This window comes from Monodon monoceros, unplaced genomic scaffold (genome assembly GCF_005190385.1).
Source record: "Monodon monoceros isolate NGI ecotype Baffin Bay Population unplaced genomic scaffold, NGI_Narwhal_1 Super_Scaffold_6, whole genome shotgun sequence".
NCBI lineage: Eukaryota > Metazoa > Chordata > Mammalia > Artiodactyla > Monodontidae > Monodon > Monodon monoceros.
This window is the reverse complement of record NW_021703783.1, coordinates 76,570,463-76,714,641: the sequence shown is the minus strand read 5'-3', so window position 1 is coordinate 76,714,641 and position 144,179 is coordinate 76,570,463. Positions and strand designations below refer to the sequence as shown.

The 144,179-nt window shown below is 37.7% G+C and overlaps 2 protein-coding genes across 3 annotated transcripts in view; both read right to left on the bottom strand.

The window, feature by feature from the left end:
* Nucleotides 1-38,898: 38,898 nt before the first annotated feature.
* NEDD1 (NEDD1 gamma-tubulin ring complex targeting factor) lies at nt 38,899-84,871 on the bottom strand. Of its 2 annotated transcripts, XM_029206425.1 has the most exons (15): nt 84,795-84,871; nt 82,424-82,567; nt 79,460-79,554; nt 75,331-75,447; nt 72,385-72,525; nt 60,019-60,248; nt 58,181-58,382; nt 57,605-57,800; nt 53,906-54,034; nt 51,459-51,506; nt 50,325-50,527; nt 49,304-49,457; nt 48,212-48,368; nt 42,017-42,083; nt 38,899-41,541 (listed from the first exon to the last, which is right to left on the bottom strand). In XM_029206425.1, the coding sequence occupies exons 2-15, from the start codon at nt 82,557-82,559 to the stop codon at nt 41,437-41,439; spliced, it is 1,980 nt and encodes a 659-aa protein (XP_029062258.1). In that variant the 5' UTR covers nt 82,560-82,567; nt 84,795-84,871; the 3' UTR covers nt 38,899-41,436. The 2 variants fall into 2 exon arrangements, with proteins under 2 accessions (XP_029062258.1, XP_029062259.1); XM_029206426.1 differs by lacking the exon at nt 51,459-51,506 and having other exon boundaries at nt 84,795-84,847.
* Nucleotides 84,872-121,315: 36,444 nt separating this feature from the next.
* The window catches only part of CFAP54 (cilia and flagella associated protein 54), a 295,719-nt gene continuing 272,855 nt past the window's right edge, over nt 121,316-144,179 (bottom strand). Inside the window, exons 67-68 of the mRNA XM_029206275.1 lie at nt 143,131-143,205; nt 121,316-121,509 (exon numbers count right to left, since the gene is read on the bottom strand). Coding sequence (XP_029062108.1) covers nt 121,390-121,509; nt 143,131-143,205 — 195 coding nt within the window. The 3' untranslated portion in view covers nt 121,316-121,389. The remainder of the gene's footprint in view (nt 121,510-143,130; nt 143,206-144,179) is intronic.

The following is a 144,179-nucleotide window of genomic DNA, read 5'->3' as shown; positions in this document are numbered from 1 at the left end:
TTTTCATGTGTTGGTTGGCAATCTGTATGTCTACTTTGAAGAAATTTCTGTTTAGGTCTTCTGCACATTTTTGGATTTGGTTGTTTTTTCGATATTGAGCTGCATGAGCTGCTTGTATAATATAGAGTTAATCCTTTGTCAGTTGCTTTATTTGCAAATATTTTTCTCCCATTCTGAGAGTTGTCTTTTGGTCTTGTTTATGGTCTCCTTTGCTGTGCAAAAGATTTTAGTTTCATTAGGTCCCATTTGTTTATTTTTTATTTTATTTCCATTACAGTAGGAGGTGGGTCAAAAAGGATCTTGCTGTGATTTATGTCATAGAGTGTTTTGCTCATGTTTTCCTCTAAGAGTTTTATAGTGTCTGGCCTTACATTTAGGTCTTTAATCCATTTTGAGTTTATTTTTGTGTATGCTGTTAGGTAGTGTTCTAATTCACTCTTTTACATGTAGCGGTCCAGTTTTCCTAGCACCACTTATTGAAGAGGCTGTCTTGTCTCCATTGTATATTCTTACCTCCTCTGTCAAAGATAAGGTGACCATATGTACATGGGTTTATCTATGGGCTTTCGATCCTGTTCCATTGATGTATATTTCTGTTTTTGTGCCAATACCATACTGTCTTGATTACTGTAGCTTTGTAGTATAGTCTGAAGTCAGGGAGCCTGATTCCTCTGGCTCCGTTTCTCTTTCTCAAGATTGCTTTGGCTATTCAGGGTCTTTTGTGTTTCTGTACAGACTGTAAAAATTTTTGTTCTAGTTCTGTGAAAAATGTCACTGGTAGTTTGATAGGGATTGCACTGAATCTGTAGATTGCTTTGGGTAGTACAGTCATTTTCACAATATTGATTCTTCCAATCCAAGAACATGGTATATCTCTCCGTCTATTTGTATCATCTTTAATTTCTTTCATCAGTGTCTTATAGTTTTCTGCATACAGGTCTTTTGTCTCCTTAGGTAGGTTTATTCCTAGGTATTTTATTCTTTTTGTTGCAATGGTAAATGGGAGTGTTTCCTTAATTTCTCTTTTGATTTTTCATTGTTAGTGTATAGGAATGCAAGAGATTTCTATGCATTAATTTTGTATCCTCCTACTTTACCAAATTCATTGATTAGCTCTAGTAGTTTTCTGGTAGCATATTTCGGGTTTTCTATGTATAGTATCATGTCATCGGCAAACAGTGACAGCTTTACTTCTTTTCTGATTTGGATTCCTTTCATTTCTTTTTCTTCTCTGATTGCCGTGGCTAAAATTTCCAAAACTATGTTGAATAACAGTGGTGAGAGTGGGCACCCTTGTCTTGTTCCTGATCTTAGAGGAAATGCTTTCAGTTTTTCACCATTGAGAACAATGTTAGGCCCTAATATTTGATTGGCTAAAACCCATGGGAATTTGTCAAACACTGACTATCTATACAGAAACACCAAGGGTAAATGTTGGAGGCAGGCTTAAAAATGATTTCCTTCATCTGCAATAATATGGGAGACTTTCCACTCAATTAAATAGTTTGACTTGTGTTATAGCCTCCAACTCCTCACCCCCACTAAATTTAATTCACTTTTCAGTTTAAAAAAATAACTTTTTTGAATTCTGAAACCAGAGGGAAATAGTGGTGGTGAAGCTCAACAGCAAGAGAGTCTGAAGTGAGCAAAATAAAGATACAAAAAGGAATAAAATGGAATTTCTTTATAATATATGGTTTGAGAGATGAAATTAATACCCATCCATATATTTAATAGGTTCAAACTTACTTTTACCCTAAGTATTTTGTAGTTATGTTTCAGAAGACAAGATTTCTTGCCATCAGCAGTGGAAATCCATCCAAATTTTGTACTCTTCACCAGAAGACTTTGTTTGGGCCCATCAAGAGGTAACAGGGAACAGCATAGAAGTTTATTGGAAAAACCACTGTGTATTTCATAATTATACAGTTGACATTTGGAAACTCCTGCTTGTTACTAAGTGCTTAATTAGGCGCCCCAAAGTTCATAAAAAATCATAGGTTTAACTTCAACGTTTAAGAGGATCCTTTAACTCCTCTTGCTCTGAAATTTGATCTCTTCCACTGTATTTGCAATTACAGCCCTGACAAATGATTGTTGATGTAATATACCTCATTTAAAGGAGAGAAATATAAACACACAATGACCTGATTTTTTTCTTAAATCTGTGTCCACAGAAAGAATGGGTAGAACAGATAAATCAATAATGGCAAAAGAAAAAAAAAAAAAAACCCTAAGCACTGACTTTACATTCAGCAAATCATTCAATAAAGCTTGAATTAGTGGAAATTTACATAAATAGTCTGAATGTGGGTGACCTTCAGGAAAATTACTATTAAGACAAAGACCTTTGCATATCTCTTCAAAGACGTTTGACAAAGGAATGACTCTCAGCTGCATGTCTTCATTATTAAAGGTTTCATTTAGATCACCAGGATTTTTCCTGAAATATATACATTTATCTCCCTCTTAGCTAAAGCAAACAGCATATTTGAGGAATTCTTGCAGTTTACAAACACACATACATACAACACCCAAAATAATTATGTTTAGAAGTGCAAACTAGAAAACATTATTTTTGTTTTCTTATGAGCAGTCAGTGATACTTAGCAAAATCAAGGATGACTTTAACGGTGAAAGTACTTTTGATAACAAAGGGTACTATAAAAATGCAGAATATTACTCCAAGTAACAGTCCCCAAAGTCAGTTACAAAAACCCTGGTTTGTCAATATGCTTCACAAAAAAAAGAGCTCTGTGGTGAAAAGAATATGAAATATGATGCTTACTACATTCTCTCTTAGATATTCACATTAGGACATTACATTCTATAAGCATATTAAATGCTCTGAAAAGCTCTGCAGTAAAACAACCTATGTACACTTAACCAGATATTTTTTCCCAAAGTAACTTATATTACTGTTCCACTTTGGGACATGCTCTAAATTAATAGTCAAAGGTTGGGTTTTCAACTCTGCATCATAATTCTCAACCAAATGTTGTTTATCATGAAGGTTAAATAAATGCTCACTACGGTTAAAGCACCATAAGGAATAAGAGATGAATAAAGCAGGATCTTTGATCTCCAGGAGCTTACACTCTAGTAGAAAATCTAGCAGGCATATCTCAAACGGAATGATATATCATGGTAAGTGGTATGTCACAGTTCAGTTGAAGAGGGAAGGTTTCGGAGTCTGTGGCATTTCAAACTGAATCTTAAAGACTGGACTGAATTTCATTTAGGGAGAGATGGGGTTTGGAAATATTAGGTGCAAAGAAACTCAAGACGTTCTGGAGGATGATGACTCAACCAGGTGGCCAGGGTAAAGATTTGGGGTGAGGGCTCTACAGGTTAAATGACTGGAAAGCTTACAAGCAGTTTTAGGCAGAGGTCAGATGATCTGGGTGCTTGAAAGCAAGGCTAAGGAAGGTGGGGGCGATTAGCTGAGCAATGTGGAATAATTATGAGAGTAGTATGATTAGAACTGTGCAGAATGGTCTGCAACGCTGCCCTTAATATGGACATACAGCAGACAGGTTTCTCATCCTCTGCTTGGATCACAGCAATATATAATTTAAGATCTTAAACAAATCCGTGTTACAAAGGTTCAGAGAGCTGTGTGTTTTATCAGAAATGTTCACAAGCAACCAAGAGACTAGAAAATTATGGTTTTAGAATAACAGAGAAAAGTGATAAATTTCCAATATCTTTCATAAATCCAACCTGATAACAACACAAAAGAGTAAACCTGAAATATGACCCTGCGCACTCCCACTCTCACTTGGGGTAGCAACCATAGAACAGGCCTGCAAAACTGATGAGACCAATTTAACCTGCAACTTTCATTGGTTATAAGAGGTTACGTTTATCCCTCAAAAGCCATATACTATTAAAAATTCAAATGGAGCAGAAGGATGACATGTGAGGAATATGTGGGTTAAAAACAAACAAACTGGCAAAGACATACTCTTAAAGACCAAGACAAGTAACACAATTTGATTTTTAAAACCCAATAACTGGGGGACCTCCCTGGTGGCGCAGTGGTTAAGAATCCACCTGCCAATGCAGCACACACAGGTTCGCACCCTGGTCCGGGAAGATCCCACATGCCACTGAGCAACTAAGCCCGTGCGCCACAACTACTGAACCTGTGCTCTAGAGCCTGCGAGCCACAACTACTGAAGCCCACGCACCCAGAGCCTGTTCCGCAACAAGAGAAGCCACCGCAATGAGAAGCCCGTGTACAGCAATGGAGTAGCCCCCGCTTGCCGCAACAAGAGAGGGCCTGTGCGCAGCAATGAAGACCCAAAGCAACCAAAAATAAATAAACAAATAAATTTATAAAAAAAGAAAACAATGACTGTTCAATTTAGAAAACTGTTTTACTATCGCAATTGCCTTCACATCTACTGGGGTAGTTTAGGTAACTAGGAATCTATAATTGTGCTTGCTAGGAGGACGAAAAAGGCTGAAATGGGACATGGAGAATTTTTTAAATAATTATAATAAAATATATGTAGTCAGTGTCTGCAATATCCAGGATGGCTCTCCTCCTCTATGGGGCATTTCCCTGGGAAATGAAACTATTATCTATGAAGCACTCTGTGGACTTTCAAAACAACTGGCCACAGAATATGCCTGAAGTCTTGACTAGTTACAGTGATCGGTATGAATAGGGATTTAGGCTCATTTATCAAGTGACTAAAGATCACTTTTTTTCTCCCTGTCTTCTTTGCTAAAACTCTTCCTGAAATGAATTAATCTATATTCCTTCCTTACCAAGTGCATTATCTAGACCAGTGATTCCCAAACACCAAACTGGCGCCAGTGTGGCTGTATCCAAATCACCTGGAGAGCTTCTGAAAAATGCAGATTCCTGGTCCGCTTCTACCCACAGTCCCCACTCCCATTCTGATCTTGTGTGGGTCTAAGTTACATTCCAGAGATATTTTTTAATGACCCAAGTTTTGGAAACCACTAATCTAGATAATAATCAGACGTTTTGTAATATCAGAAAAGCCATAAAAATCTCAGAATTTTATTTCATTGCTGTGACAGAGACCATGCTAGGTGGATACCAAACCCTATTTCCTTTCCTTCCTGGGCACAGAGCTGGACTGTATTTCCCAGCCTCCCTTGCAGTTAGGTGGGGTCATGCCATTGGAATGTGGGCAGAACTGTGTACCACTTTCAATCCTGGCCCCTAATAACTTCCCAGAAAATCTTCCAGGTTGGCTGTCTTCCTTTGTTTGCCAGTTAGGTTCTTTAGGTTCAGTGGAAAACTGTGAGATTCTAGAGGAATATCAGAGCCACAAGATAGAGTCCAGGTTATCTGAATGAGTGTATGGAGCCCAGCAGCCACCCCTCCCCACCACCACTGCTGATTCCCACTGCATTGTGAGGTGGACGAAACATCATCTTTTATTACGATAAGCTATTAGGATGCAGGGACTCTTTGTTACAGCCCTTAGCTTAACCTTACTAATACAACCCCCATAATATTTTTAGCAGACTTTGCTGTTGATTAAGCATTTCAAAATCATAAAGAGATATACTCACATTTTAACATCTAACATAGTTAGATGTCAGGAGTAACATCTAAAAGGCATAGGACCATAGGACATATTTAACCTTTAAAAGAAATTCTGATATGAGCTTAGTTTTCTGTGGTTTTCTTCTTCCTTCTAAAAGTGGAGTACAAGAAAGAAAGAAAACATCTGGCTAATTGAGAGCTCCAGGTAGTAAGATTTCAATTTAATAAGGTTTTATAACAGTTACAGGAATAAAAACAAAATATAGCAACTAATAAATCTGAATTTTCAAGGACCAAATGGATACAAAATAAAAGCCTGTGAAAATTTAAGACTTAATAGAATCACACAACCTGAAGAGTATTCAAAAGGTCATGATATTTGTTTACTGTTGAATCTGTAGGAAGAAATTCTACCCCTGAGCTCATCATTGTCACTGCTCTGGAGGCAGTTTTACATAAAATGTTAAGAGGGCAAGGTTAGGAGTTAGAGCTGGATCTGAATCCCAGCTCTTCTCCTTACTAGTTGGGAAATCCTGAATAAATGCTGTGAGCCTCGCTCTCCCCATCTGTGCAATGGTGATGATGTAATTTGCTTCATGGGTTGTTATGAAATTTAAATGGGCTCTAAGGCAGTATATGGCACATTGTAAGTATTAATACTTACCTATATTACTATAGTAGTTAGTTGCAAAATACCATCTTTTTTTAGGGACAACCTTGTATCATCTACATGCATAAAGAAGATTTTGAAAACTCACAAGCCATAACCAGCTAATTTTTATCCCAAAAGGAAGAAAGAGGAGAGGGCTGGTGGTGGCTGTGCCTAGAATTTTACACAGCTTTACACTGTTCTTGTAAAGCAACAACTAGTGTGCTAATATTGATGCTTCTTAATCCTTTTTCTGCCAACCATGAAGACCAATAAGTCCTGAGCAAAGATCACTGGTGCCTGAAACTTCTCTAAAAATGCTAAAGCTCTCCCCATTCTTGGAGGAAAGAGCTGGGTGGCCTGTCATCGTTGTCCAATCTAAGCAAGCCTGAGCAGCTGGGGCCCTTCCTATCCAGCCCATATCAAAAATGCATCGGGTGCCAGAGGGAGCAAAGATGATGCGATGGGGTGCCGCCTACCTCTTCCCTCCCCGACAACCTGGCCGGCCGAGACAGCAGTGGAGCCTGCCACCGCACTTCTTTTGATAAGCTACTGAGGAGACACAGTGTCTCCCTTGGTTTTCTAAGTTTTAGTTTGAAAATTGAATTCAGGAACTTGTCAACTCTGACAGCAGAGCTTGAACATTCAGTTCAAAAACAATCTGCTTGTACTTTATAAAATCTGACTTCAGAGCAGTAGGATCTTTCAAAATCTTCACTATGCAGGGAATGAAAAAACTTCAGTTTTCCTTCTTTCCAATTAAACTTGGGTTCTTTATAAAAAAAATTCCTATTTCCTACCCCAATTCTTCTCCCCTAAACTACCTCTTTCAGCCAACAGAACTTGGTCCTACATTTCAAAAAGACTGAGACTTTGCTGTAACGTGGGCTCCCCTCATCAGCAAAGACTGCAGACAAAAATAGATAATACCCGCGGGATTAACTGCCCATCAACACTGTTCAAGGGACGGGACTCACGACACTTGAGGTTTTAAAAAGCAAGGCCCATGGAAGAAATCGCTCCATGCCTTCAAGTTACAAAAGTCACACCTGGCAGCAGAAACCTCCATCGGAGGCTATATTGAGAAGTAAAATTACTGGCACTCAAAGGGACAGGTCAGAACCCTAAACATGGCAGGAAACCAAAGGTAAAAAACATGATCCAATGACAGACGGCAAAGGCCTGTCAAGGCCTGGAAAATTACACGGTGAGATTCATTTCTGACACTTCATCCACTTAAGAATAACAGGACCCCGAAGTTAAACAATGACATCCCGAAAGGAAACACCTCTGTGGGTGACACTTCTTGCATAGCTCAGCCTCCAGGCCATACATCCAAACCAGAATTTCACGTAGCTCAGCTGTGCATGGGAAGAGGGGGTGGGGAGACAAGGGAAGGGGAGCCGGGGAGAGAGCAGAGAAGCCAGTAATAGAGGGAGAGAGACAAAATCGAAGCCAAGGGAGGATATGGGTGACAGTTCATTCCTGCTCCTTCCCAAAGGACTTGAGTCTTCACTACATAGATTTTTTAAAGTGATATTTGAAAAGTGATGCAATCATCCATTCATTTGGGTTCTGTCTGGCCTTTAAATGTAATATTTCAACCGAGAGTTCAAGCTGGTAGGGGTCTGAGGTGTTTTCATGAGAAGTGACCAAGTCAGACAGTTCCTATTGTCAAAGAGACCCTGTCGAAGGGGAGAAACACTAACATTAACCACCCAGGCTAATTTTATTCCTCAGGCCCAGGGGCACCAGCCTTCTAGGCTGTTCCATTCCTCCTAGCAGGAAGGTACTGAAGGGAAGCAATCCTTCTACTCCAGAGAAATCCGTTGGGGGAGGTGGAGCCAGGAGAGATTGGAGTAAGCGGGAGGGGCAGGGGTGTGTATCTCGGAGCTGCTTCCATTTACCAACACTGGAAACGAAGGAAAGTGGTTTTTGTGATGGGGAACCCAAGAAAAATAGACCCCATTAAATTCCAAAGGCAGGCTCTAAGTTTTAGCTGCTAATTTCTGTCATGTTGCCTTCCGTTTGAATGATGATCAATAATGATTATTTTTATTAAGATTTATTTTAAATTAGTTTCCACATGGCTTCAACAATGGAGTTTGAGTGTCACTAATATAATGTACTAGAAATCAGTTCCTAAAATATAAAAAGGATCAGAAATGATTTCTCATCTTATAGCATCACACACATACCTACACACACACACATATAGAAACACACACTCCAAAAACTTCACTTTTGTTTTCTTCTTCTTTAGATAATAAACACAACTGCTTACAATTCCAGGTGATACTAAATGTCTCATGCACATGCATAACTATTTTAAAAAGGTGATTACACACACATATTCCTTCCCACCTGAAACATCAGACTAGAGAGACTGAGTTTCCCCAGTGAGTCTCAGAAACACAAAACAAGATGTTTAATTTGTTTAAGTTTCTAAAGCAATTTACTGGAGACAAAAATAAAATACCATGGCATTTTGCTGGCATCTTAAAAAAAGAAACCCTGTCTGAGAAGTACAATGAACCTCATGAGATCTCCAACATGAATTCTCTATTTGTATGCTCACATCCTTTTATGATTTTGTTCACTGAAGAATAGTTTAACATATTCCAACCCATGCACTTAGAGAAAGAGAAGCTTCCAACAAAACAGGTCTTTTTACGAGGCAGCCCCCAAGGTCTCCAACAGCTAAACGGGCTCGGGCGACCACCCACACTCACCTATTCCAGCCTAGGTAATCAAGAGATTCTGTTCCTTGGATCATCTTAATTTGAGAAAAGTTTCTGCTGTTTAATGGAGTTAGAGCACCATGCCAGCATCAGCTCTGAGTTTAAAAGTCTTTAAAGAAAACGTCTATGCTTGTGAGTAAGGTACTGCCATCTATGCTTTCATTATTTTAAAATGAAGCTTGAAATGAGAAGACTGATTTTTTAAAAAGAAAAGAAATTATTCACCTGCAGCCCCTGGCTTCGACACTGTGCACAGCAGCCTAAGGAGGTCAAAGGCAGGCATAGTTTCAAAAATGGTAGGTTACTTTCTTTTTTTTTTAAACCCTGCTTTTTGAGGTTTGCACTTGATCTGCTGCCATTGATGTCCTACCATCCTGGAAAACTTTATTTCCCTGCTTGAGAGTGAGTTCTCAAGCTATCTGTTGGTCTATTGATTCTCCCTACCATTTCAGTGAAATGTCAGCACAAGAAACCTCAGATGTATAGGATTCTCTGCTGCACTTCTCCTTCCTCTAACTTGACCCTCAGCTTACCAGATACTTAATAACCAAAGACAGGATTTATGAGACACCATCGAATTATGAAGTGTCATTTGACATACCGATGCTACACTGTCAGCTATTCCACGTCACTTTAGAGTTCTCTGACTGCAAGCAACAGTAAATTACTCTAGCTAATTCCAGCAGAGAAAGACTGTATCAAAAGGGTATAGTGGAGTTCACAAAACAGATAAAAAAGCTGGAGATCTAGCCTAGAAAAAAAGTGTGAACCCAGAAAGGTTTGAGGAGGAAGTCTAGCTAACAGGAACAACTTGACAGTCTTAATGAGGTACTGCTACTAGAATGAATGAGTGTGAATCATCTGGGGAGGGGGTGTTACTTATACCACAGCCCTGATGTCCCGTAAGGGAAAGTCAAGTTGGCTCAGATCAGGGGTTTATCATCCTATGCACTGCTGACATTTCAGACCAGATAATTCCTTGCTGTAGGGGGTTGTCCTGTGCATTAGCAGTATCTCTGGCCTCTACACACTAGATGCTAGTAGCATTCTCTCTGGTTTTCACAATGAAAAATGTCTCCAGACATTGTCAAATATCCCTGAGGAGACAAAATCATCCCCAGTTGAGAACCACAGGCTGAGGCTGAATCACAACACTGCCCTCCTCATGGCTTAGGTAAGGCTATAGGCACCTTGATGTATAATCCCATAAGACCAAGGGAAAGTGGATAAGACTAAGAAGGAAGCTGGATCCTGTTCCCAAAAGATCGGGGAATTAACGTTCACTGTCCATTTCCACATCAGTAAGCAGAATGTTAAAGAAGGTTATGTTTTCCAGCCCACGTACTCAGAGAACAAGAAAAAAAGTGGAATTTAAGAAACTTCTGAAAACAGATTGCAGAAAACGTAATCCATCAGAATGCTCTATCAGTCCTTCACAGCGTTGTGAAGTCAGCATCCGTGTGCTGGAAAAGCACAATCCTAGTAAGATGGGTGTTTTTCTCCATTTTTATTCAAATTCTCCATGTTCTCCATGTGCTTTTAAATCCTGCCAGATCTTTTCCCAACTCTTGGTATCTATGGGCTTGTGGTAATTGACATGGCTAATTTAAGGGAAACTGACTCCAAATCCCAAGGAACACTCAACACATCTCTCTATTAATTAGTCAGTTAACTCTGTTGGTTCCAACATGGTGCTAATGAGACCAAAGACATGAATGCAACCCTCATGCCCTATGGGCTTGTTCAATAGCCAGCTTGGAGCCCCACTCCAACCAGCCAACTGACAGATAGATGTATATGGCTCCTGGCAGGGACGGGGGTGGTGGGATGGGTGGGAGAGAGAATGGATATGTCCTGACAGATCCATCCCCACTGCTAGAACACCTCATGCGCAGGATCTTCCAGGAATGGGGTTCTCTTCTCCTCACAGAATGCAGAGCACCGCACACACCCACCACAGCACTCTTCCCTAACATTCCACCGTGTGATGTGACATCTTTTCCACTTCCCTTTCCAGCTCATACCTACTCATATGAGGTTCCTTTGCTGCTTCCTTTCCCTTTTGTTCATTAACATTTCTTAAAAATTGAAGTGTAGAACTTCATCTCCAATCTGCACTGACTCTAAATTCTCTGATCCTACCATCAGCAGCAAGACTGGGCTTGTCTCTTCTTCCATTATTATTTCTGACAGCCCCAAAGAAATCACTTAATATTCATTTCAGCCTCCTTTTTCAGACAGTCTTAAAAATCAATTTTAAAATTTTTCTTCTTGATCCTGTCATTTAGCACTGAAATGGCCCAAACTGATTACTTGGGAGCATTAGTGCTTCTCCCTTCTCCCAGGATGTCAGCTTCACTTTGTCAGTCTTTTCTGGTATGATTTAAGTTGGCTTTCACTTCAGGGTTGTTTTTCACGGAGAAATATGATTTTTTTTAGCTATATCTGTAGAACAACTTTCAATTATCCTTAAAAATAAACAACAACAGTAAATAACAGGCAAAACACTTTGGCTGAGAGAAAATCCAATTCAATGGGTGAAAAAAGAAAAAAAAAGACTTAAAATTGCAATTACTTTAAAACCTTCAAGAATGCTACTTTAAAGCCTCTACTTTCCAAACAGTAAATTAGTAACAGTAACTTTATCATATTTATTAATAAAAAGAAGTTAAAATAGCCATTCATGATGAGATGCTAAGAGCTGCAAGGAAGCAAAGAACAGGAAGAAAAAGGTCTGAAAGAGAAGAAAAGATAACAGCATCTTTTATAAAGAAGAAAAAAAAAGTTCTTTTGTCTTTCTTGCCATTTCTGTGAACAGCCTAGAGAATTCAGTTCATCGTATTGTCTGCCCTTCTTCCTTGCTATAGTTTTGCTTTTCAGGTTGTCTTTAATTCTCCAAGTAACATTATTAGAGAATAGGAGAGGTCGAAAACCACCAGAAGGACCAAGGAGCAAAAAACCTAACTAAATGAAACATGTCCAGAGCATTTCATTCCTTAGCCTGTGTTTTCTTCTCTTAGCAAACAGGGGATGATTTTTAAACTAAGGAATGCTGCAGACAGACATGACATTAAAAAAGGGCTCTGGACCTTTTTTTCAACAGCCCTCCAGCTTGATAACCATAACCAATTTTTTTGCTCAACCTCCTAAGAATCTCTGCTATATTTGTAATTCCACCAGATTGTTATTTATATTATTGCAATATCCTAACAGACCTCCCCCCATCATGACTCTGCCTTGAAAAAGAAAATATCTGCTAAAACGATGAGGGAACAAAAGCCATCGGCATGAACTGCAAGATAGAAAACAATTGGATTTTTCTTATAGGATCAAAGAGTCAAAAATCATTCTTTCTGGGACTGTGGAACATCAAACATTGGGACTTAAAAGTGTCACCTCAGGAATTAACAAACACCAGAATGTACATCCAGCCCCAAACCACTTTCTGAGACTGAAGATAAATTATAGGAACCCATCGACATCACAGCAAATGTAATCAAACAGACTTTGAAAAGGCACACTGACTTCTGGGGACAGTACCCTGTATCTTTTCTGCCTGCCAAACATGTAGCCTTTCTGTGCAAAGCAAGTGTCCTCCTAGTGCCACCAGGAGGCCACTTACATGAAAGACCATAGTGTGGCCTTGGCTTTTAGGCTCTGATTGCATGAAGTCAGCCCATGACTACAGTGGACCAAAAATTACCTAATGTAACAAAGGGGAGGTGAGAGTACTATTGCTTGAACGTTAACTGAACATCAGTAATGCATTACAGTCCACCGCAACACTGCTCCTGACCAGGAATTCACTTATCTACATGGATGTGCAAGTAACCAGGCAATACCTTGACAATGAGAAGGGGAAAGTAGGAATTGTTTAGATTACTGACTTTTTTAATAAATGACTTATCTTTGGAGACGGTGGTGGTAGCTGAGAGGAGAAAAACTTGAATATAGATCCTGAACTAAGTTATACAGTGAGAACAGATGAGTATTACATCTACACCAGAATTTTTCCCCAAGTTCTGCCAGACTTCAAGCAAAGCTGATAGAGAAACATCCATCTATACATTCAAAATTAGGTTATGATTCACTTTACCAAAGGTCCATTTATTTTACACTAAGGGATTTACTTCTAAATTCTTGCAAATAACTTCAGCTCTTTGAATGCATTTCTAATTAAATTAGAATTATAAGCATTCAAACTAGACTCAACTGTCAGAGACAGAAAATCTGAACTGCTCATGTAATTAACACATGTCCCTAGGCTAAGAGGCCTAGAAATAGGACCCTGCATGGGGATGACACACCCTTAATCTAATGATGCCAGGCTCTTAGCTCGTTGGTCGTCATCTCACGTTTCCTTACAATGCTTCAGCATTTGTAGAACTGTCTTTCATTCTAATAAAATGAGTGTAATAGGAACTCAATGCAGAACCACACAGCATTTTCATTGGCAGGCAACTTTATACAGATCACCTAACAAAACATTCCTCCAAGGCTGGAGGCCCTTCAGCACATGCCTGATAGACTCACTTAAGCACATCCACTGACAGGAGATAACTACTTTTCAAGGCTCTATGTGTCACTCAACTACAATGGTACAGGACCTTGTATAAAACAGTCAACATTGACAGATGAATGAGCAAAGTTCTACCATATATAAATGGGGGGATAAGGGGAGACCACATTTTTACCTTAGTCATCTGTGTTCTGCTGAAACATTGGTTTCCTGACCCTTCCATTTCAAATATTCTATGTAACTTCACCTCCATTTGAATCCCGTCCACTATACTGTCCCCAGATTTATTATCGAATTCATAAGAATGGCAGCACCAAAAATTCCAAATACTTATGACAAATTTCTTGTAAATCACCCATCAGATTACAGTAGCACATCCATTCACCTAAGGAAACACTGAGAGTGTCATGAGCCTCACGGAGACACAGCGGAGAAAAAACACTTTGGATTTCATGCACGCTTTAAACTTTCAAGTCTGGCATTCTCTACCTGGGAGTGGATCCTGGCCAACAGTTCCACAGACTAACAATTAGTTGCCAACAATTTGTTGAAGGCCTTTTTGGTCTAACACTGGGCTACTTATTATGAAATACAAAAAATATATATCAGACGTGGTTCTTTGCCATCAAAGATCTTCCATCATCCCAATGGGGAGACAAGACTAATAATATACAAGGCCAAGGAATATATCATTAAACTAATATTTGTTTTTTGGAATTGAAATAGAAGAGGGATAATTTGTAGATTTGCTAATTATACGTCTGTGTCGTACACGTTAGCCCTGAATGGCTCATCCATGGCTTAACCTGACTTCAGGGGTATTTCATCAAGTCCTCTCTTGATTCGTCCACATGTTTAGCTGACACCACTTCATAAGCATGGTTTCTTACAGAACACACTGTTTTGGTGGCTGCTGTAGCTCTTTCTCATTTATGCGAAGCAAATATGGAAGCTAAACACTTTCAACACCTATCCTGCATAAGTTTCCAAAATTTTCCATGCCAACATGCAAATAAGCTTCCAAAACCTAAAAAGCATTTTCATATAAATAGATGTGAAGCAGTTTTAAATACTTACAAACAGTCCCTTTCACACCCTGTTGCTAGATTTTCATGCATAATGTTAACAGGGGGGGAAAAAAAAAAAACAGGAAAAGAAAAATAGCCCAAAGTGAGCAGCAACTGAAAGCTTGAAAGAAACCACAAGAAAGAAATACATGTATATTGTTTGCATGAATCCTTAGTCTCCCTCTTCTTAGATTTTAGCCTTACAGGATTCAATTTCACACTAAAAACACAGCAGAGATGGCTGAGACAAAGGAGAGAGAGAGTAAATCGCTTAATGTACATTCTAGAAGAAAATAACCCTGTTCTTCCCCAAGCAAATTCACTTCAACTTCCCCTCCTCTGTGGATGAATAAAAGCATGTTTAAATCAAAAGTTACCATAAATTTTGATGTTACAAAAATAAATCCCCCAGACATTTTGTGTAGCTTCAGGAGTAAAAGGCTTCCAAAGCATTTACTCTGAATGTAATAGCAGACTCTACAAGAATACACTGGGCACTAAATCCTAAATAATTTATATGCAAGATGCAGCACATTTCACACTTCATTTTTTAGGATAACTGGGGCCATGAGTGCAATCTCTTGAAAATGCAAAGTTTTAGCAAATAAACTTTAAATGTGTTTTAAAAAATTAAAGGGTGCTGCTTGAATCTGTCTGGAGTTATCACTTAAAACTGGAGAGAATCAGAGAGATTTTTTTTTTAAGTCGGGGCAAATTGACAACATTGGATTTAATTCTTTGTTTTATAAAAACTTAAAAGATTATAAGTGTTAATCGCTGAAAATAATAGAATACCATAACATCTAAATGAATATTGAAATATATTAGGTAAAACTATTTCAAGTTTGGACCCCAGGAATCACAATTACAGGCTAGAGAGTTCCTTGGCAAAACTGAAGGAACTTAAAAATAATAATAATAATTTTTTTTTGAGACAGCTGTGCCCTCTGGAGGTGGCACTTGGGAACTGAATAAATCTTCCTTAAACCACTAACAATGACTTTCCTAAAGAATTGAACATGCACTTGGAAATGCAAAGAAGGCTTTAAAAGGTTTCATTCATGTTCCTTTCTTTGTGTCAAACCAGTTTTCAATGAATACTAATTCAGAATTTCAATTTAGAAGTGTTCAAATGAGCGCAAAACATTTTGGTAGAAGGGATTAAAAGCCAGTGGTCAGTATCGGCAATATAATGATTAGGGACATGCTGAATATCATGAAAAGAAAGAACGGCAATTCCAAATCGAATATCCTCAAAACCTCTTTTGGTGAACTGCATAGGAGCCGACGGCCTTCCGCCTTCACACCATATCTTCCAACACTCCCAGAGAAAACCGAATCATCTAGACTAGCAAATGCATATGTCCTACCTTCTCAGAACAATTCACCGCCTCCCCTTCATTTTTCTGTTGACCTGTCGTTTTCTTCTTCATTCCTAATAAAGAGAGCTAAATTTCCTCATCTGGGTAATATATTATTCCAGTGGGAGAAGTAAGGGATAAGTACTTCTCGCTGGAGTTTTAGAGATAGAAATTAATAAAGGTGGCTTTCTAATGTTTGGAATTTCGATAGGCAAAAACAGAAATAAATTAAGGATATAATTATGGAGGGGCGATCAAAAGCAAAACAACCCCAGAAGTAGTCCTTACTTGATGTGAAAACCAGAACAAACCCACCACTTTTAAAGAATGAAGACATCTCCTTGATTGTGAATTCGCCTTAGATGTAGGTGAATGCTGTGCCTTTTTTTTTAAAGAACTGGGGAAGAAACTAAAAGGATTGAGTAAGGCTGGAGCGTGGGGCGAGTATAACTACCATCCATGGGAGTGTAGGAGAATACCCCCAAATATCACTGAGGTGTGATTCTCTTAAGTAAACAAGTTCCCTGGTGTGCACCGAGCGCACCTGCGTTGCCAAGCAGGACTGCAACAGAAGGTTCTGGAAAAAGGAAGCAAAGGTCTTCCCCGCTTCCAGTTAATTTGGGCCACACTTGCATCACAGGTTCCGACCTTCCGGCCAAAGACAACTTCATTCCCCGACCTCACTTCCTCGCTGCTTCCCAGAGGGGAGTCAAGGACCCAGAGTTCTAGAACCTCGCCCTATCGGCCTCCCCCTGCCTCCGGTTTCGACCCACCCGGGCAATTCTTAACTCTTCAAGTTCTCCTGCCCCTTAGCCGCGCCCCCACCCCGAGGCCGACTCCTTAAAGACGTCCAGGACAATGAGACTCACAAGTGATATCCAGGTCCCACCGAGGGAACGCGCTCGGCACCCCGAAACAGGAAGCAAGCCCTCAGGCCCGGCAGGCACTCAGCGGACCGACGCGCGCCACCTGTGCGTCCGCCGGCGGGGCCGCTGCACCACGGGAGCGTCGCCGGCAGAGGGCGCCCGCGGCTAGACTCGCCGCCCGAGGCCAGCACGCCGCCCGGCGGTCCAAAGCGGAGGGCCCCCAGGGAGCCAGGAAGATGCACTCATGGGTAAGGAAGTCTGGGCTTCGGCGAAAGGGGAGGAACTTGCTAACTTCTCTGAACCTCGGGCTCCTAATCTAAGAAAATGGTGATAACCCTAATATCTAAGACAAGTCGTCAGGTATAACTATATATTCACTCATGTATTCATTCATTCATTCACTCCCAACAAATATGCCTTGAAGTCCCCGCCATGTTCCAAGGGCTGGAGAGGTACTAGGAATACCCTGACAATCAAATTGGAGCCAGCCTCTGCCCTCTTTGAGTGTACATTCTAATGGGATTCGCTTGGAGCAGCATAAATGAGATCACGCGCGCGTCGCAGTCTTACTCCAACTCCTAACACATGCTCAGCCTTTGGAAATTGTTGGAGCTTATTATTATTAGGTGTTTGTGTCTACAAAAAGTTCATCCTCCATCTGCAGGAGGGTTTGCTCATTCCTGGGTTCCCCAAGGGAGAGCACAAACTTCCTTATCTTAATAGCTCAATGGTAATGAAAGGGACAAAGCCCTGGGGCTGGTATGGAACCTTCAGGGTACCCTTCCTTCTAGGAAAGGCTTTGTGTCTTTGAGGGACTGACCACTTTCCCAAGAAAAATAGAGCTGCTTCTGCTAAAAGAGGGGCAGGCCTACACAGGGATCTCCCCTAACCCAGACCCTCCTCCTGTTAAAAGCTGCCAGTGGCATTTTGGAATGTTAGACATCCCCTCCCCTTTTTGTAGGTATATTTAGGGGTTGCCAGTGCTTTCAGCAGCCCAAAATAACTTTCAAGGTTCCCCATCAAAGGAGCTGATCAGAGATGATAACTTACATCACGGAAGGGAGACACATCTTCGTAAAAACAAATCCTAGGCAAATGGAAATGCTTTTCTTAACCTTTTTTTTTTTTTTTTTTTTTTTGAGGTGTTTAAGGTTTTAACTCCACAAACAGCATCTGAACTTGGGAGGCAGGGTCTATTTCTTTCTTCTGCCTGGGCCCGCTGAGACTGATTTTTTCTTTTTAATGAATTTCAGGAAGGTGTATTAGTCTTCCACTCCTACATAAAAAATTACCACAAACTTAGTGGCTTAAAACACACTTACTTATTATCTCACAGTATCCATGGATTGGGCATCAGGCGCTGGGTTCTTATCTCAAGATCTCACAGGGCTGAACTAAAGGTGCTGGCTGACTGCATCCTCACCTAGAGGGTCCACTAGGGAAATACCAACTTCCAAGCTTCCTCGGGTTCTTGGCTGGATTCTTTTCCTTTTGGACGTAGGACTGAGGTCCCCATTGTCTTGCTAATTATTAGCCAGTGACCACTGTCAGATCCTAGAGACCACTCTCTGGTCCTTGCCACAAGGTCCCCTCCATACCCTCTCATACTTCCATTTCTCTCTTTTAAAACTCACCTGATTAGATCAGGCCCACCCAGATAATCTCCTACCTGATTAACTTGAAGTCCACCGATTAGGAACCTAATAATGGGAGTGAGGATCCCATCATAGTCACAGGGGAGGGGATTATACAGGTGTCTTAGTTTGGGCTGCTGTAACAAATACCATAGACTGGGTGGCTTAAACAAAAACCATTTATTTCACATAGTTCTGGAGGCTGAGAAGTCAAAGATCAAGAGGCTGGCTGGTTCAGTTCTTGGTGAGAGCCCACTTCCTGGTTTGCAGATGGATGCCTTCTCGCTGTATCCTCACATGGAAGAGAAAGAGATCATCTCTCTAGTATCTCTTTTTTTTAAGGGCACTGCTATCTTCATGAGGTGCTCTACACCTTGGAATTACCTTCCAAGGCCCCACCTCCTAATACTATCACATTGAGGATTAGGCCTTCAACATGTGAATTGGGCGTGGGGGGTGGGTAGTTCACAAGCATTCAGTTTACAGCAAAAAAACATGCATACCAGGGGGTGGGAATCTTTCAAGTCATCTTAGAATTCTGCCTGCCACAGGAAAAAATTGAGGAAAATAAACCAAGAAATTATAAAGCTATAGGATTGACAGACACCAGATTCCTACCTAAAATAATTAGTGTCTAAAGGCCAAGGAGGCCTCCAGGACCCAAAATACCCTCCTCTGTCTGGTCTCGAGCCCTCAGCCCTCTCCAGCCTTATCATTCCCCTCCTCCACCCACTGCGTGAGTGAGAGTAAAAGCCAAAGCTGGAGCTCAGAGGGTAAAGGGCATGGACTGAGGGCCATAGAGAGGAAAGGCCACTGACACCCACCTCATGGTGCCTCTGACCTGACAGCAAGGCAGCAATTAGAAGTGGAGGGGTCAGGAAGACACACCTGGGTTCAGAGCCCAGCTCTGCTACTTACTCACTTTTTAAGTTTCAGTCTAGTCACTGAATCTCTGTTTTGAGGTCAGTAAAACAAAAACAAGTTTTCCCTCAGCGTCGTAAGCATCGGATGAGATAATTTACATCAGGTGCTTTACACAGTACCTGGATGGTAAGGGTAAAATAATTGGAAAAGATAAAATAAAACCTACCTAGGAAGCAGCTCAGGGAAGGAGGAGTTGCTATTTCTCATAACATCTACTGGGTGCCCAGAATGGTGCTGGGAACTGTGAGATTTACAGACTTCCATAAAGCAGGATGTCTAGCACTGACACATGTACAATCTAGGTGGAAAGACAAGCCAACAGGTGTCCTTTCATAGAGAGATAGATTATGAACGCAAGAGTTCTCTTTCTCAAGGACTTTTCACCCAGGACCTGGAAGCACTTGGCCTCTCATGGTGTTCAAGCCAGGCCTTCAGAGGTCTGTGTTGCCTCGGTAGCTGGCCTGCCATAACCAGAGTCCTGGTCCCTGGACCAGATGTAAGGTCCCTAAAGTATCGCACAGACAGAGACCCACCCATGGGACCCTCCGTTAGTGACACTCAGAATGTTCAGCCTAGTCAGAGCTGGCTCCGTTTTCTTCTGCCAAGTAAGAGTAAGTATCAGATGACCCTGTCTTAGAGGGTGGGACCAGAGACTGCAAACAGTGCCGTATTATTTTCTTACTGCTGCTGTAGCAAATCGCTGCAAACTTAGTGGCTTAAAACCACACACATTTGTTCCCTAACAGTTCTGGAGGCCAGAAGTGTCCCTGGGCTAAAGCCAAGGTGTCAGCGGGGCTGTGCTCCCTCTGCAAGCTCTAGGGAAGAACCCGTTTCTCTGCCTTGTCTAGCGCTAAACGCTGCCTGCATTGCTTGGCTCCTGGGCCCACACCACTCTGATCTCTGCTTCTGCCATCACACCTCCCTCTCTGGCTTTGGCGTTCCTGCCTCCCCCTTATAAGGACCCTTGAGATTACATTTGGGCCCACCTGGATAATCCAGGATACTCTTCCTATGTCAAGATCCTTAATTTAATCATATCTGCAAAGTGTCTTTTGCCATGTAAGGTAACATAGTCACAAGTTTGGGGGGTTAGGATGTGGAGATTTTGAGGGGCCACGATTTTGCTTATCAATAAGTACTATTTCCCTGAGTCAGATGCCTGGATTTTTCTCCCCAAATGATTCAGAAAAAAAACTATTCATCTCTAACCATTGACCTGATCAAGCCTACAAACAACTTGGGGATTAAACACATTTTCATAGAAGTAAGTTTGTTGAAGTTGAGTGGGGAAAAGGTGCCGTGCTCTGGACATCATAAGAGAATAACTGATCATTAAAATTTGCTCTTAAATGCAACTGATAGGCCACCGTTTAATAAGATGTGAAAAGAGAACCTATATTTTAGTAGAGTTCTAGCATTCTTTACTTCAATATTTGCAAATTGTGATGATCACTAACACCTATGTTCCCCCACCCTGTTTCTAACTATTCTTTAAATTGACTTGACACTGCATTTTTTTTTTTGACAGTTCAGTGACAGGCACAAATTACTTCACTGTTACCGTGGTAACTAAGGGACCTCCAAACAAGAAAAAATAAGATTAAAATAAAAGGGGGAAAGGAATATTCCAAATTAGCATCGTTGTGTCGTTGTCCAAGTGTAGTCGGGTGTCACTTGGTCAAGCTTTGGGAGTTTTTTCCAGTAAGGACCCCTGAGTCAGTCAGTCAGCGGGGCAAGTTGCTCCTGTGAACAAGAATGCTTGTCTCCTGCAAGAAGCAATGGTTCAAAGTTTATGGAACCTTCTACTCTCCCTTACTTATGCATCTCTTTTATTTGGATCATCTCCTTTGTTTTTCATCTCCTCCTGCTTTTCCCCTTCTGAACACATTAGTTACTATGGAAACATTGGTGTGAATGTCAGAAAGCTCAGCTCAGACATGCTTCATAAAGTCAGTTTACAGAATGGTCTGACATTTATCTCATGTTTGGGAAATTTAAAGAATTTGTGATATTCATGACCACAGACAGGGGTGGGTGGTAAACACTGTGCTATATATGGATTTTAAAATTCGTTTTATATACACTGTGAAAACATCAGGTTTTGTCTTTTAGGAGAAGAATAGCAACACAAACAGGAATCTGGTTTGGAATTTGAAATCGGATTCATTTTCCATCAGTTCAGGGAAGATTTCCACTTTCTAAGTTTATAAGGCTGACTGGAACCTCTTGTGTCAAAATAAATGCTTTTTGAAAAAAATTATGGTTGGCTTATTTTTTAAACTTTAACCTGATAATAAAACAAATGGTATTTCCCATAATAATGTACACAGGGCACTAGCAATATTAGTTAAAGGCACAGAAATGTTAATATCCATGCTGTAAAGATTCCTACTTCACTATGGGGAATTTCAGAGTTAGCATTACCCTATGAAATAATAATAATAATAATAATAATAGCTAATGTTCATAGCACACTTACTATGTGTCAAGCCCCATTCTAAATACTTTACATGTAATAATTCATGTGATCCTCAAAACAACCTAGTGAGGTAGATGCTACCATAACACTTGTTTTACATACAAGAAAACTGAAGTACAAAGAAGTTAAGTAACTCATCCAAGTAAGTATTGATAGTTGAAGCAAAGATTCAAATGAAGGCATTTGGGTTCCAGACTGTATATTCTTAACCACCCTGCAAAACTGCTTCTTTATGAAAAAGTAAAACAATAGTAACAACATATCTAGCTAGAGAGCTTTGAGTTATCATTCCTGTACTAAAAAAGACAATCCAGGCATCCCCCAGCAGAACTTCCTCCCTAATGACATTGTTCAGAGCCTTAAGGCTTGCCACATTCTCCTTGGGGATACAAGTTCCTAATGATTACGGTTTGATGATGAGTTCAGATTAAAGTCAAATTTGATTCTAGACTTACAGGCTCTTGTATATTTATTTTGTTACATATAAAAGAGTAATGATGTTTTGCTATATGATCAGCAGGAAAGCTATAAATAGCTGAAAAGATACTGACATTAACTCCACTGGATTCCATCAGAAGAATTTTAATTACAAAGAAAATCCAGTGTCAACCAGCAGGGCTACATCAATGCTTTGCCACCCAACATTCCCCAAGTCCTCTGGCAACAGCTCCCAATCTTTGTTTGAGAAAGCCCCACCTGCTCAGTTCATGTGCTTGACTCTCCTGAGTCTCCTTAGATCCAGGTCTAAGCCAATCAGCACATCTCATCTCCCTGACCTCAGTGACCCCTTGACCTCAGGGACAGATGGCATGTGACCAGATCAAAGCCAATGAAATGCAAGAAGATTTTTGCTGGGAATGCTCCAACAGGAAGAGGGGCTCTTTTTCCTCCCTAGAAAATTTAACTGTGAAATGAGCTGCTCTAGCCATCTTTGCCACCACCAAAGAGTTGCCCTAGAGCATACAGAGGCAGAGAGACCGAAATCCCCGGAACAGAAGGCATGTGAAAGATTAAGAGAAACCCAGCCTATGGTATCATTTGAGCCCTGGGTACAGCATTGTCCAAAATCTGTCTGCTAGAATTCTCAATTCTTGAATCAATAAGCTACTCCACCACCACCACCCCCCTTTTTTTTTTTTTAATCAACACATTTGAACTGGCTTACAACAAACAGAAAAGGCCTAATGGACACAACAAGAAGTGTCTGTGTCCTTTGAGTGAAAACACTGCCTCTTAATCACCGTGTTCGTAAGCAAGCAAACATTCCCTTATCTAAGATTCCACAATCCACAAACCTCTGAAAACCAAAAGTCCCTTTGTAGCCCATTTGGTGTCAAAACAGACATGACCCTCATGGACACAAGGCTGCCCACAGTCCTTCCTTATCCCACTTAATGTGAATATTCCTGTTCTGCTAAGGAACAACTAATGTGTGTGATTACAGGATGCTGCTTACAGACCCCGCCAGAATGGTCAGACTATACAAGGTATAAACTCTTACCTTTATTAAATCAAAGAATTATAAATTCTGAAGCCCCAAAGAGTTTCTGATAAAAGGGTGTGGACTTAGAGTCACAGGATAAATTGAACAAATAAATTGATTGAATAAATGACTGCTGACTCTCTGAACAGGATGGGATCTGAGTCAGCTATCAGTATTACTCAGAACCACAGGAGTAAGGCATCCGTTACTCCAAAACTATATTGAAGGTAAGAGTATGCTTGCATATGCTAGACAGCAAGTCAAACATCAGATTGATAAACACCGGGACAAAGTGAAAATTCATAAGCAAAAATTCATTATAAAAGCAAAAAGAGTTGAATGTCTCAAAGAATACTATCTATCAAAAGCTTCAAGAACAGAAAATCTGGGTGAATAGAAAGAACCTGCTGCCTGACTCCACACCAAGTTACACTACACTGTACATGCTATAAACGATAACTACAAGACGCAAAAGAATTATGACGCCGAGTACATGTGGCTACTACGACACTGACTAAATCTTGAAATCCATATTCCATGTCCATGGGGGATCCATTCTTCAACCCTTCTCCCTGAGTCCTCACATTATATATATATAAAATGTCATTTACTTTTTATTTGACTGCAGCCAAGAAAATTATCATGTTATGCGATATTAAAAAGAGTACTGGAAACTAATTAAACACTACCCTCAAAATAGGAAAATCTGGGGTCATGACTCATCTGCTTTCTTCTTTATATCCACAACCTAAAACAGTAAGTAGTACATGGTAGGTTCTTAAGATGTACTTTATTAATAAATGAAATACGTGCTACATTCTGATACCTTTGCCATCTGACAACACCGAAAAGTCAGTGGAACAACTGACAGAGGGAGGGGAAAAACTAGAGAAAAAAACAAGCCCCTAAGGATGGTGACACCACTAGTACATGGAATAGAGACCCTCCATGGGCCTCCTATCACTCACAGAAAACCAGATTGAAATCAATGATCTCTAAGGTACCCCCCCAGCCCTATGATTACATGATTTTTCTGCATTAAAAGAAAATCTAAAAGGGTGCAGACAGAAGTCTATATAACTTACTTAAAACACTGACTAATAGAGCATGGAATAATCCCTAAATTTGGAGAAGACTCTTGGAATTTGAAATTTCATATATATGAAAAACATACTGCATCAAGCATCTTACCATAACTAAAAGATGGTACAAGCCTGAAAAATAGTCCAGCTCAAACACACACTGGTCTGAGGAATATTGAATCCTTATGTTCCTGTTAATAAAACATCTAATGTCCAAACTCCAAGCTGTAAGAGCCCAACCAATCCCGGCATGTTGTCAAAGTTTTCTACCTCCATGACATTGCTTGAATCTAACCTACCTTTTCTGTGGAATAGTTCTTAACTGCCCCCCTTCACTCCAGGTTCTCCTCTAATCTTCCTTGCACACTATTGCCAGATGAACTTTCCTAAGGAAAAGCTCTGATCTCATCACTGTTTCAAAACCTTCAACACTACTTTATTACCTTCGGCAGGATTTCACTAATTATGTGATGATAACACGTTTCCCTATTTCCTCTCCTACTCATTATTCGGCTTCTTTTCAGTCTCCAGCACTGAAGCACTTTCCTCTACCTGTCTTTTAACGTTAGAATTCCTTAAATCTTGACTATAGCCCCTTCTCATTCTATAACTTCTCATTAGGCGACCCCATCCTTACTGAGGCTTTCATTAATATCTAGATGCCAACGAATCTCATTGTTGTGTGTTTGTTTGTTGTATTTATTTATTTTTGGCTATGTTGGGTCTTGCTGTGAGCGGGGGCTACTCCTCTTTGAGGTGCGCGGGCTTCTCACTGTGGTGGCTTCTTCTGTTGTGGAGCACTGGCTCTAGGTGCACGGGCTTCAGTAGGTGTGGCACGTGGGCTCAGTAGTTGTGGTGCATGGGCTTAGTAGCTCTGCGGCATGTGGGATCTTCCTGGACCAGGGCTCGAACCCATGTCCCCTGAATTGGCAGGTGGATTCTTAACCACTGCGCCTTCAGGGAAGTCCCTGATTAATTGTTTTTAATTACAGTAAAATATACATGAAATTTACCATTCACGCATTTAAAGTGTACAATTCAATGGCGTTGAGTACGTTCACAATATTGTGCAACCATCACCATTACCTAGTTCCAGAATTTTACCACCATCTCAAATGGAAACCCCAGGCCTCCCCATTTTCTCACACCCCTAGTCCCTGGCAATCACTAATCTGCTTTGTGTCTCTGTGGACTTGCCTATTCTGGATATCCCATATAAATGGAATCTTACAGTATGCGGCCTTTTGTATTTGGCTTCTTTCACTTAGAAGCATAAGGTTTTTGAGGTTCATTCATGTTGTAGCATGTATCAGTACTTCATCCCTTTGTCTTTGTCTGGCTAAAAAATATTCCACTGTATGGCTATACCACATTTTGTTTATCCATTCATCTGTTGATGGACATTTGGGCTGTTTTCATCTTTTTAGCTATTGTGAATAATGCTGCTATAAACATTATTGTACAAGTTTTTGCTTGAATACCTGTTTTCAATTTTTTTATATTTTGGATATACACCTAGGAGTGAATTTGCTGGGTCATCTGGTATTTCTATATTTAACTTATTGAGGAACTGCTAAACTGATCTCCATAATGGCTGCACCATTTTAGATTTTCACCAGCAATGTATGAGGGTTCCAATTTCTCCACATCTTTGTCAACGCTTGTTATTTTCATGTTTTAAAATTATGGCCATTCTGATGGATGCAAAGTGCATGTCTTTGTGGTTTTGATTTGCATTTGCCTAATGAATGACTAATGACATTGAGTATCGTTTCATATGCTTTTTAGCCATTTATATATATCTTCTTTGGAAAAATGTCTATTCCAGTCCTTTGTCCATTTTTAAATGGGGTTGTTTGTCTTTTTGTTTCTGAGTTGTAAGAGTTCTTTATATATTCTGGATACCAGACCCTTAGTAGACATATGATTTGCAAATAGTTTCTCCCATTTTGTAGGTTGACTTTTTACTCTTGTGATAGTGTTCTTTGATGCCCAAAGTTTTTAACTTTGATGAAGTCCAGATTACCCTTTTATGTTATTGCTGCTTTTGTTTTCATGTCATATATAAGAAATCATTAAAAGAGAAAAAAATTATTTGCAAATCCAAGGTCATGAAGATTTGCCATTATGTTTTCTACTTAGAGTTTTCAAGTTTCAGCTCGTAAATTTAGGTCTTTTGAGTTCTCATTTTAAGTTAATTTTTGTTTGTAAATGATGTGACATAGGGGTCTAACTCCATTCTTTTGCATGTGGATATCCAGTTGTCCCAGCACCATTTGTTGAAGAGATTGTTCCTTTCCCCATTGAATGGTCTTGGCACCTTTGTCAAAAGTCAGTTGACCATTGATATACGGGAACCCTTATTATCTCTTACACAGATTTCTCCTCTGAACTTAAGACCCACACGTATCCATCAGGCCATTCAACATATACACCTTGACATTCCCAAAGCAGACCAGATGGTGTCCAACATCTCCAAACATGTTCATATTCCACCGTTCTTTCTGGGCACCACCATTCATTTAGCCGTGGAAGCTAGAAATGTTTCCCTCTCCTTTATTCTCCATATCCAACTCCTGTCAACTGAGTCTCCACAATACATCTTAAATCTGTCCAATTCTTTCAAGCTCCTCTGCCATTCCCTAGATCAAGTTACTGTGGTTCTACTCTCTGTACCATTAAAAGGTCTCCTAACCAGACTCATCTCTCTGCATCTATTCTTCTACTCCTTTAGTCTATTATTCAGGGAACTTTTTAAAAAAGACAAATCAAATCATCTGTCTCTCTCACTCTCCCATCCCCACTCCAGGCCCACCTTGTTTAAAAATTTTCAATTTCCTCCCATTGTTTATAGGATAAATACCAAAATGGTAATGTGGCCTGTAAGGTTCTGCAGGACCTGATTCTGAATCTCCTCTTCAGCCTGATTATACCACTCTTTACCTTTCAAGTACATAACTCCTACTCAACCTTCAGGTCTCACCTCAAATGTGGCTTATTAAGGTGACTTCTGCTAAAGCAGGTCTCCTTGCTAATTGTTACTTTAACACACTGTGCATTTCCTTTATAGAGATTTTCACAACTTGAAATTATGTATCTGTGAGATTATTTGTGTCTATTCCCCACTAGATTTAAAGCTCCGTGAACTCCACATTTTCTAGCCTAGAAAATTTCAAGACCCTCCATCATCTGACCTTTATCGACTTAGTCACAACTATTCTCCTTCACATTCCCATCCTCACATTCTGATAAAACCCAGTAAAAATTCTGTCATTGTATACATAGTTTGTCCATACTGTTGTTTTCCTGTTTTCTCTTACTCTATTTTTCTATTTTACTATTACTCTAGCTCATTTTCACTCTTCACTCATTCATTTAAGTTTAACTTAGGGAGTACCTACTATGTGTCAAGTCCTGTACTAGAGATACTGGACTAGACATACAGAACAGAGGAAGCCATGAGTTGTGATACAAAGAAAGCAAGGAAACAGGTATATAAACAAATAGCTATAACCCCAGATAAAAGTTGATATGAAAAAGACTTCTAAAAATTATCATGGGAACAGAGAAGTTTCCTCTTCCTGAGAAAGTCATCGAAGCTCCACTACAGAATGTATAATTTTAGCTAGGTCTTGAAAAGTGAGTAAGAATGGGAAAGGGGAGGTTTTCAAGGATAAGCATTTATCATTGGTAAATCATGATGAAGGACAGTGACATGTTTGGGAGCAGCAGGTGGCCCACATTGTGTGGCACACAGGGCTTGGGCAGAGGGTGTGACCAAAAGGTGAGATGTCCAAATCAAAAGCCTATGCCATTATGTTTTGGACACAGCTGACAACCACAGTCTTGAGCAACTGCCCCTTTCCCTCACTCTAAAAGAAAAAGTATAACTTTCTAATAAAACATTAATATGAGAAACTCTCTGGTGGAAAGATTCTAGGGTGGCTCCAGTGAATCCTGCTTCCTGGTGTTCTTACCCTGTATAATCCCTTACCCTTGAGTGTGGGTGGAACTCATGACTTTCTTGGAGCCAAAACTACAGTCTTGCCTATGAAATTAATGTCCTAAATCAAGTGTTGACCAATTAAAAGGGAGATTATTCAGGTTGGAGGAGGAAGGGACAGACTTATTCAGATGAAATCCCTCAAAAGAGAGACTGGATGTTCCCCGAAGCAAGAAACTCCACTTGTGAGGACGATGAAGTAAACAGCCATGTTGGAAAAGCTAACAAGAAACTTTGGGCAGCCTGCAGCTGACAGCCAGCAAAAAGCAGGGGCTGCAGGCATGTAGCCACGAGGAAACGAGTTCTGCCAGCAACCTTAGAAATGAATTCTTACCCAGTCAAGCCTGTTGATGTGAATGCAGCCCTGGCCAACACCTTGACTGTAGCCCTGTGCGATCCTGAGCAGAGGACCCAGTTGTGCCATGCCACACTCCTGACCGAGAGAAACTGTGTGACAATAAAGGTGGGTTATTTGAAGCTGCTAATTTGTGGCAATTTGTTATGCAGAAAGAGAAAACTGATATACATTCTAAGCTAGTGAAGATGTTTTTGTTGTTGTCGTGTGTTTCTTACTTTTTTTCCCCAAAAAATGGCTTAAATACTAAAGGGGCAATTGAAAGAATTGGTTAGAACAAAATTTAAGTGCATTTGTAGCCAACTCCCCAGTAAAATGAAGTGACAATTCAACGCTTTAAATTGATTTGCTCTACTTTACTGGAATGTGTAACTTCCCCCACCCCCACCCCCTCAGGCTTGCATTCTTAGTAGTTTCTTTGGCTTTTAATCAACTAGTTGCTCTCAGGTGAAAGAAAAAAAAAAAAAGATAGCAGATTTAAAGATCAAAACACAGCCATAAAAAAACAAATGGAAGAGCACTCTTACTGCACAACACACTACAGCACAGGAAACAGTCCACAGCCTGTCTTGCTGCAATGCTTCCTCACCTCTGCTGTTTGAGTCAGTGTTTTCCCACAGGAATAATTTTATAATAGGAAGTTGATGACCCAGCATCAAATAAGTCATTGTTATGACTAATATGGTCAATTTATATATAATAAAAGCAAAGAAGGGATTCAGACCCTCTACAACAATTTAAAATGAAGATATTATGTTTCAAGTTATAAAGATAGGCATAAAAAGACCATTCATCTTGCTTAAAAGTTCACAAGTAACATAATAAACATATATGGTTTAAAATATAACCTTATAACATCATTTTTAATCTAACTAATATGCTAGACCAGATAAACACATCATTTAATTTAACCTAATTTTGTTAAGAAGCTAACTTATCCCCATACAAAAATCTAGCAAAGGGCTTCCCTGGTGGTGGAGTGGTTGAGAGTCTGCCTGCCGATGCGGGGGACACGGGTTCGTTCCCCGGTCCAGGAGGATCCCACATGCTGCAGAGCGGCTGGGCCCGTGAGCCATGGCCGCTGAGCCTGCGTGTCCGGAGCCTGTGCTCCACAACGGGAGAGGCCACAACAGTGAGAGGCCCACGTACCACAAAAAAAAAAAAAAAAAAAAATCTAGCAAAGATAATTATAAGTTTATATTGCTTATGAAAATAGAATTGAAACTCTGAAGTAAAATACCAGGAAAAGATACAATAGTATATGAAAAGAGGAGTCCTCCCTGACCATGTAGAATTTATCCCCCAAACAAAAGATGGGTCCATATTCAAAAATAAATCACAACAATTCATATCTGTAGGTATTAAAGAGGGGGATGTTCAACAGATGCTGGAAACTATTAAATTTCTGTTCATACCTTTAATGTTTAAAACACTTTGAAGACTAGAGCTTATAGGATAATTATTAAATATTAAAAAGCCTTCTCAAACCAATAGCCCACCTAACGTACAACAGGTAGCTTCTAGATGCATTCCAGTTTAAATCCACTATCTTTGATCAAGCTCTGCTTATTTCACCTTCCAAATAGTTCTCTAATCTTTTGATGGTTCAGGCCTTCAGTGTGCCTTACCTGGAGGACTAAACAGTCTCCTAAATGATGAATGCTATGGTCTGAATGTTTGTGTTGCCCCCTGCACCAGGTTCATATCTTGAAACCCTAACCCCCAAGGTGATGTTGTTAGGAGGTGGAGGCTTTGGGAGGTGATTAAGTCATGAGAGCAGAGCCCTCCTGAATAGGATAAGTGTTCTTATAAAAGAGGCCACAGAGAGATCCCTCATCCCTTCTCCCATGTGAGGACACAGTGAGAAGGTGCTTCCTGTGCACCAGAAAGCAGGCCCGAATCTGTCAGCACCTTGATCTTGGACTTCCCATCCTCCAGAACTGTGAAAATATATTTCTGTTGTTTATAAGCCACGCAGTCATGGTACTTTGTTATAGCAGCGCAAACACACTAAGACTACATCACTGCCCTTAGTCTAATTCGTCTCAAAGCCATTCTCTTCACCGTGGTCAGAATCATATTTCTAAATTTGTGTCACGTCCCTGATTAAAACCCTTTATTGGTTCCTCCAAAGAGAACCTAGTACTTGGCATGCTCCCAAGGTACATGCTTGATGATCTGACATGGCTCATCTCTGCAACTCACATCCTGCCTTCCCTGCCTGGCCCTTGCAGGTCCTATGCATGCTATTTCCAGCCTCCTGTCTGGGAGGCATGTCCTCCTCCCTCTTTACCAGGTACTTATTCATCTTTAATCCTCAGTTCAGGACTTTTATCTCCTATTTCCTCTAAGAAGCCGTCTCAGATACTACTCTACCTTTTCAGATTGTTACTAATACCCCTCTCTGCTGCCTCCACAAGTGCCCTGTGTATATATCCATTCCCCACTCTTAGCACATGATTATTCAGTCTCTGTATCTGTCATTTCTGCTTGATGAGTGTGCTCTTCAGTATGATCCCCAGTGCTTAGCACATAGGAGGTGACTGCTGTTCACTGAATGAATGATGAAGAAAAATGAAGACGAGGGAGCAAAAGTGAGCCCTGTCAGTTGCAACACCTCTCCTGAAGCACAGTCTGGAATGGAATCCTCTGTGGGAGTTGCCCAGACCAGGGGATAATGCCTGAGAGTATTATCTACCACTAATCCTGAGAGAAACCCCAGCAAAGCCAAACTTCTACATCTGGGATATCCTATAGATCTACCCAAATCATCTCACACCCACACTCAGAGGATGTGCTATTCCCGTTTCAAACTTAAAAAGCCAAACCTGTAGTACAAAATGGATGTCAGGGCTTCCCAGGTGGCGCAGTGGTTGAGAGTCCGCCTGCCGATGCAGGGGACATGGGTTCGTGCCCTGGTCCGGGAAGATCCCACATGCCGCGGAGTGGCTGGGCCCGTGAGCCATGGCCGCTGAGCCTGCGCGTCCGGAGCCTGTGCTCCGTAACGTGAGAGGCCACAACGGTGAGAGGCCCGCGTACCGCAAAAAAAAAAAAAAAAAAAATGGATGTCAGCTACACTTACCTAACAAAGCTGAAGATGGTGGTCACATTTAAGAGTGTGCATACTTTCTAACAAGAAGGGTAGAAACAGAGACGTCAGTCCCCTTATTCTGTAATCTACAGGCAAACATCCCTCTGTTTACTGGATAAATTCTAAACTCTTAGCTATGTCTTACAAAGCCCTTCCTGATCTAGACCACCTTCCTCTCCAGTCTTCTCTTGTATAAGCTCCTCGTATGGCCCACATTCCAGCTGTTCCCTCCTACTAAATTTAGGCAACTTGGTTCTTTGCCAAAGTCAATAACTTTGATATTTAAAAAGGGTTCAGTAATGATAGCAATATTTAGATATCCAGATATTCTTGTTTCATTTTGGCAGATAAAGATTTAGTGTGCATGATCATCTTAAAAAATGAGAAATAAAATGTTTTCTCATTTCAGTAGTATTCAAATAATGAGTAGGTGTCTTTTGACATAAGATGTGCTTCAAACAAATTTTGAAAAGTTCAATTTGTCAGAATGCAAAATGAGGCACAATTGATTTTTTTTTTTTTTTTTTTTTTCTGTACGCGGGCCTCTCACTGTTGTGGCCTCTCCCACTGCGGAGCACAGTCTCCGGACGCGCAGGCTCATTGGCCATGGCTCACGGGCCCAGCTGATCCGCGGCGTGTGGGATCTTCCCGGACCGGGGCATGAACCCGTGTCCCCTGCATCGGCAGGTGGACTCTCAACCACTGTGCCACCAGGGAAGCCCCATAATTGATTTTTAACATTTTAATTTTAAGTGAGCTGGTTGTCAGATTTCACTTGAAAAGGACCCACAATATCTACATCAAGGGCATGTCAACTATCTTCAAGCATTCTTGTCATTTTTCTATGTTCATAAATTTATCCTACTACTATAAATCCTATTATCTGACATGTGTGAAGGGTTAACCAAATTTCCAGTTTATTGCAAATATCATAAATACCATACAGAAATTAATAATTTATAACAATCTCTACATGTTTTCCATATTATTCAACAATTGATAAAATTAGATATGAGATGATACTGAACCTCTCTTGGGGTCAAAGCACCATACTAGATATTGCAACTACAGAGAGATTTCCAAAATGGCCTCTGCCCAGTGGGGAGAGAGACCTGGAGACAAACCAACCCAATTCCATAAGAATTATAATAGTGATAGGAAGTGAATTTTTGGATGCACGGAAGAGATCATGATTGCTTTAGGTCATGTAAAAGTGTCACAAAAGAGGTGACATGTGAAAAGTGCCCTGAAGGATCTGTAGAAGTTTGCGAGGCAGAGAGAACAATGAAAGTGATTGCCCAGAGCTATGAAATGGCATGGTACTTTCTAGTACCTGAGACTGAAATATCTGGGGCAGGGCTGTGGAGCAGCAGGAAGGATCAGGATGCCACATCAAAGACTACACATGGGCTTTTTCTATGGACAATTAGTTTTGCCTTTTTGGTGAGGACAACACTAGTATTATAGACGTGTATGCAACAGATAAGAAGAAACAGAGTAAGGCAAAAAGCCTAGGTAAGAGGCTCTTACAATAAATTTCAGTGAAGTATGAAGAAGTTCCAAATCACAGCAGCTGGAATAAAGGTGAGTCAAGATGTTTATCAGTCAGCTATTGCTGCATAATAAACAACCAAGAAACTCCCAGTGGCATACAATCGTAGGCATTTGTTCCCATAGATCTGAGGATCTATTGGGCTGGACTAAAGTTGGGTTTGGCTGAGTGGCTTGGCTGAGACAGCTCTGTATCACATGTCTCATCTTCCTCGGGACCAGCAGCTAGCCTAGGAAGCTTTTTGTGTTTAGTTTTGTTTTTTAAGGTCCATGTCAGAGGTACAAGAGAGTGGGTGGAAACATGCAAGACCCCTTAAAGCCTGGGCTTGGAATTGACACACCATCATTTCTGCTTTATTGGCCAAAGCAAGCCACATGGCCAAACCCAAAGTCACAAGGAGGGGAAACATATTCCACCTCTTTAGTAGTAGGAACTGCAAAGTCAAATGGCAAAGGGCAGGAATACAGCTAGGGGTTTAGGACTGGTGACAATAATGCAAAATACCACATTCTGGCCTCCAGAACACAATAATTCCTGTTCTTCCTAAATGCAATATATGCTCACCCCAACCCAAGGACTCTAAAAGTCACATCCAATCACAGCATCAGGCTCAGTTCAAGACCTTGTAATCTACACTAGATTCAGATATGTTTCATCTTGATAAGAACAATGGATTGCTCTTTGTTCAGTGAACAGAATGAGCAACTCCCGAGATACACGCATGTGCGCACACGCGCGCGCGCGCGCGCGCACACACACGGAGCCTACAAACTGAAACCAGGACAGGATAACTGCAATAAACACTCCCATTTTAGAAGAATGGGAGGCTCCTAGCAGTCACTGGCCTACAGCAATTCTGAAATTCAACTGAGCCCAAGTTGCTCTGTGGATGGGAAATGTTTCTTAATTAGGCCTGGGTTCTGCTTCCTGGGGGCGCCTCCCAAATCCATTGTTCTCCACAATGTTTTTGACTGCTCTTCAAGATGTCCTTCGTTTCTCATCCTCCTCAACCATTTCTGAAAAGGGCTTTGGAAGATAGGCCATTTTGGCAACAGAGCAACTTTCTCAGCCTGCCTCCTGGATTACAAAGTTCAGGGCTTGGAGAATTTTTTATATTTTTGAAAAACCTCAATCTTTTAGTCCTAAGTGGCAGCAGTGATTTTGCTAAATCAACTGTTTAAAATACTTTGTAAATGTTTATGCATTTGACTCCAGTCTACCTAGTTAGCCAAAAGTCAAAAGTCATACCCACAATTATTTTCTAGACATGCTTCTCTCTCTCCCTCTTGACTTAATTACTGCTACTAATAAGTGCATATCAGACTAATGTGGGACCATGCCCTTAAGCTTCCTAAATGTCCTTTTTACCAGTTGAAAAGGCATACCACAGGTTCTCAATTTTCTTAGCCTCAGGTATCTTTTACACTATTAAAAATTATTGAAGACTCCAAAGAGCTTACCTTAGAAAATTCTAGAAAGTACAAGAACCCATTCCATTAGATATCAGGGCAACGATGTAATCACATGTCACATAAGCACTGGAAAACTTCACTCTATGCTCATGAGAAAATAAGAATGAAAAAGGACAATGTCTTACTTAGTACTGTTACGAAAATAATTTTGACCTCACAGGCCCCCAAAATGATCTTAGGAATTCTCAGGGCTCACCAAACCACATTTGGAGAATTACTGGTCTACTAAAAGACACTTTTTCTCCTTTCAGAGGTTCTAACTATAGATTCCATAGCCACACCCTTGATTTTCCCACAAATAACATAAATCTAAACAGACTCTGTCTTTACCTTTTTAACTCTAGTCTTTTTTAAGAGCTCCACCTATCTAAGTATGTGGAACTTGATAATTTAATACATAAAATAATTTACTAGAAATATGCAGTGATTATCTACAGTATTAACTTGTTTGGCATTCTGTTAACTTTAACTGCAAAGTAATACATCTAAACCTTATTGATACAAGGTAAGAAGAACCTTGAAAAGAAATAGAGTGGAGAGACTAAAAATTAGAGTTCATGACTTGCCAAGTAGGATGGTCCTACTGGAACCTCAAGAGTTTATTTGGAACTCTGAAGGGTTACACCTTAAAAGTAAGAATAAACCAGGAATTTAAACTCAACTTGGAAACACCTCAATCCCTGATTGCTTTACGATGACATGGGCGTGCTCATTCCCCTAGCCTAACTGCCTGCCACAGTGGAAGTAAATCTTCTCAGGGAGAAGATAATAGCATTTAGAGACTCAAAGTATTTCTACAATTTTTCATGATATCAATAACTCAATAAAGAAATATTCAAGAAGACCAGATGACACAATGTGACCAAAAACTGAGAGAAATAATGTAAAATAGAAACAAAAGCATAGGATATCCAGATATTAGTTATCAGACACAGACTTTCAAATGAATAAGGGAGGGGCAAGATAGGGGTAAGGGATAAAGAGGTACAAACTATGTAAAAAATAAGTAAGCGGCAAGGATGTATTGTACAGCACAGGGAATGTAACTAATATTTTATAATAACTATAAATGAAGTATAATCTTTAAAAATTGTGAATCACTATGTTGTACACCTGAAACTTATAAATTTATTTTTGGCTGCATTGGGTCTTCGTTGCTGCGTACGGGCTTTCTTTAGTTGTGGCCAGCGGGGGTTGCGGTGCGCGGGCTTCTCATTGCAGTAGCGTCTCTTGTTGCAGAGCACGGGCTCTAGGCACACAGGCTTCAATAGTTGTGGTGCACGGGCTTAGTTGCTCCACAGCATGTGGGATTTTCATGGACCAGGGCTCAAACCTGTATCCCCTGCATTGACAGGTGGATTCTTAACCACTGCACCACCAGGAAAGTCCCTGAAACTTATATAATACTATAAATCAAATATATCTCAATTAAAAAAGAAAAGAAAATACTTGCTGTAGGTTTTTGGAAGATATATTTTCTCAGGATAAGGAAAATTTCTTCTATTCATAGTTTACCAATTTGCTGAATTTTATCAGATATTCTTTCTGTATCTATTGAGATTATCCTTATTGTGGTGATTTAAAATAATGGATTTGTTAGTTAAATTATCCTTGTTTACTCAAGATAAATTCAAATTAACTATAAGTTATATGTGATAAACACATATATGTGTATGTTATGTACTACACACACTTTTTCTATAGCTTTGTTTCAGCAGTTTACAAAAAATAAATTTAACTTAAAAAACCTAAAATTAATATATTTAAGGAATTAAATTATAAGATTCACCAAGAGAATTAGAAACTATAAAAAAGAACAAAATGGAAATTCTAAGCTAAAAAATAAAATAGATGATATTAAATACTTACCAGATTAGGTAAATACCAAATTAGACATAGCTGAAGAGAAAAATAGTTTCTGCTAAAATTTTTATTATTACATTGAATCTGAAAATCAACATGGTAAAAACTGACATTTAACAATGTTGAGCCTTCCAGTCTATGAACACAGTATGTCATTTATTTAGGTTTACTTTCTCTCAGTAATGTTTTGTAGAATTCAGAGTACAGGTCATGCATAACTTTTATGAAATTTATACCTCAGTATCTCATATTTTTGATTCTACTGTAAATAGTATTAACTTTTAATTTCAATTTTTTTGCTAGTATATAGAAATGCAATTGATTTTTGTATATTGACCTTATATACTGTAACCTTATTAAATTCACTTATTAGTATTAAATTTTTAATATATTCCATAGGGTTTTCTATATAGTTGAATACATCATCTGCGAAGAGACTTCTTTACTTCTTCCTTTGTAATATGGATACCATTAATTTCTTTGCTTTGTCTTTGATCTTAGGGAAAAACCATTCACCATTAAGTACAAGGTTAGCTGCACGTTTTTCTTAAGATGCCCTTTATCTAAAAATAGAACTACCATATGATCCAGCAATTCCACTGCTGGGTATATATCCAAAGAAAACGAAAACACTAATTTGAAAAGATTTAGGCACCCCAGTGTTCATAGCAGCATTATTTATAGCAGCCAAGATATGAAAGCAACCTAAGTGCCCAATAACAGATGAATGGATAAAGAAGATGTGATATATATAATACATATATAATATATACTGTAATATATATATATGTATATAACTCAGGCATAAAAAGAATGAAAGTCTGCCATTTGCAACAACGTGGATGGACCTAGAGAGTATTATGCTTAGTGAAATAAGTCAGACAAAGACAAATACTCTGTTATTGCTTATATGTGGAATCTAAAAAATAAAACAAACGTGTATAAAAAAACAGAAACAGACTCACAGATATAGAGAACAAACTAGTGGTTACCAGTGAGGAGAAGGAAGAGAGGAGGGGCAAGATAGGGGTAGGAGATTAAGAGACACAAAATACTTTGTATAAAATGAGCAACAAGGACATATCTTACAGCAGGGGGAAATATAGCCATTATTTTGTAATAACTTTAAATGGAGCATAATCTATAAAAATATTTCATCACTATATTGCAAAACTGAAATTAATATACTATTGTAAATCAACTATACTTCAATTTTAAAAATTTTAAAAAAGATGCCGTTGGGAATTCGCTGGCTGTCCAGTGGTCAGGACTCCGCATTTTCACTGCCAAGGGCCTGGGTTCAATCCCTGGTCGGGGAACTAAGATCCTGCAAGCCATGCAGCACAGCAAAAAAAAAAAAGTAAAAGACGCCCTTCATCAAGTTGAAGAGGTTCTCTTTCATTCTTACTTTGCTGAGAATTTTCAATCAGAAATAAATGTTGGATATTGTCAAATGCTCTTTTTGCATTTATTGAGATGATCATATGGTTTCCCTCTGTTAGTCTGTTAACGTAGTGAATTACATTAATTTTATAATGTTAGCCCAAATTTGCATTCTTGAGATAAGCCTAAGTCATATGTATTATTTTTTATACATCATTGGATTCCAATTGATAAAATTTTGTTTAGTGCTTCTGTATCTGTACTTCTGATAAATATTGGTTTGTAGTTTTCCTGTGATTTTGGTGTTAGGGTAATGCTGACCTCAAAGAATAAGTTGGGAATTATCCCCTCTTCTATTTCCTGGAAGCATTTGTTGAGAATTGGGATATTTTCTTTAAATATTTTAAAGAATTCACCAGTGTAGCCATTTAGGTTTGGCATTTTCTTTGTCAGAAATATCTGCAGAATCTGTAGTGATGTCACTTCTTTCATTCCTGATATTGGTAATTTAAGGGGGTTTTTATGTTTCTCATCAGTCTAGCTAAATGTTTATCAATTTTATTGATCTCAAAGAACTAGCTTTTAATTTCACTGATTTTCTCAATTGATTTTGTTTTCTATTGCACTGAGTTCTTCTCTAATCTTTTTTCTTTTCATTTGCTCCTTTTGGGTTTTACTTGCTATTATTTTTCTAGCTTAAGGTGGAAGCTGAAGTTATTGAGTCCTTTCCTTTTCTAATACAGGTATTTAATGATATAAATTTCCCTGTAAGTACTGCTTTAGCTGATTCCCACAAATTATAATTTGTTTTCATTTGCATTCAGTTCATTATACATTCTAATTTTTTATTTCATCTTTTTATGTTTAAGCAATTTGTATCTTTATATTTAAAGTGGATTTCATGGATTCAGTATACAGTTGGATAAAAAAGATTCACTCTCATAATAAGGGTAACGACAACTTATACTTAATGCAATTACTGATACTGCTGTTTAAATCTACTATTTTACTGTTTATTTTCTATTTGTCCCATTTATTCTTTGTTCTCCTTTCCTTTCTTCTTTTCCTTCCTTCTTTTGGATTATTTTCTATGGCTACATTTTATCATCTTTGTTGGTTTACTAGTTATAACTTTTTCTTTTGTGGTTGCTTTGGGGTTTACAGTATACATTCTTAGCTTATAACATTCCACTTTCAGGTAGTATTATTCTGCTTCACAGTTAGTATAAGAATCTTAAGAGTAGTATGCTTTCATTTCCCTCCCCTCACCCTTGATGATACTCTTCTCAGACATTTCACTTTACATATGTTAACCACACAATACATTGTTATTATTTTTGCTTTAAATATCTATTAGCCTTTAATGAAAATTTAAAATAAGAAAAAAAAGCCTTACATTTGTACACATATTTACCATTTTTGTTGCTCTTTATTCCTTTGCATAGAAGATTTCTATCCAGTACCTTTAACATTTCCTGTAGGGCAAAAGTCTTCTTGTGATAAATTCTTTCAGCCTTTCTAGGTTTGAAAAAGTTTTATTTCATTTTCAAAAGGTATTCTCACTAGGTACAGAATCTAAGTTGAGTTTTTTATTTTCAAAAATTCAGTATTTGAAAATTATTTCAAATATTTTGGGTCTTTTTAAAATTCACTTGTATAAATCCAATCTCTATTATGCTATCTTGGCCAGAGGCTAAAATTCAATTTCAAGTTTCCCATTTTTACCATTTAAAATTTTTCGTGCTTATTTAGCTTTTAAATTCCATGACAAAAAAAAGCTTCATCTTTATGCATAAAGTTACTAAAATTATTTTATTTATCCAACCTCTTTTAATACACATTATGTGCATTTATAGAAAAAGGCAATAGGAAAATATTAACCGATTTAAATACAGCATGTAGCAAAACACACTTTTATGTATTCTAAATCTGTTTGATAATGATATATAAGAAAACCTGTTACAAGCCATAATGCTTTTATAACTTGTCAGGAAAAAAGATTATAGAAGCACTCCTAAAGCTTTAATACAAATGTATTCTCTGAGCCGCACTAGGACAAAGTAATCTGCTTTTATTTCTTGAAGTAATTATTAGTATGTTTACACTTATTTAATATATCCTTAAAATCTCTCATCACTTAGGGGAAAAAAGTTAGTAAGCTAGCTAGATTTCTTCTTTTTTTTTTAATAGAGTTCTTTTAGTAAATACTTTCATCTCAGAAGTCAAAATTGGGCAGGAGTGCTATATACAAGGTACATAGTTTAAATGTTTGGGACAAAAGACTATAAGAAGGTAAACAAGCCAGTGGCCCTCCTAATCTTATATCACTAAAAATGTATATCAGAGCAGGCAGATGTACACATCTACATATTATCAAAGAGGTGTAAATTCTTTTGACAATTAACCTTCCTGTTGTGTTTTTTTTAATTTTATTTATTTTATAGTAAGGTCAATAGTATAAAATATTACACACAACACACAAAGAATTAGAGAAAGTTAATGATATAAACCACAAAATAAAATAAACCACACCTCATTTGGGAGGAAAAAAATGGCACTAATACTGTAATATTTAGTATGTAATATGAAATTTTCACTGTTTGTAAGTTGAATTATATTGATTGAAACTTTATAGTATAATTTTGTATGTTATTAATTCATGAGATAATCAGCAGATATGCAGTTCTGGTTGAGTCTTATAAACCCTTAAAAGTTTTCATAAAGTGAAATTAGCTAAAAAATACTGACCAGGAGTAGAGATTTGTTAGAAGTATAATACAGTAACATAAATGCAATAGATATAATGTAATCTGTGCAGTTCAAAATTCTGAACATTTTCTTATCAAATGTACAATAAATAATAGTCATACTTGACTTCATCAAGTTAACAAAATAATTATTAATCAACCTTGTGTTTTATTAGTCAACTGCTTAGAAACCCAAAACACCAATTAAAATTACTTTCTCCATAAAAATAGAAGGTGTCTCAAACTCTTTAATCATCAAACATCCAAAAAAATTTGGAAGGCAACTGTCAACCAAAAATATTATCTGTTTAAAAGAGGTTATTAAAAAACATAATCTTTTTTTCTGCACAATTTTCTTTTCTTATGAAAAAGGGCACTTAGTGTATAGCTAAAGCTTTCAGAAAATAAAGATTCTGTTGGCTTTCCTCTTAGGCAGATGACACAGTGTACAGTTTTTAATATAAAAATATAAATATTTTTGACAGAAAAGATGAAATAGTGGTTGGTATACAATCCCATCACCCTTTTACTTGAAAAAAAATTTTCCCAGAGGCCATGAAAACAATACTGAATCTATATAGCTCTGTGTTGCCAGAAGCTTCCCAAATTACAAAACATTATTCACTGAAATTTCAAAAGTGTGCCCGTAGTCTTTTGTTTTCTTCTCGTAGTCTTTCAATTTCCGCCACTAAACCTTCATTCACTGAGTATCTTTCCAACAAAGAGTGCATTTCATTCTAGAAAAGGGAAAAAAAAAGCTTTTAAAATTATTGCCATTTCGTTTATTTGGCAAGCCGTTTTACATATTTTCAGCTATCATGTTTCTCATGTTCGATTAACTAACTGATTTTTTTTTAACTTAACCACCCTTACTACTTTGTTAATATAAATGAAAGAGCACTGGTGAAATTTATATATTTGGAAAGCTTATATTTGCACATTTCGGAAGCTTTTTGCTTACTTACTGCAAAAAAAAAGCTGTGAAAAAGTAGCTATCATACTTTTTTGTCATACTATCACATCATATCTTTGTAACTATCACAGGTTACAAAGAAGGGTGACTAGTTAAAATCTATTTTACTTATTAAATTTCTAAAACTCCCTGTTTATTTCTTAGCAATTAGATATAACTAAGTAAAAATACATCACCCCTTTATGGACTTTTTAGATCCACAGCTATGCTCACTTACAATAAAATATGTCAATACATACCAATTGCATATGAAACTGTTTAATCATCTCCACTTGCAAATTCACAATATCCTTATGGCATGCTTCTCTAGGGAAGAATGTAAAATATTTATTAGAATTATAACAGTTTTACCAGCTCTAGATCATTCAAGAAAATGGCTAAACTCTTATCGTTTCACGTTACTGTTGATAATTATTATCACAATAGTAAAAATACCACTGCACCTAGTATTTATTTACTCTGTGCTAGGCACTGTTTCTTGTACTTCAGATGTAAGAACTCATTTAATCTTCACAACTAGGTGCAATTATTACCTCCATTTTACCAGTGAAGTAACTGAGTCACAAAGTAGTTATAACTTATCCAATGTCACACAACTAGTAAATGGTGGAGTAGGATATAACCCCAGGCTGTCTACCTCCAGAGCTCTCATTATACTACATTCCTTAATACAGAAATTATCATTAAGGAAAGACACAGGTTTATATTACAATGAAATACAGATAATGCTCTAGGTTATAATGTTTTAACTATTATCAATGTTTAAGCTATCAAAAAAAAAAAAACTTCCAGCAGAATGAAAAGAGCCTATTTGGGTGTTTGTAACAGAGGTTACTCAATAAAATGCAATTAATTCATGCCTACAAAAGCCATAAAAGTGGGAATTCCCTGGCATCCCAGTGGTTAGGACTCAGCACTTTCACTGCCGTGGCCCGGGTTCAATCCCTGGTCAGGGAACTAAGATCCTGCAAGCCACACGGTGCAGCCAAAGAAAAAGACATAAAAGTTATGAAGTATAACAATAAAAGGAACATTCAGCCACCTGCCACACAACTTATAGGCTAGAACATTACCAAAATCATAGAAGCTTCCTGTGTGCTCCTCTCTGACTCCAACGTTTACCTCTTGGGAGAAGCCTAAGAAAGAAGTCACTACGCTGCTGAATTTTGTTTGAGCAAAGAAATGTTTTAAAAAGAAAGAAATATATATATATATATATATATATATATGTATGTTTGTATGTATAACACAGAATCTGTAGTCAGTCTATTTTCGTTGTGCTTGCTTTTGAGCATTACAAAAAGGGTACCATATCCTATGTAGGCTTGAGTAGTGGACATTTAAAAAATAATCCAGTATCATGTTTTCAAGTTTCATATTCTACATATCTGTAATTCACTGATTTATACTAGTGTGTACATTCTCCTGTCAATTTGAATTGTTTTCAAGTGTTTATTATTACAACGTTGTTATAAACAATCACGTATATGTCTTCCAACCCACATGTGCCAATTTCTGTAGATGATATATCCAAGAGTAGATGTGTTGAGTTATAGGTATGATCCAGAGGTACACTGCTCAGACTTACAAAATAACAGAAATTATTTTCCAAAGTGGTAGTGTCAATGGACACACTCATCATCAGTATAACAGAGCTCATCGAGCTTTACGTCCACACCAAGACTTGGTGTTACCAAGCTTTTTACAATATTTTCCCATCTACTGGGTGTGAAATGGTATCCCACTGCATTTTCAGTTGTCTGATTAATTTGTAGGGCTGAGCATCTTTCCTTATGTTCATATACCATTCCTCTTCTGTGAAATGCTTGCCTATGTCTTTAAACTATTTTTCTACTGAATGTCTTTTTTAAAAAAATTGTAAGAGTTCTTTACATAATCTGATCCTTTATTGGTTATATGAGTACTGCAGATACCTTTTGTCTTTTCATTTTATTCATAGTGTCCTGGGATAAACAATTCCTATTAATATTCTCAAATTTACTAACCTAATATTAATGTAAATTTATCAATCTATTTTTATAGGTAGTGTACCCTCTTATTTTTAAGTAACTTCTCAAACCCTGAAGTCATATATTGATATAAATTCTCTTACAATGCCTAAAATGTTTCCATTTACATTTAAACTTTTACCCTGTATGGAACTGATTTTTTAAATAGCATGCAACAGGGATATATACATTTCCTCTGTCATATATCACATTTCCATATATACATAGGCATTTTTTTTGGGGGGGGTGCCTATTTGATCTCTTTGGACAATTTGTCCACCCTGTGTTAATGATACACTTTTTTTTTTTTTTTTTTTGCGGTACGTGGGCCTCTCACTGTTGTGGCCTCTCCCGTTGCGGAGCACAGGCTCCGGACACGCAGGCTCAGCGGCCATGGCTCACGGGCCTAGCCGCTCCACGGCATGTGGGATCTTCCCGGACCGGGGCACGAACCCGTGTCCCCTGCATCAGCAGGCGGACTCTCAACCACTGCGCCACCAGGGAAGCCCAATGATACACTATTTTAATGATAGCCTATCTATCTGACAAACTAGTCCGCTTCAACCTTATTCTTCTCCAGTGTCTTGGTTATTCCATATCTTCCTTCTTTCATATACATTTTGGAATTATCTCATCATCTTCTTCCAAAAAACCCAGTTGGGATTTGATTGGAATTGCATTCAATCTATAGACCAAGTTAGAAGAACTGACAGCTTCATAATATCTTCCCATTTAAGTGTTAATGCTTTCTAATAAATTTTTTTTAATGTTTTTCCACACACAGATCTTTACCATCTTTGGTTAGATTTATTCCTAAGTACCTTATTTCTTCTGTTGCAACTAAAAGATATTTAAAAAAAATTGTTTCTCTTCTGCTTTGAGTTATGACAAGAGCTGTATTAAAAAACAAACACAAACAAACAACAACAACAAAAAGTGAAGGCATCGTAGAACCACCAAAGTAGCCAGGATTGGAGGGACCACGGTCTTGTAAAGAAGGCGAGTCTACTAGGTAACCTCCACATTTACCTCTGCTTTTCCCTCTGCGGGATGTGCTGATCCCATATTATGAGAAAAAGAGGCTGAGATGACAGCAGTGGCCTGGAGTTTGAGACAGTCTCACTTGGTTGGGGAGTATTAGAATTCAGAACTCCCAAGGCAGCCAGCACTGCAAGGTCCAAGATTCTGGAAAGGGGGTACCTGTAGAAAGTAAACCTGAATCTGTGCAATTTCCCCTCAAGACATCTTTGACTCCTAAGCAATGCCTGTACTGAGTTAGATGGCAGGAAAACAAACATAAAGTGGCAGCTAGGGCTTCCCTGGTGGCGCAGTGGTTGAGAGTCCGCCTGCTGATGCAGGGGACACGGGTTCGTGCCCCGGTCCGGGAAGATCCCACATGCCGCGGAGCGGCTAGGCCCGTGAGCCATGGCCACTGAGCCTGCGCGTCCAGAGTTTGTGCTCCGCAACGGGAGAGGCCACAACAGTGAGAGGCCCACGTACCGCAAAAAAAAAAAAAAAAAGGCAGCTAAAGAGGAGAAAAGGGTTTTGAGAGCCCTGTGATGAAGAATTGGAGGTTTAAGTTCGGGACCCACCAAGATAAAAAGGCCTGGTGAATACTCCAGACATTCAGCTCATATCTTAAAAGGGCACAGACTAAACCCTAGGAATAAAGGCAAACCAGAAATAAAATAGCCCTAAGAAAACCTAAAACCCAGGAAATGATCTGCTTGCCAGAAGAAACTTAAATCTTTTTTAAAGACAAGAGAAATAAATCCACAGACTTCTGCTTAGGATGTTAGCTCCCCAGCCCTAATAATGAGAACAAGCCAGATAACCTATAAAATCATACATTTTAAATAAATTCAACTTTGAGAGTGCAAAGAAATCTAAATGAACTAAAATCCAGAAGAAGAAAGACCCACAGTTGTTTTCATCCTAGACAGGGCAGCAGGGGAAGAAAGCTGCCACTGATAGGCTAAAGAGAACTAGCTGAAATTTTTATAGATTCTTAAAGGTCAAGTGAAGACTGTCAAGACAGTTTAGAATCCCAAGGAGTCCCAGCCGAAAATAAAGTCTCCATTCCCTCAACAACTTTTTGCCACAGGCCTTCACTGAGTAAAAATTAGGGGCAGAGCAGGAGGGCTGAGAGAGACAGCCCCTAGGGCACAGATGCACAGAGCCTGGTGAAGACTTAGGGCAGGGGAGAAGAACTGACAGTAACCCCTCTGAAGCACTCCAGGCCCTCACAGAGAAGTCAGCCTCCAGAACTGAGGGAGAATGGCTAGCAGAGAGCCTCTCAATAGCCCACTCTGTCCCTCCGTTGTAAGGTACAGCTGGCAACACCTACTGGAGGCTGAAGTCAGAGCAGGCGAATTTGCAGAAATCCTCTGAGCCATTCTGGGTCCTCTAAGCAGAGGCTGCCTATGGCTGACAGAGGGGCAGAAGAGCAGAGAGAGGCCCCTACCCACCCTCAATCCCCAGGTACAGGCACACAAGGCATGATTTCTTTCTAAATTTGCCCCAGAAGAACTTCTCCCTTTCTGTGTTTTCAACATTGCTTTATTCACATTATATTACAGCTGTAACCAGACAATTCTGCCATTTTGCCCTATATATGCATTCCTGAAATATCTCATATATTTTAAAAAACTGTTTATGGAAAAATAATAGGACCACATTTTTTTAAACGTGGTATGTACATATAACGGAGTATTATTCAGCCTTAAAAAAGAAAGAAATCTTGACATGTGACGTGGATGAACCTGGAGGGCATAATGCTAAGTGAAATAAGCCAGACACAGAAGCACAAATACTGCATGATCCCATTTATATGAGATATCTAAAACAGTCAAACTCATGGAAGCAAAGAACAGAATTGTGGGTGTCAGGGGCTGGGGAGAAGGGAAAACAGGGAGTTGCTAATCAACGAGTTTAAAATTTCAATACACAAAGTAAGTTCAAGAGGACTGCTGTTACAATATTGTGTCTATAGTTAACAATACCGTATATTGCACACTTGAAAATCCAAGAGGGTAGATCTCATGGTAAGTATTCTTACCACAATAATACTGAAAAAGCAAAAAAAAAAAAAAAAAAGGAAAGAAAATAACAGGATTTAAGGAGAAAGGACTTGGGCAGACCACTCAAAACCTATATAATCTTTGTAACCTGAGCACTAACAAAAACAATTAAATCCTAATAAAAATACTAGCATGGTTTAAATATTGAATAATCAAAGATTTTACCTTAAAAAAAAGTGAGGGTCATTTGGTAAAAGGGGAAAGAAGATAGAAGAAAGGATTGGGGCTGTCAAGCATGGAGGCAAGGATAAAATGTCCAAAGATGGGGAAAAAAATCACAAAATAAGCACTTCCTAACACAAAGCACATAGCCAAGCCAAATTAAGAAGAAGGGAATAGGAAGAGATGGACATGGATAGGTGATTTGCTGCCTTTACCTGTGTTCATGTACTTTGTTTTGGTGACTGTTACATGAACCACCAAAATTTCCTTATCATGTTGTCATTACTGCCCTATTTACAAATGAGTTAATTCACATCAAAGAAACACACATCATAGCAGCCCACACTATACCTACCCTAATTAAACTATAATGCTTTTGTGGGCAGATCATCCGTTTTTGTATCCTTAGTATCAGTACATACTAGGCACATTATAAACGTCAAAATGATTATTTTTCTTTAAAAATATATTTGTTAACATTTAAAATTTTTTTTCAAAACATTTTTAACATTAAAAAGAAACATGCACCAACAAAAACTGCACATCTTCTCCAACATTCTTGCCCACGGTATTCCAAATCTGAGCAAGAGTACTAAGTAGCTAGAGGTCAGAAAAGGAAAAAAAATGCAAAAGATTCTAATAATTGAAAATAGCTTTCAAAATATATTGAGATGACAGGTAAAAGGAACCAGCATTCTAGAACATTCTTACAACGTTCAAAATTCAAAGAATGAGAGACAAGGACAGATCCAGGCAAGAACTTTTTAAAATTAAGTATTACATTCTGATGCATTCTACTTGAAAATATTCAGAATTCCTTTAAAAAATATCTTTACTACATTACTGCACATAGCATACTTAACAGGTGATCTATAAATATTGTAAGAATCCCATTTGAGCTTACCAGAATCTGTCCATAGTTTGATGATGAACAAGATCCACAATGGCAGCCAGCCTGCTACACCATCCTGCCAAGTTATCTAATAACTGCCCTAGGGAAATGTGCCTTTTCCTAGCTGATATAAAATAAACTCAACACTTCAAGATAAACAAAACTCATATTTTCTATGGTTTTATGGACCCCAGAACTTAGGCAAAAGTAGTAACCACAAACATTACTCACAGTTACAGTTTTACACCTAATAAAAAAAGCTAGTCAAGGTCTAGATAATTTCTCAATTACCTAAAGTCATCCAATGTTTCCTGTATCATGTTCTGAATAAAACGGATTTGAACAGATGTCAATGGTGCATTTGGCCGATTATTTCCAATGGTATCAGCTATTTTTTCTGATAGTGAACTGGCAACTCCAGCAGTGACAGAAGATGCTATCTTTGGATCTAAAATTAAAAATGGACAAAATATTAATAGTCAACTTGGACTAAGAGACATCGAACACTTCTAAATATGATTTGGCAAGAGAAAACTTGAAAAACTGGTAAGAAACAGTGATCTTGTGACATTTAGAAAAATTCACTGTCTGGAATACAAATCTTAGAAACTTTCAATGACATTATTTCTAATAAGTCATTTATCTCTCTCTCTCTATCAATCTATCTATCTACCTACATACCTACCTACCTAAACTGCCAACTGTCTAATGTAATAACATATGACAGAGGAATTAATCTTGAAGAATCTCTGAATCATTTTCTCTTACAAAAGATGAATGTGACAAGCCACACCACAAACTAGATAAACCAAGACTATTAGAAACAAACAGAAGGAACAGAGGAGTAAAGTAGTTCTACAGGCAAGGCCCTAGAGTTTAAGCTAATGCAATATATCCACAGAAATCTTAAAATATAGGTATCCATATAAAAGAGCTACTACTATACAAAGAGTTTTTTATATAGGTAACTCTTATCGCTGAACCTAATATCACTTTAAATGTGATGGAGTTTTTAGGGTCTCTGCCATGAACTCTATAGACAGAACTTTAATATGGGAAAAAAAAGACAATTTCAGGTACTTAATGACCCATTTTCAAAGGGTCCTATATTCCTATCTGTACCATAGTAGATCAAGACACTTACATATTGGATTGAAAATGAAATTCACACCCAAAGAGTACCAAATCAATGTGGCTGAATTTAACATTTCATACCCATTTCATCGTCTTCTAGTAAGAGAGTCACACACTAGAGAAGTGTCATAAATTTTAAATTCCTTGAACTTTTTCGTCTATGATCGCTCTCTTAACTTACCCTTTTCAAGTTAAATACTGCGAGTTTTCAACTTAGCAGTCAAACATCAGGAAGTTTTATGTACTTACTTGGAGTTGAGGATCCATTGACTGGAAGTTCATATATAAACTGGCCTTCAATTTCTTTTTCTGGCTTTTCAAATTTCTCAGGACTTCTTGTTTGGTTGGATGATGGAGAGGTATTTAGATTTCCAGTTTCAGCACCAGAGATCAACTTTGCAAACTTCACATTTAAAATAAACAATTAATATATAAATTCTGGTTTTATCCATATTATCCATATAATTTGTATCTACTTTTCTCTTTTTTCCAGTAAGTACGGTCAGAAAAAGGAAGAATAGAAAGGTATCTTGAAGGAGAAAAAAATGTTGCTAGGGCCAGTGGCAAAATAAATCAACTTTACTAATCAAAAACAATTTCAATGATAACATGATAAGCAAAAGCTCATTTACTAAGAATCTGCAGTTGAATATCATTTAAAATGGCAATCACAGGCCAAAAAACTAAACAAATAAATCCCCAAACTCTCATGGGATAACTTGTCAGAAATATTTCAAAAATAAGTCAAAAGACTTTTTTGTACTTCTTAAATGATATCTTTTCAATATCATTCTAAAAAATAAAAATGAAAATAGACATACTGCACAACAGACTCTATTAGATTACAGCAGAAGGTAATGATGATGAAATACCTTCTCAACACCATCAATTTGCTCTAAGACTTAAGAGTAAAAGACTTGACCACCAACTTGGTGCTTTGTGCTACAATGGAAATACATTCTAAAAGAAGTCAGGTATAAAATATTCTTACACAGACAGTTAAATCAAGTATCTTGTCTTAGGAAACAAACAGTGTAAGATTACACCTGCTGTTACCTCCAACATATCCAAAGACAGATTTCCAAAGTATTCTTCAGTTTTTAACATGTGACATCAAGATTTAAGAATATTTTCTACCTAGTAAGTGCACAGCACTGTCAATAATTAGGACATATCCAGTGGCAGCTGCCTGCTTTCTAGTGATGAGATGCATTATACTTGCTAGTGATAAACACACACAGTGAGTTCAATATCATTTATAGGCAGATACCTGCTTGAAGGAGTCTTTAGATTCCTGTTTTCCCAGATACATTTTCTTAGATTCAGCTGTCAGATCATGATTTTCATTTTCTTCTTTCCCTGGAGACCCCATAAAGACATTAAGAGGACTAGAATGCAACACTGAAGTGCTTGAAGGTACTGGATTTTTTCTTGGAGGAAACACTGAGTTCAACTGTGGTAGAAAGTCAAGGCCTGAAAAAGAGGAGAAAAAAACTAGCACTTATATGGGATGTTCCCCAATCTTGGATATTTAAGAAAAGCACTTAACACAATAGACATGTTAATACGGTAGAAAGACATGGGATTTCGATTCAGAAGACAGGTTCACTTATCAGCTCTACCCCTTATTTCATTTGAGTTTTTGGGTAAAAGTCGTAAAACTCTCTGTGACTGTTAAGTGATCTGTAAATGTGAATGATGATATCCACCTCCCTGAGTGGTGAGGCTTAAAAGAGATATTGTATGTGAAGATACATTGAAAACTGCAAAATACAATGAATGTTTTAGTAAATAAAAGTTTTTGACAAAATTGTTAGTTTGGTATATGTCTGTGGTATATCTTGGTAGGTAGCCTCTAAGATGGTTCCTCATGATCTCCGCCTCCTGCCACGGATCCATGGCCTCGTGTAATCACCTCCCTTGGAATGTGGGTTGGACCTAGGAGCTTGCTTCTAACAAAGAGTATATAGCAAGAGTGGCAGATCTCACTTCCAAGATTAAGTTACAAACACACTGTGGCTTCCATCTTGAGTGCCCTCTCACTTTCTCACACCAGCCCTGAGAGAAGCCAGCTGCCGTGTTGTCAGCTGCCCTGTGGAGAGGCCCACATAGGTAGGAACTGATATCTTCGGCCAATAGCCACATGAATGAGTTTGGAAGCAGATCCTTGCCCAGTCAAGCCTTGAGATGACTGCAGCCCTGCTGATACCCTAATTAAAACATCATGAGACATCTGAAGCCAAAGGTACCCAACTAAGCCATGCTTGGATTCTTCACCCACAATTATGAGATGGTAAGTGTTCTTTTAAGCTTCAAAATATTGGGGTAATTTGTTTGTTACACAGCAGTAGATAACACAAAATCACTTTCAACTTTGATAAAAATACTTCTCAACAGTTCTTACCATCTCCTTTGCCTACGGACTCATCACTTCCTTTGTTAACTACAGCATCTATAATAAAATTAGAAAATAAAATTTAAAAAATAGTGAAAAAGAAGCCATAGCAATTTAGGCTTCCTATTCGTTCCCCAAAGAGTTCAGGGACTAATAGTTTTAAGAAGAAAAATCTGAGTGAAGGTAAAGCTAGTATTCATATAAACTTCCCTTTTCATTCTTTTAGCTTCATGCATAGCAGCAAAGATAATTCTGTGTATAGAGTCATTTAATGAGGCAGCAAGGTATACTAGAAAAAGCACTGGAGTAGGCTCCAGAGACCTGTAATCCAGTTCTGCTTATACCACTGAATAGCTCTGTCACCTTGGACAAGACTTTAATATAATTATGCTTCAGTTTCTGTACCTATATAATGGGGACAATGCCCTGACCATTTCACAAGACTGTTTTGAGGGTCAATTGAAATAATGTAAAAATATTTTGTAAGCAACACAATGTTATTAAAAATATAAGGTTTCATTAAAATTTTTTCAATGGTAGAACATGTTTAAGAATATTTCAATAATGTAATATTATTCATTTACCAAATAATAACCAAAAATTGCTTAACTCCATTTTAACAGATTAATAGAAAAATGGGCAAAGGTCATTAAAAAATTCACCAGAAATTCACATGGCCAATAAATTGATTATCATACATGATTATCATATTAGTAGGACTATCATCCATCTCTCCATCCATTCATGTATCTGCATGTGTGTATTATACCTAGTAATCGCACAACACAGACACTTTTATATAAGTTACTCATTTTTTCCTAACAAAAGCAGAGGTACTCTTATTTAAAAGATGAAGAAATTGAAGCACAAACAGATTAAGACTTTTACCTAAGTAGTGTTGAATCTTTGAGATTAAAACACAAATCTCTTGACAGTGAAAACCAGTACTATATTTAGTATCCATGTCTTTTTCTTATCGATAATATCAAACTCTAATAAACGAAGGGCCTATGGCTCAAATTCTAATCGTATCTTTTTAAACAGCAAAAGCAATTAAAAAGGAATTTATATCCTTTATTACTTTCAAAAACCATTAAAAAGGATTTCATTTATAACTCGAACACTTTCAAAAAGCCCCTTCAATTAAAAAATTACTCCAGCAGTTTTCATAAACAAAAGCTCCACAATTGGGTACTAACCTCCAAAACCTTTCTCAACTCCAGCCCAAGCCATTTTTACCTCCTTTGCCCACATCTCTCCTCTCTTTACCCCTCAACTAGGTAGTATGACCTCTCTTCATCCTGAAAGGAATCCTTCCTCTTTTATTAGATGGAAGATAGCAATTTGACCGGGCAATTCAAGGAGTCATTTTCAAGCTGGGGTAAGGCAGAAGACACTCAATGATTCTGTACCACTACATATATATTTATTCTTTCTGCTTATGAAATTAGTTGAAGAAAATTTTGAAACCAGACAATTTTAAAGTAAAAAGTTAAATTTTATAAGATCATGAGTGGATGTAATAATTTAAACACCCTGCTACTGATGACATTTAGATTCACTCCTGTTTTTCAATACTATAAATAAACAGTAAACACACAAATCTCTGTGGGCTTCTCTGAATATTTTCTTAGGTAAATTTATAGAAATGGAATTAACAGGACATAAAGAATGAATATTTAAGTCTGCCAAATCGTCTTCTAGAAATTAACCCATACTGTTAATAATACTGCTATTAGTAGTGAGACTATCCCAGTAAACAAAACAGTATGAACATTAGCACCAAAATAGCACAGCCAAACCATATGCCTAGTTCATATAGAGTGAACAACGATATATGTTTCCGTTTAACAAACTGGCAAAGGTTTTTTTTTTGTTTTTTTGGCTTTTTTCTTTTTAATGGCAACGTCTACTAGCAATGGGAAGTGTGTGTGTGTGTGTGTGTGTGTATGTGTGTGTATGTGTGTGTATGTGTATGGTACTTTCATATATAGTTAGTGTAAAAGATGAGGCAATCTAACCCCCAGCCATATTTCTCCATGAAAACATTTAATACCAGTTAAATACTAATAATCAAAGAAACAAACAAATTTTTTTATGTTAGGAAGATATTTTTTGCCTATCAAAATATCCAAGATTTGGGGAAGATTTATTTAGAAGTAGATTCAAGTAAAAGATTGCCTATGGAGGCAAAACTTCCTTTAAGAAACTTCTGTGGAAATTAAAATGCTAACTTGAGAGCTATTTGCTTGGTTCCCATGTGAAAATTACTAGCATGTATTTTGGAATGATAACATTTGAAGTATCTGGGCAAAGGGAAAGATACCATCTCAGGGATTGAGAAAACTAGCAACTGTCATGAATAGAGTGAGACTGAAGCTATTATCCACATCTTTTAGCCAGAATAAAAATGTCATGACGACCCAAGCAAGATCCTCTGATCTGAACAGACTTACCATCTCTGATAGGTGAGAACATGTCACCTAAACTACTTTTTCCAGTATCATCAAAGCTGGAGAAATCCTGGGTTTTCCCACTCTCTGTTTCCTTAGATAAAATATCTGTGTTTATGCTTCGAGGCAGACCTTATAGAAATTGGATATAAAAATAAACATTTTTATTATTTCTCATAATAAATTTATCATGAGAAGTTAGGCTCTAAAAATGAATGCCTTACCTATATCATTGGTAACACTACAACTGTGGGCATCAGGAAAAGAAAGCAGAATATAACAATAGCTCAGTTAAACATCCTTTTCATGGAATGAAGGGCTCCTCAAAAGCAAATAACTTATTTGCTCATATAACACCACTTTTTAAATCTACTTTGATAGAACTTTTCTAAATAATTCATGTACTTTTCTTAAACAACTTATTTTTGTTAGTGACTGACTCACTGTTAGGATCATCTACCAGTGATTAAAAAAAAAAGTCTCTAAGGCATATAGTACAATGCCTAACATATAGCAGTTTTCAAGCAACGTTAGTTCCTTTCCCCAGCTTGCAGTGAATGGGTCTCTTTTTTCCACTTTTTATTTTTTTCTTCACTAACAGTGGGAACCTAACACTGCTCTCAGCGTTACTGACCTTAAATGACTTCATTAACCTTGGGATAGTTTACTGAGAGGAAGGAAACCAGAATACCAAACTCATAAAGAATAGTACAGTAGACAACAATAAAGAGGCATGCAGTTTACTTCCTCTCTCAGTATATAATGCATGACTTTAGGGCAAGGACGTTATAATAGGAACTCTGCAGGCTCAGTAACTTCTTGCTCATTTTTGGGTCAAGGACTGAGTTCTAGAGATTCAAGAACTTTGATGAAATCTTGGCATTTGAATCGGTAGCATATTACTGTCTTACATTTTTAAAACTGTTTTATTTGCCATCTTGGTCCCAAATGAAAACTGAAAAGCCTGGGATAAAAACAAAGATTAGCTTTGTTCACAATATTCAAAAATGTCCAAGCCTGGCTAATGAAATAAACCTAATAACCTCACAAAAGTTATGACCAAACATTTGTACATCACTGTCATTGAAGGGTGTTTATACCAAGAGTGTAATCGGTTATAAAGAAGAAATTTCTCTCCCTTTTCTAGGTACTCAACATGTTTGATGCATAACTCTAGTCTCTGGAACTTTATGAAATAGAAGCTTGGTATCATTTGAAAATAGTGCTAAAGCCTTATTTTTCTCTTCTTAAATGGCTGTTTCCTACTGAAAATGAGCACTAGCAACAAGTCTGCAGACAGCGTTTCTTTTTTAAAAATATATTTATTTTTTTTTGGCTGTGTTGGGTCTTCAAGGCTGTGCGCGGGCTTTCTCTAGTTGTGGAGAGTGGGGGCTACTCTTCGTTGTGGTGCGCAGGCTGCTCATTGCAGTGGCTTCTCTTGTTGCGGAGCATGGTCTCTAGGCGCACAGGCTTCAGTAGTTGTGGCATGCAGGCTCAGTAGTTGTGGCTCGCGGGCTCTAGAGTGCAGGCTCAGTAGCTGTGGCACGCCAGCTTAGTTGCTTCGTGACATGTGGGATCTTCCCGAACCAAGGATGGAACCCATGTCCCCTGCATTGGCAGGCGGATTCTTAACCATGGCACCATCAGGGAAGTACCTGCAGAGGTTCTTTTCAATAACTAAATTAGGACACCTTCAGTAGAAGCCATACGAACTTATTTCAAATTTTAAATTTATTTTACACCATGCTTAAAGTAATAGCAATAATGATGATCATAACGACAATATTAGCAACACTATAATTTATTGAGTGCCTACATGTGCTATGCCCTTTTGATACATTTTCTCTGATTTTCACAATAACCCCAAATGCTAAATATTATCTATGGAAGAGAAAAATGAGAAAAATGAGAAAAAAGCATGGTTAAGAAAACTGCCTACCAATAAGAACCTGCTGTATAGCACAGGGAACTCCACTTCGCTGTACAGCAGAAACTAACACAACATTGTAAAACAACTATACCCCAATAAAAAATATATATATAAAAAAGAAAACTGCCTAAAGTCATCCAGGCAGGAAGGTGATAGATCTGAGACTGAAGTCTAACATACTCTCAATGTTTCACAGGGGGAAAAATGTACATGTGTGTGAGTTGAGAGAGAGAAAATGATGCAGCAAATGTGGTAAAATTTATAAAATGGTGAATCTGCTAAAGGATATACTAGAACTCAAGAGTTCTTTGTATTATTATTGAAACTTTTCTGTAAGTTTGCAATTATTTCAAAATAAAATCAATAAACCGAAATTTGTCTTTGTGGGTGCACAGTAAGCATGCATTTTGCCAGAAACTGCTAATCAGCCAAGAATTATCATTAATTGGTGGCCCTGCAGACCCAAGTCTTCCATATCTAATTAATGCTGCCATTGTTACACATAAACTTCCTTATTAAAAACTAAATGAAAGACATTGAGACTTCAGAAAGTTTACAATAAATGAGAGAATCTTTATTTTAATTTTTGAAAATTATGAATAAAATAAATAGTAATTTTTTAAACTAACACCAATTTTCATAACATAGTTAATTCAACATCTTGGCAAACATTATTTCTTCTTTTAAACAGATAGCAATAGTATTAGTTTCTAGGAGTTCTTAAATAAGGACCTTATTATTTTTCTACATAATATATAATGATTTTTATATAAGGATGATATAGATATTCAAAGATAATTTATAGTGAATATACTTATTATATTTTTTAAAAAATTCTACACTACCAAGACTAACAAATTAAAGTTTTGCTTATACTTGGGAATAGTAAACTCATATTGAAAAAGCACCAACAAATATTTGTGCTCAATTTAAGTACTTGTCCTGAAAATTCAAAAAGACATGAGTACATTCATTTCTGGTAAGAATACTTTAGAGACATACTGGTATATCATGCAGACTTTTAAAAATATGTTGAAAGTTGACAGTATAGCATAACTTCTTAAAATAAAAACAAAAAGGCTTTCAGGAATTTAGGGAATTACGATCTTTATTGTAGGCAAAGAATATCTTCTACAATAAGTATGGGGAAGCTTATCACCATATTATACCTTCACAAAGTCTAAATGAACTCTTCTTTAAGAACTGTTTCATCAATACGATTATCAGAGTAGAAGAAATTCCTTAAAAATTTCAACATTTTCATTTATTTTTATTTAACAAATGACTAACTTACGGCTTAATATGTGCCAGGTACTATTCAGTACTTAAATATATTCATTTCATCACCTGACTTACTTTCCAGTCTGAAAAATGAAGTATAGGGGCCATTAATAGCTTTTTTTTTTTTTTAACTGAGATCAAATCATAATGAAAGCATCAAAGTTTCATATTATCTACTGATTAATCTAAAAGCACAATGAAAAGTCATCTAGTCTGTAGCGGTACGTCTGAGAGGGCATTATTCTGTTTTTAAAATATCTTACAACAGAAGTTCAGCTAAACAGAGTAAGTGAAATACCTTTCATTAACCTTTTAAACATTTATAGCTAAAGTTAAATTTTTCACTTTTTCAATTTTCACTATCTACTAATAATTTTACCTAAATACTCAAGTGAATTTAAGTTCTAGGTTCTTAAAGAAAGTGATAATGATATCCATTTGGGGAGGAGACAGGATGGGAACTCCAAATACTAGATATAAACAACATTTACCTGCTTTGTCTTGAAGAGCAACTGTTCCTTTCCCCACAACTGCTGTCGTGGGCTGTGGCAGAACTGTGGCAATGGAAGTGGTAGCTGCTTCTCTGACAACTCCAGAATTCTGGACTCCTCCACTAGCAGTGCTCACGTTAACAGTACGTTTGTTCACAGCTGTGGGCTTATTTGAACAGCCTTTATTTAAACCTGACTGAAACGGAAGGGAATATTTAAAAGATCAGGTTTCTAATGCTCCACACGAGACATTAATATTTCATAAATTCCCTATTAGTTTAAAAAATATTGTTTTTCCCTTAGAAATCTTAAGCTTGCTGGTGGATGTGAGAGTTTCCCTCTGAACCATAAAAACCTTTTAATATTTTTGAAGAGAGAGAAATGTGAAAAGCGCAAAAAAAGTTTTAAAACTAAGTATCAAATGGATTTGTACTAAAATTATTTACAATGCTTTGATATAAAAATTATTATGAAGCAAAACTACACTGTGTTTAATTGACAACATATGATTTCTATATTCAGAACTAGATTTATTTAGTAAAATCAAAAATGCTGAAAAGAAAGAAAATATCTTACCTTAGAAAGGACAGTGGAGTACTGAAATGCTATACATTGCACAGATGTCTTATGTGCACTGATGGTTTTAACGGGTGATTTCAACATCCTTAAATCATACTGATATATTTTCCCACGGGAAGATCCAATAGACAAAGTGGCTCCATCAGGCATGAAATCTACTGCAGTTAGAGGAGCGTCAGCCACTAAAGTTTTCACTAGCCTTTGGAAAGGAGAGCAAAGTATATGTAGATATGTGAATGTATATATATAAGCTTATACGACATATAAACAACTGTAAACCAAAACCAAAGTTACTTAGATTTCGGCAAAGTTACTTGGGATACCCATCTCAAATGTTTGTTTAAAGCAGAAATGCAGAATTAGACCTGGAGACATTTCTACAATGGCATGTAAAGGAACTGCTAAGCACTCCAACCTATTTTTCTATTCACTTCCAATAGATACAATACATTCTATATCTTCTAGAAACAGGACCTATTTCTTTGAGTAATTATTATTTTGGCAGTGAACGTGATAGAATTCCTGCATGTTACTCCACAAATAAGGGCTCTATAGCCTCAGGGTTAAGGAGGCTCTAAGTATCCCCTTTCCATTTAGTGACCTGCTTAGGCCTCAAGAGGATTATGACCTTTGACAAGGAAGCAGCTGCTACTTTGCTCTTGGTTATGCATCTCTTGACCCAAAAGCTAAAAGGATTCATAAGGTTTAATCCTCCCAGAAGCTAATACAGAAGTATGGATACTGATCTGCTGAAGCTGAACTCCTTGCTGGAGTGTCAGGTATACGAGAGGAATGGTTTACTGTTAGGGTTCTCAGTAAATTAGTTCAAAAAGAAAAGAATAAAAAAAAGAAGAGTAAAATAAGTAACAGTAAACTTTAAAAAGGGGCTCAGAGTAGGTCCTTCCCTAGCAGTAATATTATAATAATGCCACTTCCTTTCACATGATCATTAGATATTGTTAGGTGTCTTGAATAAACCTCTTGCAGTCTTCCAGTTTTTTTTGTTTTTTAAGCTAACCAAGCACACTTATAACTGTAAGAAGAACAAGAAGGCATAACAGACCTAGATACTTAGAGAATTATGTACCCTTTAGCTCTATATCAGTGGTTCTCAACTGGGGGTAATTTTACTACTTTTAATTTGGGAAGTACTACTGACATCTAGTAAGTAGAGGCCAGGGATGCTGCTGAATATCCTACAATGCTCAGGACAGCTCCCCACAACCAAGAATTATCCAGCCCAAAATGTCAACAGTTTAGAAACCCTGCTCTAGATAATGAATTAATTTTAAAGCAAATTAATCATATTGCTTTAAAAATATACAAATTTAGTTGTATTCTGAAAAAGAGTAATATGCATGCGTGCTAAAATAAAGATGTGAAATCATTAACATGCTACCCCTCAACATTCATCATCCAGAAGTACTCTAAAGCAGGGGTCCCCAACCCCCAGGCCACGGACGGGTTCGGGTCCGCGGCCCGCGCTGCACACAGTAGGAAGTGAGCGGACTGAGGGCGAGTGAGCAAAGCTTCATCTGCTGCTCTGCACTCGCATTATGGCCTAAGCCATCTCCCCAACCCCCACCCCATCCCACCCCGTCCACAAAACCGGGCCCTGGTGCCAAGAAGGTTGGGGACCGCTGCTCTAAAGAACACCCACATCTCATCTAGCTTTTTCTGCATGGGAAAAAAAAGAAAATTCTACCTTATTAGATAACAAATACACAAACTTTACATCTTCTAACATTAATCAGAGGTCTATACAAATCACAAATATGGCTGCTAATGAAAGAATTATTTGTTACTAAATTAAGAAATGAGCATGTTATACTTACTTCTTACTTGAAGTGTCATAGAGAATGATTCTTTTATCCAAGCCTATAGTTACAAATAGCAATTCATTGACAGGAGAAAAACAGATGCCTGAACCTGGAGCTTTATGTGTACTGTCAAAGTTATGGTATGGACTCTGACTATTCACATCCCAGAGAGTTACTATTCCATTATCCGAAACACTGCCCAGTAGCGACTTCTTAAACAAGGAATACTTCAAGCGCCGAACAGACTATGAAAATAAAAATAAATTTTACGGAATTGTAAGCATACATAAGAACATTTTATATAAAGTATAAATATGGCCAACCACATTATTCACAAGGGATTTAGAACTTCTCTGGTTTATCGCATAACAGGTTTCAATCATGACAACCATAAAATCATTTAGTGGGCTATAAGATGACCCTAAGACATCTTAATTCTAGTAACTGAATATTTGTCATGATTTTATTATGTTGGAGTAGAGTTACCTCAGTCACCTCTTTTTCAGAAGAAAAATACAAGATATTGAGGTAAACTACATTAATTCAACAGGATTAGAACATTCCACCTAAATAAAAGGCCCAGTCACAGTCAAATCATGAATAAGTATAAGGGAACGCTGGTAGAGAATAAGCAGTAATATTTTGCATTTGTTTTCAGTATATATTTTTGATATCTGGATATGCTTGAAACTGATGTGCTGGCAATTCAACACTTGAAGCACAATAAAAAATTAAAACACAAAGGGGAATTGGCAACACTCTAGACTGGGGATGGACTATATACCCATTCTTTCAAAAGCTTTGGCCTGAGGGCAACGCTAGCCTTTCTCTAAAACACTCATCTCTAGAGGCAGTGGAGACATTCTTTCTAGTTTCTGCTGGACAAGAATATACAAAGATCCAGTTTGAGTAAACAGGTCTTAGATTAAAACTGGATGAATTTTATCTACTTTTACTAAAATGTTGCTTTCAAACTTGACTGATATTATCATTTATCGTGCTGAGAATTAAGTATTTTACATTTAAGCTATTTCCCCCCCCCACAGAAATAGCAATGTAAGTATAGAAATGAATATTAAGTAGAATCCACAAGAGTGGGAAACTAGCTATAAGACACCTTCAAACAGTGTAGTTACAGTCCGGAGTCAAGCAATGAATCATGTTCTAGATGGCAGGTATCAACTACACATATAGGTCCCAGATAAAACTGCCACAGAACAAAAGTCAAACCTGAGGGCTTTTTGTTTGTTCTATCTAATCTATCGCACTCCAAAAAGATTTAAAACCACTAGCTTTTATATATTAAAAAACTCATATTCTACTTCTAAGATGTTTCAAAATAGTATTAGCCCTCAACAACAAAAAAATATTTAGGAATAACATAACACAAATTCTGTCTAAGGAAACGAGTATTTGTAACCCGACACCTCAGGTAAGATAATCACTACGGTCAACCATGAAATTGGGCTCCTCATTTTCATATGGCTAAAGTACAAACAAAATTTTGGTTTATATTTTCCATTTTTGTTGAGGAAAAGCATATCCATTTGAATAGACAAATCTTTCCTCTGGTCTACACTCAAGAAAAAATAAACTACATGGACCTTGACTATATAAAAGATATAGAGCCTTAGTGAATTATAATGTTTGCAGAGTCATATATCAACCTACCTAAACATAAGCAAAATATTAATTTGTAAAAGACTTCTGTAGCATTTTAAGAGTTCATATAGTTATAGCCCTTCACATAATCTAAATTTGGATAAAATGCACAAGCAGAACATTAAAAACAAAGCATCACCATAAAATCACAGACCTTCTAGATACTCAGAGTTCATAAAGTTCAACCTCTTAGGCACAGTAGTAATTTGCTAAAACATCCTTAAAATACGGGCCATCCAGAGTCTGCTTGAATACAGCAGGGAACAAGGAGCTTACCGTTTTATATACAGTAGTCCCTACCTTGTCCACAACTTCACTTTCCATGGTTTCAGGTACGTACCGTGGTCAACCACAGTCCAAAAATATTAAATGGAAAATTCCAGCAATAAACAATTCAAAAATATTAAATTGAGCACTAAGTAGCATGATGAAATCTCACTCCAGTCCGCCAGGATGTGAATCATCCCTTTGTCCAGGGTATCCTGCCCATTAGTCACTTAGTAGGCATCTCAGCTGTCAAATCAACTATCAAGGTATTGCAGTGCTTGTGTTCAAGTAACCTTAATAATGGCTCCAAAGTGCAACACTAATGATATTGGCGATTCAGATATGCCAAAGAGAAGCTGGGTGCAGTGCTTCCATTAAGTGAAAAGGTAAAAGTTCTCAACTTAATCATAATAAGAAAAGAAAAAAAACTATGGTAAGAATGAATCTTCTAACCGTGAAATTATGAGGAAGGATAAAGAAATTAATGCTAGTTTTGCTGCGCACCTCAAACTGTGAGTTATAGCCACAGTGTGTGATAAATGCTTAGTTAGGATGGAAATGGCGTTAAATTTGTAGAGTAAGATATTTTGAGAGAGAGAGAGAGACCACATTCACTAAACTTTTATTACAGTATATTGTTATAATTGTTCTATTTTATTATTGTTGTTAATCTCTTACTGTGCCTAATTTATAAATTAAATTTTATTATAGGTATGCATGTGTAGAAAAGCACATAGTATATACAGGGTTCGGTACTAACTGCAGTTTCAGGCATGCACTGGGGGTCTTGGAACGCACCGCCCACAGATAAGGAGGGACCACTGTAAAATTTAATAAATAATTTAAAATGAATTTAAGTCAAAACGTAAATTCCATATATTGCCTCAAATTCTGTGGACCTATATGGCAACTCATTTAGAAAAGAAAAACAAGACTAAAGATAACCATAAATCTTCCTCTCAGATGAACCTGCGTTCAAGTAGAGCCAAACTCTGTATGACTTCAGTAAAAACTTCTTAAACTCTCCAAGCCTCAGTGTTCTTGTGAACAACATAGAAAACACTTTTGTTTGCCTGTCAAGGTTACTTTAAGGATTAAATAGCATTTCTGCAAAAAGCCAGGTACATAGTAGGTGTTGCTACTATTCTCACAGGTTCATGACTCACACATTCATTCATGTACCATACATTTGAGCATCTTTTACATATAAGTTTTTAAAAGACCCTTACGTAGCCACACTGGTTTCTGTCAATAACTCACCTCTATCTCTTTGATAATAGACCTTCATTTCTGAACTTTCTACATCTATTAAATCATCTATTTAGAATATCAAGAGAATATGTAATGATCCTGGATAAATGAAATGTTTATCTAAATTATATTTAAAATAAGTATTAACTCATTTTAGTATCAACAGCATTTGTTAAGTCCCTATCTTGTTTCATATTCAAGATATTTCTAGGAAAAATAACAGTCAGCCTATAGGTCATAATTTGCTGACCCCTGCTATAAATATTTGGAAATGTTTCTTTAAAAAACAAATCACAAAAAGGAAAAGAAAAATCATCCATAATCCTACCCCCTAGAGAAAAACTGGTTAATAATTTGGAGGATATCCCTTTAAGTATTTTTCTGTGTATATGTATGTTTGCGTTTGAGTAAAGTACCAACAGCAAACTTGGGACCATACTTTATTATTATAAAGTTAGCTGTGTTATTAATGTCTTCTACTACATGATTTTAATAGCTGGATAATATATGAATGTACGAGTATATCAATTTATCTAAATAATCTAATGATGGACACTTAGGTTATTTCCAATTTCCAAGTACCCTGACTACTATTATTTTTAAAAATTGCTACTTTATAAAAGAATTTGTATTTTATTGTTGTTCACGCTTTAAAGGTTCTCGGTTGAAAAATGCTAAGTGACCATTTGTCTTCCTTCTTTTGTGAATTGCCCATTAATCTACTTTGCTTATTTTCTATTGGGCTATTAAGGTTTTTAAAATACTAATTTGCAATCGATCTTAATATAATAAGGACATTAATGCTCTCACAGACATAAATATTTTCCCCATTTTCTTTTCAACTTTGTTGATTTTTATTGTCTTGCTTTTTGTCAGATTTTAGATTTTTATGTACTTAAATACATCAAACTTGTCCCATGACTTATGACGTTGTTCCTACACTTAGAAAAGCCTCCCCTTCACAGAGATAGGAATGTACATTCACATAGCTTTATAGTCTCTGATACATATATGACAATATATATATATGCATGTACACATACAAACATACATACATACACACACTTGTAAATATACAGTATTCGTTCAACTCCATTCCTCCCTCTTCTTCATTCCCAGTGTCTTATTTCAAGCACCAATCATCTGTCACCTGAGCTACTGCCCATTTCCATTCTCAATGGCTTGCTATCCATCCTTCACACTGCTGCAGCAATAACCTCTTCAAAACTGGAAATCTGAACATAATTCTGTCTTGCTTAAAGTCCTTGTAACTGGAGGGCTCTGAGAAGACAGAGGTTATGATGGTGGTAGAGTTTTTTAATCTCCCTGAATCCCCCCATTTTTGTGTGTATGTGTGCACAAGCAGGCCTGAGACTGCTTATCTTTAGAAAGTCCTGCTTTCAAGATTGGCCCTTGGCTGGAGTCTTGGAACTTGGATTTTTGGAGGTTTCCCACCACCCCAGCTGAAGAGAGTGGCTCACTGACTGACAAGAGTGGCTCACCGTGCCTAAACTGTTTGTGCAAAAGATATGGTTTATGGCTGAACCATGGCTGAAGACCTGCTTTCCTTAGTAGAGTTTGGAATTTCAGTACATGCTAGGTAGAGGGTGCCTAGGTAACCAACCTCCAACAAAGTCCCTGGCCAGTGAGTCTCTAACAAGCTTCCCTGTAGACAATGTTCCATACATGTTGTCACAATTTGGTGCTGGGGAAATTAAGTACATCCTCTCCACTGAGATAACACTCTTGGAAGCTTATACTTGGCTTCCTTGGGACTTCACCCAATGCACCTTTTTCCCTTTGCTGATTTTGCTTTGTATCCTTTCACTGTAATAAATCATAGCCATGTGTATGACTACATGTTGAGTCCTGTGAGTCCTCCTAGTGAAACATCAAACCTGGTCTTGAGGAATCCCAGCACAGTGAGTAGAAGTATGTGAGTGTGTGCGTATGTGTGTGTGTGTTTTACAGATAGATAGCAAACCAAATAGCAAAACTAAAACCCCATGAAAACATTTACAACAAAACTAGACTATCAAGTATCCCCATGAGCCCCAAAATACACACTAGTAAGTCAAACATTTAACAGCCATAGTCCTTCATAGTATTAGTATCTGTGCAAGAGGAAGCAGAAGGAAATTACAGGGACTGAGACAGATCTACGAACAGGAAAAGCCCCAAATAGCCAAAAGGTATTCACAGGAAAGCATGGGGACCAATTGACAACATCAGCTAGACCAGGAATATCCAATGCATTAGTGGTTCTGTGCAAGAGGTTTGCAGAAAGGTCTGAAGGGCTAGAGCAGTTTAGCTCCAATGAACTCCCAAAACTGTCCAGCCAAGGTATCTCCTTCCCAGGTCAGGGCACCATACTGAGAAGACACTACTAAGAGTGGAAACAAACTGAATGGGATGGAGTCAATATAGTTGAAGGAAAGTGAAAATTCACATACAAGTACAGGAGTAGCACAAAGCCAAGCAACCTCAGAAAAGTTAGAAAAGATACCCTCTAAACTCCATCTCTGTCTAGGAGTTCAGGGAAACTGACTTCACAGATAAATCCCATACAAAGTTATTATGAGAACAAAGAGAACAAGAAGAAAGACATTCTCAACAGATGACCAGAAAGACAATAAAATGATACAAGACCTTAAAAAGCAACATAAATCAGAATTAGAAAACTCAGAAATGAGATGTCAGAACTTGGAAAACAATTAGAAATTTTAATCCTTTTAAAAATGAAGGCTACATTATGTAGCCTTCATTAAAGGTAAAAGGAATACAGAATGAATAAATACAACAAATAATACCGTAAAGATAGGTCAAAAGGAAAGACTTTTTAAAAGTCAAAAATAAGGAAAAAGTTAAAAATGATTTGAGAGACAGTAGTAAATCACTGAAGATAAGAAGATCCAACAAGGAAAAAACAGAGATAAAGAAAATATCAAATACTAAAAACTATAATTCAAGAAAACTTCCTGAAAGAAGAAAAGATTTGAAACTACATGTTAATTGAGCATACCATGTACCTATGAATAACAATACAGAATGACCAACACCAAGACACAGTCTAGTAAAATTACTGAATTTTAAAGGAAAAAAAAATCTTTTGGACATACAGGGAAAAAGAACAAGTGACTTATAAGAAAAAAATACTTAAATTATGATCAGACATTTGAGACCAAAAATGATAGAGTAACACACTTGAACTCCTCAAGGAAAGAAAATGTGAGCCTGCTGCTACTGGGTTATGTTGAAAGAGAATTTGTAATCTCAAAGAAAAAGTCAAAGCAGAAAACATACACTTATGGAAACAATATTAACATATGTTACTCGTGATTATAAAAATTTGGAAAACACCTAAAGTACAGAAATGTTTAAATACGCTGTGGCATTTGAACAATGGAATATTGTGTAGCCATTAAAAATTATAGCTATGAAGACTAGCAATATGAGAATACCTGGGACAGAACACTAATAAGAAAAAGCAGAAGACAAGATTGGACCAACAGAATGATTATAACTTTATGGAAGGAAGACAGAGCTATACAGAGAAACTGCAAGAAAACATTCTTCAGATCACTTCCTATTAAAACGTAGAAGAGAAGAACAAAAGGAAAAATTATACTTTAAGAATATATAAACATATGGAAGTTTATTTTATGCCAACATGTCAATCATAAAACTGCTCAAAAACATAATATAAAGGCTAGAAAAGTATACAAATACTAAAGAAATATATAAAGAGAATCAAGAACATATTATACCATAGTATACAACTGTATACCAACATTCCCATATAACATAAAGGAAACCACTATTCTTGATATAAAGCTTTGTAGTCAGTCAAACTTTTTGAGTGCCAAAGTTCAGGTATAAACAAAACCAGTCAACCAAGTTAACTAAACTGGAATTAAATTCATTCTTGATAAAATAATTATTTTAAAAATGTAATTAATAATTATTTACCAGCTCTCCATACTCATAAGGCTTATTAATACTTACAAAAGCTATACCTAAAATGTCAAAAATTTAACTGAAGAAAATGGACTTATTTAACATATACTGAAAAATGCTATATTTAAAATCTCACAGACATTGCATTTAAAAACCACTTTTAAATCTAAGAAATCAATAAAATAGATCCACTTTTTAACTGCTTTCAAAAAGGCTGCAGTCTGAGAAAGGCAACACAGGTTAACCTATTTGTGAGCCTAAGCTGCTGAACTTGCCAAATAGCGACTTGCAATTATATTCTAAGGAGTCTGGCAGCCCTGGCAGCTCTGCAGAAGCAGTAAGGCTCTTTCTCCCCTGCAGACAGACACTGCGATCCACAAAAAACTAATAGCTTCAATTCAGCTCAGACACTTCAAAGTAAGATTCTCAATATATTCAGGCAATCTCATTTCCAATATGAAATTCACTATAATGCAGATTCAGTGAGACTCCATGGTTTTGTCACTTTTGCTAAGAAATCAATTTGATGATTTTTAAACATTTCAAATTCTTGATTGTTCACGGAAACAAAAATAGAAAATTTTAATTTAATCATTATATGTGCCCTATCTACTATTTTTCTCAAAAACCCAAACCCTATAGTAAAACTGTCAGTGTAGAAAATGGGCTGGGTGACAGTGTATTGGAATTAAATTATGTCAATTTTTAGACAGACTTGAAATTTTTATGAACATTGTTTAAATTTAAAAAATGAATATTTAATATACTTGAAATCATAAATGAATTGTGAGGAATCTTATTAAAAAAAAAACCTCCACAGATTTCAATTATGCTGCCTGTAAAATGGAAACATAAGTATACAAAATCAAAACTGTGACTTTCTTCACTAAGAAAACTGAGACTGCATACTTACATACAAAGAGGCCAAGTGGTATTTCCTAACCCATGGCACTCTGCTTTAATGCTGTAGAGAAAAATGAAATAATATAGTACACGAAAAATATATAAACATTTGTTCCAGGAAAAGGGAAAAAAACCAACACATTCCAGTTCGATTTCTTCACCTTCTTTAATGCTCTCCTTATTCTACATTGCTCTAAAACACGAAATATGATTACTGAGGTCAAGTTACAACTGGTTAATTAGCAGGGGTTTGGAGGGAACACATTAAACCTAAAGATGTTCAAACCAGTTTGCAGAAGTAAATCACAAAAGCTATTTTAGTAAATTAATATGATTATTCATTAAAAGTTCACACTAAAGCTCCCTAATCTCCACATGTTAGGAACTATGTTAGCATCTCATCTAGACCAAAAAAAAAAAAAAAACACCAAAACCAAACAAAACCCTGTTGAAAGTATATTTTCATTCTCACTTGACAGTTAAGGAAAAGGAGGCTTGAGAGTTAAGTCACTTGCCCAGGCTCACACAGCTAGCTCTCCAAATAAATGTGGGATTTACAACATAAAGCTATACCAAAAAAGCTTATAGAGATGCCAACTGCCCAAGCAAGAGGCAGCAAGAACGAGAAAATCTAGGTTCTGGTTCATCTGACCTTGCACAAGAGATAAGATTTGAGCATTACTGTTTTCCTAAACTAGAAGATATATTCAGTTTTGCCATGCAAAGTAATCAATGAAAAAAATCCTTTGAAAATCAACAATACAGCAACCTGTCACCTAGAATTAAAACATTTTTTTTCATGTGAAGAAGAGATAAGAATAAATGTTGGACTCCTGCACAAAGTGACAAGAGAATACTGCAAAGTTTCCAGAAGTTTGGATCCTCAAATCCTTATACATTCAGCTGCCTCTAAGCTAGAAAGAGATTCAAAAGGAAACAATGCTACCACTCTTCAAGAGTCGACCTTCAGATCAGTCAATTAAGAATCTTGTGATCAGAAAGTCCTGGAATCTCAGTTTTCTCACTTGTAAAATGAGAATAACCTATACCTCACAAGTGAGTAGCAAAGAATAAATGAGAAAATGTAATATAAAGCAATGATCACTGTACTTGAAACACAATAAATGGTGGTAAGAATTCTACAAGGTGATAACCTCTGCCTGAATGCTCTCTGAACCCTCTCACCACCTACACTCACCCCAGTGGCAATCGGATGGTCTTTGTAATAAATAATGTTGGCATAACTATATACCTGCATGGAAAGATGAACCCCATCTCACACCATATACAAAAATTAATTTGAAATGGAGCGTAACAGACGTAAATTTAAGAACTTCTGTTCATTTTTTTTTAAAGGCATTAAGAGAGTGGAAAGGCAAGCCGTAGGCTAAAGGAAGATATATGCAACGTGTATATCCAAAAGATGACTCCATCTGGAATACAGAATAAACTGTAAATCAATCAGAAAAACAGAAATAACCCCAAACAAAAAGGATAAACAGACTTGAACAGTGGCCTCACAGTATATAAAAGTGTGCCAACTCATTCAACACAGAAAAATGCAAATTAAAACCACAATGAGATACAACTACACAACCATCAAAGTGGTTAAAGTTAATAAGATAGACAATATTTGGTATGAGCAAAAACGTGGAGCAACTGGATCTCACATACATTGCTGGGAGAAGTATACAATGGCACAAGCACTTTAAAACCTTTTTGGCAATTTTTAATAAAGTAAAAATTGATGCCTACCCTAAGACCCAGCAATTTCACTCCTGAGTATTTACTCAAGAGAAATGAAAACATATATCCATAAAAAGACTTATATAAGAATATTCATAGTAGCTTTCTCACAATAGCTACAAACTGGAAACAGTTCATGTGTCCATCAACAGTAGAATGGATAAATAAATTGTGGCACATCCACATAATGGAATACTACACAGTGGTAAAACAGTATGAACTACTATTATTCCATGCAACAAAGCAAACATAATGAAGACTAAGAGAAACCAGACACATATAATTCTTTTAAGAAATATGAGGTAGTGACTGGAAAGGATTAAGATTCTGTATCTTGATTCTGGTAGTATGCAGTTACACAGGTGTATGTATGTATAAAAATTCATCAAGCTGTGTATTTAAGATATATGTACTTTATTATATGTAAGTTATCTCAATTTTTAAAACTTTAAGATTTTACACACAATAAGGCCAAGAGTAATAACCAAACCTAATGTTTTCACGACCATTCCTTCATCTTTTGTTTTAATAAGAAAACTCTCTAGCAAAATACAATAAAAACTGAAATCTAAGAATATACATGGTAGTATCTGACCTAATATTTGTTACTGAAAAGTCAACCCAGAATTTATAAATCTAAATTTAGGATGCTTCTAATATACCAAAGAAGAGAGGAGGAGGAAGAGGAAGAGGAAGAGAAGAAGAGGAAGAAGAAAGAGAAGAAGAAGAGAAAGAAGAAGGAGAAAAGAGGAAGAAGGAGGAGAAGATTACTCTATTTCTTTAAAAAGCAAGGCATCTGAACACTAGATACAATTTTTTCCCAATAGTTCCAACTTCTGTGGGTTTAGGTTTTATGTCTCCATTATCATAATACAAATAACCAAAAAAATGACAAAAACAAAATATTATTTCCTATTTTTATGACAATATTAATACATTCTCTGTGGCAAATCACTTATCCTCATCCATAAAATGCAGAAAGTGAGATTACCTCTAAAGGCTTTTCTCAGTTCAGGGTTTCTATGATTCTAATACTCAACTAATCAAAAAATTCTGAGTTCCCTAAATGCCTTCCAAAATAAAAGCCAAACTTTGGTCTGGCATTCAAAGTCCCACTTCATCACTATGTTCCTGCTTACCTTTCTAATCTTTTTCTCACATTAGCCCTATATAAAACCCATCCGCTTTCCCTTCTTGTTTTTCTTCATATGATTTCCTCCATACAAAATATCCCTCTCCCAAAGTTCTTTATTAGCCTATTAAGATCTTTGTTATCTTTAAATGTATTCATCTACTCATATATTTATTGAGGATCTTTTCCATATAAGGCACAAAGTTAGACAATGGCTGAATACAAAGAAACAAGACACGGTTCCAACTATAATGTGGACATGTAAAGAGCTAACCCTAATACAAGCTAGAATCAAATAACTGTCAGAGACCAGTTTATATACTAGTAAAACAAAACAAAACAAAATCACTTATAAGCCTTAGACCCAGATGAAGTCCTCCCTCCTTCAATTTTCTCTATTTTATTCCCAATCAGACAGTCTTCTCTGTTCTGGATCACCATAAGACTGTTTTTCATCAATCTTCCATAAAATCATTTATATGTACATCTCTTTTATTACCTCAATACATATGAAATCTGAGAAAAGACTTTTTCCTGTACATTTTTAATATCCATTAAATTTTCCTTAAACACTAAATACTATTCAAATAATGATTTCAATGCTTTTCAAAATTGAAGAGCTCCCATATTTTATCTAATAATACTTATGGCCAAAGTGACTACAATAAAAAGATTAAAAGAAGTTTCACCTCATTGGAAATTCCTGTGGAGAATTTCATGGAAAGTTAGCCAAGGGTTAGATTTCTTGAGAAACTGAATTTATTCTTTTAAGAATTTTATAGACTAACTTTTTATAAAGAAAAAAAATCAATAATTGACTAATTTTCCTCTATAAAAATTTTCCCTAAATACTTGTATTAACCTGAAATACATAAATATGCTTTGATACTTTAACTATCACATACTTGAAACAAACAAAAAAGAAAACTCAATTTACCCTGTGCCTCAATATTGGGTTAGTCAAAAAAGTTCATTCAGTTTTAAGTAAAAATAAAAGAAATTTTTCATTTTCACCAAGAACTTTATTGAACAATGGATTCATTAACCAAATGAACTTTTTGCCAACCCAATACAATTATTCCATGTCCACCAGAGTATTTATGAACATAAGTATCTGTCTTGTAGCTGACATAGATTAAGCTATGTAACACTTCTATAATTATAATGTCATAATTAATATCCATGTTTTGGGCTTAACCTATTAACAATTATCTGTATTTTTTATACATAGTTAAGTTCTAGGAGCATGTGACTATTCAGTGGCATAACCGAACTCATGTAAGCACCATCATCTAGTATGAATTAGCTTTTACATACTACCATTAAAGAACAGCTACCTAAGTTTGAGCGAGCTAAATGCAAATTTAAAATACTCAATTTTAAAAACTCAAATTCATTGTCTTATGTTAGATAATTAAAAAATCTATCTTATCAACTTTATTTTGAATAAATCCATACTGTACCTGGTTACTACCATGGCCAAAAGGAGTACTAGATAAATTAGTGGTTACACTGTGCAAAATAATTTCACCACTGAGAGATCCAGAAGCAATGTAGCAGTCATTCCAATTATATGTTACACAAGTTACTTCATCTTTATGATCCTGAATGAAAGAAATGAAAGTAAATACAGTGCCACACAACCTTCAAACAGCATATTTTCACGGTTTTTTGTAAATTTCATGTTTTGTAACTATTATGTATTTGTCAATCTAATATATGCTTTAACATTTTCCTCAAATAACCCCCAAAAAATTACTCAAGTGAGTAGTAAACTATCTGATTAACACCTAGTCTTTTCAGGGAACAAAGATTTATTTTTCATAACCATAATAATGGTCAGGCACCCTGAAACGAGACAAAAAGGAAAGGTAATTTTCTAAATGGCATTATGTCTACCTTAAAGAATTCACTTCCACTGGCAAGTAACATTTATTGCAAGTTGATTATTATGAGAGTCCCTGCCCTTGAGAATATTACTGTTCAACTGAGAAGACAGGACATTTAAGTGAACATGCAAATGGCAGAATGAATGCTAAATGAGTGGCAGAGGCAAAGTGTCAGAGGAAAGAGAGTTATCACTGTGAACTGAGTTGACAGAGGAAGCTTTATGGAAGACAGAAAGCTTGAGTTCAACATTAAAAGAAGTAATAAGAGGTAAGTTAGGGGAGGAGAAAGAAAACTGACACTGCAAAATAGAAGAGAGCAAAAAACAAAAGCCCCAAAGCCAGAATGAGCAAAGCATGTTTGAGATTTGATGGCTGCTGCTTCCATCTGCTGAGTACTGACTAAGGCTGGGAGTTTTATATATTATTATTAATCTTTAGAAAAATCATGGGAGGCAAGGCCATTTTCCCCATTTGATAGATGAGTTAACTAAGGTTAAGAAACTGTGCAAGCTCACAGAACTGCCAGTGGTAGAGCCAGGATTCAATCCAGGTCATATTCCAAAGTTTATTTTCCTCTCATTATACTCGACTGTCTCCCAAATCCAAAGGGGAATCCACTTTGAGGAAATAAAACTGTTCAGTTTTAAACAAACTGAGTTCACAAGGACTATGTTTTCCAAAATTAAATTAGAGATATCTAGCCTAGGAGCATAGTGATCAGCATAGTTTTTAACAGTTTGATGTCATACCTTAATAAGATAAACAAACCAACCTTTGTATCTTGTAATTAGATTAATGTAATATCAAGAATAGTAGCTATAATATTCCACTTATTTTACAACTTTTTCAAATGGTCCTTGAAGCATGCTGGGAAATGCCTTTACATTTTACTGCTTTTTTAAATCAAACAAATGCCATCCTGAGGAAAAGAATATCTGATAAGAAAGGAAAAAGAAGGAGTGGACATATAGTGCATCACTCCCATTTGAGAAATTATAACGTGGGGTCCAATACAATTTCTATGACTTTGTAAAGAGGCAGGTGTGTCTTTCTGATTTCAACTGTGGAAAATAAGTCATTCAGCTGAGGATGGAAAAATGAGTAGAATTTTGCCATGTAAGGAGGGATGGGAATAAGTGATGCTCCTAAAACGTGTGATGCTGTGTGACAAAATTGGCCACAGACTTCTAATCTCTTCTCAATTCTTTAAGATATTCTTTATTCATACTAGGTATATCCCCCTAAACAGCTTTAATTATTTCATAATTTAAAATATTAAACAATGAATAATATCTGAGTGTGCCTCTCATCTTTGCCCTTACTAGTTGCTTGACATTGAACAAGTTCTTTAACATCTCTGAGTCGGAGTTTCTCCATCTGTACTTAGGAATAATACTACCTGCTCTGCAGAGTTTGCAGAATAGATAGAATAAATATGTTAAGCACAGTGGCTGGCATGTCAAAGAATTCAATAAAAGTTAAGTATTCTCATTATTGGCAACTTCTCAATTTTCCTGAAGGCTCTTCAAAGTTTAGTTAATACTTAAAAATAATGAACTTCCAAAAGTAATATTTTAAACAGCAATCATAAGATTATATTTCAACTTAGCTAAGAGAAAACCATTCTTCTATATACTATTTCTCTAGTAAGAATTAACTCAATGACATTAAGATATGTAATAAAATTATAATGATCTCTGGTATTTGCTTCAAAATACTCTGAAGGTCTGAAGATGAGAGAGTAGATGAGCACATAAATAAAACAATACTGGCCAGGAGTTGATCATCACTGAAATCAGGTGATGAGTACATGGATGATGAGTTAAAGGAAGTTCTTTCTCTGTGTATATAGGTATGTGTGTGTATAGATAAAAATATGTTTAAAATTTTGCATATTAAAACTTTTTTAAAAGACATAAAAATTAAAAATAATTTAATAAATGAACTTCCAAATATTAAAAAGACAGAAGTCCAAAAAAACAATCGCGACCAGGGGCTTTCATGATTACTTTCATTTTCTGAAACTGCAAAAAGCTAACTATTTAAAGAAACACTAACTGTCAGTAGTAAACTATTTTAGAAACATTTCATTACCAAGATGAAAATACATACATACAAACTGTAACAGAGAACTAAGAAGCCATATCCCCAAATACTGTCATCCCAAAACCACTCTCATTATTTCAAAGTGCCTTAAAAAGATCTCTAATGACAACAAACCATATTTTTGTTTAAATGAAGTAAGTGGTTCACTCACACGAGAGCAGACCAAAGTGAAAAAATAAGGAAAAAGTTTTAACCCCAGCAATATAGTAACATATGTGGAGGGAAAAATAAACCAAAAAAATTAAGTTTTTGGCTACACAGCATCTTTCTTTTCCCTAACAAATCTCACTTCAATTCTGAAGCAGCTTATTTTTATCACAAAAGCTCAAAATTAAAAGTTTGGTAACTATTACCAATAAACACATTGTGGGATACCCATTTCTGTAAGGATTAAAAAAAAAAAAAGTTGCTTACCTTAAGAGATCGATGAACTCTTTTTGATTTTAAATCCCAAATATTAACAGTGTTATTTAGGCCTCCGCTTACCAAATACATTGATGTTGAATTTAAACTGACACATGTCTGCTTTTGCTATTAAAGAAAACAAAAGTCACATTAACCTAACAGAGCCCAGAGCTGACTTTCAAGTCTCACCCAACACTTGGTAAGCACATGAAAAATATTTGTTGAGTTAAATGCTATAAACATGCCAATTCTTGTACTAAAGATTCACCTCTCATTATCTGTCACATGGATTCAATAGTTTGCAAAGTGTTCAAAAAGGCTTTAAGGAAATCAACCAGATTCATGTTCTAGTCCACAAAAAGGTGGTGACAAAGGAAGCTTAGGAAATACCAGCAAGTCTTGGGCTCCCATCAGGGCTTACTTGCCCTTAATATTTCCCTTTAATAAAACCTGGTCTTAGACTCCCACAGAATATCTCACATTAAAATCAACCCACAGCTCAGAAAATTCTTAAGGTAGAGGGAACTGTAAAGAATGCCTAGTTTAAAACCCTCATTTTACAGAGGGGCAAAGTTCTATAAAGAGGATAAGATACTAGTCCAGCGTCACAGCAAATCTCCCCCTAATGGCCCAAGTCTCAAACATCATGTCATCAGAACCTAACTCTACACTCTCCCCCACCACTGTAAAGGTCCCATTCATCCAGTTCCTCAAGATAAAAGTCCAGAATTAACCTTGATTCCTTGTTCTCCCTCTGCCCAATCTATCAGTAAGTTCTCTAAACTCCAAGCCTAAAATCTATCCCACATGGGCCCCCCTTTATCTACTGTTATTAGCTAGCACTGCTAGCTAATCCAAACCTTGACAGAACACAACAGCAGCCTCCTAGCTGGCTGTCCTGCTTCCACTCCTGCTTCCTTACATCCCATGCTCCATAAGTAGAGTGACCTCTAAGAAATGTAAATCAGATCATGTGTCTCTCATTTAAAAATCTTCAATGGCTTCCAATCACACCTAGAATAAATTCCAAACTCATCATTAACCTGGCTTTCAAAGCCCTATTCATCTGCCCCTTCTTACCTGGTCTCTCACCGTTTTCCTCCTTATCCACTAATTCTCTAGCCACACTGACCATCTTCCATTCCGTAAACACTATATTTGCCTCGAGGCTTCTACACAGCTAGTCTTGCCTGGAAAGTTAATTTCCCTGAATCTTGGCTTGAATGGCTGCTTCTCGTCAATAGATATCAACTTAAATGCCACAACTTCAGGAGACCTCCCTTGGCCACTTAACCTAACTTGCTATCTCAATATCTTATTTTAGCTCTCTGCAGAACAACTTATCACTATACTCAGTATTCTGCTTACTAGTTTATTGTCTCTCAGCAGAATGTCAGTTTCCTTAGAACAAAGACCATATCCATGTTCAATAAATATTTATAGAACAAACGGCTAAAGTACAGAGGTAACCAAGTTTTTCTCACAATGATTATCTATGAGTGTCATCTATCTGGTAGTACCATCAGTAACTATGCTACAAAGAGCACAGTATTGCATGTTTTTCTCTATTTAATTTTCAGATACACTGCATAGTTACATTAATTATTCTCACCTCTAGCTGAATACCATGAGGGGACAAAAGAGAAATGAATTCCAAAGGGGACATTTTGTGACTTAGTTAAAGGTTAAAAGGCAAACTATGTAGGTTTAGGCAAGTCATCTCACCTTTCCGAGCCTACATTTCTACATCTGAGGAACGAGAGATGAGGACCAGATCTACTATTCTTGAGAGTCCTGCATCTTCAAAAACATCCTCTGCTCAAGAGAGCACCAGATTCTTAAAAGGGTGCAGATAACCCCCTCTCCCTCCCCCAAGGCTTCTTCCAGCTCTGAAATTTTGACTGAGTCAAAATTATTAACACATACAAAAATGTCAGGAGCACGTTCCATCAATGTTTCAGTATGGTCGCTATAATTCTCTTGCAGGTCATTCTAGGAATTGACTTTAGTCTAAACAGACTAGTAAAAGTTAGAATCTGGTTATCATTGCAGATCAGGACAGTGTGCTAAGAGCTATCAAAATAACCTTTAAAGAAAACAGAGAAGAAGGGCATCCATCAAAGATCAATATATTAGGATTCTAATCATCAAAAACCACTCAAATTATTCTTAAGGGCTCAGAACAAAACCTATATTTATAGCTGCTTACCATAATGATAGAAGATCTTTTTATGTTAATAGATTATTAACGTAGCTAATGAACTTACAATAATTAACGGAAATTGAGTGGTTATTACAGAAATCCTGTACCCTGAGACACAAGCAATGGGTGGAATTTTAAAATCTGAAAATAACATCAGGTCAAATTTCTAGGCTATATAGTAGCCTATCGTATCCATTATAATACTGTTAAGACCAATATGTCTACTTTAAAGAGGTAAAATACAAAATCAAAGAAAATAAATATGAAACTTAATAAAGTTCCACCTTAAAAATAATGTTAAAATAAGTAGGATAGAACCTTATTTTCCCAATGAGCAAAAGTCTAATATCTCAAATGGTACATAAGTAATAGGACTTGGATCCTATGAAGCAAAGGTTACCAACACACTAATATGTTATAAGAAATTACTAATAAAGACTAAAAAACCAATGGTTGTAAAATGTTTTTTAAGTAAACTAAAGCAGATTTAAATTATAATGATCTACAATGATCTCACTTTCATCAACCTGCATTCTGATATGACTTAACTGTGGGAAACAGAACTACAGCAACTAATGTAAAATATTCACAAAATCCTTAAAGTGGTGTCACACTTGTAAATATCATGTCATTTTTATATTTTACACATTAACAACAAAAAACGGTCCCAAACTGGTTCTAAGGCAACGCATAAAAGTAGAGTGTGTGTGTGTGTGTGTGTGCGTGTGTGCGCACGCATGTGTGTAGATAGATATATAAATTGTGGTAGAGGTGGAAATCTAAATTGTTTTGATGTTGATATTTAACTCACAAATGTTTGCTGCCCACCTCTGACATGATCTGAAGATCCAAAGATGACTAAGATGTTCCGCCTGCTCTTGAAGAGTACAGTTTGCCTTTATTGCGCAGCGACACTCTCTGCCTCAATTTCACTTACTGAGGTTGATAGGCAAACGTCATTCCTACCCTTAGCAGACATTCTCTCTGCCCCAGTCTCTTAATATCTGTGGGCTGGAACTGATGTTGAGATCAATCCAACAGATACCTTTAGGAAAGGACTGATAGAAATCCTAAGTCCTTTTTACATTAGATGAGCTTATATTCCAATGCTCTGCTGTGTTCTACTCCACTGTAATTGGAGTAGAACAATTATTAATTGGGCTGCCTTATCTACTCCAGTGTGTAAAATTACGACAATTCATAATGGTTTAGAGTCTGCTATGAAAACTATGAAATTTTAAAAAAGAACAAGCTACCAACTAACTACTTATTCCTTTTTATTTAGATCTTATTTAAAATGGAAATAGCTTTCAAGAAGTGTGTGATTGGAAATAAGAAAGCCAGCATTATCCTGAATCAGAGGGATTAACTTATAAAACTAAAGGGTAAGAACATATAGTGAGAGCTTCATTTAAATGCTCTGGGACCAAAGCTCTGGGACAAAGGCATTCTGTTGCAGGAGAGCTTGGGGAGACTCAGGCAGTACCATGTGGACAGAAGGTAAAGCAGAAGGCTACCATCAGATAAGGCTCTTTAGCTGATGGTCCTGAGCCCAATGTCCAATGAGTAAAGGTAGGGCTACATCATTAGGACTCTTTTGCTCAAATCTACTCAGTGACCTTGGTGGAACATCATCCTGAAAAACCACAGCAATACCAGAGAACCTCCCACAGAGGGGAAATGGAGAAAGTAACTGCCTAGTTGATGAAATGTAAGTCCTTGATTGCTCCCCTAGTACCCAATATTGTTTTACCTAAAGATGTTTCAGTAAGCACACTTATTTCACCTTTAAGTGTTACTCTATTATTTTAAGCTCAGGTTAAGAATACTGCTTTTAAACACCTTTATATTTAGTTGTCAGCACCATAATAAATAAGCAATTACAACCCAAGCAAAACTAAGATTTTTAAAAGTTAAAAAAAAAAAAACACTTACCCCTTCACCAAGCTCTAAAAGTGGAACAGGTTTACATTTGCAACTTGAAACAACTATTTTGTCACCACTGGAAGATGCTGTCACTAGAAAGTTATCTAAATGAAGAGTTATGGAGAATCGAACAATCCATGAGCAGCTCTAGCACTCGACTATCATTATAAGAATTGAGATGACAAAAGCAAGCACACTAAGCAATGAATATAGCTGATACATTAGCTTTCAAAACTGGCTCAGATTACTAATTACTAAGACTAATTCTCTTTACTACTACTGCAGGGAAGAACCATCCTTTCTGATTTTGCTATCACTTGAAAGCTATTTAACCCATGTGAAATACTACTCCATTTTCAAAGAGTAGGCCAGAAGGTCTAATTTTATCCTTCAAGAATGAGAGCATGATAAAAGCAACATCAGGCAAGTATCAATCAACCTTGTCATCTATAAATACTGTTTAAGACAGCTTTTTAGTAATGCAGTGCTTGATACCAATTTAAGCTAGGAAGCAAATATCCACATTAGTCTCCTATTTTTCCACTAAGAAATCAAGCCTGATATTTTCTCAGGATGGAATTTTTGTGATAGAGTGTTTTAATCTTAAATGTATTAAGAATATTACAGTATATGTAGCAAATATAAATAAGTGTGGTTACACAGCAACTATGTTATAAGAGTTTTGACTTTATTTCAATTCAATTAAATTCAAGTTATTTAAAATATAATTTTAAATTATTAAAATAAATAATTATTTAAAATTTAATTTAATAATTTAAAATTATATTTTCCTTATTTTACATAAATTATAAGTGGAATAATCAGTAAACACAAAACAATGTAAGTATTTTAAAACTAAAATGACTAAATACAATAATATAACCAAGACCAAGAATCTGATTTTGAGTCAAAACAAATTAAAATATCAGAAGTTTAAACCTATACTTTTAACAAGCAAAGTCTTAACTGCATTACTTTTGGATGATTTACATAACATTCAGATATTTTGTGAACATACCATGGACTGTAATTTTATTATGATATATGATTCAAACAAAATCACTTCCACCTACCTAGGTATTACAGCACTGAGAAAAATAAATCATTTCCCTTTCCTTGGCTTCTTCCTATGTTTATTGTTACTTTTCTCCTTAGAATATATTAAAGAAAGGACTGAAAGAAAACAATACAAGAGGGTACTCTAGTTACTCCTTTTATTTCTCATGTAGTTTTAGAAATCATGAGAAAGTGAGGAATATTACCTAGAGAACCAAAAAAAAGAAAACTAATCTTCCTGGCACCTCACCATCAACGCTGTCCTTGGGATCCATGCTAAGTGGTCCCTAAATCTCTGAGTCTGGGAATTCCTTGGTCTTCAGTAACTAACCTCTATGGAAGGCATCAAAGCCTCAATAGGTATAAAACTATACAAAGGTTTTCAGTGCACATGTACTTGTACAACAAAACTATACAGAAATAAGACCAGTTTCCAAAAGTCAAAGGACACCATCACATAGTTACATCAGTTTTGTTGACAGACCATTAAGTGGTTTATCAGTAAATGTATCAACTCCTAATAAAATTCCTTGGAGGAAAAATATAATAAATCTCATTAAGAACTGCTACTTTTATGCAGTGAGTAACAAGGAAAATTAAGCTCTAAACATAATAAAAATCTAATAGAAGGAACCTCACACATTTGTGACTCTTTTTAAAACATCTTACCCCACTCTACATCTAGAGTCCTTCAAAACTGCAGTCCCTTCACCATGAGTTTGATTAATAGAGCACCAAAGTTATTTATTTTGCTACTTTAATACAAAATCAAGGAATGATGAAGAGGTAAATTTAATTCAATAAGAAAATTCATCATTTTTGTTATGTATTTGCAAGAATAATTAGATTGAGCATGAAAACTTCTGTTTTTGTTCATGAATCATTCATATTTTAAAGCTTTGATATTTTTACTTTCATCAGGAAGCAGAATATTACTACTTTGATACTGATAAGATCAGACACATGTTAAAGCTTAATCTGTTGTTTAAGAAATAGTGTATGCGTATGAGTTCCACAAACGAATGATTATTTCTAGCATACCAAGTATACAGAACATTTTCATACAAAAGGTGGTAAGAATACTTTGTTTACAGCAGTGGTTCACAACCGAGGGTGATTCTGGCTCCCAGGTGACATCTAGCAATTCTGGAGATGATTTTTGGCTGTCACCACTGGGGCTACTGGCATCTGGTTGGTAGAGACCAGGAAGGCTTCTAAACATCCTACAATGCACAGGGCAGCCTCCATAACGAAGCATTATCTTGCCCAAAATGTCAATAGTGAGATACTGAGAAATCCCTATTTATGAGTTCATTTTATCCACATCTAGGAACTTATTAAGACAGGGAGGATGTCAATCAGAAACATAAAAACCTTAGGAAAGTTCAATCTAGATAATTTTCCTGTCTTTTTGGGAAACAAGACTATTTTCATCACAGATAGAAAGGAAGAGAAATACAGAGAATACATCAGTAAGATGGGAATGTTTGACTATTTTTACCTCTTCCCTCAACCTCTGCTTCTGCCTTCAAGTTCTGTCTTTAATTTCCCAACTACAAATATCCAAACACAGACACAAAACATCATTCCAGAACCTTTCAGAACTTTTCCCACCATTACCTACCTTATTCCATTTGATTCAATAACAAACTGTAAATAAAAAGACTAATTCTATGATCTGCATCTAGTAGCTAACATATTTTTAATAGCAGTGTTTTTCAATGTAGTGAATTGCAAGTAAGTTTTTAATGAAATCAACAGAGAATATCAGTGTGCATCATATGACATACTGTTTACTAAATTCCTATTTCACAGCTATGCCAAATATATTTCTCATTATGGATTACATGCAAAAGTTTCATTGATAGTGGTTGTTTAACCTAACAAAAAGTGGTTGTTTAAAAAAGAAAAGGATACTATTGCTGCTCCAACACACTGAGCTGATTCCATGTGGTGATGTGTGTGGGTTGAACTTATCCACCAATGTCATAGATGAAGCATCCCATATTTTAACATCATCTCCCGATGAAGCAAATCCGAGGTTTTCCTGCATGACTGCACCTGCAAACAGTTTAAAACAACATATTTTAAAAACAGTTAAGGATAGGTTTTAAAAACAAGAGTTAAGATGAGGCATCTTATCTAAAACAAGTGGCTCTACTCGTTCACTTTTGTCTCAGAGAGACTGTGCTCACCACAAAGTTTTTGGAGTGATCTCTCTAAAACATAAACCAGATCATATTCTCTTAGCTGACCTTTCCAATGACTCTCCAGAACAATTACAATGAAATCCAACCTCCTTAGCGTGCCTTACACAAACTGGCCTGCTGTAACATTCCTACCTCTCTTTCCCAGAGCCACCAAACTCATTGGCCTTCTTTCTCACCTCCGAGTCTTTCTGTTTGCAGCCCCATCTGCCTGGAATGGTCTTTCCCGATTTCCCAAGGTCATCTCCTTCACATCATTCCAGTCTCAGCTCATGTTTCTTCCTCAGAAAGGCCTTCCCTGACCACCATGGCTAAAGCTGCTCCATACCAGTTGTCCTATATCCCATTACCCTGTTTCATTTTTTATGGCCCTTCCTGCAGTCTTATTCTCATGTCTAACTCCCCTTGACTTGAACAAAATAAAGATCCTTAGAACAGGGATTTCATCTTGTTTACTACCAGTCTTGAAGCATTCCTGGCACACAGCTGATACTCAACAAATAACTGTTGGATAGGTAACTTCCTTACCTTTTAAAAAATTTATGATAAACTGTAGCACTCCTGCAGGTCAGAATCCCGCCATGGCAGGCTTTCCAAATAAGTCTAAAATTAGCAAATACATCCTAAGAAGATGTCACTAAGTCCCTATACCAACACACAGTCTACAATGCCTTCGCTTGTATTATCTGTTCACAGTATACAGTTCAAACACAGAATTCTGACAAAGTGATTTCATAAACCAAGGCAGTCTAGAAGACAAAAGGCAAGTAGTAATGCATGACGGGTAAGAAAAAAATGCTGAGAAATACCTGGGAGAAAGGGGAAGGGAAGGGATGGGGGCCTAGAAATATACCCTTCACACCTTCCTGGTGTGGACAGTGCAAGAGTGCAGCAGCGCATAAGTGATATTACAGACAGGTTCCCAAGTCATCAACAAAACATCACACTTATGAGGAGCAGACTCTATTTCAGAGGACAACCTAAAGGCCTAACAAGTTACAGGGCCCTTTCATTCTCCAGAGACAAAATTTTCAATGTGTTTATAAAGAAGCTAAAACTTTTGTTAACTAGAAAAGCCACCTATGTGATTCACTATGCTTCATTCATCAGATAAATACAGTTCTACTAAGAGCCGTTAGTCATCTGTTGAAATGTAGACACAGTGCTTGGATTTGGTGCCTTAACAGGTGGTAACATGTGCCCTTTCGGATCCCTACTCAACAACAATGAAGTGCTGGAAAGGCATCTGTAAACCCAGTAAAAACCACTGAAAGATATCTTTACTATAATCTTAGACCATTCCTGTTGAGCGCCGTTATGTAGCGGAAAGATCCCTTTAGACCTGGCTCAGATGATCTGCCCCAGAGTTAGGTGACAGTCACTTTGGCCAAGTCATTCAACGTCGGTCTCCTCCTCTCAAAGTGGAGCGGGAAAGGGCCCACCAACCTCAGTCTTCCGAGAACTGAGCACATTTTAAGGGCGCGGCATCATATCAGCCTCAGGAAGAGGCTCCCATCAAAACTGAGCTGTCAGGACACAAGGCGGTAGCACCGTCAGCCCCGGATTCGGGGAGCGCGGCTACAAAAAACAATTCCACTACGACTTAGCTTAAACAAAAGTTCTACAAATTTCAGTAAAAACCCAAAATGCATTTTACTTGCAGGAGTCTTGCTCAACTGGGGTTACCTCGTAAAATGCATTTGAGCACCTGCTAAACGAGTTGGATTTGAGAGGTTTACAAAAAGAGAACGGGACTGTGGACAAGCGGCAAACTTTCCGGAGGCAGCGCAGCCCCCAGAGCCGCCACCGACCTACCCCAGTTGACCCGGGCCACCTCTCAGGCCCGACCGGAGCGCGTCGCAGGGGGAGGTGCGCGACCCCGGCCCGCGGCTCCCTGGAACTTCCGCGCCAAAAGCGCCGCCGCACCCCTGCCCGGTAACCGTCCGGAGCGCCAGGCCGGCCGGAGCCCCGGGACCCCAGGGCCTCCGACCCGCCCCCTGAGGTGACCGGAGAGCGGGCACCAGTAGAGGGCAAGTATTCGGCAGCCGTCGGCCCCCACCCCGGGCCCTCCTGAACCTCACCTCTCAGCCGCCGTACACCGGGGGCCCCGGCGCGGCCCTCTCCGGCGCTGGGCTTCCGGCTCCCGCCTGGACTGTTAAACTTCGGCGGCCGGAAGTCCCGCCCCCGGATGGCGTCACCGGGAGAGGCGCTACCGCAAGGGATCGTTCGGGTTGGTGGCCAGGGGCAGGGCCAGGGCCAGGGCCAGGGCCAGGGGCGGTGCTGGGCCTGGTGGGGGTCCTGGTCCTAGCGCCTGGGAGGGATCTGCGGGCCTGGGCGGCTCCCTCCACGCCCCACCGATGGCGCTAGGGCCAGAGGCTGCTGCCCTTTTGTCATCCATTTGTTTGTTGGCTGCCTACTGTGTGCCAGGCACTCTGCTAGACTCTGGGTGCACAGTGCTGAGTTTAGCCTGGGAATACAGGGGTACGGTCAACACTCGTGGTCCCTGGCCTGGTGGAGCTACAGTCCAGTATTAGGGGCAGACGTTAATAAATACATACTTAAATGAAAATCAAAAACTCTGAGAGTTGCCTCAGATGAAAGGTACAAAATGTATGAAAGGGAAATGAACATGGATGTGGGTTTGGGAATGTCTTTCCTGAAGAGGAAACCATGGACAGCCGATAATACCCGATGCAATTTACAAACCAGGAGACATGCTAGGAAAAGCTAAGAAATAACAGAAAGCCTAAGTGTCTGAGTTATCCGACTTCAAAACCTATGATCTTTTTTCCAAATCATGCTGCAGGGTCAGGAACACGGAACACCATCTGGTTGGGAATTCTTCTGAAGGAGATGCTTCTCAGAGTGGGAAAAGGAGTAGGTGACTTGAGCTTTCATATTCCCCTTCTAACAGGGCTTTTTTTTTTTTTTTTTTTAATAAGCTCTGCTGAGAATCCTTTTAAAAAATATAGGGCATTTCTTCTGTAAACAGTGTTATTATTCTTTCAGCACAAGTACATACTTGGAGTGTGTTTCTGAACTAGGTACGTAAGCCCCGGTTATTTGCAACAATATTGCAAATAACCAGAAAACTCTAATAAATGCAGAGAAGAAATTTTTTCAGAGCAGAAATTGAAGCCCTAGACAAGCTATAAAGATTGATGGGGAGCCTCAAAACAAAGACAGCAAGCAGCAACCGCCTTAATTGTAGTTTACAGTTCTTGAGGTTATTAAATACATGTTGGCAGGGGTGGGAACCAAAAAGTTGGGAAATAAGAAAATAGAGTAGGAGTAGGGGCAGGAGGAATAAGGGCAAATAGGAGAACGAAAAGACAATTAACTAAATCTCTGAAAATTTGAAGTCAGCAGGAAAGTGGAAACTAGAATATATGAATATATGATATAGCAATATATCATATTATATATTATACAATGACATATAAAAATATTTATGGAACAGATACTTTGCTAAGCACTATATATTTGTGTGTGTAGATATGTATATGAAGTATATATATATACTATATATATGTAATTTTATGTTTGTAAAACACATGTACTATTATATGTCCCCATTTTACATATGAAGAAACAGAGGTTAAGTAACTTGCCCAAGGTCACACAGTTAAGTAATGGTGGACAGCAATTAAACCTAGAACTGTAAGACTACAAAAACTGTGCTCTTAACCATTATGCTATATTATCAAGAGCATAAAGGGCCAAATATTAACCTCTGCTGCTTCCTCGCTGCTGGTCCTACAGCCTCATCACCTGACATGGTTGTGGAATGGTCCTGCCATTCTTGTTCCTACCTCTGTGTCTATCTATGCGCATAGCGTTTCCTAGTTCTGTATAATACAGTCTACAAGTAATAGAAGCCAAATGTTGGAGACCTCACTGATATATGAATTATATAAACATATGCAGCTTTCCAAAAGTAGACATCAAGACAAGGAATATTCCTAGGGACAAAGAGGGATATTTCATAACAATCAAAAGGTCAGCAAAACCAGAAGCCATATTAATTATAAATAATATGTGACCAATAACATAAGTTCAAAGTATATGAAGAATAAATGTCAGGGACTTCCCTAGTGGTCCAGTGGTTAAAACTCCATGCTCCCAACGCAGAGGTCCCAGGTTCAATCGTTGGTCAGGGAACTAGATTCCACATGCTGCAACTAAGAGCCTGCATGCCGCAACGAAAAGATCCGACATGCCTCAATTAAAGATCCTGCATGCCACAACTAAGACCCGTCACAGCCAAATAAATAATTTTTTTAAAAAAAGAATAAATGTCAGAACTAAAGGGGGAAAAAGAACGTGCATAATCCTAATTACTGTTGGAGACTAACAGAATTATCTCAGTAATTGATAGAACATCCAGATAAGAAAAAAAAAATCAGTAAAGATGTCGAAGATCTGAACACAATCAACTACAGTATTTTAACTGACATTTATAGAACACTGTACCCAACCTCTGCAGGATAAATATTCTTTTCAAATACACATGGAACATTTACAAAGATAGACTACATGCTGCCATGAAACAAGTCTCAATACATTTTAAAAGAATAAATCATACAGTGTATGTTCTCTGATCACAATAGAATTAATAGAAATAGAAAACAGTAAAGCATGTAGAAAAGCCCCAAACATATGAAAATTAAACAACTTTGCTTGTATACAATGCATAGGTCAAAGAAGAAATCAAATCACAAATAAATTAGAAAATATTCAAACTAATAATCAGTAAAATGCAACATATAAAACTTTATGGAATTCAGCTAAAGCAATGCTTATAGAAAAATATATAGGTTTAAATACCTATATTATTGAAAAGAAAGATCCAACATCAATAATCTATGCTCTCTCTTAAGGAATCTAGAAAAAGAAGAGCACTTTTTTTTAAGTAAAGATTAGAGAACAATGAAAATGAAAACAGATGGACAGCAGAGAAAAATCAATGAAATCAGAATCTGATTCTTTGAAATTATTAATGAAACTTATAAAGCTCTAGATAGACTTATCAAGAAGAAAGAGAAAACACAAATTACCAATATGAGGATTGAAAGAGAGTCTGTCAATACAGAACCAAAAGACATTTAAAAAGATAATAAGGGAATAGTATGAACAACTTTATGCCAATAAATTTCATAACAAATAAAATGGACAAATATCTTGAAAGACACAAATATTAATACTGACACAAGAAGAAATAGATAACAAGTAGTCCTATATGTATTACAGAAATTAAAGTTGTAATTAAGAAAACTCTCCAAAAAAGGAAACTGCAGGATCAGAGGGCTTCACTGTTGAATTCTATCAAACATGTAAGGAAGAAATAATATCAACCCAATGCAATTTTTTTCAAAAACAGAAGAGAAAGGAATATCCCTTAAACTCATTTTTTTTAAAGACAGTATTACTCTGATGCTAAAACCAGACAAAGACATTACATAAAATAATAGACTCAAATCCCTCATACATAGAGACACAAATTGTATAAACACATATAAATGTGAGTTAAACCCAGTAACATATAAAAAGGATTGTTACACATCATGACCAGGTAAGGTTTATTTCAGAAATGCAAGGTTGGTTTAACACTCAAAACCAGTTAACATAATTCGCCATATTAACAAAATAAAGGAGAATCGCATTATAATTATGCCAATAGATGAAGCAAAAGCATTTTTTAAAATTCAGCATCCATTCACGATTATCAACTCTCTAGGAAAAAAAGAGAGGAAACATCCTCAACTGGTTCAAGAACATTTATGGAAGGCCCACAGTTAGCACCATACTTAATGGCAAAACACTGAATGCCTTTCTCCTAAGACTGAGAGCAATACAAAGATGCCCTGTCTTACTGCTATTCAACGTTCTACTAGAAGACCTAGCCAGTGCAAAAAGTTAAAAAAAAAAAAAGAAAGAAAAGAAAAGAAAAGAAAAAGCACACAGAATAGAAAGGAAGAAGTAGAACTCTATTTGCAGACAATATGATTGTGTAGTAGAAAATCATAAGGCAAACAGGAAAATGACCCTAGAACTCAATAAGTGAATTTAGCAAGGCTTATGCAAAGTCAATATACAAAAATAGAGTAGTATTTCTATATACTAGAAATAAACAATTGGAAAATGAAATAAAAATTTCATTTCCAGTAGCATTCAAAAGGATGAAATATTTACAATTAGTTTAATACAATATATGCAATAGCTATACATTGAAAACTATAAAACATTGTTGAGAGAAGCTAAAGACCTAGATAGAGAGCTATATCATATTAATGAGATGGAAAACAATATTGCTAGAATGTCAGTTTTTCCAGATTAATCTATATGTTCAACTTAATCTCCATGAAATTCCAGCAGGTTTATTTTTTGTGTGTGAAAATTGACAGGCTAATTCAAAATTTTATTTTGGAATGCGAATGACCTAGCCAAAACACTTTTTTTTTAAAGGCAAAGTCAGAGGGCCTACCCTGATATCAATCCACATTTAATGCCAACTAATCCATAGTAACAAAAAGCAGTGCAGCACCTGCCTTGGTGGAAGGAGGAATGGACTTTAAGGAGTCAAGGAAACAACTGGTGGTGATGCAATTGGAATTGTTCTTTGTTTTGATTGTTGTGGTGGTTTCAAGGTAGTTTCAATATCTCTGTCAAAATTCATAAAAGGGTATATTTTAAATGATGCAGTTTATTTTTTGTATACTAAACATCAATAGATTTTATTTAAAAATATCTCAGGGACTAACTGCTCCTGATTATTAAAAAATAAAGTGATATCCTCAACTTATAAATAAAACACAAAATTAATTCTTTTTAAAAAACACACCACAGACTTCCCTGACGGTCCAGTGGTTAAGACTCCATGCTTCCAATGCAGAGGGTGTGGGTTCTATCCCTGGTTGGGGAACTAAGATGCTACGTGGAATGGCCAAAAACTAAAAAAAAAAATAAAAAACACACCATAATAGTACATAATTGTCAAATTACAGAACATTGGCTTGACAGATTTTTAAAAATATTTATTTGTTTGTTTGTTTGTTTGTTTATTTAGGCTGTGCAGGTTTTAGTTGCAGCACACAAGATCTTCCTTGCGGCATGTGGGACCTTTAGTTGCAGCATGTGGAATCTTTTTAGTTGCAGCATGAGGGCTCTCTGCTGCGGCATGCAGGCTTCTTAGTTGCAGCATGCGAACTCTTAGTTGCAGTATGCAAACTCTTAGTTGTGGCATGCATGCGGGATCTAGTTCCCTGAACACGGATTGAACCCAGGACCCCCGCATTGGGAGTGTGGAGTCTAACCCACTGGTCCACCAGGTAAGTCCCGAGAGATTTTAAACATTCCCCAAGATGAAGGAAAAAAGAAAAAAGATGTTACTAAACAGGTTTCAAGAACCAGAATACCCCTACCCCTGGGGCCCTTTGTTAAAAACGAATAATAAGAGGATTAAATTTTTTTAATTAAAAAAATAAAAAAACCAAAATAGCTTCCACGTTCTAAATAGTAACACTAGAATTTACAAAACAATTAACGATGCCTTCATGATTCTGAGCAAAATGGTTATTGTATTTAATATCATCTAGCCATATTATCATTCAAGTGTCAGGGAGGAATAAAAACATTTTCAGACATGTAAAGTCCCAACAAATTTACTTCCCATGCAACCTTTCAGGAAGTTACTTGAGGAGGTGTTCCCCCAAAACAAAGGAATGAGCTGCAAGAGGAAGACAGGGCATCCAGTCTGAGAAAGGTAAATGGAACCCTTAGGATGTCAGCAAAGGAAAAATCCCAGGATTACTGTTGGGCACTGGGCCAAAAGAGCAACCAGTCCAGATGGCAGGTCAAAAGGCTCAACGAATGCTATTGTCAAAAAACAAAAATACATGCACACACACCGACACACACCCATATCTGACATGTTTAATTTTATTAGGAAGAGATTTACAGAACTGGAGGAGAGGAGGTAAGGGACTTAATTCATGATCGAGTACATAGAAAACTAGAAAACCAATCAACTGACCAGCCAATAACAGAAAGCTAACACTAGGGAAACAAAAAGTTGTGCAAGAAAGTAAAAATGGAAATAGAAACCACAATATACCACATAACTCTGCTATGAATATTTACGTAGTCATAAAAAAGTGAACATAGAATGTTAATTTAACCAAAATTATGATACAGCTATATTGGGTATCAACTCAATATGGATGGGAAGTGTGCATCTGTGTGTAGCAGGAGTGGAGGAGGGTGCTGTGAAAACTGATTCCTTATATTTTATGGTAGAAAGTTAATAGGTAAAGCCTAAAATTGAAAGAAAAACTGTACATTAGCTTATTATTCAGGGAGATGGAGATTAATACCAAAAGACACAGCAGAAGAGTTAAAAGGGTGACCTCTAGAGAAGTAGTAACTGGCTGTTTGTAGAGAGGCGCAAGGGACTGCTTTTTTTTTTTCTTTTAAAGCCTTATGGTTCTATATACTTCTATTTAACTTAGTCCAATGTGTCTCATTTGTTTTTAAGTAAAATAAATTCTAAAAGAAAAAAATTTTAATGCGATATTGACCCATTCATATTTTAAAGCATGAAGATTTATAAAGGACAGAGCAGCCAGATCATATGTTTTATAGTGGTTTTCAGAAGTCACGTTCAAAAAGTCACCTCGTTTGTCATTATTGTTCTGTCAACATACATTTGTGGGCCCTAGGAGTTCCCAGCAAACTGTGCTGTGTATTTCAGTCACCAAGGTGAACAACATCCCTACCTTGGAGAAGCTCAGGTTATAGCAAAGTAACAAATTCTAGTGATACAAAGTGACACGTGCTGTGAAATTTATCACGGGCTGGACAGTCATGATGAAGGAAGGAATTAGTACTGTCTAAGGGGCTAGAGATGGTTGCAAAAGGAAGCAGACGACATATAGTACTTAAGAATTTAAGGTTTTCAGGGATTGGTAGGGGGTGCTATTATGTGAGCATCTGTATTCCTTCTCCTTCTACCCCTCCCTTACAACTTCCACCACCCACTCCTTTGGGACCCTTTTGCCCCCCAAGGTTTTCCTTACACACCCTTCCGTTGAACTTTCCCATGCCTCCCTTTGTTACTTCAATCAGGTTTATGCTCAAATATCACCTCTTCAAAGATGCTTTTCTCTGGACTATCTTATTTTAAATATCCCCAACACCTGGTCATGCTCTGCCTTCTCATCCGAATTGTATTTGTCCTCAACATACCTACCTGACATTTTACCATAGTATACATTTATTAAGTTGTGTTTGGTTTCTTTAGTCTCTTTTCTGGAGCGAAAGTGCCACAAAAATAGAACCTTGTTCTGTTTTTTTACCACTACATTCCCAATGCTTAGAACAGTACCTGGAATATAGTAGGCACTCAACACCTATTTGTTGAATGAGTAAATGGGTGAAGAATGAATGTCTCTGGTCTACACCTCTCAGCTGAGTGCAGACCCAAATACTCAACAGCTACCATCTTTACCAAATCACACAACCAGCTCCCTGCCAAACCATTCCCTCTGCATAGCTCCTTACAGCATCCCAAGGGCTCAAACCAGCCATTTGCAAGTCAGTTCTGACATTCTCCTTTTCCCCCTTCCCACAAACATCCAAATAAGTAATCACTAAACCTAGTCTGTTTTCTTGATGGCTGTCTCTAGAGTCTGTCCACCTCTCCCCACCCCCACTGCTGTTTTCTTCATTTAGATCGTCCTTGCCTCTTGACTGGATTGTTGAAACAGTCTCCTCCTAATTTGCTTTCCTGGTTCCAGTCTTTTATCCCTTCAACTATCCTCCAAACTTTTATCATGATGCTTTTCATAAAATGCAAATCTGATCACATGACTACACTACTTAAAACCTAGGCCCTTAGAATAAAGTCTAAACTCCTTTGCATGGCCCCTTAAGCCCTTCACCACTGCCTCATGCTGATGTCTCCAGCTTGTCTCTGGCTATCCGTCCAGCCTTACTGATCAGATATGCTATGTACCACTTGTCCAGCCTTGCTCTTGGAGAGGGCCTGTTAAAACACGTCCCTCTGCCTCTCTCCAATTTGATCAGGTGGCAGGGACTGAGAAACTGTCCTTCCCTGCTGGGTTCTGCCACAGTATCCTGGGCCCCATAGACATGTGTCCAGTCATTGGCCCCCTGCACTAGACACAAGCTCAGGAGCACAGCGCCTGCATAGGAAAAAGATGCCTTTGTGTTCCCAGTTCCTAGCATGATGACTGACACAAAGGAGATGCTTAATAAACGTTGGATGAATGAAGGAATGAATGCATAAATCTGTTTTTCAGAACCTCTTTTTAAAATTTAGCAGTAAAGTGGAAAATGGACTGCCGGTAGGGAGTCTGAAAGCACACTGACTAGTTAAGAGCTAATTGACATATCCCAGACAAGATGAAGGGGACCTGGACTCAGGCAGAATCAATGGGAATGGAAATAAGGAGTCAGAATCAAGAGACTTTTGCTTCTAAAAAAACAAAAGGTATTCTATGAGCAAATGCAATTGATTGAGCATGGTGTACTTTCTGAAGGATGGCTCTAGTGTTTTAAATTTAGACAAAGGCCTGGAAAGCCAGCCATACCCTGTTAGAAGCAATCAATCAACAAACTTCATGAAAGTGAGAAGAGGTGATTGAAGCAGACAGAGAGGTTAGCAAGGCACACAGAGTCTCTGATACAGAAATAAAGAGAGTGTTTTAACTGCTGAAGAATCAAGAGACTGACAAGGAGAGTGAAGATTTCAATGCAGAGGGTGTAATAACTGGAAAAATTTGCTTCCGCCCTTAATATAGTAATAAAATTTGCAGACAGCTTACAATACCATACTGACTAAGAAGTTATGCATTATACAAGCTGCCTTCCATTTTGATGAGAGGGGTATAAAAGTAAGCAAGCATATTTCTGGGATTTATTGGGGGGAAATAACTAATTTCCAGGGCATGTCATAAGATCAGTGCAGCCTCATTCACTGACCCTCGACATATCCAGAGCCATAACATGAAGGCAACACTTAGGATATTCCTAAAACATGGAAAGATTCTGTTATGATATCTGTGCTATTAGCCAAAGAGTGGAAAAGGGAGAGGAATGGATATTTCCTAGGCACCTACTACGTGTAGGACACCATGGTTTACCACCTTTACTTTTAAAAAATAAACATAAGTTACTATGCTGTCATAACTGACTTTGGGAAATTCTTTTTGGAGATTGTTTTCTTCAAAAACAATGAAAACCTGTAAATACATTTTTTTCTAAATAGGTAATGAATACATGTTGTTAAAATGTTGGTAAATGAGTACAAAAAGGTAGAGTTAAAAATAAATCTCCTATCTCTGATACTGAGACACAATTACTTCTCTTTAGGACAATAACTAAAAATAATTAGTTATGCATCCTTCCAAGAATATTCTATGCATATGTACAATTTTACATAATTCATTCAAAATTTGTTCAATATACACTGAACACAAACAGCTTACTATACATCTGTTCTGTGCTTTATTTTTTTTCACTTAATATATATTGGAGAGTTACCATCTTGGTACAAATTAGTCTCGCTCCTTTTTCTGGTCACATAACATTCCACTCTGTGAGTGTATCATGTGTTATTTAGTGAAGCCTCTGTTAGTGAATATTAAGGATGTTTCCAGGTATTATTTATACATACATAATCTCTCATACATGCAAATAGAACAGTGTATGTTGTCACTGTTCATATGTGAACAACATACATAATTTTAAATGTTCTGGCAATCATACTAAAAAAAGTAAAAGAGACAAGTAAAATTGTTCTTACTAATGTATTATATTTAACACATTATATCCCAAATATCATTTCAACATGTAAGTCATTATAAAAAATATATAATGAGATATTTTACATTCTTTTGCTTGCCGTAAGTCTTTGGAATTCAGTGCGTATTTCATGCATAATGTATATCTCAATTCAGATAAGCCACACTGCAGGTGCTCAGTAATCAGATGTGGCCACTGGCTGCTATATTGGACAGCACAGGTATATACATTCCTAGAAGTAGAATTGCTCAGAAGAGTATGTGCTTAAATTTTATGGTCATTGCCAAATTGCCTTTCAGAGAAGGTGTACCTGTATACATTTCCCTCAGGTGAAAAATAGTATATCACTGAGTTTTAATTTGCATTTACTTTATTACATATGAGGTTGAGCATCTTTTTATATGTTTAAAAGCTATTTATATTTCGTTTTCTGTGGATAATTTTTATTTCCTTTGTTCATATTCTTTTCTACTGGATTGGTCTTTTTCCCCACAGATATGAGAGAATGAAAATAATCCCTTTATGTGTTATAAATGTTGCAGTTTACCCTCTTTGGCTTTAGTTATGGTATTATTTTGCCATGCAAAAATGTTTACATTTTATGCAATTGAAATATCAATCTTTATAGCTTCTGAATTTTATCATGCTTATAGAAGTCTTCCTTTCTCTAAGATTATTTTTAAAATCTTTTCCATAGCCTCTTCTAATCCTCAAAATAAATTTATGAAACTGGTGTCATTACTTCCACTTTACAGATGAGGGGATGGATGCTTAGAGAAATATTAATAAATTGCTTAAAGACACCCAGCTAAAAAACAACAGAGCTAGGATTCAAATTCAGTCTATCTCTAAAGACTATGCTTGCTCTTTTGACTAGACTGTTATGTTCAAAGTAATCTGTTTTAGGTGTCTTACTATTGTCTACTTCTTTTAATCCTAGTGCTATATTAAACATAACATTATTATCAATAACTAGAACATTGCATTAATCTAACCTCATATTCCCACAAAATTCCAGATAAACAGAAACTAGCAATTTCAATCTCAGGGGAAAGAAACCAAGGATAATCAACTGGAGTGCAGGAATCAGGGGAGGCTAGCCCATGGGGATGATGACATCTGATCATTGCCATAAAGGCAAGATAGAAATTGGTCATGGAGAGAAAACAAAAATATAAGAATTCACTGAGATTGAACAGAAAATATTCAGGAGTTCACTTTTGGGGACTGAAAGGGAGAACAAATAACAAACTTCAGTGAGACTGCAAAGAGCCTTGTCTTCCAGACCAAAGGGCTTGGACATTTTTATACCAGCAGTTTGAGTCACTGATAGATTTTGGAAAAGGTACTGACATGATGGGAATTATACTTCAGAAAGGTTAATCTGGCTGGATGTGTAAGAGCTACTGGAGAGAGAACTGGGGGGAGAGTGAGAAAGAGGAGAAAGGAGAAGATCATTACAGTCCTGGAGAGGAAAATCAACCCATCTCATTATTGGATTACATGATTGTGCTGTATTCCTCTAACTTACCCTTTTCACCAAATTTCACTCCAAATGACAACTTGGGTTGTTTTCAGAATTCTAATATGTCCTTAAAAGACATGGATTTTTACCCCTTCAAGCTCAGAGGCAAATTCAAAAGAGAACTTTCAAAAATGTCTTGTGCAATAACATCGCTGCTAGGATAATTGTACAGACTCCCAAAGTGAACACCTTGAAAAACTTCCCAGTGTTTTCATTTTTAAAAAAATGTCACTTTATAATTTTATCTCATACGAAAACCAAATTTCTATTACCATAAGGGAGAAAAAAGTCTTCCTTTTTTATGTGTGACTTTTAGGGAATACATACATCTTAATCCATATGTTTAGTTAATAGGCAAGCCTCTTCAAAATGAAGACTAGTCTATGGGCACTCGTCTTAGTTTTTTAATCAGTATCTGTGACAGCTGAGTCTAAAAGGCTGACTGAGTTTCAACTGCAAACTGGCTTCTACCAGCATCATTCAACAGATTGTAGAAATCTGTTATTTCTGGTCACCCTCCATTCCTACCCTAGATTCTGGGAATAGCACCTTTTCCTCTTCCTTCTTTTGGATCTATTTCTACATCCTCAAATCGTGATTCTGGTGGTATCACCATTCACGATACCTGCTGCCTGGCTTAAGAGTGGGCTCGTGACCCTGGCTGGCCTGACCAATCAGAGTCCTTCCCAGCAAGCTGTGTATTCTGAAGTAGGGAAAGAGACGTTTCCTCTTTCCTCTGGATTTACAAGGCTGAGAAAATATGAGCCCAGAGCTACAGTTTGTCTCCCTCCATGGACAGGAAGTCTGTCAGTAGTAGAAGAGAACAAGACCAAAACAGAGGACAGATGTGTAAATGAGGGGTTATGCGTAGAGATGGGGAGAAAATGATACTATTATTATTTAAGACTCTGGATCTTCCCTTCTCCCCATTAACATGAACCAATAAATTGCTTAAGCTGATTTGAGTTTCTAGTACTTGCGATCAAAAGAGACATAATTGCTGCTCTTACATATTAGTTCCAATATATTCAATCTGACTTAGTCTTTACCTCATTCAATCCCTTTGAAGCCCATGTTCCTTAGCTCTGTTCTCTTTCTTACTCTATTCTCTTAGCTTTTTTCCCACCTGTCTGGCCCCTCCATCTTGGTCTCCTTCTGCACTTTGCCCTCTGGGTTTTTACACTCTGCCTTTCTTCCTGTGAGATAGCATTAAAACCCATGGCTTCAAAAACCATTCGTACTCTATTTATTGTATATCAGACATCCCACAAGGACCTCACACCCAAAGGGAATGCAGAAAGCCTATTGTTTTTGATACCAAACCTGTTCCTTCTCCTACTATATTCTGCATCTCAACCAGTTAACTCATCACCCATCCAAAAGACCAAACCATAATCCCAAGAATCATGGTTAGAGTCCTCCTCCCCTATCTTCTCATTCCCTCCATATTCTATCAATCATTAGATCATATAGATTTCACTTTCTAAGTATCCTTCAAATTAGTGTCTACTTTTTACCTTAACATTCCCCTACCTTAGTTCAAACTATCTAGTCTGGGATGTTACTGTTACCTCCCAGTGAGTCATCTTGCCTCCAGATCTGTTTCTTTATAGTGTATGTTCCCTACTATTGCCAGGGCATCTTCCTACAAAGTAAATAAGATCATTTCACTCCTTTCCTGAACATGCTTCAGGGAATGACTCCCATAGCTTTTAGGATAAAGTTCTAACTCCTTAGCTCAGGACACACAGACATTTGTCAGTCACCAAATGTTTATTAAACACTTACCATGTCCCAAGTGCTATGGTAGATGCTGTAGTTGCAGAAAACAAAACAAAAACATGGTTTCTGCATAAAAGAGCTACTAGTCTTGCTTATGTTTTGCAAATAGGCTTAAAGTTTGGAGAAAGTCACCAAAAAACGTGATGGAAATTTACAACACAAATGCTGTGATTCAAGCTTTCTTCACTTTTTTCTAATTCCATGAAAAAACATCAAATACATGATCCAAGAGACCTCCACCTGGGTTATTTGCCTACTACAGACCCACTCTTACTTTAAGCCATTTTATTTGAACTGTGATAAGGCCCTTCTAGAAAAGATTAAAGGAAGATTCAGCCCAAAGAGTGACTTTTTACGTTTTTTATACCTACTGATAGATATTAGCACTCAAAGGGACTTGAACACCACAGCCTTGAACTTCTATATTTCGATGGAAAGTGCTTTGTCTGATTGTATCCGTGTAAGGTTCACCTTTGGGTCAGGTAGCTGTCCTGTGCTTTCTAAACACAAAATAAAAGATGTTCTATATCACTTGGTTTCTAATAACATGCCATAGGCTTTGCTGCCACATCATGGGGTTGTACTACCTAACTGGTTTGGTGCATGCTTTCCATCTACTACAATAAAGGGTACATTAGGTTTGCTTTATGTGTACGGCTTGACTTTGAATAAGAACAGCTGCTCTCATTTTAAACTAAAGAAAAAACTAGGAATCATATCAGAGGGAACAATCCTTCACCTGATGACCTAATGGAGTTTTTTTTTTTCCCTTGAAATTTCCATGAGTCTAGACACATCTTTTGTGAAGAAAGAAATGCTTCCTGTCTGTTAATTTGACAGCTGGAAATTTTTGCTCTGGGTCACCTGGACTTTCATCACTGATTTCAGCTTACGAAGAGGGGAGAGTCGCCTCAGAGAAACTATTTTTGAAGGTGGACTAATAATGGTCCGAGGGTGACCCATGATGCAGGAAGGTATGCACTAAGCACGTTGTTGAAAAGAAAGTTGTCTGATATATTTCCTTCTCCTTGCTGAAGTATTGACCAGAAAAGGGCTTCTTGGGTACTAGTAAAATTCTATTTCTTTATCTAGGTGCTGCTTACTAGGTTCAATTTGAAAAAATTCATTGAGCTATGTACTTAGGATTTGTGCAACTTTCTGTACGTATGTTACACTTCAGTAAAAAGTAAACAACAACCAATAACCCTGTAACATTTCCACCCAACCTGGACAATACGCAGACATACATGCCTGTATGTGCGTGCACATGTGAGTGCGCGTGTGTGCATGCACACACACACACACACACACACACACACTCATGCTCCCTCTTCACGCAAAGGGATTATTTTCCCAAGAGCATCTCTTTCTTTTCTATTGGACTATAACTTCTCTTTTTTCTTTATTAGACTCTAAATTCCTTGAGAGTAGGACAAATGTCTTGTTTAGTTTGTACTCTATCAGAGCTAGCACGGAGAAGGTACTTGGTAAATATATGCTGAAGGAATAAATAACAAAACTAAAGAAATTAGGAACAGGTTTTAATGTCTCAGAATAGAAATACGATAAATTAGTATTCTTTGCATTGTAAAAGACAATGACAGGGCTTCCCTGGTGTCGCAGTGGTTAAGAATCCACCTGCCAATGCAAGGGCCACCAGTTCGAGCCCTGGTGTGGGAAGATCCCACATGCCGTGGAGCAACTCAGCCCATGCACCACAACTACTGAGCCGGCGCTCTAGAGCCCACAAGCTGCAACTACTGAAGCCCACATGCCTAGAGCCCGTGCTCCGCAACAAGAGAAGCCACTGCAATGAGAAGCCTGCGCACTGCAACAAAGACCCAACGCAGCCATTAATTAATTAATTAAAAGACAATTACGTCCATGACTATCTTAGACATTGGCCAGGTTCTACAGGCAGTTTGAATCTCATAATCCTGGCAAGTATTAAATACAATGTTTCACCAACCAAACCAGCCTATTCCTCAGTATTACCAGATAAATGTGAGGAAGAATAAGGTCTCTTGTTATTTAAGGACTGCCTTTAAAGGGTGTTGTAGCTGCGGTACTGTGGGGCAAGATGGATGGGCTTAGAACTGGGGCATGGGACATAGCACACAGCATTGCCTCCATCCCTTAATTTATGTCATGAGAAGAGTCACTGATATTAGAGAGACCTGACATGTACAGTTTATAGTTTTTTTGTTTGATTTCTTAACCTTTATCTTGAAAAAAAGAAAAAATCCATGCTTAGACTATTGAAGAATCAATAGACTAGAATGGGTAGAATGTTTTTAAATGTTTCTAGTTGAAGATCTTCGTTACTGTTTTTATATTAGGTTTTTAGAAAGGTCCTCTGGAATAATAGACATCAATGCCATGTTTGAGAAGCAGGGGTGGAATGGTAATGTATTAGTTTTGTCTTTCTGTTTAACAAATTACTCTGGAAAGTAACGGCTTAACACACAATAAATACTTTTTATTTCTTATAGTGCCTGTGAGTCAGGAATTTGGGAGCAGCTATGTTGTGCAAATTGAGGCTCAAAAGGTTAATTAACCAGTCTAAAGTTATACAATTAATAAATAGCAGGGCCAGGATTTGGAAACAGGTTTTCTGACTCTTAATGACCAAGGATGACACAAGTGGCCAGGATACCAGTTAGGAAGCTATTGCAATAGGTGAGGCAAGAAATAACTTGGGACAGTTACAATTTACAGTACAGGTACAACTGGAAATATTTTGACAGCCAATTGCAGAACTATGCTGAGAGCCAGGCAAGAGGGCCTCCTGCCCCAGGCACAGTGCTTTAGAAAGCTGTACTCTGGGCACTCCCCTTCCCACAGAGCCAGATCCATAGGCCTAAGAAGACTGGCCTGCTGGAGCCCACGCTCCCCCCTTTAACCTCAGGTGCACAGAACCATAGAATTCCCTGTCTAGACTGCCCTCAGCTCATATCCAGAACCTTCATGGGATTCTTCTCCAGGTTCTTGCTGTTGAAGCCAGAACTTGCTATTTGTATACACAACTCAGGCCAGAGAAGTGGCCACAGTTGCCTAGTTGCCAAAGGTTTGGACAGAACTTCATAGTCAGGCGGGGCACGGGGAGGGTGGCGGGGAACATGCATGTGTATGAGGCCTATCACAGTGCTGGGTGGAGCCAGGTGCAAAAAGAGAAAGGAGACAGGCCACAGCTGGGGGCATCTCACCTTGTACAGCCAAGTTCCTGCATAGCACATCAAGGAATCTGAGAATCCTGCATCCACATCGGGCCTTCCAGGTCATGATGTAAGTGTATTTGTCAAGTTAGGATGACAGAATATATTTTAGCTTAAAAAATTATAGCTTGACATAACTTTTAAGTATTTGAATATATGCCCTATTTATACCCTGGTTGATTGAATATGATCATATTGGAGATTTATTTTTCTGGCAATATTTTTGCCCAGATAATCTCCAAATTCTCCTACTATGAGCCCCTAGAAATGCTGGGTAAATGTAACAAATATTCCTTTAAGTAATAAGATTTCTTATTCTAAGAAATCCCCAAAGAAGGAAAGGGAGAAATGAAATCCAAGGTAGAGAGAGTATGAGCTGATTCTGTAGCCTCGCTGGATGAAGCATTTGGTTTGGTTAACCTAACGGTGTAGGTTTTAATAACTGTGAGGCCTGGGACTGCAGAGTGGCAAGTTAGAACAAAGATCCTTGCATAAAGCTGAGATCCTCAAAAGACTGTGTGGCTGGCAGAAAAATGGCTCCCCAAAGAGTTCCATATCCTAATGCCAAGAATCTGTGGATGTTACCATAAATGGTAAAGGAGAATTAAGGTTGCTAATCAAGTGACGTTAGAATAACAAGGTTATCCTGGGTTATCTGAGGGTTCTCAGTGTTATCACAAGGGTCCTTAAAAGTGGAGGAAGAGTAAATTGATACAGCCACTATGGAGAACAGTATGGAGGTTCCTTAAAAAACTAAAGGTAGAACTACCATACGACCCAGCAATCCCACTACTGGGCATATACCCTGAGAAAACCATAATTCAAAAAGAGTCATGTACCGCAATGTTCATTGCAGCTCTATTTACAATAGCCAGGACATGGAAGCAACCTAAGTGTCCATCGACAGATGAATAGATAAAGAAGATGTGGCACATATATACAGCGGAATATTACTCAGCCATAAAAAGAAAGGAAATTGAGTTATTTGTAGTGAGGTGGATGGACCTAGAGTCTGTCATACAGAGTGAAGTAAGTCAGAAAGAGAAAAATAAATACCATATGCTAACACATATACATGGAATATTAAAAATAAAAAGGTTCTGAAGAACCTAGGGGCAGGACAGGAATAAAGATGCAGATGTAGAGAATGGACTTGAGGACACGGGGGGGGAAGGGTAAGCTTGGACGAAGTGAGAGAGTGGCATTGACATATATACACTACCAAATGTAAAATAGATAGCTAGTGGGAAGCAGCCACTTCCCCCCTTAAAATTTCCTAATCATAGTAAATAAAGTGTCAAATAGAAGTTCACACCCCTAGAGAATCAGCTACCTACCTTGGACATGTTAGTCAATGCCCAGCACTCCACTGATAAGACACTCAGTAATCTTTTTTTGCCCATTTCCAACTTTTGGATAATTTTTCTTAACATCCCAAAGGTTTAAAAATACCCCTAATAAACTCCATTTACACATCTATTAACATAAAAATTAGCCCTTCATTTTACTCCATGGGTTTTTCCCAGAATAACTTTAAAGAGAATAATACTTCAGTTGGTAGTAAGAAATAATACTATTAGGCTACTCAAAATTGGTATAGCTAAGGTATAATAGGCTTTCATTTTATCATAAAAATTAACATCAATGCCACAACGCTAGTGAATGTTTGCAAAGATTATTACATCTTTCCTGCCACTTTCAATCTAGTCTCCCTACTGCAGCCACAGAGATCTGAAATGCAAATATGACTGCTACTTCCTGGCTGCAAGTCCTCTCTAGCTTTGTTACCAAAAGCTCAGCCTCTTTGTACACGGGTGCCAAATCAAATCTCGGAGACAGAGTTTTGGGTGAAGTAGAAAAGGATAGCTGGACTTACCTGGTGGCGCAGTGGTTAAGAATCCGTCTGCCAGTGCAGGGGATATGGGTTTGAGCCCTGGTCCGGGAAGATCTCATATGCCATGGAGCAAATAAGCCCGTGCGCCACAACTACTGAGCCTGAGCTCTAGAGTCCGCAAACCACAACTACCGAAACCTGCGTGCCTAGAGCTTGTGCTCCGCAACAAAAGCCACCACAATGAGAAGCCTGCCCACGGCAATGAAGAGTAGCCCCCACTTGCCGCAACTAGAGATAGCCTGCGCACAGCAACAAAGACCCAATGCAGCCAAAAATAAATAAATAAATTTGTAAAAAAGAAAAAAAGAAAGAAAGAAAAGGATAGCTTTGCCAGGCAAAGGGAGACAAACTGGGCTTCTACCTCAAAAAATTGTGTGTCCCAACCCAGGAGGATTTGATGAGGGGTCTTATAACAATGGTTCAGAGGTAGGGTCTCTGACAAGATTAGGGTGTGAGCAGGGCTTGCATTCCCTTAATCTCACCTCAGGTCTCCTAATCTTGATGAGCTTCTCTGGTCCTTTGAATCTTGCCTCAGCTGGTATCTTGGTTGCCCCTCCCTTGATGAGCAACTGTCCGAATCTGGAACTCCGGGAACATGAGGCTGGAGTCCTGCCTACAAGAAATGGGGGACAAAAGGGCCTCCATGCCTGGGAGGCCCACAGGGCCTCACTCGTTTTCAGCTTTCACAACTCCTTAATATGCCCCATACAGTAATTTGTGCCCAGATGCCTCTCTAGCCATTTCTCTCACAGCCCTGACCCCAGTACCCAGGCTTGTGCTACACCAGCAAAATTGAACTTCTTTCCATTTCTGGAAAAGCCACCCTCCATTTTGCCTTGAGGCATCCAAATTATACTATTGTCTTAGTCTAGGCTGTTCTCCTCCACTTCCAGAGGCTACTTCTTACTTGTATATCTATACCTAGGATTAGTTTAAAAATTGTCTTAGCCCAGGTTTCCCAGACAACAGAGTTTAGGGCCAGAAATCAGTGCTGGTACTTTACAGAGGAGGCAGGGAGGGATAATCTAGGGCGAGTAAGTGGGGGAAAGACTTGAGTGAAGGAGGAAAGGATGTGAACTATGTTACCACACTAGCTACTGTTTCCTGATGCGCCTGGAAGAGATACATCAGTTTGCTCAGCAAATGTGTTTGTTGAGTATTTAGAAATCCTCAAGATGACTGTACAGAGAAACAATGCCTCCGACTGAGAGGAAGGGAGAAGGGGAATCTGTTTGCCCGGACCGCATCTGCCTCTTGTTTCCCACTGGACAAAGTCCACCCATATGGAGTCAACTGCCCCACTCTTTTAGGTCATGTCACCTGGCCCTTTCTGAAGCCTCTCAGGATACTGGATTCCATATCCCACAGTGTAGTGTCTAGGGGATCAAAATATGCCACCCCAAAATATGCCACTTAAGCATAAGGGTTATTTTGAGATTCAACAGATGCAAAAAGAAGCCTTCCCAGAGCTTCTCTTATCTATCAAAGAGCAGGAACTTCTGAGAAATGAGGACTGCCAATAAATCCCCTCTCCCAGGGAAGTTTATGGCCGTGAAGAAGATAAAAGTTGGCACCGAGATGGCCTGAACAAACAAAATATATTCCAGTGGTTTCCCCCATATATTTACTTTCCCCCAGTTTGCCACCCTTGGAAAACTTAACCTTTTTTTTTTTTGTCTTGTCATTTCTCTAGGAATTTATCGTCCTTTGTTAAGATGCTCTATAAGCCCAAGTTCTAACCACCCCTTTGAGTTACTTGTCACTGAGTTTCTCCCATGTGTATGCATGTCACACACGTTAATACATTCTGTTTTTCTCTTGTTAATCTGTCTTTTGTCATCTAGTTCATAGAGCCTTAGTCAGTGAACCTAGAAAGGAAGAGAAAACAGTGCTTTTTTTTTTCCTTCCCTAAAAGTGTTTCCAGAGTGAGGGGTTAAATGTGCTAGTTTGGGTGCTCTGAGCAGCAGATTCAGGGCTGGATTCGATGTCCAAGATATTCATAGGGTGAAAGAACTATGAGGGAAACGGGGGAAGGAAAAAAGGTGGAGAAAGCATAGGGATGTAAAGCATGATGGAGACAGGGAAGGAGGTTCTAAGAAAGTTTCAGTCAGGATTCTTGGGAATTGCAGGGCCAAAGTCACCTCTCACAGGAGTCCCACGTCTCATGGGGACAGGCCTGCCTCAGTATCCCTGTGTTGCTTAGTCACTGGCTGAGAGCAGTCTGGGGAACAGGGCAAATTTCTATTCTCGTTATCAGAAAGCAACTTTTACTGCATTTAAAAACAAATTTAAAAATTACATATGTGGCTATTCCCACTTGATGCAAGGATTTTCAGAATAGAATCTGAATAGATTTTCAGAAATCTTTTAAATGTGACCGAGAGGAGCATCTCTAAATATTCTAAAGTTTGAGCAGCGCAAACCAAACTCAAAATTAGAATCTTTATGTCAAACTCAAAGTAACAGCCAAACTTAAATTAAAAACCATCTTTCAGTATGTAATATTAGGTGAGTTGGCCCACCATTAGAGTAAACTTCGCTGTAATTCCATCTTCTCCCATGTCCTCCCCCAAGGCTCTGTAGGTTAGTTTCTATCTCTTGCCAGCTCTGTGTTAATTCCAACATTCTGGGATTGGAATGTGGTTTCTGTTTTTATATCACCTTTGGCTCGGAATTCCCAGGTCTCTGAATTAATTCAGTTTATGGATCATCTTCCCTCCTGCACCCTAGTCCGGGACCAGTCTTCCCTGATTTCCGCATTGATGTCTGTCTTTCACAGAAGGCATCTGTGTGTGGAGCAAGGGAAGGGACTTTAAGTCTCTCTGTTGCTTCTCACCCTTTTCCCCTCAGGGTTGTTTCTTTTCCTACTCCTCCTTTCCATTGGTCTCCCCAGTAAATGAATTTCCCTTTAGCTTTTCCTGTAAAACAATTTAGACCACTACCTCCTCCTTGCTCAGGGCTTCCATTTACTTATACTTAATATGCTCTGTAAACAACGGACCGTTTTCTCCAGCTCTTCTGTCTTGAGAAGCACCAAGCTCTGCTACCAGTCTCTGAAATTATATAGCTGAAGCAAGAGATCGATTCAAAGGTAACTGAAAAATAATTGATGGCACCCTCTTCCCCACTCTTCTCTAGTTTCCTACAGAGGTTGGTGAGGGGCAAAGTGCCCTCCATGGTGGGATGGGTCTCAAGGCAATTTCAAAGGGGGAAGGGATCAGTATATTCCCTACTAAATAAATTATGCTTCCCTCCTCACTTTTGAAAGCAGATGCTCCTAAAGTCAGTTTTGGTTTTAAATAACACATTTTTGTCCTCTTCATTTCACATCTGTTACATCACTACACCAGAACAGATTTAATAAAGCAGTCCATGCTAATCATTAATTATGATACCAACATACCAGTTGCATTGTATTCTAATGTAACTCACACTTGTGGATTTCAAAGAGCTCGCCCAGATTTAATTAATCCTCAGCTTTGCAAATGAAAAGCATCAGTTTCTACCCGGCATGAGTTTGTGTTTCTAATCTGCTCCTTAAGGTCACCTCATTTTTCTTGAAAATGTACATTTATAATTTAACATTTCAGATCTTTCACATTCCCTATTAAGCAATTATTTTGATTACTTCATTATCTTTCTTTTTTTTCTGCTAGACTATTTAGGTTGGTTTCTGCCTACCGCTGGCCAAGTGTAATTCCAACATTCTCTCTCACTCTCTTTATTAGCATGATTTGCATTAGCAAGGGATTCATTTTCATTCTGGAGACTGAAAACAATTTCATTATCTGATAAAAATTACCTTTTCATATGCTGTAAGAAGCAATTCTCCTCATTTATGGTCTCATTAGGCATTTCATCTACCCAATACATCTTCTCAATTCTTCCTCTTTCCGGAAGTAGTCGTTCTGGGCTCAACTAACAATACCTTGGGCTAGGGATTCGCATTTTTGCCTTTCTTCCCTATTTTGTTCTTTCCTTCCCTAGCGAAGTAACTTGCATCATCTCCTCCCCCTGAACCCTTGTTAGTTCCCTCTCTTCCTAAACATTTCCTCAGGCTTTGTTCTAACATCTTTACTGTTGTACCATGAATTGTAAGTCTGCATTTCTGTTGTCCTTAATAGACTAGCAGCATCTTATGGGCTGGGCCACAGCTCACAGATCTTTGTGTTTCCAAAGCCTGGCACTGTGTTTAGTGTACAGCAATGATCAAAAAATGTGTATTGAATAAAATGAAGGATTAAGTACACATGCAAAACTCATTTTTATTTTGAAATTTTATTCTTTTCAAAAGACAGGAATGACTGGAGAAGCCAAAGCAACTTGATAAGGAAGTAGATCAGTTGGACAAACTGAGAGGAAGCTGAAGAGAGAGACAGATCTGTAAGTAACAGGAAGGGAAGTAGTTAAACTGCCTCAGTGGCAGTTAAAATGCCCTGATGGCTGCAAGAGGCCAGCTGAGCGAGAGCAAAAACTCAAAGCAATACCTGGAGCTCTTGGATACATCATAAATGATCAGATGGAGCGAGATCCAAGTCTGAACTGGAGCCTGCTGTGCAAGCAAGATATTGAATCATGACTATTTCTTCTCACCAAATCTCCAAAAGCTCACAGATATTGCTGAAAAATTCCTCAGTCTAATGTCACAGTCTTGATTTATTTCTCAGTTTTCCTCATCCCTTGAGGAGGAAAAAAAGAGCAATCAGAATACTTCCTTTTCACCATAAGTGTGCTAGAAAAATAAACAGTCCCCCAAGGGATCCACTTATGATTTTTCCACTTTACAATGGTGCAAAATCAATATGCGTTCAGTAGAAACCATACTTTGAATTCTGAGCTTTTCCTGGACTAGTGATATATGGTACAATACTCTCTGATGATGCTGGGCAGCGGCAGTGAGCCGCAGCTCCCAATCAGCCACGTGATCACGAGTGTCCACAACCGATACACTTATAGCCATTCTGGACCCATACAACCATTCTGTTTTTCACTTTCATTACAGTATTCAGTAAAATACATGAGATATTCAACACCTTATTATAAAATAGGCTTTGTGTTACATGATTTTGCCCAACTGCAGGTTAATGTAAGCATTTTAAGCATGGTTAAGGTAGGCTAGGCTAAGCTCTGATGTTCGGAAGGTTAGGTGTATTAAATGCATTTTTTTGCTTATGATATTTTCAACTTACAACAGGTTTATCAGGATGTAACCCCACTGTAACTAGAGAGATATCTGTTATAAGGAATGCTGAAGCACCATCCTGTGGCATTGGGGTCAATTCCATGGGAATGCGTGCACCACCCCCCCACACACACACACACACTCTTCTTTCCCTGAGATGTTTTGGGACCAACTGGCAGTCTGATGTAAACAATTTACAGCAGATATTTAAAAGGTAATTAAATGGATAAAGAAAATGTTGTATGTATACACAATGGAATATTACTCAGCCATAAAAAAGAATGAAATAATGCCAGTTGCAGCAACGTGTATGGACCTAGAGATTATCATACTAAGTGAAGCAAGTCAGATAGAGAAAGACAAATACCATATGGGATCACTTATATGTGGAATCTAAAAAGAATACAAATGAATTTATTTACAAAACAGAAACAGACTCGGACATAGAAAACAAACTCTATTTACTCTCTTATTCCTCTCTTTGTAGGATGAGTAACCAACCCAGATTGCCTGGGACTTTTTCCAATTTGGGGATTGTCCTGATTTTTGCACTGAAAGTTCATGTCCCAAGAAACATCTCAGTCCTGGGCAAAGTAGAAAGATTGTTAACTCTATCATTTTGTCTCAAATAGTTTTACCTGTCTCTCTGAAGCAACAAAGCCAGCCCACACCTATGGCTCACAGAAGCCACCTGCTCCAATAGACATATCAAACAACTTCCAAATCAAGACAACTCTCCCTATACCAGATGTTGAAAAAATAAACCTTTATCAATTAGATGCATACACACTTGGGATTGTTCTGTCATCTTAATGAACTGATGTTTTTATAATTATGAAATGTTCTGTTTTGCCTCTGGCAGTAATCCATGCCTTGAGATATACCTTGATGTTAATAGAATCACACCAGCTTCCTTATGTTTAGTGTTTGTATGGTATACGTTTCTCCATCCTTTTATTTTCTTCTGTGGTACCTAATTTGCTGTTAAGTTCATCCAATGAATTTTTAATTTCAAATATTATAGTTTTCAGTTTGAGGATTTCCATTTTTTTTTTACTAGTTTCCATATCTTTCCCGATATTCCCAATCTCATCACCCATTTTATCAATCTTTCCCAGTAGATTCTTCACATGTATATCATAGTTATTTTAAAGTCTTTATCTGCTGATTCTAGCATCTGGGACTTTGTGGATCTGTTTGATTGTTTTTTCCCTTGATTGTGGGCCACACTTTCCTGCTTCTTTTTAGATACAGTAATTTTTCCTGGTATACTGTACATTGTGGGCTGTAGATGATATGTTTCCTTCCTTTGGAAAGTGCTGAGTTTTGTTCTAGTAGACATACTGATGAATCACCTTGATCTTGTGGAGCCTTGATGGGATGGGCTTATTGTTGTTTTGCCCTTGGGCCTCAGTTGTAGTCCTTAGTCCTGCATCTTTATTCTTAAGGTGTGGCCCTCTTAGGGTTTCAATGGAAAGCACAAAGAATTCAGTAAGTTCCTACTTGGCTGGACTTGAATTCCAAAACTTGTCTCCCCAGCACCAAGCACTGGATGAAATCTCTGCTCAGTACCTTTAATTCCACTGGTGTTTTCCACTGGATTCCCCGAGGTCTCATTGTGGGCACCTGCAGTTTGGTAGTCAGCCAACAATTGGAGGAGAATTTGTCCACAGATTTGGGGGCTCCCCGCCCTGCCTTCTTATTTTCTGGAACATCCCTCTTTAATTTCCAGCAACTCCAGCAACACCACACTCTGACTTCTGAATTTTCAATCCAATCAGTCAGCCTCTTCCTGACTGGGCTCTGTTTCTTAAGTACGTTACAAAATGAGGAGTGTCCTCAAGGAAAAAGCTGTCCAATGTGGATCTCACCTACTTTGTTTCCCTTATTGCAAGAATCATGTCCCCTCCAGTGTCTGCATCTTTTTAGTCACTCCCCAGGATTTTCAAACAGTTATTTAATTCTGATCTTATAATTGTTTATGCTGTTTTTTTAGTCAAAAACTCAAAACTGTGATGGGTAGATGGTCGTTCAATAAATGCTACTCTGCTACTACCAGAAACGAACTCCCCTTATTACTGAAAACAAACAAACAAAATTATGGTCTTTGTAGGCAGAACTGAACTTTCATGGAAGGTGTGTGTAATACTGTAAGAATGTAATAATAGTAATGATAGTAGGAGATCCCCATTATTGATCTCTAGCCCACTGTTTTTGGTGCTTTATCTATCCCTAATTTACAGATGAGAAAACAAGTACAGACAGGTTAAGAAACTTGCCAAGTTCATAAAGATGGTAAATAGGAAAACCAGAACTCCAACCCACATGGACTGATGGCTCTCTTAACCACTAAGCTATGATGCTACTTAAGTGGGGGCTGGTTGTTCCTTGATAGGGACAGTCCAGAGGGAATTCAGCTTAGAGAATTCAACTGAATAACCTTTATGGTTCTTTTAAACCTGTGAATCCACTATTCTATAAAAATTATAACCCTCTATCAGCAAAAAATATTAACTTTTATGTTAGAAAAATTATTCTCCCTCAATCAGAAATCCAGAAAAGGTACACATAATAAGAGTATTTGCATGCCTACCCATCTCTTGCAAAATCAGTTCTTTTTTCTCTCCTTTAGAATTTGACTTACAGCATCTCAAGCAGAACTATATATTTGTGGTTGCCTGATTGCTGCAGTGCTAGTTGTCTCTTGTGTTCATTCTGAATGCAGTGTCAAGATTCATAAACCAATTTACTTCAAGCAGTTCAGAGCATCAGCCTTTGAAGTTCTGAAGAATAGCTGTTTGGGTGTGTTTTTCCACACCACCCCAAATATATGTGAAAAATATTTTTAACCAGAGAAATTGCTCTAAGAAAAAAAAAAACACACACACACATTGAAGTATTTTTCCTCAGACAAAAGCAAAACTGTTCTAAAGATCAATAAAAATACCCCTTTCCTTGACATCCCTCCCTTGCTACAATACATGCCTTCCAAATTGCTATAAACCAATGAATCAGAAATGGATATTGTTTTGTGAAAATAAAATAAATGAAAAACCCTTGAAAGAGTCGTCTACAGTCCTTGCAATGATCTTTGAAATGTGTTGTATTTTACTGTAGGCTGCTGGTGAAGACACAGTTTACTTAGAGCATATCCTCATGAGGAACCTTAGGAAAAACAGTTTTCTGGAATTAGTACCAGGAACAGCAGCACTTCTCCTAAGTCCATGGTCTGTGTTTCCCTCATTACAAAGTTGATCTTGTAATGCATTATATTTACTTGCCAAAACATGTTGCAGGAAAGCACACAACTATGTGGCTGACCCCTAGTAAGACTAAAGCTTGTAACAGCATCTTTTTTCAAGAAATTAACGCAATTCCTGGCTCCATCTTACTTTCCTACTTTTATTTGTTTTATTGGCCTCATTTTTCTTACCTGGTTTCAGCGAATGCATACTTGTAAGCTACCTTAAATCCTTTTTCGGGCAAGTCTGAATAAAACCAACTAAATGCTCTCGATTTGACTAACCCAGCTTTAAAAATAAGAACTACCAAACAGTAAATGAAAATTGAGAGCCAAGTGAAAACCTGACAAAAATTCACAAAACATATAAAAAGGATGAATAGCCTTGATCATGAGGAATCTTGGAAATCAACAAGAGGAAAATAGGTGAGCATACAAGTAAAAAATTGAGGAAAGGTTCTGAAGAAGTATGAAAACAGAAAAAAATGCAATGGGAAGATAACAAATGCGAAAAAAAAAGTTCAATCTCAGTTGTAGTCAAAAACATGCAAATCAAAATTTAACAAGAAACTTTCATAAACAATGGAAAAATAAATTTGTTTCCTTGAAATCCACCTACTTTGCTCCCGGATCTCAAGGAGGGGGACAGACATGTAAATAAGCATGTATGGGATAGAGTGGGTGTGACAGAGCATACATGCGTTTACAGGGAAACACCAGGGGGAAGCTGAAGAGACAGGTTCATGGTAGGAGAGATCCCAGCTGAATCTGAAAAGAAGAGCTGGAGTCATTAGAGGTGAGTTTTTGAAAGTAGGGACTGCCTAAGTGGAGCCCATCAAGTGCACAGTCTCTGGCATATAGTGGGCACCTGATAAATATTTTTAAAATAAAGACTGAGAAAGGACATGTCTGCTGGGAAGCAAAGACACAGAATAAAATCTATCAAATGAACAAGTGCATATATGAATAAATGAGCCATTTGTCAGGGAAATACTAATGCATCTCTGAAAGAGAGATCAAATGACCAGCCTCCAAAGGACAAAACAAAGATTTGGTTTTTTTCCTTTCCTATGGATCATTACCATACACTTTATTACTTGGACAGAGAACTCTGGACAATTGCTTTGGATCCACTTACATCCTGATTTTTCTAATTGCATTTCACTCCAACCACCAGGCCTAAATATTCCCAACTCAGGCATTTTCCCAGCCAATAGACTCTGAAAAGGCCCATCTGTGCTACACCTTTAGGGAATATGGATAGTTGCTGCAAATCTCAATACTTTTCAGTCTGAAGATGGTTTTTTTCTGGCTATTAGGGAAAACAGATGTGCTATAGGGAATACATTTATTTATTTATTTTTAATAAATTTATTTATTTTTGGCTGCGTTGGGTCTTCGTTGCTGTGCGCGGGTTTTTCTCTAGTTGCAGAGATCAGGGGCTACTCTTTGTTGCGGTGGCGTGGGCCTCTCATTGCAGTGACTTCTCTTGTTGCGGAGCACAGGCTCTAGGTGAGCGGCCTTCAGTCGCTGTTGCTTATGGGCTCTAGAGCACAGACTCAGTAGTTGAGGCACACGGGCTTAGTTGCTCCAGGGTATGTGGGATCTTCCTGGACCGGGGCTTGAACCTGTGTCCTCTGCATTGGCAGGCGGATTCTTAATCACTGAACCACCAGGGAAGGCCCCGAGGATACATTTAAATGTTAACATTGGTTGCTTCACAGTAGCGGATTTCTGAGTAACTTTTATTTTCTACTTTGTACCTTACAGTATTTTGCAAATCCTCTACATCAGTTCTGAATTGCTTTTATAATGACAAGAAATCAGGTCAAGAAATTCCTGTGAATCTGTTGGGGGAGAATTAGCTTAGGAAAGTTGTGGCACTACTTAGAAATCTACTGAGTTTTCACACTGTGGACCATTTAAAGGGAGGGTTCAGGGCGATCTGTACTTGAGCAGAATATGGTTTTAGACATGCTCCATTCAAAGCTATTAAATAAAAAATGTATAAATGTTATCTTAAATATCAAACACAACCAAAGGTAATTTTATAGCAATTAATTTTGTGTCACCTCCAAAGATCCAGTTGAAAATGTCCTTGTTGTAATAAAATTCCTACGCTTCTTAACCCAGCATTTTAAGTAATGAATTTAATTATGAAGAAAACTGCTGTCACTAAAGCCTTCTTCTCAATCATACTTGTGTTTATGACAAAAAAAAGAAAATCTTTTGCCACGGAAATTTTAGTGTCAAAGTTGCAACTCATAAAGCTTTACTGAAGTGTAAAGTAAAAATAGGAGGTGATCTTTAGCAAAGAGAAACTTCTTCCCTAATATATTTTTAAAAACATTGAAATTATGGACAGCAGCTAGATTTTACAAGTGAACTCATTTTGCATAACCAAAAAATCATGTGAAAAGTTTGGCAAATATCTAATTTTGGAAAATCAAATAATTTAAAGTGTAACTAGGGAACTCACAAAAGACAGGAATTGCACTGGGAATCCACCTCAATTTAATTAAACATTTACTGAGGCTCTACTACCTTATATTAAAAATTAATATATTCATAGACAGAGTTTTCTAAAATTGGGCACCTATATAGCTTGACATTAGTTTTAAAATTGTTTTAAGTTGTCATTGAAACCCCAAATAATGGAACCAGATATGAATGACACAGTTACAGTTGTATAATGAGACCAGGCTCATTACTCACATGTAATAGTTATTTACTGATAGGTGAGCCAGTAACCATACTAAGCTTGCCGGCCAACAAGATGAGGAAGGTAAACGATGTGTTTCTTTTTAATTTATGAAATATTTCATGTATACAAAAAAGTAGAAACCAATATAACAAACAGCTTAAGAAAGGAAATTTTACAAATGAAACCTCTTGGGCATTCTTACTTGACCTCATTTCCTTCCTTCATCCAAGAGGTGACCACAAACTTGAATTTGGTATTGACCATTAATTAACCTGCCCTTAAAAAGAAGTTTAGTATATATTTATACATCTATATATATTTTTCCTGTTTTCAAAACTTTAAATAGTATCTCCCTATATGTATCCTTCTATATCACTTCATTTTTTTCTTTTGCTCAACCTACTTTTGAAGCATATCCAGATTGATGTATATCTCTGTAATTCATTTACAACTGCTCTGTGGTAGTCTATTATTCATTTATATGTTTTATATAATATTCTACTGTATGTTACACAATTATTTATTTATCCATTATCCACCTGAGGGATAGTCAGTAGGGTTTTGTGTGTGTGTGTGCGCACTATTGTAATCTATGCCTCAGTGAACATTTTTGCATAAGTTTCCTTGGGCATATAGGTGGGCGCTTCTTTCGGGGATATATCACAAGCATTTCAAATATAAGAAAATGAAAAAGGGTGGTTAAACAGTGGACTTCTGGATCCACTATTTTCTTCCCTAACTCCCAGTTAGTGGCTTGTCCAATCCTATGCACACAAAGATAAATTAAAGTTTAAAATAATATTTTATTTTTCTACAGATTGAAGATGTTCATGATGACATTATGTATATTTCACCTACCTTTCCAGGCTTGTGGACACCTTGTAGATTAAAAGATACATCAACAAAAAATGATGTACCCGTCTCAAGACAAATGAAAGCCAAAGGACTGTAGGGCGGGCTCAAACACTTATGACACCCTTGTGCTAAGGTTATAAGACCTTGCTGTGAAATGTAACAATACACAACTATGTGCCCTTGGGCATTGTTAAAAGCCAAATTATCAGTGCACCAGGAAGTACTCCAGGAGTTCTGGGAGCCTATGCTCTGTCATTTGAGCTGCGATGGAGGGATCTGTATAATGCTGTCCAGAAGGGGAAAGAAGGGCAATGCAGACCAGAGGCAGAAGCCAAGTTTCTAGTACTCTCCAAAAATGTACCATTTTTTTCCCCCTGCAATTCAGTGAAGGAGAACAAGTCAACCAGGCTGGGGAATATGGGAAGTGCCTACACGTGTACTGAACCGAGACTACTGCATTTAAGCCTCTGAATAGCTGGCAGGTGGTCAATTTCTTAAGCAATCTCTTGGAGATTGATATGGGGAAAGATATGGGGAGCACTGGGGTTTTATTACCCATCACTTAGATGCTAGCACCGGCTCCTCTTCTCTCGCTCCCTGCTTCCCTCCCCCTCTTTCTCCTTCTCTTCTTCCCATTTTACTTTGTCTCCTGTCATTCTCTGTTATAATTAAGACAAATAGAAAACATTGCAGGTGTCTGCTATAAAACATCTGTAGATACTGTACGTTGCATGGGGAAAAAAAAGCAGCTGCAAATTGTGTAATTTGGTCTTTAAAGAAAGCCTGAAAGACATTTCCGGAAACAAATACATCTTTCATCCTGGTAGACGTTGAATTTTCTTTTTGTTTGTACTTCAGCCCAGTTCATCACCGTTTTCTCACTGCCTTGCACAGAAAGTTTCAGCGCTAACCAGTGACTGTTGTCCCTATTTTAGAAGAGATGGGGGATTTCTGGAATGATGGCTTAAAATGGGGAAACCGTGACTGCAGGGTCTGGTGCAGTTTTAGACAGTGTTTCTCTCAGTCAAAACAAAACCTAAGAATGACAGCATCTGTAAGTTACTAAATGTGGGAAGAAAGTAAAAATATGCTGAAATATTATCTGCAATAGTTGGAAGGGACCTGTCTTCCCCAAAGGTAAACAATGTATTGGCATGGATAACACTGGGGACACCCCATGCTTTCTTGGGTTATCCATTCAGTCGGCAAGTGATTTTTAACAATCTCTTTCTAGGGTGTTCCCCACGAGGTATTCCAGTTTTAGCTTGAGGTTCAGCTATGTCTTCCTCTCCCTTGATTTTCAAATTTCCCAAAGCAGTAGAGTAGGTACAAGGGCTGGGGAAGCCAGGTTAGCAACAAAGAGCTCAAATTCTCCAGTCAGAAAGAGCTGGGATTTAGATCCTGGCTCTACCTCTGAATATGATCATTGGACAAGTTGCTGAACTGCTTGATGCCTTTGTTTCCTCATTTGTAAAACAGAGCCAGTCATCCTATGTGCATCACACTCCTAATTCTTGTGAGTCCAGAAGGAGATAATGCATATGAAGTATTTACTTATGCAGTGCCTTGCACAGTAAATGCTCCAGAAAGGATAGACAACAAATGCAGTGATAGTTTTTTTAAGGAACTTCCTTAAAAACTAAAACTAGAGTTACCATATGATCAAGCAATCCCACTCCTGGGCACGTATCTGGAGAAATACCTAATTTGAAAAGATACATGCAGCCCAATGTTCATAGCAGCACTATTTACAATAGCCAAGACATGGAAGCAAACCAAATGTCCATCGACAGATGAATGGATAAAGATGTGATATTATACACAATGGAATATTACTCAGCCATAAGAAGATTGAAATAATGCCATTTGCAGTGACATGGATGGACCTAAAGATTATCATACTAAGTGAAGTTAAGTCAGACAGAGAAAGACAAATATCATACAATATCGCTTATATGTAGACTCTAAAAAAATTATACAAATGAACTTATTTACAAAACAGAAATAGACTCACAGACACAGAAAACAAACTTATGGTTACCAAAAGGGAAGAGGGGGAATAAATTAGGAATTTTGGATTAACAGATACACACTACTATATATAAAATAGATAAACAATAAGGATCTACTATAGCAAAGGGAACTAAATTCAATATCTTGTAATAACATGTAATGGAAAAGAATCTGAAAAAGATATTCTTTTATATGTATACATATATACATATATGTATATACATATGTGTATATAAATATATATATATGTATAACTGAATTACTTTGCTGTATACCTGAAACATTATAAATTCACTATACTTCAATAAAAAAATTACAGAAAACAAACAAAAAAACGATAGTGATAGTGATGGCAGTGGTGGTGGTGATACCTTTGCTTCCCCTCCTTTTAGAGCCCCATACTGTCACCTTGCCTGGGTCATGTACGTACATATATACATACAAAACATACTTACATATGTACATCCACCCATCCAATTATTCATTCAACAAATATTATAGACCTTTATTAGGTGCCAGGCATCATTCTAAAGTTCTATAAAACACTACATGTATTTGTGTTCATTAATTTTTAAATAAAGTAAAACAAAAAGCATCCAATTAGTAAAAACTTAACAGAAATGAATAATGAAAGACATGCATATACATTCTCAGTAAATGAATATTAGGTTGAAGTGAAGGGCCTTGGTTATTAGTCAGGCTGTATTTCCACACTTATGTTAAATGTGTAGTGCCTCCTGTTCCTTTTGCCTCTGGTAGCTAACCTTTGCATAATAAATTAAACTTCCCTTGGGAGAAACACAAAACCCTTGAAAGCTTTCTCGATCCCAGCAGAGAAATTTATAAACCCCAGTCCCAGACCAAAGGATTTGGAAACCTTCACCACATTAGCACCATCACTTTCTGAATGGCTTTTCTGGCTGACCCAAATTTTATTTTGTTTGAGGGTATAGCCATCAGGCAAATTTTCTTTCTGAATTCAGTGGTAAATATTTTGTCCCTTTCTTTTTCACTACAACATGGTTTCCTGCGGGTCTTCTTGCCTTTGTTTCTTTCCTTTCCATTGTATACCGCATGCTCATCTTCCCTGAAAGCCAGGCTATCATTCATTTCATTCATTCATTCATTCTCTTTCACTCAATCAACACTTATCAAATGTCCACTAGCGCCAAGAATGTGTCACTCTTCTCCTTAATCACCAGTAATGCTACCCTATCATATACTGAATCAAGGCCAAAGTCTTCACTCCAATTCCATCCTTAGAGTTTATCTTATTTCCATCATGACTGTCCAGATTGTTAGCAGGAGAGTCCTTTGCACATACACTATATTCATCTTCACTTTTATGCCTCTGTTCTCCAACAGCATCTTCCCTACCAGCAAATTTTCAACCATTATTACCCTTCTTATCATTAAAAGTCTTGCTCAAGACTCATTTCTTTTATGTAGTATTCTTGACAATTCTAGCTTGGTTATTCCCAGACTTTGGACTTCATGGATGTGTAAATGAAAAAACAAAACAAACAAAAAAGACAAAAACAAAACAAAAACCAAAACAGGGACCAATATAAGGTTGCTAGGTTGCTACTTTTTTCTTTTATTGTAAAGTAAGTACATTTTAAAATATGGGTTACCAGCTCCTATTATCACTACTCCATAAAAGAAAGGCCATTTTCATTTTTCACAGAACTAGAACAAAGAGTTTTTAAATTTGTATGGAAACACAAAAGACCTTGAATAACCAAAGCAATCTGGTAAAGAAAAACAGAGCTGGAAGAATCAGGCTCCCTGACTTCAGACTATACTACAAAGCTACAGCCATCAAAACAGTATGGTACTGGCACAAAACCAGAAATATAGATCACTGGAACAGGATAGAAAGCCCAGAGATAAACCCACGCACCTATGGTCACCTAATCTATGACATAGGAGGGAAGAATATACAATGGAGGAAAGAAGTTTTTTCAGTAAGTGGTGCTGGGAAAACTGGAGAGCAACATGTAAAAGAATGAAATTAGAACATTCTCTAAAATCATACACAAAAATAAACTCAAAATGGATTAAAGACCTAAATGTAAAACCAGATACTATAAAACTACTAGAGGAAAACATAAGCAGAACACTCTTTGACATAAATTGCAGTAATATCTTTTTGGATCTGTCTCCTAGAGTAATGGAAATAAAAACAAAAATAAACAAATGGGGCCTAGTGAAACTTAAAAGCTTTTGCACAGCAAAGAAAACCATAAACAAAACAAAAAGACAACATCCAGAATGGGAGAAAATATTTGCAAATGATACAACTGACAAGGAATCAATCTCCAAAATATACAAACAGCTCATACAGTTCAATATCAGAAAAACAAATAACCCAATCGAAAAATGGGCAGAACATCTAAAAAGACATTTCTCCAAAGAAGATATACAGATGGCCAAAAGGCACATGAAAAGATGCTCCACATCACTAATTATTGGAAATGCAAATCAAAACAACATTAAGGTTATCACCTCACACCAATCAGAATGGCCAACAAAAAAAAGTCTCCAAATAATACATGCTGGAGAGGATGTGGAGAAAAAGGAACCCTCTACACTGTTGGTGGGAATGTAAATTGGTACAGCCACTATAGAGAACAGTATGGAGGTTCCTTAAAAAACTAAAATAGAGCAAACATATGATCCTGCAATCCCACTCCTGGGCATATATCAGGAGAAAAACATAATTCAAAAAGATACAAGCACCCCAATATTCATAGCAGCACTAGTTATTGTACTATAGCCAAGACAGGGAAGCAACCTAAGTGTCCATCGACAGATGAATAAAGAAGATGTGGTATACACACATACACACACACACACACACACACACACACACACACACATACACACAATGGAATATTACTCAGCCATAAAAAAGTTAAATAATGCCACTTGCAGCAACATGGATGGATCTAGCAATTATCATACTAAGTGAAGTAAGGCAAAGACAAATATCATATGATATCACTTATATGTGGAATCTAAAAAATTATACAAATGAACTTATTTACAAAACACAAATAGACTCACAGACATAGAAAACAAACTTATGGTTACTAAAGGGGAAAGTGAGGGGGGGATAAGTTAGGATTGGGGGACTGACATATACACACTACTATATAAAATAGATAACCAACAAGGACTTAACTCGTACAGCATAGGGAACTCTATTCAATATCTTGTAATAACCTATAATACAAGAGAATGTAAAAAAAGAATATATATATATATATATCTGAAAGCTAACACAACACTGTAAATCAACTGTATTTCAATAAAAATTAGAAAAAAGAAAGGCCATTTTAACCCAAATAGGAAGGAGAAAATCCATAATCTTAAAATAAAGAGCAGTTCATTAAACACATTTAACTTTATAAAAAACATATTTATGTTTCCTTATTTTTTTCATTTTACTGTGAATATCCATTCATGAGCCAACATGCAGGAAGCACTCACATATAGCATTCTTTGAGGCTAAACAAAGTGGATCAGAAATGCATGATCTTCTTCCAATTTGGCAGGGAAATGACAACTCCTAGCAAGATGATTATTACTACTTCAGGTACTAAGCACCTTTTAATCGTATCACTTAATTTAATCCTCACAGCAATTCTATTAATGTTCCCATTCTACAGGTAAGGAAAGGAAGGCTTAAAGAATTTGTTACTTTCTCAAAGTAGCAGAACTAGCAAGTGGTGAAGTTACTATTCAAATTCAGGTCTATATAGTTCCATAGCCCATGTTCTAAAACTTTATGCAATGCTATCCCTCAGAAGTGCAAAATATTAAAGGTCTAATTCACTGTAGATTTCTTCCTAAGCCACACAGACAAATTCCAAAGTTGACTGAACACTTCGAGTTGACTCGAAGTTTATCCAGAATTTTTCAACCTTGGCACAGATATTTTGAGCCAGATAATTTGTGGCTGTGGGGGGCTCTTCTGGACATTGCAGGATACTTCGCAGCATCCCTGGCTTCTACCCACTAGATGCCAGTTGTACTGCCTTCGCAGTTATAATAATCAAAAATATCTTCAGACACTGCCAAATGTCACCTGAGGGGCAAAACTGCCCCTAGTCAAGAACCACTGGTTTAATTCAGTCTTGCTGTATGGATGCATCTAAAGACCTAAACATTATACAAAAGTGGGAATAGTTGTACTGTGCACAAACATATTTTCTATGAGTAGCTCTGTAAGATAGTTTTAATAAGCAACAGCATTGTCATTTAATTCAAATACCATTTAAAACATTACTCAAAACAATGTTTTTTTAAGGAAATTTAGCTTATGAAAGAAAACAATTTTATTTTGCTTATTATAAGAGGATAGTTCCAAAAATTTATTTCAAACAAGAAAAGCAGTAACAATTAAATCCTTTATAAGGTTAACACGTAAAGGATGTTCAGGGAATAATCGACACCATCCAGTTGAAAAGGCTTCCTTCTGATACGATACAACCACTAGCAAGATCAAAAAGTCTCTCAAGACTGAACATAGATGGCAGCGAGATATCAAATGGGACCTGAGAAAAAGCATAAAAGTGTTCATGAAATGCATTGTTCCGAACTGTTGACTGAAGTAATGTTCTCAAATACCAATTCCATGTAATAATTTATTTGAAAGATTTTTAACTCTTGCCTAAGACACAAATTTCACATCTCTACCCTGCTGAAATGTCACATATATCATTTTCTATCCTATGAAGATTCATATCTATGAGTCTATAAAAACAGCCTACAGATTCATATCTGTAAATGTATAAAAATGAGCCTACAAAACAGCAGACACTCGTATAAATATGGACCATTCGTGTTTATATAATCATTGTATGTGATTGTAAGTGTAGGAATTTTGGCCCAGTTACTAATGAACCACTTTCCTCCATAACACATTGCTCAGTTGACAACTCTCCCTCCCTCATTTTGAGCTTAAATCCTGACATGGTGAAGCAAAAATTGTGTTTGGAGCTCACTCTTTCTGAAAGAAACACCTAGTTACCATGCTGAGGACTAGTGCGGCCTAAGTCATCTGAGCAGCCTGAAAGATGGAAAATAAAGACCACTTTGGGGGTCATAGCACTGGTTATTTGAGTGGGAGAAGGGCAAGAAGGAGACAACAAACATGAAGGAAAGGAAATAAATGTTTACTGGGGACGCACTTCACGCAGACTTAGATACTTTTGAAGATGTATGAGAAACATCACGGAGAATGGTCACAATGAATTAGATCCTTGGGGCCCTGAATCCTGGTAAGAAACTAGAGGACAAGTTTTTTAAATGTCTTGTCTGCTTGTTAAATGAAACTTTTATTCTCAAGAAAACATAACGAACTTAAAAGTAGAGACTGGTTTTCATTTCTTATTCTTCATTTTATTGGATTAAAAAAATGATCAAAGTATTCCAATGCTTTCTATAACTTCGGATAATAAAGAGGTGAAAAAAATTAATAACATCCTCCTTTTTTACTCAATCCTGAAGTAATCAGTGTTAGCAGTTTAAAGAATATCTTTCCAAAACTTAAAAAATCCTCATACAAATGTATAATCATGTGGGTTTTTTTCTTTTCCTTTTTTTCTTTATTTTTTGAAATAGGATACCTAGATTTCCATTATTTGCTTTTACAATTACCAATATGTAAGAGAAATCCCACCTTAACCAATTCAGGGAGGCAGAATAACCACATGGAGGTTAAAAGTGTACATTCTGGAGTAAGACTGCTTGGTTCACTCAGACCTCACCATATACCAGCCAGGTGAGGCTGAGTAAACTATTTGATCTGTTTAAATTTTAATTTCCTAATTTCACTACCCCAGTCCTTGGCAAACACAAATATGCTTCCTGTCTCTGTGTATATGTCTGTTCTGGATATTTCATAAAAATTGAACTATACAGTATATGACCTTTTATGTCTGGCTTAACTTAACATAATATTTTGGAGGTTCATCCTCATTGCTGTGTGTATCAATACTTTGTTCCTTTTTATGACTAATGCTCCATTTTATGAATACACCACATTTTGTTTATCCATTCATATGTTGATGGACATTTGTGCTGTTTCCACCCTTTGGCCATTGTTAAGTGTTACTGTTAAATACAAGTTTTGTTTGAACATCTGATTTCAATTTGGGGGGGGGTCCATATCTAGGAATGAAATTACTGAATCACATGGTAATTCTATGTAAGTTATTGAAGAACCACCAAACTGTTTTACTCTATGTTTTACATAGAGGATGCAACATTTTACATTCCCACTATTAATGTATGATGGATCTAATTTTTTCACATCCTCTCCAACATGTATTTTCTTTTTCACTGTACAAGTTTCAGGTGTATAGCATTATAATTCGATGTCTGTATATACCACAAAGTGATCACCATCACAACTCTAGTTGCCATCACCACAATAAGTTGACCCCCCTCACCTATTTTGCCCACTCCCCAATCCCTTCCCCGTCTGGTAACCACTAATCTATTCTCCATATCTATGAGTTTGTTTTCATTTTATTTTGTTTGTTCACTTGTTTTGTTTTTAGATTCCACATATAAATGAAATCATACAGTATTTGTCTCTCTCCATCTGACTATTTCACTTAGCATAATAACCTCAAGATCCACCCATGTTGTCGCAAATGGCAGGATTTCATTCTTTTTTATGGCTGAGCAATATTTCATTGTATTTATACCACATCTTCTTTTATCTATTCATCTATCAATGGATATTTAGGTTGTTTCCATATGAACACAGGAGCATATGTATTCTTTCAAATTAGTGTTTTCATGTTCTTTGGATAAATACCCAAAAGTGGAATAGTTGGGTCATATGGCAGTTTTATTCTCAATTTTTTGAGGAATCTCCACACTGTTTTCCAGAGTGGCTACACCAATTTATAGTCACACCAATGGTGTACAAAGGTTCCCTATCTCCATATCTTCTCCAACATTTGTTACTTCTTGTCTTTTCGATAATAGTCATTCTAACAGGTATGAGGTGATATCTCATTATGGCTTTGATTTGCATTTTCCTAATAATTCGTGATGCTGAACATAGTTTCATGTGATTGTTAGCCATCTCTATGTCTTCTTTGAAAAAATGTCTATTCAGATCCCCTGCCCATTTTTTAATTGGGTTGTTTGGGGGCATTTTGTTTGTTTCTTTTTGTTGAATTGTATGATTTCTTCATAGATTTTGGATATTAACCTCTTAGTTAATATATGATTTGCAAATATCTCCTCCCACTCAGTGTGTTGTTACCTTTTCATTCTGATAATGGTTTCCTTCACTGGGCAGAAGCTTTTAGTCTGATGTGATGTAGTCCTGTCTATTTATTTTTTCTTTTGTTTCCCCTGCCTTTGGAGCCAGATCCACAAAAACATTGCTAAGATTGATGTTAATGAATTTACCATCTATGTTTTCTTCTAGGAAGTTTATGATTTCAGGTCTTACATTCAAGTTTTCTATCCATCTTGAGTTAACTTTTTCAATTCCATATTTGAAAACTTAACTTTTTTATTGAGCACTTTAAAAAAAATTATAGTTGATTTACAATGTTTCAGGTATACAGCAAAGTGATTCAGTTATACATACATTTATCTATCTATACTTTTCCAGATTCTTTTTTTCTCTTTTTTTAATTGAAGTATAGTTAATTTACAATGTTGTGTTGTTTCAATTGTACAGCAAAGTGATTCAGTTGTACATATGTATATATTCTTTTTCAGATTCTTTTCCATTATAAGTTATTACAAGGCACTGAATATAGTTCCCTGTGCCATACACAAGGTCCTTGTTGTTTATCTATATAGTAAGTATGTAACTATTAATCCCAAACTCCTAATTTATCTCCCCTCAACCCTCCCCCCATCCCCTTTGGTAACCATAAGCTTGTTTTCTATGTCTGTGAGCCTATTTTTGTAAATAACTTCATTTGTATCATTTTTCTAGATTCCACATATAAGTGACATCATATGATATTTGTCTTTCTCTGTCTGACTTACCTCACTTAATGTGATAATCTCTAGATCCATTCAGTTTGCTGCAAATGGCATTATTTCATTCTTTTTTACAGCTGAATAATATTCCATTGTATATAATATACATGTCTTGGGTATCATAAATAGTACTGCTATGAACATTGGGGTGCATGGGTCTTTTCGAATTAGAGTTTTCTCCAGATATAGTTTTTGATTGGGTTGTTTTTTTTGATATTGAGCTGTATAAGTTGTTTGTGTATTTTGGAAATTAATCCCTTGTCAGTTGTATCGTTTGCAAATATTTTCTCCCATTCTGTAGGTTGTCTTTTCATGTCGTTTATGGTTTCCTTTGCTGTGCAAAAGCTTTTAAGTTTAATTAGGTCCCATTTGTTTATTTTTGTCTTTGTTTCCATTACTCTAGGAGGAGAATCCAAAACTGTATTGCTGTGATTTATGTCAAAGAGTGTTCTGCCTATGTTTTCCTCTAGGAGATTTATAGTATCCAGTCTTACATTTAGGTCTTTGATCCATTTTGGGCATATTTTTGTATATGGGTGTTAGAGAATGTTCTAATTTTACTATTTTATTTGTTGTTGTCCAGTTTTCCCAGCACCACTTATTGAAGAGACTTTCTTTTCTCCATTGTATATTCTTGCCTCCTTTGTTGTAGATCAATTGATCATAAGAATGTGGGTTTATTTCTGGGCTGTCTATCCTGTTCCATTCATCCGTGTGTCTGGTTTTTGTGCTAGTACCATACTGTTTTTATTAATATAGATTTGTAGCGCAGTTTGAAATCAGGGAGTGTGATACCTACAACTTTGTTCTTCTTTCTCAGGATTGTTTAGGGTCTTTTGTGGTTCCATACAAATTTTAGTATTCTTTGTTCTATTTCTGTGAAATATGCCATTGGAATTTTGATAGGGATTGAACTGAATTTGTAAATTGCTTTGGGTAGTATGGTCATTTTAACAATATTAGTTCTTCCAATCCATGAACACATAATATCTTTCCATTTATTTGTGTCTTCTTCAATTCTTTCACCGGCATCTTATAATTTACAGTGTACAAGTCTTTCACCTCCTTGGTTAAATTTTTTTCCCATGGGCTCTGTGGCACTTTGGACACTTTTCCAGCTTCAGCTTTTGGAAATTTTATGGAAGGTTCTGGGTCTTTCATAGGGAACTTCTCAAGAAAATTTAGGTTCCAGGTGAAATTACTGAATTTCTTTGTCATTCAACAGAGATAACATTGGCAATCACATAATTACTGAGAAGTCTTGTTTGTGTTTAGAAAATAGCTTTGAGTCCAAATTGTCCAGGATAAGGTACCAGAGAATCTTGGTTCCTTTTCCTGGATTAGGAAACACTTTGTAGAAAGGAAGGAAAAAATATCTTGGTAGGTAGCAGATTGTAATTTAGTTCAAGCAGGTTATGGTTCAAGGAGCAATATTAAAGAAATGATGATGATTTTGCCTGCCTAGAGAGGATAAAAGTCTGAAACAGTACAAGGAAGGGAAAGGAAGTTAATCAAGGTGGGGCACCCTGAAGGGGTTCATTCAAATCTGGCCTGGACTTGAACTTGTTTGGGGGAGTTCTGAAAGCCATTGGAAAGTTAAAGGTTTTTTTTTTGCCAATGCTATACTTTATATGAGTTTCTGCCTGAAAACTAGATTTTATCATAATGAAGGATTTTATTACTTCTGCTCCTTTGTTCTATTTTCCTTGATTGAAACAAAAATCATATTGTATTCAAAGTATCTATGCTTTTTCTTAAGCCACTGAGTTTTTATTGAGCACCTACTTTGAGACATCTTCTTGCTTCTCTCAGCCCAGTGTCATTTGTCTTTTCATTGATTCTAAGTGTTAATGACCAAGAAAAAAGGGAGAAAGCCAAATAACCACTAATCAATTAGATTTGCCTACTCTCGTAATTGGTAAGTAGGATATAAAAAACTGCAAGTTTTGTGAAACAATTGGATTTAACTTTGTGTCCTTTCAAGAACCTTAAAATACAGAGTCACAGCCATTAAAAGAAAAAACAATAGCTTCGAGGTAGGAAAGCAAATACTGTTTTTTTGTTGTTCTTGTTCAACCACAAATATTGATTGAGCACCTACTATATGTCAGTCACAATGTCAATCACGCTAAGCACCATGTGAGCCTCAATTTTCTCATCGGCAAAATGAAAACTTGTGCTTCTCAATAGAGAGACAATGGGCATCTTGGGCAGGACAATTCTTTGTGCAAGTCTGTCCCCTGCCCTCTAAACGACATGAACTCTACCTTGTAATTGGTTCAATCCAGTGATGCCCCCACACATTTCCAAAGGGCCCCTAGGGGCCATTTCCACCCCTGATGGAGAATCCCAGGCCTACCATCTAAGATATCAGGAGCCAGGGAAAGTGGAGAAGCCGTGTAACTGGCAGATTTTGGATGATGCCGAGTCCCAAGAAGAGCAGGTTCTGGACCATGTTTCCAGGGAACTGAGCCACACAGTGGCCCCAGGGTGACGTCAACATCCTAGGGGTTCTTGGTTTTGGCTCCTGAGTCAGAACTCCTACTCCCTATATGCAGCCATGATACAATCCAGGAACTTCGGGTTTCTGTTCCCAGCTGAGCCTGGGGTTCATTCTGAAGAAGATGAAGCAGAATGAGCGGGAGCTGCGACTGCTCATGCTGGATCCTCCTGGACGCCGGAGCCGTGAGGGTAGCAGGGGGACCCCCGTCCAGCTGGCGGTGCCAGGCACCCCGCTACCGGGCACCGGATGTGCGGCCAGCCGGCCCGTACCAACAGGAAATACTGTTTTTATCTAGCATTCTCATATATATCTTTTTCTACCATGTTTTCTATCTCTTCTTTATATATCACCTGAGCCTTTGAAGTCTTTTTTTTGGACTGGGGAAAAAACATGCCTTCCAAAGTAGAAAGGATAATACAATACTAGCTTACTTAAGAGCTGATATCATGAATGACTGATGACCCATCTAATAAAAGTTCCAGATGAGAGGGAACTCATCTGGATGTATTTGGTTTCACTATACTTTATATGATTGAGAGAATCCCAATACCAACAATGTTATTCTCCGCAATCTAACAGAAACAGCACCTAACTCTTAGGAAGGTGAGAAGGGCTTATATACAACTCTATCAGACCACAGGAAATTTCACACTTTGCTGTAAACAAGATTATCTTTTTCATCACTCTAATTTTTGTATTAATAAAACTTTAAATATAGCAGAAAAGAAGTTTCCTTAAACATAATATGAGATCACAGGGTCATATTGGTAAGGTGGTAGAAATCTTCTAAATTAAAATGTAAAGAAATAACATTATTATAAAGACATTTTGCAGAGAACAAGAAAATTAGAAATTAAAGACAGGATTACAGCTGAGAAAGCATATGTTCAGGAAATTGGTTCAATTGTTGTACTGCCTAAGAATAGAATCTATTCTTCTTAAATCATCCGCCCCATCACCATCGCTGTCACTGACACTGTACGACCACTGAGCCCTGGCTATGCATGGCATTTCCTTGAGCTCTTGAGCAGAGTTCACCTTTTAATAAAGGACAATTCCTGCTCAGATATATTGTCCCACATGGTCAGGAAACCAAAGGTTTCAGTCCAGCCAAAGACATTTCAGCAACATAAGGAGCCCTGTCTCCATTTTCACATCTAAGTAGATGCCAGAAATGTTTTGAACAATGGAACAAACACATGAAGAGCACCTCCATGAGAGGAGATATATTGAGGGAGACTACATTCACTGGGATATATGTTTAAAAATCAATTTTACGTGATGTTCATACTTTAAGAGAAAATCCATATTTGGTCTTTGTCCCAGTTTCTTGGCATAGAGGTCCTAAATCCCTTGGAAATTTTTTTTTTGTATGTTAATAAGATGACTAAGGTGGGGAAAGGTGCCTAGATAGCTTCAGGATGGGGTTGGTCACCAAGAAAACCAACCATGTGATTAGAGAGTTAAACTTTCAGCCCAGTGCCCCTGACCTTCAGGGAGGGGAGAAGAACTGGACATTGAGTTCAGTCACCAACGGCCAATGACTGAATCAATCATGCCTCCGTAATGAAACTTCCACAAAAACCCTATAATGACACATTTTGAGGAACTTCTTGGCTGGTAAACAAATTGATGTACTGGGAGGGTGACACACCTGGAGAGGGCATGGAGACTCTGTTCCTCCCAACCCCCATACCTTGCCCTATGCACCTTTTCTATTTGGCCATTCCTCAGTTGTATCCTTTATAATAAACTGGTAATCATAAGTGAAGTGTTATCCTGCGTTCTGTGAGTCTTTATAGCAACTTATCAAACCTTAGGGGGCATCATGGGAACTCCTGAATCTGCAGTCTGCTGGGACAGAAGTATGGGTAGCCTGGGCACCTCATTTACAGCTGGCATCTGAAGTGGGGGCATTCTTGGATTGAGCCCTTAATCTGTGGGAGTCTGTGCTAACTCTGGGTAGTAGCGTCAGAACTGAATTGAATTGTTGGGCACCCAGTTGGTGTCAGAGAACTGTAGAATCGGCTGGTGTCAGGAAAAAACCCACAAGAGTCGTATCTGGTATTATGTAGATTAGGGCAGTGCTCAGCTAGTGAATGTCTCTGGGGCCTTTGGGGCTTTCTCCTGCATTCCTCCTCTTCCCTTGCACCCTTCTGCACACGTTGCCCTTCATACCCTACCCCAGGCTGAGCCAAGGCACTACGTGATGAAAACTGATAGAGCTGGCAGTGGTATCTCCATTATGGATATATGCTTTTTATAGGGAACTATTTAACAAAACAATCTTTTGAGACCATTAAGAAAAAAGTGAAAGTTTAGGCTGTGCGTATCCAGGCTTATTCTGACGTTCAAGAGTCTAAGTCCCAGAGAAAAGAGCCTTTGAAACCCTATTGTGCAGAAAGAACAGCTGCTCTCTCACTCCAGGAAAGTCTCTGTCACCATATAAAAAACTAATAAAGGGTCTCAAACAGGGCAAATCCCCTTTAAAATATCAAAAGCTCTAATCAGAACAGGAAGCGGAGTCATACAACCAACAATGAAGTGCATAAGGCATAAAGGCTAGATGCAAGTTTTCGGCTGGTGGTTCAGTGCTTATAATCAGAGGTTGGGGGAAGAATTAAAGGAAAAGTGTTTTGGGGTAGATGACTGAACAGGAATGCTTATAGTCAATGTGTTGTAAAACTGAGTGTGTATTCCTCACTCTCTGTGGAGATTTGAGCATAAATTCTGATATAGTTCTATGCGTGATGACATTGTTCTTTACATCATTGCCTTTATTTGCATAAAATGGTTTTAAAGCTTTACCAAGTCCTTGTTTTTTTACTCTGGGAGAAAACGTTTCTCTGAAAAAGGAAGCCTGCATTTATTGAGGATTGGAAATGGGCTCGAATCTTTGTTTTACAGACTTTATATCATTGTAAATTAACTGTTAACACAGAGGTCAAAGGAAACTGTGATTGAACTGTGGGGTCACACTGCAGAAGGTATTTTTAATCATGAGTGGGTGACGTGTATGATGTTTTCCCCTTACTTCTACATTAGAAAATAAACTTTCAACCAGAAAGTGTGCTTCCAAGTTCCTTCAGAACTCTTCTAATTCCAATAAATAAGGATTAATGGAGCACTCTTACGTATTCATCACCAGTCAGGGATCTTCATTTTTTATTATTATTTTTATCTCATTGTTGCAGTTCAGGTTCCTGGGAAGCAGACCCTGAGATGGAACTTAGCTTTCAGGAAGTTTATTGGGGCATACCCTTGGGATCAACACCCATGGGGAAAGGGAAGAAAGCAGGATTAGGTAGAGGGAGAAGACTGGCTGCAATGCAGACACAACAAACCCCCTGCCAACACCATGGGGAGCTTTGAAGCTGGAGTGGCCCTTCAGAGTTGTCCCAACTTTTGTGGGGGGGGGGGCGGTGGTTGGGTCACTGCGCAACCATATCAGCCAGTAATTAGATACAGATACCCCCCCAACCCACCCCTGCCCAAAAAGGCCATGTCCATTAGACAGAGGCAGTTCCTGGAGAGGGTTGAGAGCTGAGGGCTGCTGGTCAGCACATTCCCAGAGCTGGGAAAATAAGTTCTTCGGTCCGGAAGATGAGCTCTTAGTGGCTCAGTGAAGGGGCCACCCAGGCGTAAATATTTAATTCAGTGGTTAACAATAGAACCATTAAACAAATGGCAATATGGCAAAACGCATACTAGTATATAACCAATACAAGCTAATGGGAGATTTAAAGTACTGAGAATTTTTATACCGAATTTCTAGAGGCTTCTTTTCTGGGTCATGGTAAAACAAACTTAATACCTTTCCAGTATCATTTCTATTAATCACGTTATTTGATTACCCTTAGGAACACTTCCCCCTCTAGAGTATGAGGAAGAGAATTAGAAACTAAGGAGTAGGAAGAAGATTCAGAAATATCTTCCCTCAAATAATATCCCTCCCCATACACTTAAATATGAAGAAATTCAATAATTTCTCCTGAAGCCTAACTTTTCTTGAGAATTCCCTATGGAAGCCCTAGAACCTTACATAAAATTTTTTCCAAAAGCAGAAGCTGGAAATGTGTCCAGGGGCCCACAGTGCCCATGGAAGGAGCAAGAGACTGAAGTCAGGTGGGTGTGGGAGGAGAGGCTGCATGCAGCAGGGGCGTTTCATGGTGGATGGGCATGGTATGGGGAGTTCAAGGGCAGCTGGGCAGTAGGGCAGAGGCAGTGCAGCTGGGTAGTTAGAAACGTGATCTGAGGAGCCAGTCTGCCTGGGTGTAAATCCTGGCTCCGACATTAACTAGCTAAGGGACCTTGGGCAAGCCACTTAAATATCTCACACGTAAAAGAAGGATTTTTTTTTACAGACATCTAAACAGAAACAGAAACCTAAAGTCACATGCTGAATTTCAGAGTGCACGTGTGGATTAATGTCCTGCTGCTGCTGTAACAAATGGAAGACAAACCTAGTGGCGTACAACACACGCTTGTTCTCTTACAGTCCTGGAGGTAAGAAACCTGAATTCAGTTTGGCTGGGCTAAAGTCAAGGTGTCAGCAGGGCTGGTTCCTTCTGGAGACTCTCAGCAAAGAATCTTGTTTCTTTGCCTATTTTAGCATCTAGAGGTCACCTGTTTTCCTTGGTTTATAGCCCCTTTTCCATCCTCAAAGCACATCTCTGCAATCTTCACCTCCATCATCACGTTGCCTTCTCCTCTTCTGCTGTCAAGTCTCCCTCTGCCTCCCTTTTACAAGGATACTTGTGACTACACTTAAGGCCCGCCTGAATAATCCAGGATAATCTCCCCCATCTCAATATCCTTAATTTAATCACGTCTGAAGAGTCCCTTTGGTCACATAAGGTAACAGGTTCTGGGGATTAGGATGTGGACATCTCTGGGGGGCCATGAGTCAGCCTACCACAATGTGTGATTAAATGAGATGGCTTCGTTCATAAGAATATCATATTTCTAACCTATCTTCTCAACAGAGTTTTGGTAATTGAAGTTATTGAATTAATTCTGTGGAAAAAATTCGTGGCGTTCCTGCAGATGCCTGCTGTGCCAGAGGTTACTAGAGCTCACTGAAGTACATACTTGTTCCTCTACGGTTCTCTACATCCTTGCACATCAGGGCAAGGCCAACAGGATATGGGCAGAAATTATATGACAGCCATTCCATGCTGGCTCTTAGAAATGGTCACCCTAATTTATTGCCTAAACTGGGAGACTGTTGAGAATAAAAGGAGAGTATATTAACCATCACAACAAATCAACAGGTATGCGCTGTGACTGCTGCAGGCAAACCTGTATCTATAGTCACCCAACTTAAAAACATCCTATGAAATCCCCTAGCCCTCTTCTCCTCCTACTTGGAGGCCGCGTAGCCCAGACAGAATAGTTACAAGTTGAAGGAGAGTTGCGTACCCCTCACTGGATTTTTATGAGAAATAAGCAAACCTTTACTGCCACTGAGGTTTGGGGTTTATTTGTTAGCACAGCATAGCCTAAGCTATCCTGGCTCAAACAGCTACGCTCTGGCAAGCTTGTTCTCCCCTTGCTATATTTCTGAATAGGGGACATTCCATCAGAGTAAGGGGTGGACTCCACTTAAAGGTCAGGTCGTTGACTCTCAGCAGCAAAGTTACAATAAGAAATGCTCTAACTGGGTACAAATGCTGAAGTTGGGTTGCCTCCTGAATGGCTGTGACTGATCTGCCTGTGGGCTTTTGACCTGAGATACTGAAATGAAAACTCCAGAGTTTGAACAATACTTGGCATTTCTTGATGCTTTTTCATGAAGGAGCTCAGCGAGCTTAACATCTGGCAACTCTAAACAGGGGGCTCTTTTTCAGAGCAAAGGCTTACAAAGAATGTGAACTGAAGTTTGCATTTTGTTCCTGGGACTTTGTTGGCTAGAGTGAAAGGCTAAGGGGCTTTGTTAGTCAGCAGCTCCCACTGCAGCAGAAACTAGAGCGCAGACCCATGAGCACGATGGGTAAGGAAACACTGCTCACACTGACTCCTTTGTTCCCATCCGTTTACATCGCAAGTATCTGCAAACAATGTGGCCAACACTGACCGGCAGTTTTTGATAGGAAGTCTAACAGAGCTTGCAATTTACAAAGCAATTTCACATAAAGTATTTCTTTTAACTCTTTTTGGTATTTCTAACTTGAGCAATCAGCCTTTGTCTGTCAATATCCATAAGAAGATGTGGAGAAGAACGGGGCAAGGAAAGAGGAGAAGGATGGAGAGGAGGAGGAGAGAGAGGAGCAGGGGTGAATCAGGTAGAGTGGGATCCACCCCTGCGCCTCAGTGAACCTTTACCCCACACTATGTGCCAGGTACCACAACAGGCACTTTTGAGCTAATGATTATTATGTGGCCAAAGTAAAATATTCAATGTTCATAAAGATTTTTTGGTCCATCAAAAGCATGATTTAGGGCTTCGCTGGTGGCGCAGTGGTTGAGAGTCCGCCTGCCGATGCAGGGGACGCGGGTTCGTGCCCCGGTCCGGGAAGATCCCACGTGCCGCAGAGCGGCTGGGCCCGTGAGCCATGGCCGCTGGGCCTGCGCATCCGGAGCCTGTGCTCCGCAACGGAAGAGGCCACAACAGTGAGAGGTCCGCGTACCGCAAAAAAAAAAAAAAAAAAAAAAAAAAAAGCATGATTTAATGGTTCTCCAGGGAATTAAGCTGAGTGAAAAAATACGAATCCCCAAGGGTTACATACTGTATGGTTCCTTCAATATAACATTCTTGAAATGATACAATTATAGAAATGGAGAAGAGATTAATAATTGTCAAGGGTCAGGGACAGAGGTGGGGTGTGAGAGGTGGGGGTGGCTATAAAAGGAGAACAGGAGGAGTCCTTGTAGGGATGAAATTGTTCTGTACCCCGACTTTATTAATGTCATTATCCTCGTTATGACACTGTACTACAGCTTTATATTATATTATATTATTATAATGTATTACATTATTATTTCTTAAAATTGCACATGGGCCTAACATCTCAAAACAGAAAGTTTAATTTAAAAAGGATGATTGAAAAATAATATTAAGACTACATCTATTAAATGTCCCTTTACTCTTTTGAAAATTAGCAAACATTCAGATAGGCCAAAAGCCACCAATGCAGAGAGTTACGAATGATCAAATGAAGAAATGACTCATTTCTCATTATTTTAAGGCAGGGAAAAATAAAGATGGCCACAATGTATTGGATGCTTACCCATGGCGTTGACAGGCACTATATCAGACGTGTCACATACTGTTTCTAATGCAATCCTACATGAGGAGAAGCTATCACCAATGGACAGATAAGGAGCTGAAGCAGAGAAGGAAAAGTGAGTAGCTCACGGTCACACCATCAATAGATGGTGGAACCAAGAATCAAATCATGTTTTGATCTGCTGAGATACGTTGCTTCCGAGACCTTCAACAGCATGTAATTGATCTGAGGTCTTTAAGGACTAATGACTTGTCCACAAGAGCAACAGTGGGGCTCCAGCGTGTGCTGAGCACTCTTCCCACCGTGCTGTGCTCTCACAGGTGGTTGAGAAAAGAACATAATGGTACCAGCTACCGAGATACAGGAGAAATAAGGGCAAAAATCTCTAATGGCTGGTGTCCAAAGTATTAACAAAGAAAGTGGGTAAATTTACACCAGTTTCTCCTTTGTGGATTTATTTAAATATAAAGAACATTGGTCTGGAGAATTTCAAAAGGCTTGTCAACTGACTGAGAAATATGAGGCCAAAATCAACATCCTCCTAAAATGAATTATAACGCCATTGTTAAGGGTCCAGATTTTTAATCAAGACAAAAACGTTTCGCAAAACGCGTGAAGTGAATGAAACTAAGCACTTGACTCAGTTTTCAGCAAGATAGAAAGCAATGTACAGATTTGCTAATAATACCCCTGCCTCTCACTTCCTTTGAAGTTATACAAAGTGACTAAACTTCAGGAAATTGTCCCCTTGATTCCGAAATACAGCTGTACCCAGAATGAAGCCAGGCTTGCTTTCTCAAGCATTGCACACACTTCTTGCCACTTTTACAGTAAATACACAATATCAGGCTCATGACTGTATTATATCCAAGGATCATTATACCCCCAAATAGCACGTCTAACAAACAGTAGTGGGGCCAGCGCTTTGAGTGCAGAGAACACAAAGGCTCTCAGCTCCTGGATGAACGAGAGCTACTTCACCTTGACACTGCTGCTGGCGGATCTCCGAGAGATGAGCACTTTGAAAACGCTATAAACGGCTTAGCCTTTTCTTAGCATTTTGAAGAGCACACTAATAGCCTAGCCTTGCTTAAGGGCTTTCTTCTTCCCTTAGCCAAATTTGACAGTCGGAAATGAACAGTGAAGCGGATGGAATCAAAGTCAGAGCTGTGTTTTAGAGGCAGTGTGGAACTGGTGTCATTCGGCATTGTCTCCAAAAGAATATAAGAATATTAAGTGGATGTCTCATGAACTTACATACAAAGGGTACTCTTCACTTGAGGACAGAATAATAATGTCTCACAGAAGAAAGATGTAAGGCTTGATGCCTGTAAAATCTATTCAGACAGCTCTTGGCTGGTACAAAAAACAACAACAACAACAACTACAACTTTCAACTGAAAGAAGTTATATTAATAGAATTAATTTTTTAGTACTTAGTAAACTACAGAATACCTTGTTCCCAATGCTATAAATGACAGTTTACAGACAGTATTGTCATTGTCACCATTTGGGAAGTTTTGTTAAAAAGAAACCAAGGGGCATAGGGTAATGTAACAAAATTAGCCAAAGGAAGTTAAATAGCCTACCCTCTAGGACTTAACAGCTTAAAGGAAGATAAATAGCCTACCTTCTAGGACTTAACAGCCCCCCCCCCGCCAAAAGTGATGTGGAAGCTATCCCACATAAATTGGGAAACATGCAACTCCATCCAACAGCCAGAAAAACTGCATAGCTTCTTTCAAAGGGAACTGAGAATCCACCTAGTTTTTCCTCTGTCCTCTGGGTATAAACACACTCAGCAACTCCATAACAGTTACCTAGTATATTTGGGGACAGCTGCTGACTAATTTAAAAAATTGGCTAAGCACAGAAGAGTGTGGCAGGACATATTTAAAGTGATGAAAGGGAAAAACCTACAACCAAGATTACTCTACCCAGCAGGGATCTCATTCATATTCGATGGAGAAATTAAAACCTTTACAGACAAGCAAAAGCTAAGAGAATTCAGCAGCACCAAACCAGCTTTACAACAAATGCCAAAGGAACTTGTCCCTGCAGGAAACACAAGAGAAGGAAAAGACCTACAATAACAAACCCAAAACAATTAAGAAAATGATAATAGGAATACACATATTGATAATTACCTTAAATGCAAATGGATTAAATGCTCCAATCAAAAGACATAGACTGGCTGAATGGATACAAAAACAAGACCTGTATATATGCTATCTACAAGAGACCCACTTCAGACCTAGGGACACATACAAAATGGAAAAAGATATTCCATGCAAATGGAAACCAAAAGAAAGCTGGAGTAGCAATTCTCATATCAGACAAAATAGACTTTAAAACAAAGACTATTACAAGGAACAAAGAAGGACACTACATAATGATCAAGGGATCAATCTAAGAAGAAGATATAACAATTACAAATATTTATGCACCCAGCATAGAAGCACCTCAATACATAAGGCAAATGCTAACAGCCATAAAAGGGGAAATCGACGGTAACACAATCATACTAAGGGACTTTAACACCCCACTTTCACCAGTGGACAGATCATATAAAATGAAAATAAATAAGGAAACACAAGCTTTAAATGACACATTAAACAAGATGGACTTCATTGATATTTATAGGACGTTCCATCCCAAAACAACAGAATACACTTTCTTCTCAAGTGTTCAGGGACCATTCTCCAGGATAGATCATATCTTGCATCACAAATCAAGCCTTGGTAAATTTATGAAAATTGAAATCATGGCAAGTATCTGTTCTGACCACAGTGCTATAAGACTAGATATCAATTACAGGAAAAACACTGTAAAAAATACAAACACATGGAGGCTAAACAACACGCTACTAAATAAGCAAGAGATCACTGAAGAAATCAAAGAGAAAATCAAAAAAAGCCAAGTAGCCTAGTGCCCCTCAAATGTATGACTTTTAAATCTCATTGTGGACCTCAATTCTTCTACTTTTTCTTGGTCAGCTCCTTGCTCATCACACTCAATGACTGTGAATATTCAAGATCTTCATCTCTCTTAGAAGATCATACCCTCAACCCTTTACCCCACTCCAGTCTTAGATGAACTTGCCTCTACTTCATAGAGAAAGTGAAAACCACTGGGTGTGAGCTGCCCCCGCTTCTCCTATCCTTCTCTCACACACTTACTCACATCCCTTCCTGCCCTTAATCTGCTGCCCCAAGACCTACAGAAAGAGGTGTATTTCCTGTTTCCAGCCCACTCTCTTAGGCCTTGCTTCATCATTTGTCCTTTTTTCTTCTAGACAGGCAAACTGCGCCCCTCCCAACTCTTTGCCCTGTGCACTGCTGCTGTCCTAACACCCGCCCTTGACTCCGTGCCTCCTGGGAGCTGCTCCTCCACCCTCTCCAGACTCCTGTCCCAAACCTTCTCAAAGATTCATCTACACTTGCAACCTTCCCTTTCTCTCCTCTCACTCCTCAACACCCTGCAGCATCTGCTCCCTCTTCTGATCAGACATGCACTGCGTGCACTTTAGTTAAAGATGCAGATCCCGGATGTGAGCGGATCTATGGTTGACTAGTGCCTCCTCTACTTACAAGCTGCAAGAGCTTGGGTGTGCTGCTACACCTCCCCATTTCTAAAATGGGGATAGTAACAGTAACCAACTGCATAGGCTTCTTGTAATGTTAAATGAGATACTGGATTTAAAACACTGGACAGTGTCTTCACATGCCATGTGCTCAATAAATATTAAAATTACTACCACTATTAGTAAGACTTGCAGTTTAATGATTATTATCATTAGTGTTTGTCAGGTACTATAGTATGTCTAGCTAAAAACCGTGAACTCAAAAAAATATCCTACTAAACTCATGGAGCCAAGAAAAGCTACTGTGAAATCTCCTCTACAATGTGCCTTTTCTCTTGGCTTAGGGTCACCTTTTCCACCTTCAAAGCAGGATCTGCTCCTAGGAATTTCCTCTCCATACTGAGTCTGTATGACTCAGATCAGTTCAATACATACATACACACATGTACACACACTACAGATATACGTAACACACACACAGATACACCTACTACACACATACACACATTAGGTAAATTCACATGTATCATGTAAGCCAATACAAAAGTATTGAATTTAGCTGAACGCAGGAACTTAAACCTATGCTGCCTTTACAGCAACAAAAGTATCTACACCAATGGTCCGTGTGCAGCTGGAAGCCACAAATTACTGATGAATGGAGTTGTAGAGAACGACTCCCCACAGGCGGTCACAGCAAGAGCGGAAAGAATATTTCCAGCGTCATGTTTGAATCCTACCTGACAACTTGGAAACTGCAATAATCTGAACCTATGTAGGCAATGAAAGGATCGCTTCATTGTTGGTGCACCAGAAAGTACACCTAACTGTCATTTACATTCTGTAACTAATCGCTAAGAACATTAGCACGTAGCACTCATTCCCTTCCTTCACTTCCTTGCTATCTCAGGTTATTTCTGTCACAAGTTGTGTGTGGCAATATTTATTTTAATTAAGAAGAGGCAATACAGGCAAAGGCAATTATAATAGATGTGTTCAGTAAGGAATTAAACTGAACAGCAAGATCTCATGCCAGTGACAAAAGAAGGCATGTGATTTTATTTAGACAAATTTTCTTCTTCTTTATTTTAACCATTTACTTCTTGGAACAAGCTTGTAAACGCCCACGCTCCATCCAGCACTATCAGGTAAGTCTTGCTCTCAGTGGAAGTGCTAGTGTGGGATTCGATTGGAGGCACCTTCTCTTGGACCAGTGATTCTTTCACGACTGTGATCTCATGTTGGGATCTTGTACCCTGACCTAATTCCTCTAGGATTCAACAATTATTTACATTACAAGCAAAGAAAAGGACTCCTGGTTTTCTCTCTCTCTTTAACACTGTTACTCTCCTTTTCTCTCAATATTTCAAAACAACTTTGGATCTTAAAAATCTGTTGAAATGAGTTGACTAGAGGATGAAGAATTCACACATGGAAGGCAGGACCGTGGTAGGGAAGATGATAATGAAGATGACATGATGAAATAGCTGATAATTATTTAACATTTATTTGCACTAGACCCTAATCCAAATACTTAACATACATTATTTACTTTAGTCCTCACACCTGTGAGGCATTGTTGGCATTATTACCCCACTCTACATATGAGAAAACTGAGGCTTAGAGAAGTTAAATGATTTGCCTCAGGTCAAACAAGATCCAAGGCTGGGATTCCAACCCAGGTCTGTCAGGGGCCAAAGCCCATTCATTAATGTTATAAATCATGTGTCTTAAAATAACAATTTTTTTCTGTGACCTATTTGTAAATCACAGTTTGTACAAAACTAGATTTAAACTTGATTTTTATTGTCAATGGTCTGCTGCAGTAATTCTACATATTTCCATAATAAAAAATTAAGTTCCTCATTTAAAAACATGGGAAAAGAACATGAATGGCCAGATGAAAAAAAAATTTTAAGCAAATATTAAACTTCAGGTATTTAAAACTAAAGAGAATTTAATTCAAGAAACAATAACCAAGTGACGTCGTGTACAAGGCACTGTAAGAATTCAAAGATTAAGATAGCACCACCCCTGCTCCCGAGAAGCTAATGATCTGGTGGGAGGGAAACAGTGTAATGTTTCAGGTCTTCACCTAAGAGAATTCTTCCCTGACCACCCATCTAAACTGTTGCCCCATCCCCTGTTATTTTCTATCACAGGGATCAGAATACTTTTTTCTGTAAAGGGCCAGATAGTAAATAATGTAAACTTTGTGGGCTATATGGTCTCTGTCAAAACTACCGAGCTCTGCTGTTGTAGCTCAAAGGCAGCTATAGACAACTGGTAAACAAATGAGCGTGGCTGTGTTCCAGTAAAACTTTATTTACAAACAGGCAGTGGGCCATAGTTCACAGGCTGCAGTTTGCCAACCCTACTCTAACATCTCACTCTGTTTTTTCCTTCATAGCACTTAACAAAATGCAGAATTATCTTGCTTATTGATTTATTTACTATTTCTCTCCAAAAACAAAAACAAAAAAACGGCAGCTCCAAGAGAGTGAGGTCCTTGTTGCTTGTTCACAGCAGGCTCTCTAGGGCCTAGAAGGGAGTTCCTGACACATAGGCAGTTCACTCTAAGTATCTGTTGATTGGCTACATGAATGAACACAATTCCACAAAAGGAGAAACACAGACTGCCAACAAAGTAGGAACTATATTTGGATTTACTATTAATAAATATAAAATACTTGAAAATGTCATTTTTCACTTGTCAGACCTACAACAGTTAGAAGAAGAGGAGGGGGACGAGAGGGAGGAAAGGGAGAAGAGGAGGAGGGAGGGAGAGAGCAGAAGAAGGAGGAGAACTAGTGTGGGTGAATACACAGGTACACTGGGCCTCTCACCTACTGCAGATGGGAGAGAAAACTGGTGCCACATTTCTGGAGGCCATTTGCAATTATATAGCAAAATGTATGTGCCCATTCAAAATGGGCAAAGGATTGAACAGACATTTCTCCAAATAAGATATAAAAATGGGCGATCAGCGATTAAATTAGTCATTAGGGAAATGCAAATCAAAATCACAATGAGATACTACTTTCCACCCATTAAGATGGCTATTATCAAAAAAGAGAAAGTAAGTGTTGGTGAGTATGTGGAGAAATTAGAACCCTCTTGCACTGTTGATGGGAATGTAAAATGGTGCAGCTGTTGGGGTTTTCTTAAAAAGTTAAACATAGAATTACCATATGATCCACCAATTACTAATTCCACTCCTAGGTGTACACCCAGATACTTGTACACCCATGGTTATAGCAGCATTATTTATAGGAGCCAAAAGGTACAAACAACTCAAATGTCCATCCACAGAAGAGTGGATAAACAAATGTGGTATATACATACAATGGGATATTATTTAGTCTTAAAAAGGAATGAAGTACTGATACATGTTAAACATGCATGAACTTTGAAAACATTGCACTAAATGAAATAAGCCAGCCACAAAAAAACCAATATTGTATGATTCCATTTATATGAGGTACCTAGAATAAGCAAATAGTAGAACTGAGATTACCAGGAGCTGGGGGAGGAGGAAATGGGGAGTTATTACTTAATGGGTACAAAGTTTCTACCTGGGATGATGAAAAAATTGTGGAGATGGATGGTGGAGATGTTTGCACAACGTTTTGAATGTACTTAATGCTACTGATGTCTACACTCAGAAATGATTAAAATTGTAAATTTTACATTATGTATATTTTACCACAATAGAAAATGTATACAGATCTTCCTTTACTTATGATGGGGTTATGTCCCAATAAATGGGTAAACTCATCAGAGGCTGAAAATATCTTAAGTCAGAAATACACTTAATATACCTAACCTACCAAACATCAGAGCTTAGCCTAGCGTACCCTAAACATGCTCAGAACACATACATTAGCCTGCAGTTGGACAAAATCATCTAACACAAAGCCAATTTTATAATAAAGTGTTGAATAGCTCATGTAATTTACTGCATACTGTACTGAAAGTTAAGAACAGAATGGCTGTCCGGGTCCCGAATGGTTGTACGTATGTGGGTTGTTTCCCCTCATGATCATGAGGGTGATGCGAGCTGCAGTTCACGGCTGCTGCCTCACATCACAAGTATTGGACTGCATATTGCTAGCCAGGGAAAAGCTCAAAATTCAAAATTTGAAGTATGGTTTCTACTGAATGTGTATTGCTTTCATAATATCATAAAGTCAAAAAAATCATAAGTTGAATCATTGTAAGTCAGGGACAATATGCATATACTTTTTACTCCAAAATCCTATTCCTAAGAATTAACTCTGAGGATGGGTGAAACAGAAGGGTGAAATACATATGTTCTAGAACCCATCAACCTCAAGATCCATGAATAAGGATCTAGTTATATAAATAGAGCCTGACATGACAAATACATGAAAGAAACTATTATGTAGGTATGAAATAAGACAGGGTAGACTTTTCACATAAAAATATCTCCACAGCATTATTGTTGAATGAAAAAAAAACAAGTTACAGAATGCTTGTGCAGTATGATCCCACTGATATAAAAATTCAAAAGTCTAACTATACATGAAAAAAATTTGAGATATTCTCCAAAATGTTAATAGTGGTTATTCCCTGAATGGTGAATTTGAGATGATTTTAAGATTATCCTCTCCACAACTCTCTGTACTAGTTGATTTTTTAACAAAGAATATTTCTAACCAAAATAACATGCTATTATAAACTAATGTTTAGCACTTTTCATATTAATTAAGGATGGTTAGGCCCTTGATACTTTCATAATAGATGTTTTCTGTATTTCCATTTCCATAGCAACAACAATACTTGTTAGAGAATCACATACAGTTTTAAAAGAGATGCATACCTCAGATAGTGGAGTTGCCTCTTCATCAGGCAAAAACAAAGATACTATTTCAGAGCAACATTCAATAATCATGTTCTAGAAATAATAAGACAATATAGTGAGGTTCATCTTATTGGTAAAATACTAGATATTTTAATTCCAAATTAGTTATTTCGTTTGTATTTTGTTACATCATTCCCTAATTCCCAGGATGAAACTTAGAGGGATTCAGAGGTCACAATCTTTTAAGCAATTAGGGTTATTTGAAAAGATACAAAATAGCCACAAACTATAAGATTCAATGACAAATAGTAAATTATTTTAGGATTCTTTCCCTGCAAAATTCACAATTAAAATTCATGTGTTAGAGAAGAACAAGTAAAGTAATTCACACCAGAATAAGATTTTGGAAGATCACTTTTCTTCTGAGAAGAGAGCCCTGGAATAAAGAGGTTCAGATCTGAGAAAGGGTTTAAGCAGAGATGAACAGCTGGGAATCGAGAAAGAAGTGGAAAGAGAAAATGAAGAAGAAGAAGAGAGAGTTGATATCATACGTGGTCTATTGCTGAGGACACTGCCGCAGCCCCTACTGTTTGGATGCAGCGTGTTTCTGTGTGGACATCTGACCCAAGAATGATCTACCTATGGGCAGGGTTGAATCAATCAGATTCTCCATCATTGTAATTTCATATAAGGAAGGACAACAGAAGAGAGTTATCATCAGGACTGGCCAGATGAGCTGAGAGGTCGCAATACGGAGTTGGAGAAGGCACCTAATGGGCTAGATGTAACATGAGTGAGCAAGAAACAGAGATAAATGAGAACTGACACCGCCTGTGGGACTGAGTGCAATCTTGGCTCCCGACTCTCCAAGTTTCACTTTCTGTGGGGCCCACTGTGTTTTGTCCCCAGTCCTTGGTTATGCACGAGCTTACTTACCATGCCCTGACAAATACTGCCTCCTTACCAAACCTACTTCATTTGAGCTAGCATAAGTAGTTTTTCTTTACTTACAACTAAAGGAGTCACGATTATAAGACTATCAGACACTATAAAACTCTTAGAGGAAA

Coding starts and splice junctions, on each gene's coding strand:
- NEDD1 (XM_029206425.1), bottom strand. CDS start 82,559: ATGCAGGAAAACCTCGGATTTGCTTCATCGGGAGATGATGTTAAAATA. Junction 42,084..48,211: donor GAAACATTGGATGACTTTAG/GTAATTGAGAAA, acceptor ATTCTTCCCTAG/AGAAGCATGCCATAAGGATA. Junction 41,542..42,016: donor AACAGTTTCATATGCAATTG/GTATGTATTGAC, acceptor TCCCTTTTCTAG/AATGAAATGCACTCTTTGTT.